Source organism: Aulonocara sp. 'chitande type north' Nkhata Bay, linkage group LG14 (genome assembly GCF_057382095.1).
Source record: "Aulonocara sp. 'chitande type north' Nkhata Bay isolate Kocher_YH1m ecotype deep benthic linkage group LG14, A_spYH_male_GT1.1, whole genome shotgun sequence".
Taxonomy (NCBI): Eukaryota; Metazoa; Chordata; class Actinopteri; order Cichliformes; family Cichlidae; genus Aulonocara; species Aulonocara sp. 'chitande type north' Nkhata Bay.
Window position 1 is genome coordinate 5,934,366 of NC_141357.1, and position 121,896 is coordinate 6,056,261.

Below are 121,896 nucleotides of genomic sequence, written 5' to 3' on the forward strand. Positions count from 1 at the left end.
TTCAAATGCATGTAATCGTCAGAAACGCATTGTCTTGGCGAAAGAAAGCGTTTTTGCACAACTTCATATAAATAGCTGTAACTTTTGATAGGAAACTCAGATATGCGTATTCATGGCTTTATCTTATAGAACTCAAGGTCCCCGTGCTGGGAAAACAGGTTTTGCAGCTGTTTGAGCTAAGATTTCCAAGTTATTCACATAATGAAACCCTATACTTTGTTTCGGTCGAGTTCCCCATTCAAATGCATGTAATCGTCAGAAACGCACTGTCTTGGCGAAAGAAAGCGTTTTTGCACAACTTCATATAAATAGCTGTAACTTTTGATAGGAAACTCAGATATGCGTATTCATGGCTTTATCTTATAGAACTCAAGGTCCCCGTGCTGGGAAAACAGGTTTTGCAGCTGTTTGAGCTAAGATTTCCAAGTTATTCACATAATGAAAACCTATACTTTGTTTCAGTCGAGTTCCCCATTCAAATGCATGTAATCATCAGAAACGCAATGTCTTGGCGAAATAAAGCGTTTTTGCACAACTTCATATAAATAGCTGTAACTTTTGATAGGAAACTCAGATATGCGTATTCATGGCTTTATCTTATAGAACTCAAGGTCCCCGTGCTGGGAAAACAGGTTTTGCAGCTGTTTGAGCTAAGATTTCCAAGTTATTCACATAATGAAACCCTATAGTTTGTTTCGGTCGAGTTCCCCATTCAAATGCATGTAATAGTCAGAAACGCACTGTCTTGGCGAAAGAAAGCGTTTTTGCACAACTTCATATAAATAGCTGTAACTTTTGATAGGAAACTCAGATATGCGTATTCATGGCTTTATCTTATAGAACTCAAGGTCCCCGTGCTGGGAAAACAGGTTTTGCAGCTGTTTGAGCTAAGATTTCCAAGTTATTCACATAATGAAACCCTATACTTTGTTTCGGTCGAGTTCCCCATTCAAATGCATGTAATAGTCAGAAACGCACTGTCTTGGCGAAAGAAGTGCGTTTTTGCACAACTTCATATAAATAGCTGTAACTTTTGATAGGAAACTCAGATATGCGTATTCATGGCTTTATCTTATAGAACTCAAGGTCCCCATGCTGGGAAAACAGGTTTTGCAGCTGTTTGAGCTAAGATTTCCAAGTTATACACATAATGAAAACCTATACTTTGTTTCGGTCGAGTTCCCCATTCAAATGCATGTAACAGTGAGAAACGCACTGTCTTGGCGAAAGAAAGCGTTTTTGTACAACTTCATATAAATAGCTGTAACTTTTGATAGAAGACTCAGACAAACATGTTTATGGCTTTATCTTTTAGAACTCAAGGTCCCCGTGCTGGGAAAACAGGTTTTGCAGCTGTTTGAGCTAAGATTTCCAAGTTATTCACATAATGAAAACCTATATTTTGTTTCAGTCGAGTTCCCCATTCAAATGCATGTAATCATCAGAAACGCAATGTCTTGGCGAAATAAAAAGTTTTTGCACAACTTCATATAAATAGCTGTAACTTTTGATAGGAAACTCAGATATGCGTATTCATGGCTTTATCTTATAGAACTCAAGGTCCCCGTGCTGGGAAAACAGGTTTTGCAGCTGTTTGAGCTAAGATTTCCAAGTTATTCACATAATGAAAACCTATACTTTGTTTCAGTCGAGTTCCCCATTCAAATGCATGTAATCATCAGAAACGCAATGTCTTGGCGAAATAAAGCGTTTTTGCACAACTTCATATAAATAGCTGTAACTTTTGATAGGAAACTCAGATATGCGTATTCATGGCTTTATCTTATAGAACTCAAGGTCCCCGTGCTAGGAAAACAGGTTTTGCAGCTGTTTGAGCTAAGATTTCCAAGTTATTCACATAATGAAACCCTATACTTTGTTTCGGTCGAGTTCCCCATTCAAATGCATGTAATAGTCAGAAACGCACTGTCTTGGCGAAAGAAAGCGTTTTTGCACAACTTCATATAAATAGCTGTAACTTTTGATAGGAAACTCAGATATGCGTATTCATGGCTTTATCTTATAGAACTCAAGGTCCCCGTGCTGGGAAAACAGGTTTTGCAGCTGTTTGAGCTAAGATTTCCAAGTTATTCACATAATGAAAACCTATACTTTGTTTCAGTCGAGTTCCCCATTCAAATGCATGTAATCATCAGAAACGCAATGTCTTGGGGAAATAAAAAGTTTTTGCACAACTTCATATAAATAGCTGTAACTTTTGATAGGAAACTCAGATATGCGTATTCATGGCTTTATCTTATAGAACTCAAGGTCCCCGTGCTGGGAAAACAGGTTTTGCAGCTGTTTGAGCTAAGATTTCCAAGTTATTCACATAATGAAAACCTATACTTTGTTTCAGTCGAGTTCCCCATTCAAATGCATGTAATCATCAGAAACGCAATGTCTTGGCAAAATAAAGCGTTTTTGCACAACTTCATATAAATAGCTGTAACTTTTGATAGGAAACTCAGATATGCGTATTCATGGCTTTATCTTATAGAACTCAAGGTCCTCATGCTGGGAAAACAGGTTTTGCAGCTGTTTGAGCTAAGATTTCCAAGTTATTCACATAATGAAACCCTATAGTTTGTTTCGGTCGAGTTCCCCATTCAAATGCATGTAATCGTCAGAAACGCACTGTCTTGGCGAAAGAAAGCGTTTTTGCACAACTTCATATAAATAGCTGTAACTTTTGATAGGAAACTCAGATATGCGTATTCATGGCTTTATCTTATAGCACTCAAGGTCCCCGTGCTGGGAAAACAGGTTTTGCAGCTGTTTGAGCTAAGATTTCCAAGTTATTCACATAATGAAACCCTATACTTTGTTTCGGTCGAGTTCCCCATTCAAATGCATGTAATAGTCAGAAACGCACTGTCTTGGCGAAAGAAAGCGTTTTTGCACAACTTCATATAAATAGCTGTAACTTTTGATAGGAAACTCAGATATGCGTATTCATGGCTTTATCTTATAGAACTCAAGGTCCCCGTGCTGGGAAAACAGGTTTTGCAGCTGTTTGAGCTAAGATTTCCAAGTTATTCACATAATGAAAACCTATACTTTGTTTCAGTCGAGTTCCCCATTCAAATGCATGTAATCATCAGAAACGCAATGTCTTGGCGAAATAAAGCGTTTTTGCACAACTTCATATAAATAGCTGTAACTTTTGATAGGAAACTCAGATATGCGTATTCATGGCTTTATCTTATAGAACTCAAGGTCCCCGTGCTAGGAAAACAGGTTTTGCAGCTGTTTGAGCTAAGATTTCCAAGTTATTCACATAATGAAACCCTATACTTTGTTTCGGTCGAGTTCCCCATTCAAATGCATGTAATCGTCAGAAACGCACTGTCTTGGCGAAAGAAAGCGTTTTTGCACAACTTCATATAAATAGCTGTAACTTTTGATAGGAAACTCAGATATGCGTATTCATGGCTTTATCTTATAGCACTCAAGGTCCCCGTGCTGGGAAAACAGGTTTTGCAGCTGTTTGAGCTAAGATTTTCAAGTTATTTACATAATGAAACCCTATAGTTTGTTTCGGGCGAGTTCCCCATTCAAATGCATGTAATCGTCAGAAACGCACTGTCTTGGCGAAATAAAGCGTTTTTGCACAACTTCATATAAATCGGTGTAACTTTTGATAGAAGATTCAGATATACGTATTCATGGCTTTATCTTATAGAATTCAATATCCCCGTGCTGGGCAAACAGGTTTTGCAGCTATTTGAGCTAAGATTTTCAAGTTACATAATGAAAACCTATACTTTGTTTCGGGCCAGAACTCCATTCAAATGCATGTAATAGCGAGAAACGCACTAACGTGGTGAAATAAAGCCTTTTTCATGGTCTTCATAAAGACAGCTGTAACTTTTGATAGAAGACTCAGAAATACATATTTATGGCTTTATCTTATAGAATTCAATATCCCCGTGCTGGGCAAACAGGTTTTGCAGCTGTTTGAGCTAAGATTTTCAAGTTATTCACATAATGAAAACCTATACTTTGTTTCGTGCGAGTTCCCCATTCAAATGCATGTAATCGTCAGAAACGCACTGTCTTGGCAAAATAAAGCATTTTTGCACAACTTCATATAAATCGGTGTAACTTTTGATAGAAGATTCAGATATATGTATTCATGGCTTTATCTTATAGAATTCAATATCCCCGTGCTATGCAAACAGGTTTTGCAGCTATTTGAGCTAAGATTTTCAAGTTATTCACATAATGAAAACCTATACTTTGTTTTGGGCGAGTTCCCCATTCAAATGCATGTAACAGTGAGAAACGCACTGTCTTGGCGAAATAAAGCGTTTTTGCACAACTTCATATAAATCGGTGTAACTTTTGATAGAAGATTCAGATATACGTATTCATGGCTTTATCTTATAGAACTCAATATCCCCGTGCTGGGCAAAAAGGTTTTGCAGCTGTTTGAGCTAAGATTTTCAAGTTATTCACATAATGAAAACCTATACTTTGTTTTGGGCGAGTTCCCCATTCAAATGCATGTAACAGTGAGAAACGCACTGTCTTGACGAAATAAAGCGTTTTTGCACAACTTCATATAAATCGGTGTAACTTTTGATAGAAGATTCAGATATACGTATTCATGGCTTTATCTTATAGAACTCAATATCCCCGTGCTGGGCAAAAAGGTTTTGCAGCTGTTTGAGCTAAGATTTTCAAGTTATTCACATAATAAAAACCTATACTTTGTGTCGGGCGAGAACTCCATTCAAATGCATGTAATAGCGAGAAACGCACTAAACGTGGTGAAATAAAGCGTTTTTTATGGTCTTCATAAAGACAGCTGTAACTTTTGATAGAAGACTCAGAAATACATATTTATGGCTTTATCTTATAGAATTCAATATCCCCGTGCTGGGCAAACAGGTTTTGCAGCTGTTTGAGCTAAGATTTTCAAGTTATTCACATAATAAAAACCTATACTTTGTTTCGTGCGAGTTCCCCATTCAAATGCATGTAATCGTCAGAAACGCACTGTCTTGGCGAAATAAAGCGTTTTTGCACAACTTCATATAAATCGGTGTAACTTTTGATAGAAGATTCAGATATACGTATTCATGGCTTTATCTTATAGAATTCAATATCCCGGTGCTATGCAAACAGGTTTTGCAGCTATTTGAGCTAAGATTTTCAAGTTACATAATGAAAACCTATACTTTGTTTTGGGCCAGAACTCCATTCAAATGCATGTAATAGCGAGAAACGCACTAACGTGGTGAAATAAAGCCTTTTTCATGGTCTTCATAAAGACAGCTGTAACTTTTGATAGAAGACTCAGAAATGCATATTTATGGCTTTATCTTATAGAATTCAATATCCCCGTGCAGCTGTGTGAGCTAAGATTTTCAAGTTATTCACATAATGAAAACCTATACTTTGTTTCGTGCGAGTTCCCCATTCAAATGCATGTAATCGTCAGAAACGCACTGTCTTGGCGAAATAAAGCGTTTTTGCACAACTTCATATAAATCGGTGTAACTTTTGATAGAAGATTCAGATATACGTATGCATGGCTTTATCTTGTAGAATTCAATATCCCCGTGCTATGCAAACAGGTTTTGCAGCTATTTGAGCTAATATTTTCAAGTTACATAATGAAAACCTATACTTTGTTTCGGGCGAGAACTCCATTCAAATGCATGTAATAGCGAGAAACGCACTAACGTGGTGAAATAAAGCCTTTTTCATGGTCTTCATAAAGACAGCCGTAACTTTTGATAGAAGACTCAGAAATGCATATTTATGGCTTTATCTTATAAAATTCAATATCCCCGTGCAGGGCAAACAGGTTTTGCAGCTGTGTGAGCTAAGATTTTCAAGTTATTCACATAATGAAAACCCATACTTTGTGTCGTCCGGGTTCCCCATTCAAATGCATGTAATCGTCAGAAACGCACTGTCTTGGCGAAATAAAGCGTTTTTGCACAACTTCATATAAATCGGTGTAACTTTTGATAGAAGATTCAGATATAGGTATTCATGGCTTTATCTTATAGAATTCAATATCCCCGTGCTATGCAAACAGGTTTTGCAGCTATTTGAGCTAAGATTTTCAAGTTACATAATGAAAACCTATACTTTATTTCGGGCCAGAACTCCATTCAAATGCATGTAATAGCGAGAAACGCACTAACGTGGTGAAATAAAGCCTTTTTCATGGTCTTCATAAAGACAGCTGTAACTTTTGATAGAAGACTCAGAAATCCATGTTTATGGCTTTATCTTATAGAATTCAATATCCCCGTGCTGGGCAAAAAGGTTTTGCAGCTGTTTGAGCTAAGATTTTCAAGTTATTCACATAATGAAAACCTATACTTTGTTTCGTTCGAGAACGCCATTCAAATGCATGTAATAGTCAGAAACGCACTGTCTTGGCGAAATAAAGCGTTTTTGCACAACTTCATATAAATCGGTGTAACTTTTGATAGAAGATTCAGATATACGTATTCATGGCTTTATCTTATAGAACTCAATATCCCCGTGCTGGGCAAAAAGGTTTTGCAGCTGTTTGAGCTAAGATTTTCAAGTTATTCACATAATAAAAACCTATACTTTGTGTCGGGCGAGAACTCCATTCAAATGCATGTAATAGCGAGAAACGCACTAACGTGGTGAAATAAAGCCTTTTTCATGGTCTTCATAAAGACAGCTGTAACTTTTGATAGAATACTCAGAAATACATAATTATGGCTTTATCTTATAGAATTCAATATCCCCGTGCTGGGCAAAAAGGTTATGCAGCTGTTTTGAGCTAAGATTTTCAAGTTATTCACATAATGAAAACCTATACTTTGTGTCGTGCGGGTTCCCCATTCAAATGCATGTAATTGTCAGAAACGCACTGTCTTGGTGAAATAAAGCGTTTTTGCACAACTTCATATAAATCAGTATAACTTTTGATAGAAGATTCAGATATACGTATTCATGGCTTTATCTTATAGAATTCAATATCCCCATGCTATGCAAAAAGGTTTTGCAGCTGTTTGAGCTAAGATTTTCAAGTTATTCACATAATGAAAACCTATACTTTGTGTCGGGCGAGAACTCCATTCAAATGCATGTAATAGCGAGAAACGCACTAAACGTGGTGAAATAAAGCGTTTTTTATGGTCTTCATAAAGACAGCTGTAACTTTTGATAGAAGACTCAGAAATGCATATTTATGGCTTTATCTTATAGAATTCAATATCCCCGTGCTGGGCAAACAGGTTTTGCAGCTGTTTGAGCTAAGATTTTCAAGTTATTCACATAATGAAAACCTATATTTTGTTTCGTGCGAGTTCCCCTTTCAAATGCATGTAATCGTCAGAAACGCACTGTCTTGGCGAAAGAAAGCGTTTTTGCACAACTTCATATAAATAGCTGTAACTTTTGATATAAGATTCAGATATACGTATTCATGGCTTTATCTTATAGAATTCAATATCCCCGTGCTGGGCAAACAGGTTTTGCAGCTATTTGAGCTAAGATTTTCAAGTTACATAATGAAAACCTATACTTTGTTTCGGGCCAGAACTCCATTCAAATGCATGTAATAGCGAGAAACGCACTAACGTGGTGAAATAAAGCCTTTTTCATGGTCTTCATAAAGACAGCTGTAACTTTTGATAGAAGACTCAGAAATGCATATTTATGGCTTTATCTTATAGAATTCAATATCCCCGTGCTGGGCAAACAGGTTTTGCAGCTGTGTGAGCTAAGATTTTCAAGTTATTCACATAATGAAAACCCATACTTTGTGACGTGCGGGTTCCCCATTCAAATGCATGTAATCGTCAGAAACGCACTGTCTTGGCGAAATAAAGCGTTTTTGCACAACTTCATGTAAATCGGTGTAACTTTTGATAGAAGATTCAGATATATGTATTCATGGCTTTATCTTATAGAATTCAATATCCCCGTGCTATGTAAACAGGTTTTGCAGCTATTTGAGCTAAGATTTTCAAGTTACATAATGAAAACCTATACTTTGTTTCGTGCGAGTTCCCCATTCAAATGCATGTAATCGTCAGAAACGCACTGTCTTGGCGAAATAAAGCGTTTTTGCACAACTTCATATAAATCGCTGTAACTTTTGATAGAAGATTCAGATATACGTATTCATGGCTTTATCTTATAGACTTCAATACCCCCGTGCTGGGCAAACAGGTTTTGCAGCTATTTGAGCTAAGATTTTCAAGTTACATAATGAAAACCTATACTTTGTTTCGTTCGAGAACGCCATTCAAATGCATGTAATAGCGAGAAACGCGCTAAAGGTGGTGAAATGAAGCGTTTTTTATGGTCTTCATAAAGACAGCTGTAACTTTTGATAGAAGACTCAGAAATACATATTTATGGCTTTATCTTATAGAATTTAATATCCCCGTGCTGGGCAAACAGGTTTTGCAGCTGTTTGAGCTAAGATTTTCAAGTTACATAATGAAAACCTATACTTTGTTTCGTTCGAGAACGCCATTCAAATGCATGTAATAGTCAGAAACGCACTGTCTTGGCGAAATAAAGCGTTTTTGCACAACTTCATATAAATCGGTGTAACTTTTGATAGAAGATTAAGATATACGTATTCATGGCTTTATCTTATAGAATTCAATATCCCCGTGCTGGGCAAAAAGGTTTTGCAGCTGTTTGAGCTAAGATTTTCAAGTTATTCACATAATGAAAACCTATACTTTGTTTCGTGCGAGTTCCCCATTCAAATGCATGTAATCGTCAGAAACGCACTGTCTTGGCGAAATAAAGCGTTTTTGCACAACTTCATATAAATCTGTGTAACTTTTGATAGAAGATTCAGATATACGTATTCGTGGCTTTATCTTATAGAATTCAATATCCCCGTGCTATGCAAACAGGTTTTGCAGCTATTTGAGCTAAGATTTTCAAGTTATTCACATACTTTGTGTCGGGCGAGAACTCCATTCAAATGCATGTAATAGCGAGAAACGCACTAATGTGGTGAAATAAAGCCTTTTTCATGGTCTTCATAAAGACAGCTGTAACTTTTGATAGAAGACTCAGATATACGTATTCATGGCTTTATCTTATAGAATTCAATATCCCCGTGCTATGCAAACAGGTTTTGCAGCTATGTGAGCTAAGATTTTCAAGTTATTCACATAATGAAAACCTATACTTTGTTTCATGCGAGTTCCCCATTCAAATGCATGTAATCGTCAGAAACGCACTGTCTTGGCGAAATAAAGCGTTTTTGCACAACTTCATATAAATCGGTGTAACTTTTGATAGAAGATTCAGATATACGTATTCGTGGCTTTATCTTATAGAATTCAATATCCCCGTGCTATGCAAACAGGTTTTGCAGCTGTTTGAGCTAAGATTTTCAAGTTATTCACATAATGAAAACCTATACTTTGTGTCGGGCGAGAACTCCATTCAAATGCATGTAATAGCGAGAAACGCACTAAACGTGGTGAAATAAAGCGTTTTTTATGGTCTTCATAAAGACAGCTGTAACTTTTGATAGAAGACTCAGAAATACATATTTATGGCTTTATCTTATAGAATTCAATATCCCCGTGCTGGGCAAACAGGCTTTGCAGCTGTTTGAGCTAAGATTTTCAAGTTATTCACATAATGAAAAGCTATACTTTGTTTCGTGCGATTTCACCATTCAAATGCATGTAATCGTCAGAAACGCACTGTCTTGGCGAAATAATGCGTTTTTGTACAACTTCATATAAATAGCTTTAACTTTTGATAGAAGACTCAGACACACATATTTATGGCTTCATGTTATAGAATTCAATATCCCCGTGCTGGGCAAACAGGTTTTGCAGCTGTTTGAGCTAAGATGTTCAAGTTATTCACATAATGAAAACCTATACTTTGTTTCGGTCGAGTTCCCCATTCAAATGCATGTAATAGTGAGAAACGCACTGTCTTTACGAAATAAAGCGTTTTTGCACAACTTCATATAAATCGGTGTAACTTTTGATAGAAGATTCAGATATACGTATTTATGGCTTTATCTTATAGAATTCAATATCCCCGTGCTGGGCAAAAAGGTTTTGCAGCTGTTTGAGCTAAGATTTTCAAGTTATTCACATAATGAAAACCTATACTTTGTTTCCGGCGAAACAGTACAGGGAGTGCAGAATTATTAGGCAAGTTGCATTTTTGAGGAATAATTTTATTATTGAACAACAACCATGTTCTCAATGAACCCAAAAAACTCATTAATATCAAAGCTGAATGTTTGTGGAAGCAGTTTTTAGTTTGTTTTTAGTTTTAGCTATTTTTCGGGGATATCTGTGTGTGCAGGTGACTATTACTGTGCATAATTATTAGGCAACTTAACAAAAAACAAATATATACCCATTTCAATTATTTATTTTTAACAGTGAAACCAATAGAACATCTCCACATTTACAAATATACATTTCTGACATTCAAAAACAAAACAAAACAAAATCAGCGACCAATATAGCCACCTTTTTTGCAAGGACACTCAAAAGCCTGCCATCCATGGATTCTGTCAGTGTTTTGATCTGTTCACCATCAACATTGCGTTCAGCAGCAACCGCAGCCTCCCAGACACTGTTCAGAGAGGTGTACTGTTTTCCCTCCTTGTAAATCTCACATTTGATGATGGACCACAGGTTCTCAATGGGGTTCAGATCAGGTGAGCAAGGTGACCATGTCATTAGTTTTTCTTCTTTTATACCCTTTCTTGCCAGCCACGCTGTGGAGTACTTGGAAGCGTGTGATGGAGGATTGTCCTGCATGAAAATCATGTTTTTCTTGAAGGATACAGACTTCTTCCTGTACCACTGCTTGAAGAAGGTGTCTTCCAGAAACTGGCAGTAGGACTGGGAGTTGAGCTTGACTCCATCCTCAACCCGAAAAGGCTCCACAAGCTCATCTTTGATGATATCAGCCCAAACCAGTACTCCACCTCCACCTTGCTGGCGTCTGAGTCGGACTGGAGCTGTCTGCCCATTACCAATCCAGCCACGGGCCCATCCGTCTGGCCCATCAAGACTCACTCTCATTTCATCAGTCCATAAAACCTTAGAAAAATCAGTCTTGAGATGTTTCTTGGCCCAGTCTTGACGTTTCGGCTTGTGTGTCTCTTTCAGTGGTGGTCGTCTTTCAGCCTTTCTTACCTTGGCCATGTCTCTGAGTATTGCACACCTTGTGCTTTGGGGCACTCCAGTGATGTTGCAGCTCTGAAATATGGCCAAACTGGTGGAAGGTGGCATCTTGGCAGCAGCACGCTTGACTTTTCTCAGTTCATGGGCAGTTATTTTGCGCCTTGGTTTTTCCACACGCTTCTTGCGACACTGTTAAATATTTTGAATGAAATGCAAAGCAACACAAGCCCTGGTGAAATGTGGATGGTATCAACGAGTAGCACAGGCTCTGGTGTAATGTGGATGGCCTCATCCAGCACCACATGCCCTGGTCTGGTGATGATGGCCTCACAGGAAGAACTGGCCCTTCTGTGTTGTTGATGTCATCAGCCAGCAACACAAGCCCTGGTGAAATGTGGATGGTTTCAGACAGCACCAAAGGGCCTGGTGAAATGTGGATGGTATTGGCCAGCACCAAAGGCCCTGGTGTAATGTGGATGGCCTCAGCCAAAAGTACACGCCCTGGTGTGGTGAAGATAGCCTCACAGGAAGCACTGTCCCTGATGTAAAGTGTATGGCCTCAGCCAACAACAGTGGCACTGGTGAAATGTGGATGGTATTGGCCAGAACAACAGGCCATGTTGTAATGTGAATGTCCTAAGCCAGTAGCACAGGCCCTTGTGTACTGTGGATCGCATCAGCCAGCAACACAAGCCCTGGTTAAATGTGGATGGTACCAACGAGTAGCACAGACCCTGGTGTAATGTGGATGGCCTCATCCAGCAACACCACAGGCCCTGGTCAAATGTGGTTGTTTTCGGCCAGAACCACAGACCTTGGGGTAATTTGGATGGCTAGCAGCACAGGCCCTGGTCTGGTGAAGATGACCTAACAGGAATCACTGGCCCTGGTGTATTTTCGATGGCATCAGCAAGCAGCACCGACCCTGGTCTAGTGAAGATGGCCTCACAGATATCACTGGCCCTGGTGTATTGTGGATGGCATGAGCCATCAACACAGGCCCTCGTGAAATATAGGTGGCCTCAGCCAGCAGCACAGGCCCTACTGCAATTTGAATGGCCTCAGCCAGCAACACAGTCCCTGGTGTAATGTTAATGTCCTCATCCAACCCCATGGCCCCGGTGCAATGTAGATGGCCTCAGCCACCAGCACAGGACCTGGTGTAATGTGGATGGTAGAAGCCGGCATCACAGTCTCTGGTGTAATGTGGATGGCCTAAGCCAACAACAGTGGCCCTGGTGAAATGTGGATGGTATTGGCCAGCACCAGAGGCCCTGGTGTAATTTGAATGGCTTCAGCCAGCAGCACAGGCCCTCGTGTGGTGAAGATGGCCTCACAGGAAGCACTGTCCCTGGTGTAATGTGGATGGCCTCATCCAACAACACTGGCCTTGGTGAAATGTCGATGGTATTGGCCAGCACCACAGGACCTGCTGGAATGTAGATGGCATCAGCCAGTAGCACATGCCCTTGAGTATTGTGAATGGCATCAGCCACCAACACAGGCCCTTGGGTAATGTGGATGGTATTGGCCAACACCACAGGCCCTGGCGTAATGTGAATGTCCTCAGCCAACACCACTGGCCCTGGTGTAATTGGGATGGCATAAGCCAGTAGCACAGGCCCTTGTGTATTGTGGATCGCATCAGCCAGCAACACAAGCCCTGGTGAAATGTGGATGGTTTCAGCCTGCACCACAGGCCCTGGTGTAATTGGGATGGCATCAACGAGTAGCACAGGCCCTTGTGTAATGTGGATCACATCAGCCAGCAACACAGGCTCTGGTGAAATGTAGGGGGTGGCTGTAGCTCAGGTGGCAGAGCAGGTCAGCCAGAAGGTCGGTGGTTCGATCCCAGGATGCCTCCTGGCTTCATGCCAAATATCCTTGGGCAAGATACTAATCCCGTGTTTGCCTACTGGTGGTGGGCAGAGGGCCCGGTGGCGCCAGTGTCCGGCAGCCTCGCCTCTGTCATTGCGCCCCAGGGCAGCTATGGCTACAATGTAGCTTGCCATCGCCAGTGTGTGAATGTGTGTGTGAATGGGTGAATGACTGAATGTAGTGTGAAGCGCTTTGGGGTCCTTAGGGACTAGAAAAGCGCAGGCCATTTACCATGACCTGAGACAGCAGCGCAGGCCCTGCTGTCGTGAAGTTGGCCTAAGAGGGAGCACTACCCTGGTGCAATGTGGATGGCCTAAGCCAGCAATACAGGCCCTGGTGTGGTGACGATAGCCTCACAGGGAGCACATCCCGTGGTATAATGTGGATGGCCTCAGCCAGTAGCACAGGCCCTGTTGTAATGTGGATGGCCTCATCTAACAACACTGGCCCAGGTGAAATGTGGATGGTAATGGCCAGCACCACAGACCTTGGTGTAATGTGGATGGCCTTAGCCAACACCACTGGCCCTGGTGAAATGTGGATGACATCGGCAAGGACCAATGGCCCTGATGTAATGTGGATGGTAATGGCCAGCACCACAGACCTTGGTGTAATGTGGATGGCCTTAGCCAACACCACTGGCCCTGGTGAAATGTGGATGACATCGGCAAGGACCAATGGCCCTGATGTAATGTGGATGGTTTCAGCCAACAGCAAAGTCCTTGGTGTGGTGAAGATGTCTTCACAGGAAGCACAGTCCCTGGTGTAATGTGGATGGCCTCAGCAAACAACACTGGCCCTGGTGAAATGTCGGTGGTATTGGCCAGCACCACAGGCCCTGGTGTAATGTAGATGGCATCAGCCAGTAGCACAGGTCCTTGAGTATTGTGAATGGCATCGGCCAGCAACACCACTGGCCCTTGTGAAATGTGGATGGTTTCGGCCAGCAACACAGGCCCTTGGGTGATGTGGAAGGCTAGCAGCACTGGCCCTTGTGTAATGTGGATGGTATTGGCCAGCACCACAGGCCCTGGTGTAATGTAGATGGCATCAGCCAGTAGCACAGGTCCTTGAGTATTGTGAATGGCATCGGCCAGCAACACCACTGGCCCTTGTGAAATGTGGATGATTTCGGCCAGCAACACAGGCCCTTGGGTGATGTGGAAGGCTAGCAGCACTGGCCCTTGTGTAATGTGGATGGTATTGGCCAGCACCACAGGCCCTGGTGTAATGTGAATGTCCTCAGCCAGAAGCACAGGCCCTTGTGTATTGTGGATCGCATCAGCCAGCAACACAAGCCCTGGTGAAATGTGGTTGGTATCAACGAGTAGCACAGGCCCTGGTGTAATGTGGATGGCCTCAGCCAGCACCACAGGCCCTGGTTTGGTGATGATGGCATCATAGGAAGCACTGGCAGTGGTGTAATGTGGATGGCCTCATCCAACAACACTGGCCCTGGTGAAATGTGGATGGTATTGGCCAGCACCACAGGCCGTTGTGTAATGTGGATGGCCTCAGCCAACACCACTGGCCCTGGTGTAATGTGGATGGCATTTGCCAGTATAACAGGCCCTTTTGTAATGTAGATCACATCAGCCAGCAACACAGGCTCTGGTGAAATGTAGATGACCTCAGACAGCAGCACAGGCCCTGCTGTCGTGAAGTTGGCCTCAGAGGGAGCACTAGCCCTGGTGCAATGTGGATAGCCTAAGCCAGCAATAAAGGCCCTGGTGTGGTGACGATAGCCTCACAGGGAGCACATGCTCCCTGTATAATGTGGATGGCCTCAGCCAGTAGCACAGGCCGTGTTGCAATGTGGATGGCCTCATCTACCAACACTGGCCCAGCTGAAATGTGGATGGTAATGGCCAGAACCACAGACCTTGGTGTAATGTGGATGGCCTTAGCCAACACCACTGGGCCTGGTGAAATGTGGATGACATCGGCAAGGACCAATGGCCCTGATGTAATGTGAATGGTTTCAGCCAATAGCAAAGTCCTTGGTGTGGTGAAGATGTCTTCACAGGAAGCACAGTCCCTGGTGTAATGTGGATGGCCTCAGCAAACAACACTGGCCCTGGTGAAATGTCGGTGGTATTGGCCAGCACCACAGGCCCTGGTGTAATGTAGATGGCATCAGCCAGTAGCACAGGTCCTTGAGTATTGTGAATGGCATCGGCCAGCAACACCACTGGCCCTTGTGAAATGTGGATGGTTTCGGCCAGCAACACAGGCCCTTGGGTGATGTGGAAGGCTAGCAGCACTGGCCCTTGTGTAATGTGGATGGTATTGGCCAGCACCACAGGCCCTGGTGTAATGTAGATGGCATCAGCCAGTAGCACAGGTCCTTGAGTATTGTGAATGGCATCGGCCAGCAACACCACTGGCCCTTGTGAAATGTGGATGGTTTCGGCCACCAACACAGGCCCTTGGGTGATGTGGAAGGCTAGCAGCACTGGCCCTTGTGTAATGTGGATGGTATTGGCCAGCACCACAGGCCCTGGTGTAATGTGAATGTCCTCAGCCAGAAGCACAGGCCCTTGTGTATTGTGGATCGCATCAGCCAGCAACACAAGCCCTGGTGAAATGTGGTTGGTATCAACGAGTAGCACAGGCCCTGGTGTAATGTGGATGGCCTCAGCCAGCACCACAGGCCCTGGTTTGGTGATGATGGCATCATAGGAAGCACTGGCAGTGGTGTAATGTGGATGGCCTCATCCAACAACACTGGCCCTGGTGAAATGTGGATGGTATTGGCCAGCACCACAGGCCGTTGTGTAATGTGGATGGCCTCAGCCAACACCACTGGCCCTGGTGTAATGTGGATGGCATTTGCCAGTATAACAGGCCCTTTTGTAATGTAGATCACATCAGCCAGCAACACAGGCTCTGGTGAAATGTAGATGACCTCAGACAGCAGCACAGGCCCTGCTGTCGTGAAGTTGGCCTCAGAGGGAGCACTAGCCCTGGTGCAATGTGGATAGCCTAAGCCAGCAATAAAGGCCCTGGTGTGGTGACGATAGCCTCACAGGGAGCACATGCTCCCTGTATAATGTGGATGGCCTCAGCCAGTAGCACAGGCCGTGTTGCAATGTGGATGGCCTCATCTACCAACACTGGCCCAGCTGAAATGTGGATGGTAATGGCCAGAACCACAGACCTTGGTGTAATGTGGATGGCCTTAGCCAACACCACTGGGCCTGGTGAAATGTGGATGACATCGGCAAGGACCAATGGCCCTGATGTAATGTGAATGGTTTCAGCCAATAGCACAGTCCCTGGTGTGGTGAAGATGGCCTCAGCAAACAACACTGGCCCTGGTGAAATGTCGGTTGTATTGGCCAGCACCACAGGCCCTGGTGTAATGTAGATGGCATCATCCAGTAGCACCTTGAGTATTGTGAATGGCATCAGCCAGGCAACACCACTGGCCCTTGTGAAATGTGGATGGTTTTCGACCATCAACACATGTCCATGTGTAATGTGGAAGGCTAGCAGCACTGGCCCTTGTGTAATGTAGATGGTATCAGCCAGCACCAAAGGCCCTGGTGTGGTGATAATGGCCTCACAGGGAGGACATGCCGTGGTATAATGTGGATGGCCTTAGCCAGTAGCACAGGCCCTGTTGTAATGTGGATGGCCTCATCTACCAACACTGGCCCAGGTGGAATGTGGATGGTATCAGCCAGCACCACAGGCCCTGGTGTGGTAATGATGGCCTCACAGGAAGCACTGTCCCTGTTGTAATTTGGATGGCCTCATCCAACAACACTGGCCCTGGTGAAATGTAGATGGTATTAGCCAGAACCACAGGCACTGGTGTAATGTGAATGTCCTCAGCCAGAAGCACAGGCCTTGTGTATTGTGGATCACATCAGCCAGCAACACAAGTCCTGATGAAATGTGGTTGGTATCAAAGAGTAGCACAGGCCCTGCTGTAATGTGGATGGCCTCAGCCAGCACCACAGGCCCTGGTTTGGTGATGATGGCATCACAGGAAGCACTGGCAGTTGTGTAATGTGGATGGCCTGAGCCAACAACACAGGCCCTGGTGTAATGTGAATGGCCTCATCCAACAACACTGGCCCTGGTGAAATGTGGATGGTATTGGCCAGCACCACAGGCCCTGGTGTAATGTGAATGTCCTCAGCCATGACCACAGGCCCTGATGAAATGTAGTTGTCCTCAGCCATGACCACGAGCCCTGGTGAAATGTAAATGTCCTCAGCCAGTAGCACAGGCCCTGTTGTAATGTGGATGGCCTCATCTAACAACTCTGTCCCTGGTGAAATATGGATGGTATTGGTCAGCACCACACACCTTGTTGTAATGTGAATGGCCTCAGCCAGCACCACATGCACTGGTGTGGTGATGATGACCTCACAGGAAGCACTCTCCCTGGTGTAATTTGGATGGCCTCAGCCAACAACACTGGCCCTGGTGAAATGTGGATGGTATTGGCCAGTACAACAGGCCCTGGTGTAACGTGAATGTCCTCAGCCATGACCACAGGCCCTATGAAATGTAGTTGGCCTCAGCCATGACCACAGGCCCTGGTGAAATGTAAATGTCCTCAGCCAGTAGGACAGGCCCTGTTGTAATGTGGATGGCCTCATCTAACAACTCTGTCGCTGGTGAAATATGGATGGTATTGGTCAGCACCACACATCCTGGTGAAATGTGCACGATATCGGTCAGCACCACAGGCCCAGGTGTAATGTGGATGGCATCAACGTGTAGCAGAGGCCCTGATGTGGTGAAGATGTTCTCACAGGAAGCACTGTCCCTTGTGTAATGTGTATGGCCTCAGCCAACAACAGTTGCCCTGGTGAAATGTGGATTATATTGGCCAACACCAAAGGCCCTGGTGGAATGTGAATATCCTCAGCCAGTAGTAAAGGCCCTTGTGTTTTCTGGAACGCATCAGCCGGCAACACAATCCCTGGTGAAATGTGGATGGTATCATCAAGTAGCACAGGCCCTGGTGTAATATGGATGGCCTCATCCAATAGTACAGTCCCTGGTGTGGTGAAGATCGCCTCACAGGAAGCCGTGTCCCTGGTGTAAAGTGTATGGCCTAAGCCAACAACAGTGGCCCAGGTGAAATATGGATGGTATTGGCCAACACCACAGGCCCTGGTGTAATGTGAATGTCCTCAGCCAGAAGCACCGGCCCTTGTGTATTGTGGATCGCATCAGCCAGCAACACAAGCCCTATTGAAATGTGGTTGGTATCAACGAGTAACACAGGCCCTGGTGTAATGTGGATGGCCTCAGCCAGCACCACAGACCCTGGTTTGGTGATGATGGCATCACAGGAAGCACTGGCAGTGGTGTAATGTGGATGGCCTGAGCCAACAACACAGGCCCTGGTGTAATGTGGATGGCATCAACGAGTAGCACAGGCCCTGGTGTAATGTTGATGGCATCATCCAGCACCACATGCCCTGGTGTGGTGATGATGGCCTGACAGGAAGCACTGTCCCTTGTGTAATGCTGATTGCCACATCCAACAACACTGGCCCTGATAAAATGTAGATGGTATTGGCCAGCACCACAGGCCGTTGGGTAATGTGGATGGCCTCAGCCAACACCACTGGCCCTGGTGTAATGTGGATGGCATCAGCCAGTATCACAGGCCCTTCTGTGTTGTGGATGTCATCAGCCAGCAACACAAGCTCTGGTGAAATGTGGATGGTTTCGGATAGCACCAAAGGGCCTGGTGAAATGTGGATGGTATTGGACTGCACCAAAGGCCCTGGTGTAATGTGGATGGCCTCAGCCAAAAGTACAGGCCCTGGTGTGGTGAAGATGGCCTCACAGCAATCACTGTCCCTGGTGTAATGTGGATGGCCTCATCCAACAGTACAGGCCCTGGTGTGGTGAAGATGGCCTCACAGGAAGCACTGTCTCTGGTGTAATGTGAATGGCCTTAGCCAACACCACTGGCCCTGGGAAATGTGCATGATATCGGTCAGCACCACAGGCCCAGGTGTAATGTGGATGGCCTCAGCCCAGGGCAAAGGCCCTTGTGTGGTGAAGATCGCCTCACAGGAAGCACTCTCCCTGGTGTAAATTTTTTGGGCTGAGCCAACAGCAGTGGCCCTGGTGAAATGTGGATGGCCTCTTTGCAAGCTCCTTTGACGATGGCCTCAGCCAGTAGTACAGAAACCTTGTATATTGTGGATCACATCAGAAAGCTACACAAGCCCTGGTGTGGTGATGATGGCCTCACAGGAAGCACTGGAAGTGGTGTAGTGTGGATGGCCTAAGCCAACAACACTGGAACTGGTGAAATGTGGATGGTATTGGCCAGCACCAAAGGCCCAGGTGTAATGTGAATGTCCTCAGCCAAAACCACTGGCTCTGGTTTAATGTGGATGGCATCAGCCAGTATCACAGGCCCTTGTGTATTGTGGATGGCATCAACGAATTGCACAGGCCCCGGTGTAATGTGCATGGCCTGAGCCAGCAATGCAGGCACTGGTGTGGTGAAGATGGCTTTACAGGAAACACTGGCAGTGGTGTAATGTGAATGGCCTAAGCCAACAACACTGGCACTGGTGAAATGTGGATGTCATAAACGAGTAGCACAGGCCCTGGTGAAATGTAGTTGGCCTCAGCCACTAGTACAGGCCCTGGTGTAATGTGGATGGCATGATCCAGCAACGCAGGCACTGGTGAAGTGTGGATGGTATCAACGAGTAGCACAGGCTCTGGTGTAATGTGAATGTCCTCAGCCAGTAGCACAGGCCCTTGTGTATTGTGGATCGCATCAGCCAGCAGCAAAAGCCCTGGTGAAATGTGGACGGTATCAACGAGTAGCACAGGCCCTGGTGTAATGTGGATGGCCTCAGCCAGCACCACAGCCCTGGTGTGGTGATGATGGCCTGACAGGAAGCACTGACAGTGGTGTAATGTGAATGGCCTCAGCCAACAACACTGGCACTGGTGAAATGTGGATAACATGATCCAGCAACGCAGGCCCTGGTGTAATGTGGATGGCCTCAGCCAACAGCACAGGCCCTGGTGTGGTTAAGATGGCCTCACAGGAATCACTTGCCCTGGTGTAATGTGGATGGCATCTGCCAGCAGCACAGACCCTGGTCTGGTGAAGATGGCATTAACCCGCAGCAAAAGCCCTGGTGTGGTGTAATGTGGATGGCATCAGCCAGACACCAACTCCCTTGTGTATTGTGGATGGCATCAGACAGCAGCAATAGCCCTGGTCAAATGTAGATGGCCTCAGCAAGCAACACAAGCCCTGGTGAAATGTGGATGGTATCATCGAGTAGCACAGGCCCTGGTGTGATGTGGATGGCCTGAGCCAACAACACAGGACTTTGTATATTGTGGATGGCATCAGACAGCAGCAATAGCCCTGGTCAAATGTAGTTGGCCTCAGTCATGAACACAGGCCCTGGTGAGATATAAATGTCCTCAGCATGTAGCACAGGCCCTGTTGTAATGTGGATGGCATCATCTAACAACACTGTCCCTGGTGAAATATGGATGGTATTGGTCAGCACAACACACCGTGGTGTAATGTGAATGGCCTTAGCCAGTAGCACAGGCCCTGGTGAAATGTGGATAGCATAAACGAGCAGCATAGGCCCTGGTGGGGTGAAGATCGCCTCACAGGAAGCACTGTCCCTGGTGTAATGTGGATGGTAGAAGCCGGCATCACACGCCGTGATGTAATGTGGATGGCCTCAGCCAAAAGCACAGGCCCTGGTATGGTGAAGATGGACTCACAGGAAGCACTGTCCCTGGTGTAATGTGTATGGTCTCAGCCAACAACAGTGGCCCTGGTGAAATGTGGATGGTATTGGCCAGCACCACAGATCTTGGTGTAATGTTAATGTCCTCAGCCAGTAGCACAGGCCCTGTTGTAATGTGGATGGCCTCATCTAACAACACTGTCCCTGGTGAAATATGGATTGTATTGGTCAGCACCACACACCCTGGTGTAATATGAATGGCCTTAGCCAACACCACTGGATCTGATGAAATGTGCATGATATCGGTCAGCACCACAGGCAGAGGTGTAATGTGAATGTCCTCAGCCAACACCACTGGACGTGGTGTAATGTGGATTGCATCAATTAGCAGTAGAGGCCGTGGTCGGGTGAAGATGGCCTCACAGTAAGCACTGTCCCTGGTGTAATGTGGATGGTAGAAGCTGGCATCACAGGCCCTGGTGTGATGTGGATGGCCTCAGCCAACAGTACAGGCCCTGGTGTGGTGAAGATGCCCTCACAGGAAGCACTGTCCCTGATATTTATGGCCTCAGCCAACAACGGTGGCCCTGGTGAAATATCGATGGTATCGGCCAGCACCACAGGCCCTGGTGATATGTAGTTGGCCTAAACCATGACCACACCTTGGTGTAATGTAAATGTCCTAAGCCAACACCACTGGCCCTGGTGAAATGTGCATGATATCGGTCAGCAGCACAGGCCCAGGCATAATGTGGATGGCATCAACGAGCAGCAGAGGCCCTGGTTTGGTGAAGATGGCCTCACAGGAACCACTGTCTCTGGTGTAATGTGAATGGCCTTAGCCAACACCACTGGCCCTGGGAAATGTGCATGATATCGGTCAGTACCACAGGCCCAGGTGTAACGTGGATGGCCTCAGCCCAGGGCAAAGGCCCTTGTGTGGTGAAGATTGCCTCACAGGAAGCACTCTCCCTGGTGTAATGTGTATGGCCTCAGGCAACAACAGTGAAATGTGGATGGTATTGGCAAGCACCACTGGCCCTGGTGTAATGTGGATGGCCCCACTCCCCCCCATCATCCTGACTGACACCCCCATCACCTTTGTGGACTCATTCCGCTTCCTGGGGACCACCATCACTCAGGACCTGAAGTGGGAGCCCACCATCACCTCCGTCATCAAGAAAGCCCAGCAGAGGATGTACTTCCTGAGGCAGCTGAAGAAATTCAACCTGCCAACACGGACGATGATGCAATTCTACACCGCAATCATCGAGTCCATTCTCACCTCCTCCATCACCGTGTGGTATGCTGGAGCCACTATCAGGGACAAACAGAGACTGCAGCGTGTTGTGCGCTCTGCTGAGAAGGTGATTGGCTGTAGACTCCCATCTCTGCAGGACCTGTACACCTCCAGGACACTGCGGCGTGCAGCTCGGATCTCAGCTGACCCTTCTCACCCTGGATACAGTCTGTTTGACCTGCTCCCCTCAGGCAGGAGGCTCCGGTCCATTCGCACCAGAACCTCTCGCCATAAGAACAGTTTCTTCCCCTCTGCTGTTGGACACATGAACAATAAACGTACGACTGTCCCCACCACTAACTCATGACCCTACGCTGTGTTCACTGCATCATTCCATGTTTTGGCACTGATCACCACCTGCACTCATGTATATATCTTTCTACGTAGCACTTTTGATTCTTATTCTCATGTATATATCTCATGTATATCTCATGCATATATCTTTCTACGTAGCACTTTTAATTCTTATTCTTACTTTTATTTTTTCATGTCTATTTAAGCGCATTTTATGACAGCATGCTTGCACTGAAGCACCGCAGCAATTTCCTAATGTTGTAAACCTGCTCAACATTTGGCAATAAAACCCTTTCTGATTCTGATTCTGATTCTGATCAGCCAGTAGCACATGACCTGGTGTAATGTGGATGGCATGAGCAAGCAACGCAGGCCCTGGTGAAATGAGGATTGTATCAGTAAGCAGCACAGGCCCTGGTGTTGTGAATATGGCCTCACAGGGAGCAGTGGCCCTGTTGCAATGTGGAAGGCATCACCCAGTAGCACAGGCCTTTTTATATTGTGGATGGGATCAGCCACCAACACAGGCCCTGGTGAAATGTAAATGTCCTCACCCAGTAGGAAAGGTCCTGTTGTAATATGGATGGCCTCAGCGAATAGCAAAGAACCCTGAGTGGTGAAGATCGCCTCACAGGAAGCACTCTCCCTGGTGTAAAATGTACAGCCTCAGCCAACAACAGTGGCCCTGGTGAAATGTGGATGGTATTGGCACAGGCCCTGGGGTAATGTGAATGTCTTCAGCCAGAACCAGAGGCCCTTGTGTATTGTGGATCGCATCAGCCAGCAACACAGGCCCTGGTGAAATGTAGATGGTATCTACGAGTAGCACAGGCCCTGATGTGGTGATGATGGCATCACAAGAAGCACTGGCAGTGGTGTAATCTGGATGACCTCAGCCAACAACACTGGCCCTGGTGAAATGTGGATGGTATTGGCCAGCACCACAGGCCCTGGTGTAATGTGAATGGAATCAACGAGTAGCACAGGCACTGGTGTAATGTGGATGGCCTCATCCAACAACACTGGCCTAGGTGAAATGTGGATGGTATTGGCACAGGCCCTGGGGTAATGTGACTCTCCTCAGCCAACACAACTGGCCCTGGTGTAATGTGGATGGCATCAGCCAGTATCAAAGGCCCTTGTGTGTTGTGAATGTCATCAGCCAGCAACACAAGCCCTGGTGAAATGTGGATGGTGTCGGACAGCAAAACAGGCCCGGGTGTAATGTGGATGCAATCAACGAGTAGCAGAGTCCCTGGTCAAATGTAGTTGGCCTCAGCCAGCAACACTGACCCTGGTGAAATGTGGATGGCATCATCCAGCAACACAAGCCCTGGTGAAATGTGGATGGTTTCGGACAGCACCACATGCCCTGGTGTAATATGGATGGCATGAGCAAGCAACGCAGGCCCTGGTGAATTCAGGATGGTATCAGCCAGAAGCACAGGCCCTGGTGTGGTGAATATGGCCTCACAGGGAGCAGTGGCCCTGGTGCAATGTGGATGGCCTCAGCCAGCAACGCAGGCCTTTCTATATTGTGGATGGGATCAGCCACCAACACAGGCCCTGGTGAAATGTAGATGTCCTTAGCCAGTAGCACAGGCCCTGTTGTAATGTGGATGGCCTCATCTAACAACACTGTGCTTGGTTAAATGTGCATGATATCGGTCAGCAGCACAGGGCCAGGTGTAATGTGGATGGCATCAATGAGCAGCAGAGGCCCTGGTGGGGTGAAGTCGGCCTCACAGGAAGCACTGTCCCTGGTGTAATGTGGATGGTAGAAGTCGGCGTCACAGGCCGTGATGTAATGTGGATGGCCTCAGCCAAAAGCACAAGCCCTGGTGTGGTGAAGCTGGCCTAAAAGGAAGAACTGTCCCTGGTGTAATGTGAATGTCCTCTGCCAACACCACAGGCCCTGGCGTAATTTGGATGGCATCAGCCATGACCACAGGCCCTGGTGAAATGTAAATGTCCTCAGCCAGTAGCACAGGCCCTGTTGTAATGTGGATGGCCTCAACTAACAACATTGTCCCTGGTAAAATCTGGATGGTATTGGTCAGCACCACACCCCCTGGTGTAATGTGAATGGCCTTAGCCAAGAACACTTGCGCTGGTGAAATGTGGATGGTATTGGCCAGCAGCACAGGCCCTGGTGTAATGTGAATGGCATCAGCCTGTATCACAGGCCATTGTGTTTTGTGAATGTCCTCAGCCAGCAACACAATTCCTGGTGAAATGTGGATGGTTTCAGAAAGCTCCACAGGCCCGGGTGTAATGTGGATGCCATTAACGAGTAGCACAGGCCCTGATGTAAAGTGGAATGCATGAGCCAGCAACGTAGTTCTGGTGAAATGAGGATGTATCACCCAGCAGCACAGGCCCTGATGTGGTCAATATGGCCTCACGGGGAGCACTGGCCCTGGTGTAATGTGGATGGCCTGAGCCAAAAACACTTTTCCTGGTGAAATGTGGATGGTATTGGCCAGCACCACAGGCCCTGGTGTAATGTGCATGTCCCCAGCCAACACCACTGGCCCTGGTGTAATGTGGATGGCCTTAGCCAACAACAGTGGCCCTGGTGAAATGTGGTTGATATTGGCCAGCACCACAGGCCCTGGTGTAATGTGAATGTCCTAAGCCAGTAGCACAGGCCCTTGCGTATTGTGGATGTCATCAGCAAGCAACACAAGCCCTGGTGAAATGTGGATGGTATCATCGAGTAGCACAGGCCCTGGTGTGATGTGGATGGCCTTATCCAGCACCACAGGCCCTGGTGTGGTGATGATGGCCCTTTAGGAAGAACTGTCCCTGGTGTAATTTGGATGGCATCAGCCAGTATCACAGGCCCTGGTGAAATGTGGATGTTTTCGGACAGCACCACAGGCCCTGGTGAAATGTAATTGGCCTCAGCCATGACCACAGGCCCTGGTGAAATGTAAATGTCCTCAGCCAGTAGCACAGGCCCTGGTGTAATGTGAATGGCCTTAGCCAACACCACAGGCCCTGGTGAAATGTGCATGATATCTGTCAGCACCCCAGGCCCAGATGTAATGTGGATGGCATCAACGAGCAGCAGAGGCCCTGGTGGGGTGAAGATGGCCTCACAGGAAGCACTGTCCCTGCTTTAATGTGGATGGTAGAAGCCGGCATCACAGACCGTGATGTAATGTGGATGGCCTCATCCAACAACACTGGCCCTGGTGAAATGTGGATGGTATTGGCCAGCACTAGAGGCCCTGGCGTAATGTGAAAGTCTTCAGCCAGTAGCACCGACCCTTGCGTATTGTGGAAAGCATCAGCCAGCAACTCAAGCCCTGGTGAAATGTGGATGGTATCACCGAGTAGCACAGGCCCTGGTGTAATGTGGATGGCCTCATCCAGCACCACATGCCCTGGTGTGGTGATGATGGCCTCACAGGAAGCACTGTCCCTGGTGTAATGTGGATGGGCTCATCCAACAACACTGGCCCTAGTAAAAATGTGGATGGTAACTGCCAAAACCACAGGCCCTGGTGTAATGTGCATGGCATCAACGAGTAGCACAGGCCCTGGTGAAATTTAATTGGTCTAAACCAGCAACACAGGCCCTTGTGTAATGTAGATGGCCTCAGAAAGCAGTACAGGCCCTGGTGTAATGTGGATGGCATCAGGCACGAGCAACGACCCTGGTCTGGTGAAGATGTTCTCACAGGTAGCACTGGATCTGGTGTAATGTTGATGGCATCAGGCAGTAGCACAGACCCTGGTGTGGCAAAGATGGTCTCACACAGAAAGCACAGGCCCTGGTGTGGTGAAGACAGCCTCACAGGGAACACTGGCCCTGGTGTGGTGATGATGGCCTCAAAGGAAGCACTGGCAGTGGTGTAATGTGGATGGTCTCAGCCAACAACAGTGGCCCTGGTGAAATGTGGATGGTATTGTCCAGCACCACAGGCCTTGGTGTAATGTGAATGTCCTCAGCCAGTAGCAAACGCCCTTGTATATTGTGGAACTCATCAGCCAGCAACACAAATCCTGGTGAAATGTGAATGGTATCAACGAGTAGCACAGGCCCTGGTGTAATGCTTATGGCCTCATCCAGCACCCCAGGGCTGGTGTGGTGATGATGGCCTCTCAGGAAGCACTGGTCCTGGTGTAATGTGGAAGGCCTCATCCAGCAGCACAGGCCCTGGTGTAATGTGATTGTCCTCAGCCGACACCACTGGCCCTGGTGTAATGTGGATGTCCTCAGCCAGTAGCACAGGCCCTGTTGTAATATGGATGGCATCAGCCATGACCACAGGCCCTGGTGAAATGTAATTGGCCTCAGCCATGACCACAGGCCCTGGTGAAATGTAAATGTCCTCAGCCAGTAGCACAGGCCCTGTTGTAATGTGGATGGCCTCATCTAACAACACTGTCCCTGGTGAAATATGGATGGTATTGGTCAGCACCACACACCCTATTGTAATGTGGATTGCCTAATCTAACAACACTGTCCTTGGTTAAATGTGCACGATATCGGTCAGCAGCACAGGGCCAGGTGTAATGTGGATGGCATCAATGAGCAGCAGAGGCCCTGGTGGAGTGAAGATGGCCTCACAGGAAGCACTGTCCCTGGTGTAATGTGTATAGCCTCATCCAACAACACAGACCCTGGTGCAATGTGGATGGTTTCGGACAGCAAAACAGGCCCAAGTGTAATGTTGATGCCATCAACGAGTAGCACAGGCCCTGGTGAAATGAGGATGGTATCAGCCAGCAGCAAAGGCCTTTGTATATTGTGGATGGGATCAGCCACCAAGAAAGGCCCTGCTGAAATGGAGATGTCCTCAGCCAGTAGCACAGGCCCTGTTGTAATGTGGATGGCCTCATCTAACAACACTGTCCCTGGTGTAATGTGGATGGAAGAAGCCGGCATCAAAAGCCCTGGTGTAATGTGGATGGCCTCAGCCAACAACATTGGCTCTGGTGAAATGTGGATGGTATTGGCCAGCACCACAGGCCCTGGTGTAATGTGAATGCCCTCAGCAAACACCACAGGCCCTTGTGTAATGTGGATGGCATCAGCCATGACCACAGACCCTGGTGAAATGTGGTTGGCCTCAGCCATGACCACAGGCCCTGGTGAAATGGAAATGTCCTCAGCCAGTAGCACAGGCCCTGTTGTAATGTGGATGGCCTCATCTAACAACACTGTCCCTGGTGAAGTATGGATGGTATTGGTCAGCACCACACACCAGCCATGACCACAGGCCCTGGTGAAATGTGGTTGGCCTCAGCCATGACCACAGGCCCTGGTGTAATGTGAATGGCCTTAGCCAACACCCCAGACCCTGGTGTGGTGATGATGGCCTCACAGGAAGCACTGTCCCTGGTGTAATGTGGATGGTCTCATCCAACAACACTGGCCCTGATGAAATGTGGATGGTATTGGCCAACACCACAGGCCCTGGTGTAATGTGCATGTCCCCAGCCAACACCACTGGCCCTGGTGTAATGTGGATGGTTTTGGACAGCACCACAGGCCCAGGAGAAATGTGGATGGTATTGGTCAGCACAAAAGGCCCTTGTGTAATGTCGATGGCGTCACAGGAAGCACTGTCCCTGATGCAAAGTGTATGGCCTCAGCCAACAACAGTGGCCCTGGTGAAATGTGGATGGTATTGTTGAGGAACACAGGCCCTGGTGTATTGTGAATGTCCTCAGCCAGTAGCACAGGCCCTTGTGTATTGTGGATCGCATCAGCCAGCAACGCAAGCCCTGGTGAAATGTGGATGGTATCAACGAGTAGCAAAGGCCCTGGTGTAATGTGGATGGCCTCATCAAGCACCACAGGCCCTGGTGTGGTGATGATGGCCTCACAGGAAGCACTGGCCGTGGTGTAATGTGGATGGAATCAGTCAACAACACTGACCCTGGTGAAATGTGGATGGCATAAGCCAGCAAAACAAGCCCTGGTGTAATATGGATGGCATGAGCCAGCAACGCAGGCCCTGGTGAAATGAGGATGGTATCAGCCAGTAGCACAGGCCTTTGTATATTGTGGATGGGATCAGCCATGAACACAGGCCCTGGTAAAATGTAAATGGCCTCAGCCAGCACCACAGGCCCTGGTGTGGTGAAGATGGCGTCACAGGAAGCACTGTCCCTGGTGTAATTTCTATGGTCTCAGCCAGTAGCACAGGATAGCCTCATCTAACAATACTAGTCCTGGAAAAATGTGCATGATATCGGCGCATGTAATAGTGAGAAATGCACTGTCTTGACGAAATAAAGCGTTTTTGTACAACTTCATATAAATAGCTGTAACTTTTGATAGACGACTCAGACACACATATTCATGGCTTGATCTTATAGACTTCAATATCCCCGTGCTGGGCAAACAGGTTTTGCAGCTGTTTGAGCTAAGATTTTCAAGTTATTCACATAATGAAAACCTATACTTTGTTTCGTGCGAGTTCCCCATTCAAATGAATTGAAATCGCAAGAAGCGCACTGTCTTGACGAAATAAAGCCTTTTTGTATAACTTCATATAAATAGCTGTAACTTTTGATAGACGACTCAGACTCACATATTTATGGCTTTGCAGCTGTTTGAGCTAAGATTTTCAAGTTATTCACATAATGAAAACTTATACTTTGTTTCGGGCGAATTCCCCATTCAAATGCATGTATTAGTCAGAAACGCACTGTCTTGGCGAAATAAAGCCTCTTTGTACAACTTCATATAAATAGCTGTAACTTTTGATAGAAGACTCAGACACACATATTTATGGCTTTATCTTATAGACTTCAATATCCCCGTGCTGGGCAAACAGGTTTTGCAGCTGTTTGAGCTACGATTTTCAAGTTATTCACATAATGAAAACCTATACTTTGTTTCGGGCGAGTTCCCCATTCAAATGCGTGTAATAGTCAGAAACGCACTGTCTTGACAAAATAAAGCGTTTTTGTACAACTTCATATAAATAGCTTTAACTTTTGATAGACGACTCAGACTCACATATTCATGGCTTTATCTTATAGAATTCAATATCCCCGTGCTGGGCAAACAGGTTTTGCAGCTGTTTGAGCTAAGATTTTCAAGTTATTCACATAATGAAAACCTATACTTTGTTTCAGGCGAGTTCCCCATTCAAATGCATGTAATAGTCAGAAACGCACTGTCTTGACGAAATAAAGCGTTTTTGTATAACTTCATATAAATCGGTGTAACTTTTGATATACGACTCAGACACACATGTTTATGGCTTTATCTTATAGAATTCAATATCCCCGTGCTGGGCAAAAAGGATTCCCAGCTGTTTGAGCTAAAATTTTAGAGTTATTCACATAATGAAAACCTATACTTTGTTTCGGGCGAGTTCCCCATTCAAATGCATGTAACAGTGAGAAACGCACTGTCTTGACGAAATAAAGCCTTTTTGTACAACTTCATATAAATAGCTGTAACTTTTGATAAGTGACTCAGACTCACATATTTAGGTTCAAGGTTCAAGGTTCAAGGTCCTTTATTTGTCACATGCATAGTTATACAAGTATAACACACAGTGAAATGTAGCCTGACACACTCCTCGACATGTGCAAAAATGGGGGGGGGGGGGTGTAGAGGAAGAACATTATATATATATACATATAGTATATACACTGGGTGAATGTGCAGTAGTAGCAGCAAGCAGGTGAATTCTGTACATTAATATGAATAGACATCTGACTATTTTACAGGATAGACAATATAAACATATTTAAAATTAAAGGAATTTGAAATGTACATTGTGCCTTGGTTTAGTGTCTGGAAGAGAGTCCTGTCTCAGTCAATTATAGATGATGTGAGAGGGCGGGTGTGTGTGTTTAGGGCACGGATGGCTTGGGGATAGAAGCTCCTCTTGAGTCTCTCTGTCCTTGCCCGGAAGATGCGGAACCTTCTACCAGATTGCAGAAGTTGGAACAGTTTGTTGCCAGGATGGGACGGGTCCTTCAGTATCTGCGCTGCTCTAGTCCGGCATCTCCTGGTGTAGGTGTCCTGAAGCGGGGGGAGAGCAATCCTGCAGCAGCGTTCTGCTGTACGGATCACTCTCTGGAGAGCTTTTTGGTCCTTCACACAGCTGTTCCCAAACCACGATGTCATGTTCTGTGTGAGGACGCTCTCCACAGCGCCTGTATAGAAAATCCTGAGGATCTTTGGAGAGACCCTGAACTTCCTCAGTTGTCGTAGGTGATACAGGCGCTGCCTAGCTTTTTTGGTCTGGACCTGAATGTGTGCGGCCCATGTCAGGTCTGAGGAGATGTGGACACCAAGATACTTGAAGGACTGCACCCTCTCCACTGGAGCTCCATTGATGATAATGGGCTTGTAGTCTCTGTGCTGACCCCTTCTGAAGTCCACCACCAGCTCCTTGGTCTTGCTGACGTTCAGCTGGAGGTGGTTGTCCTGGCACCACGATGCCAGATTCTTCACTTCATCCATGTAGGCCGCCTCATCGTTGTTGGAGATGGCACCCAACACCACTGTGTCGTCAGCAAACTTCACAATGGTGTTGGAGCCATGGGTGGCCACACAGTCTGAAGTGTAGAGGGAGTAGAGCAGTGGCGAGAGGACACACCCCTGAGGTGCTCCTGTGTTGATGGTGATGCTGTTGGAGAAGCACCTGCCCACTCTCACCACCTGAGTTCTGCCAGTGAGGAAGTCCAACACCCATGCACACAGACGGCTGTTAAGTCCCAGATCCCTCAGCTTTGTGAACAGTCTGGAGGGCACTATTGTGTTAAATGCTGAACTGTAATCAACAAACAGCATTCGCACATAGTTACCCTGTTTCTTGTCCACGTGGCTGAGAGTGGTGTGTAGGACGTGGGCGATGGCATCCTCTGTGGATCTGTTGGATCTGTAGGCGAACTGCAGCGGATCTGTGGTGTCTGGGATGGAGGAGGAGATGATGTTCTTCAGCAGCCTCTCAAACACCTTCATTACTACCGAGGTAAGTGCAACTGGCCGGTAATCGTTCAGGGATGAGGGTTTGCTGTTCTTGGGCACAGGGATGATGGTGGATCTTTTGAAGCATGTGGGGACCACGGACTTCGCCAGGGACTCGTTGAAGATGTAAGTGAACACACCTGCTAGCTGGTCAGCACAGCAGCGCAGCAGACGGCCGGTGATGCCGTCTGGCCCCGCCACTTTCCTTGTGTTCACTCTCCTCAGTGCCGCTCGGACGTCATGCTCCGCGATGCTGGTCACCGGTCTCTCGCTGATGACGTCACTGTCCTCGGTAGTCAGGCGGTAGATAGCATTAGCCGCCTGGCTAACCTCGAAACGGGCGTAGAACTGATTCAGCTCGTTGGTGAATGCAGAGTCAGCGTTGATCAGCGCAGTGTCCCTGGCTTTGTAGTCCGTAATGGTGCGTAGTCCGTGCCACATACTCCGTGTGTCGACCTGGTGGAAGCGGGACTCCACACGTTCCCGGTACCAGCGTTTGGCATCTCTCACCGCGCGCCGCGCGCCGTATGAGGCCGCTTTGTAGGCGCTCATATCGCCAGTGGCGAGACCCGCGTTGTAGGAGGCGGTCCTGGCGTTTACTGCAGTGCGGATCGATCTGTCCATCCACGGTTTCTGGTTTGGGAATGTGGTGACTCTCGCAGTGGGGATAATCTCCTCCACTAGCATATTGACGAAGCATACTGCTACTTCCGTAAACTCGTTGATGTCGACTGCGCATGCTCTGAACATGTCCCAGTCTACGTCGTTGAGTGCGTCCTGTAGCGTAGCTTCTGATTGGGCAGTCCACGTTTTACTTCCCTTTACTTACTTTATGGCTTTATCTTATAGAATTCAATATCCCCGTGCTGGGAAAACTGGTTTTGCAGCTGTTTGAGCTAAGATTTTCAAGTTATTCACATAATGAAAACCTATACTTTGTTTCGTGCGAGTTCCCCATTCAAATGCATGTAACAGTGAGAAACGCACTGTCTTGACGAAATAAAGCATTTTTGTACAACTTCATATAAATAGCTGTAACTTTTGATAGAAGACTTAGACTCACATATTTATGGCTTTATCTTATAGAATTCAATATCCCCGTGCTGGGCAAACAGGTTTTGCAGCTGTTTGAGCTAAGATTTTCAAGTTATTCACATAATGAAAACCTATACTTTGTTTCGTGCGAGTTCCCCATTCAAATGCGTGTAATCGTCAGAAACGCACTGTCTTGGCGAAATAAAGCGTTTTTGTACAACTTCATATAAATAGCTGTAACTTTTGATAGAAGACTTAGACTCACATATTTATGGCTTTATCTTATAGAATTCAATATCCCCGTGCTGGGCAAACAGGTTTTGCAGCTGTTTGAGCTAAGATTTCCAAGTTATTCACATAATGAAAACCTATACTTTGTTTCGTGCGAGTTCCCCATTCAAATATGTGTAATAGTCAGAAACGCACTGTCTTGACGAAATAAAGCGCTTTTGTACAACTTCATGAAGTTAGCTGTAACTTTTGATAGACGACTCAGACACACATATTCATGGCTTGATCTTATAGAATTCAATATCCCCGTGCTGGGAAAACAGGTTTTGCAGCTGTTTGAGCTAAGATTTTCAAGTTATTCACATAATGAAAACCTATACTTTGTTTCGGGCGAGTTCCCCATTCAAATGCATGTAACAGTGAGAAACACACTGTCTTGACGAAATAAAGCCTTTTTGTACAACTTCATATAAATAGCTGTAACTTTTGATAGACGACTCAGACTCACATATTTAGTAGTGCCCATTTACATGCATGTAATAGCGAGAAACGCACTAACGTGGTGAAATAAAGCCTTTTTCATGGTCTTCATAAAGACAGCTGTAACTTTTGATAGAAGATTCAGATATACGTATTCATGGTTTTATCTTATAGAATTCAATATCCCCGTGCTGGGAAAAAAGGTTTTGCAGCTGTTTGAGCTAAGATTTTCAAGTTATTCACATAATGAAAACTTATACTTTGTTTCGGGCGAGTTCCCCATTCAAATGATTTGATTTCGCCAGAAACGCACTGTTTTGACGAAATAAAGCGTTTTTGTACATCTTCATATAAATAGCTCTAACTTTTGATAGACGACTCAGACTCGCATATTTATGGCTTTATCTTATAGAATTCAATATCCCCTGTCCAAAATGTGAACATTGGCACATTTTGGACAGAGAGGACAGATGGTTTGAAAGAGGAGTGAAAGAAGCCATCTATGTCCACTGTGAGCGACCATCTTTGAACAGAGGCGGTGGTTTATGACACCAACTCTCTGCCATCTATAATCCAGTTTTGAGATCCCTTCCCAGACGCCTTAACGCCCACTCACATCCTGGGCCATCTGACCTCAGGAATTCGCATGATAAGGTGGGGCCAGGTTTCACAATGAACTCACCCGAAACTCTGGCTGATTGTGACCCACACCCAGTTTCACACCTTGGCTCAGGCAATTGTCCCTCTGTGGGGGATACTCCCACTAGGTTTATATCTGGGACTCTCCACCATTTGACCTTAGAACTGAAGAAGCTTCTCGGATGAGAGGTGAAACGTCTTCAAGCAACTTAAAGAAGTCCAGACGCTTTTCTTTGCAAGCTCCTTTGACTTCTATCACCCTGCTTTACTTTTATGTTAGTAACACTGTGAATATGATTTAGTATAGTTTTGTTAATTCTTTTTATCTATGGACCAAAGATATTTTGGACTTATTTCAGAACTGAAGGAGACAGTCTTCCATCATTTTGTAGAGAAACTAAATGCAGTGTGAACTAGAATACTTTTCTCTCTTGTAGAACCTTAAATATGACTAAATGCTACGCAGCTAAACTTGCTCAGTCTTTTAAAAAAAGAAAAAAAGAAACTGCACTACGCTTTTTAGAAAATTATTTGTTTTTTAATGTAATGGGGTTTTTTTTAGATGAGGGCCAACAACCAGTCAGATGAGGTTTTTAGGAAATCATAAAATGTTATCAGAAATTAACACCAAACAAAGTACTTCAAAACCTTTGGAAATTCAGTGAGTTCTAATTTTAAGGATTTCAGAGATTCTTAATTTGCAAAGAGCTTCTGCCTTCATAAACGAAGGCTAGAAGATGTAACTGCCCTGTGATAATACAGAGGCTGCATCGAACTACATATCTGTTTGCAATCATAAACGTGTTTAATTGTACAGAGAAGGAGGTGGAAAAAGTGATCATTAGTTTCCCTGCATTATGATCATTTTTATGCCCCAGTTTGTACCTTTCCTGCACCATTTCATGATGCAAATATCTGTACTTATGAAAAGCAAAATAGAAAAATTAGGCATCAGGTACTCATATACTCAATGACTGAGGCTCTCAGATTTTGACATGTAGACATGTAGACACGCCTCACTCTTCTGTGCTTTTTTTTGTGTTTGCCTGGTTCCAGATGTGAGAGTCGAAATTGTTCTGATATCCAGGTGCTTTTATTTCTTTTGACTGGGGAGATAGCTACTGATAAATAAAAGAAAATAAAATATATTTCAATTAATAATAGCTCACATGTCCCAGCAAGATTTCTTTGTTTACTTTTGAAACATGTCATGTCCAACACCATTGTGAAGTTTGCTGACGACACAATGGTGTTGGGTGCCATCTCCAACAACGATGAGGCGGCCTACATGGATGAAGTGAAGAATCTGGCATCGTGGTGCCAGGACAACCACCTCCAGCTGAACGTCAGCAAGACCAAGGAGCTGGTGGTGGACTTCAGAAGGGGTCAGCACAGAGACTACAAGCCCATTATCATCAATGGAGCTCCAGTGGAGAGGGTGCAGTCCTTCAAGTATCTTGGTGTCCACATCTCCTCAGACCTGACATGGGCTGCCCACATTCAGATCCAGACCAAAAAAGCTAGGCAAGCGCCTGTATCACCTACGACAACTGAGGAAGTTCAGGGTCTCTCCAAAGATCCTCAGGATTTTCTATACAGGCGCTGTGGAGAGCATCCTCACACAGAACATGACATCGTGGTTTGGGAACAGCTGTGTGAAGGACCAAAAAGCTCTCCAGAGAGTGATCCGTACAGCAGAACGCTGCTGCAGGATTGCTCTCCCCCCGCTTCAGGACACCTACACCAGGAGATGCCGGACTAGAGCAGCGCAGATACTGAAGGACCCGTCCCATCCTGGCAACAAACTGTTCCAACTTCTGCAATCTGGTAGAAGGTTCCGCATCTTCCGGGCAAGGACAGAGAGACTCAAGAGGAGCTTCTATCCCCAAGCCATCCGTGCCCTAAACACACACACCCGCCCTCTCACATCATCTATAATTGACTGAGACAGGACTCTTCCAGACACTAAACCAAGGCACAATGTACATTTCAATTCCTTTAATTTTAAATATGTTTATATTGTCTATCCTGTAAAATAGTCAGATATCTATTCATATCAATGTACAGAATTCACCTGCTTGCTGCTACTACTGCACATTCACCCAGTGTATATACTATATGTGTATATATATATATATATATATATATATATATATATATATATATATATATATATATATATAATGTTCTTCCTCTACCCCCCCCCCCCCCCCATTTTTGCACATGTCGAGGAGCGTGTCAGGCTACATTTCACTGTGTGTTATACTTGTATAACTATGCATGTTACAAATAAAGAACCTTGAACCTTGAACCTTGAATTTCTGTCAGTCGCGTTCAGTATAACAGTTTCAATCAGGAAATTCAGTAACATTTTCTTAACATTAGTTAACAAGCAACAGCCTCCATAAACTCTAAAAGTAGTGGTTTAAAAAAGCAGACCTAGCCTTGCTTTTTCTTTTTGCCTCCCCTAAACTGATCCATGTATCTGTGTGTGCACAAAATGCAGTTGAGTGAGATCACAACACTGTGTGTGTGGCAGGGATACAAGAAAGCATTCAGTGGTGGTCTAAAGTCACATTCATAATCACATTTATTGCTTGTCCCATTCAGACAGTATCAGTGAACTTTGCTGTTTGACATGGGTTTCTTATTTCATGAAACTCTGCACAGCTGAGCTAAATGTAGCCACCATTTAAGTTACACCTGCTGTGACAACATGTCTGCCATCATAGTAACATCATAGGAAAAGACAGCATCTGCACAAGATCATCTGCACGGGAAACAAGACACCAACAATCAGCAGCAGCAGCAGCAGCAGTAAAAACCAATACAGTCATTGGTAAAAACTCAGTGACATCATAGATCACTACACTGGGTACCTCCGGTTTTATTTTTCATGTATTTTTTTCTCATTTAATCCCATCCCGGAAAAAAACGTTCAAAAATACAAATGATGTCAAGCAAATATTTTATCACCCCCCAAAATTATTGAATTAAACAGGGGGAAAAAACGTATTTTCAGCTATCGAGCTACGTCACTTCCGGTAGTTAGGGGAGAGCAAACTGACAGCTGGTTTGTTTTCATCAACAAGGGGGATTTCAAAGTAGACGTTAAAGGTAGGCAGAATCAGGAGATTGTGAGTTATGCGGTCCTGGCTCGGTGTGTGAGCAGGCTGTCACTGTGCAGGCGATTGTTCAGTGTGTGTTTGTGTCGCTGCCTTCTGTGGTCCATGTCCGGCTCCACCGAGCTGCTGCTGGGGGGGTCACTGCGATGTTGAGCCCGGACTGGACACTGTCTGCTCCCAGGCTGTCAGCGGCACACAGTTCGCGCTCATTGTTCAGCAGCTGTTTCGCTGATTTCTTTAAGTTTGTGCTAGAACGGAAAGGGATGTTGTTGTGTTCTGTACTGGGCTAGCTTTACGCATTGGTGGACAGGCCAAATTCTATTCGAATATCTCTCAATTTTGAAGTGTAAGTGCCTTTTCGGCCTATTTGTAGTGTAATAAGATTAATGTAACACATTTGCCCAATCAATAATCCGCATTCATTACATCGGCTTAAATCCATCTGAAGAAGATAAGATGATACCATATTAAAGAAGCAACTTTTAGTGTTGTTATGTATGTTGTGAGAATTGAAAATTGATTGTAATAAGTCTGGATCGCTGTGAATATTAATGCTTTGTCAAAAGTGTTTACGCCGAATGTTCAATAGCTTCACGTTCAATCACACACAATGGCTTTTTTTTAATGGATGGACAGAGATGGAACCAAGAACTAAAAAAAGACTTTGCTTAGAAATGTGCTGAAACCCGTATTACAAAAATACACTGTAAATCTAAATATTAATATTTATTTAGATCGCAAATATTTAGATTTATGACTTTTACCCCGATTATTTATTGAGTTCAGGAATAAAATGATGATGGTACAAAATAAATGGTGTGGCCTCCAAAGAACAATATTTGCACCCAGAATACAGTAAAGTACAAGTAGAAAGCAGGTTAATGTAGAAAGCAGGTTAATATAGAAATATTTTTTACAAAGTACAAGTACATTAAAACTACTTTATTACATAAGTAAATACTAAGAGAGACCTCAGCTTCTACCACTACTCACATCCAGTGGTACTGGTTGGGAGTGCTTCTGTTCTCCCGTCTCTTTCTCTTTTATTGATACTGCCTGACGAGGCAGAAATTGACCTTTGGCCTTGTTTGCTCTCTATGTGGTGAATGACCTACCAGTCCTTCCTGTTCTGGATAGTCTGAAACAAATCCCACCCCCTGACCAAAGAGGAACCCGCATTTTTTTGCAGTCATCCGTCAGCCCCACCAGCCACTCTGGAGTAAGACCTGCTGATTAAGTCACAGTGCCTGTCCCAAAGGCTGTCATAGTTTCAGTATGGAAATGGAATAATACAGTGGACTGAAAATGAATAAGGCTTTTCTTGGTTTCTTTGACAGGCCATCGGTACAAAAGCAAAAGAAGACGGCGAGCAGCAATCGTGGTCAGATTAAGGCAGACATCGCTTCAGGTAAGACGCTGTCTGTTTTAACAATTCAGGTATGGTTCTGAATTCCTCTAATCAGGTCACTGGTTCAAACACACATCTGCTGTGGTATTTATTTGTCTTAGGTCAGTAAAAACAAACCACACCATTGTAACAAATGTCTTGATTTATTATCTGGACAGTAACAAATTGATTTCATCCTTTACTGCAATTTACTACAGCCCTTTTTTGACAAATAAGATATTGTAACAGTAGCCTTTTATTTTTTTATTTTGTCTAATCCACTACATAATTTATGCTTCCCTTGTGCAGATTCCACAGTGAGGCTCTGCCCTCCAAGCCTTGAGTGCTGAGTGAGATCAAGAAAGCACTTCTTTACTTTTTCTTTTTCTAATTTTAAACGTTCAGCAGAAACAGTCTTTTTTCTAATTTAAAAAAGTTCAGCAGAAATAGTCTGCCTTCTTGTTCCTCTTTTTTGGGCAAATCCAAGGACATTTAAACTGGTCAATGTCTCTGTGCTCTGCTGATAAAGAGAGGAGGAAACCTGCTTGTGTCCTGTCATCTAATTGTCATTTTGTAACTCAAGAAATGTAGATGTTTGTCCGCCTGGATACATTTGTGTCATTAAGGAGATGTGAACAGTTGTGAGCCTGTCATGTTCAACGTGATTATGTTGTGGTTCTAGTAAAATTGAAGATAAATAGCTGAAATGTGATGTGAGGAAGTTTCACTGAGTGGCAGAACTGCTTGTGGAATTTCTCGATAGGATGTTATTGGACTGGTGTTTGTCAGTCAAGAGCAAGAAGACAGCTGAGCTTCTATTGTGTCTGGAGCTTGAATCCATTGCACTCTACTAATAAATCTGTGGCTATAGATATGATATGGTAATTGCTTGGTTAATGATTTGATCACATCTGATATCTGTTAGTTAAAACAATTAGTTGAGAGAAAATTAGCCAACAAACTGTCAAAGTTCTTGTCTAATCTTTAACTGTTGTATTAATTGCTCAGTGACACAAGCAAAAATATTACAGGTAACTCAGCGAAACAAGGAAAAGCTGGTGTTTGGGTCTTTTTTACACAAGCATTTAAAACCTGAAAACTCTGGGCAACCACCTTCAGTTGCAAGGCAATTGCAGAGGTAATCTGGTTAGCAAAAATTTAAAAATGGCAATTGTTCTTTCATTTACATCATGTGACTGTAGGCATTTACTGCTTTTCTGCAGTTACTGGTTTTGTTCCCTGTTGTTAATTAGATTTTTCTTTTCTTTTGTATTTTTGTTCTTTGTGTATGTCTCAGTCTTTTATTGTGTATTTTAGGATTGGGCCATATCATACCGTTCACGGTAATACCGGTATGATGTTAGGGAATGATAAGAAAATGAAATATCATGATAGAATATGGGTAAAACATTCATCCGCGGTGCCGTTGTTTTCATACACACATGGCAGAAAAAGCATGGCAGCGACAGAGAATGAGAAGGGCGAAAGCGGATCATTGAATGAAAGACATGAATCAGAATTGGTTTGTAAAAATTGTGCAACTTCAGTGATGTGGAATTTCTTATTACCGTGTTTTTCGGAAAATACGTCGCTCTTAAAATCCTTTGATTTTCTGAAAAATCGACAGTGCCCCTTATAATCCAGCACACCTTATTTATGAATTCTGGTGTCTTCATCTGCTAATTTAATCTCCCTCCTGTTTCTAACTGCTCCTCCATGTTCTGGCTCTGTGTGTTTGGTTTATTCTGGCTGTGTCTTTTGCAACTCGGATGGCTTTGCTGGTTTTCTTGCCACCTAAGTGCAGCGCACTAAGTTCAAATATAAGCTCCTTGAATATAACTGAATACCTTCAGTCTGGTGTTGTCAGCTATTGAATTAATCTCTGGCTCTCTTCCCCATCATGTCTTTTATCCTGCCATCCTTCTCTCTCCCCAGCTAGTCGCAGCAGATGGCCGCCCCTCCCTGAGCCTGGTTCTGCCAGAGGTTTCTTCCTGTTAAAAGGGAATTTTTCCTTCCCACTGTCGCCAAAGTGCTTGCTCATAGGGGGTCATATGATTGTTGGGTTTTTCTCTGTATGTATTAGTGAAGGGTCTTCCTTACAATAGAAAGGACCTTGAGGCGACTGTTGTTGTGATTTGGCGCTGTGTTTTGATTGAATTGAATTGTGCATTTCTCACAGTGATTGCTTTGCTGCATAGGTAGTTTGTATAAATGTAATATTTAAAAAAGGGTTTTCAGATGTCTGAGTGTGTATGAGTGAATTACCATATTACCACCAATTTAATTTGTACTTTTTCTTCAGTTTATGTGGATTTTTATGGTAACATTACCCAAGATCTGTTTTAGGTTTTCATTTCAGTAGAGATAACGCTGTGGCTGCAGTGTACATTGTTACATTACATTATTATGAATCTAGGCAGCTGCATCTTTTGATTTCTGTTAGTTATGATAGCTTGTTCAGGTTATTAAAGCTTCTTCACACTATTACTAAGCTTTAAGTCCAGCTTCCAGTCACCTTCTAAAAATCCATGGAATTTATTGTATAAGCCAGTCTGGACCAGAGCTGCAATAATTATCTAGTTAATAGATTTATTTATTTATTTTTTGATGAGTAATAAATTTTTTTATGACACCAAAGTAAAAGATTTTCTGATTTCAGCTCCTGGAATATCAGAATTTTGCCTCATTTTTGTGTGCCTGTAAATTCAGCACCAAAACAAGAACACTTCACTATGTTACTTTGTGCATGTGTAACCGGTGTGATTCTGCGTTGTGTCTGATAAAAAAGGTAAAAGAAAGAAAGACCTCCAAGTAAATAATTTGCCCACTCCAGCTCCTCTCCCACAGGGGAATTGTAGAAAAAGGGCTGGCATTTATTTTTACATTAAACATAAAATATGCATTTACACGTAACATATTTGACATAAAACAACAACATGAAATCCGACATACCTGATAAAAAAGGTAAAAGAAAGAAAGACCTCCCAAGTAAATAATTTGCCCACTCCAGCTCCTAGACCAAATACAAACAGTGGGGAAGAGGGTTAGCTCAACCCACCACAACTCCCAAGCTAGCAAGGAGTATATATTCTTGCTAGCATTTATGGCGCCTAAAACACATTTATGATACACACATACTACACTCTTATAACATCTTACAAAAACAGGCTTAATAATGACAATAATTGAACTAACATCGCAATCATAAACATCAGGGTGGCTAAATATGAATTATGTGTGTTTTAAGGTGTTGGAAAGAAATGACACCCACCTCTCCCACAGGGGAATTGTAGAAAAAGGGGAGAGGCAAAAGGGGTACACTGTATTTATAGTATTGCACCAAAGAAGAAGAAGAAAAGAATGAGGAGGGGCTCTAATGAATACAACTACAGGCTTGGAGGTCCTAAAAGTCAGGTATAAAAGGAGCAGTTTGGGGGTTTAGAACACATTTTGTGTAATTATAACAATGTGATTTATGACCCTGTTACACATGTTTCATGTTTTATAGGTCAAATGATGTAGTGGTTATTCAGAAATACTTGTATATGAATCAGTGAATAAAAATAAGTGTGTGTTGTAGCAATGGCTGGTTAAAATATGCATATGCTTGCAGCTAATCGCTGGGAGTGTTTGCTTTGTTTGTGGGGCAGCTGAAGGGGAGGCTGCGCACCAGGAAGGAGCTATGGAGCCACCAGAGGATAACGATGGCCGTACCTTTGTGGAGGTGATCAGTGAAAAGTATAGCCCAGAGAACTTCCCATACCGCAGAGGGCCTGGTATGGGGGTGGTAGTAGTGTCCACTGGAGGTCCTCAAGGTTCCCCTATGAAAGGTGAGCCAAGGAGAACTATTGGGCAACTGAAAAGGCTAACGGGTCCCTTTGTCACATTTTAGCACTTCCAAGCGATAACGAGCACTTTATTCAGTGTCATCACCACGACAGTGAACTCATAGACCTAGTATTAAAAATGCTGTCATCTCGTTTCCTTTATGTTTTCATGTTAATTTAGCTAGAAACTCTGATAACTCCTTCAGAAGAATTTTGGCGGTCTGAGCTACAAACTATATATAAAAGATAGATGCAGGCAAAGTGACTCCACATTTAAGCTGGAAGTTACCATTTTTGGATGAGAAGAGGTAGTGAGGTTATCTGCTTATATTAGCAAGTTTGATTAGCAAGTTGCGACTATAAACTGTACATGCACTACACACAGGCAGAGAGCTGCTAATTAGTGCTAAGTATCAGATTAGCGTCCAGGCGATTAGGGAAAGTAACAGTGAAATACTAGAATTTCACTTATTAATACTCATGCAAAAGTTTTACTTGTGTTTTTGTTGTGCATTTGAATCTGACAGTGTGTTGGGATTGAATTGCTCTTGGAGCTAGCATCGGTTAAACATTAACTATAATTTTATGCACTTTGGGTTAGCTGCATTTTCTAGCCCTGTAGATTGGCTTTTGATCTGAAGTGTGGGATCTCGGGAAATCCAAATGTCTGACTCAGGCCTTTTGAATATTTCTTAACTGTGGACTTTCCTGGGATCCTGAAATTGAATTTCTGTGGTAACTGGGTTATTCTTAGAACTTCTCCGTTTACACACCAGCTAAAGCAAGAAATCCAAAGGATTTTTCTGTTTACAGAAGGATTCTCTGGAAGATTTTCACTTTTTCCCGGAGAATGACTGATATTTGATGATTTTCATAGAAACAATAATAATTCAGCATATGAAGTGAAATAAGGGTAATGATTCACTAATAAACAAAGAAATGTCAGTGAGTATAATAAACTTTGGGATTGTGGCACTCACTACCACAGCGAGGCATTTTTCACTGTACAAAATATTCAAGCACCTAACTAGACATCTAGTTTTAAAATAATAATGTAACATGAATAAATCTAGCCAAAGTCCTTCTTGAAGCAAGCCTTCACATTCAGCAACCACAAGGCACTTTGTTTGGACCTTTATTTTGAAACTCTGTAAAATACGAAAAATGTCAGTGGTTACAGGACATAAAAACTGCACGTATATAGTCACCAGAGCTGATAAAAGCTGCTTATAAAGTTTGTTGGTTTTGAAAATCTTTATCTAAGAATGGGGTTATATTTTCCCTCTCGAAGGTAAACTGTGTGTGATTGAACTCGACCCACAACTGAAAGGACATGATCCAAGGATACAACACAATACTTAGCGGTTATTTTGGGAAATGTTTAAAATTTCACGTTCTTTTGTTTGGAGCATCAGCATACACTTTTCTGTTTGATTAATTCTTAATAATTCAATCCTTCCTCTTAGACCGTCTGAACCTGCCCAGTGTGCTGGTTTTGAATAGCTGTGGGATCAGCAAGTCAGGAGACCAGGCTGAGATTGCTGCCTTCTGTGCTCATGTCATGGAGCTGGACCTGTCTCACAACAAGCTGCAGGATTGGCATGAGGTGCAGTCCCTGGGTTTCTGACAGTAACATTTTTTTGTTTTAGGAAATCACTTTTCTCTTTTAAGGCTTTAACCTGTGGTGATACTGTTGACGACAGCACCAAGTGTATTTAAGAAAGATGCTACTGTCCTTTTTCAGATTAGTAAAATTGTTTCTAACATCCCCAACCTGGAGTTCCTCAACCTGAGCTCAAACCCGCTGGCAGGAATGACCCTTGAGCCACGGTGGGCTGAAGCCTTCTCCAGCGTGCGGCGCCTTGTCCTCAACAACACTCAGGTGTCCTGGGACACTGTGCTGCTGCTCACTCGAGAAATACCAGAGTAAGAAGAACAGCTACCCTAAGCTGGGTGTAACTCCAAGCACACACAGCATTGCTTTATTTCACTTCATCTCACTATGACTAGCACAACACCTTCCTTATCCATAACTAACACTGATAAATCACTGAATGCATTTGACGATGGCAGCTTAACCAAATGATAACAAACATATTTTCTTACTTACTCCATGAGCCGTGCTTCCATGTTTTAGTTTATTTCAAGATAGAAGAAAGTACCGCCTTACTGCTTCCATAGGAATTAAGAGGGTAAGTATGCTATGTGCTGTTAATCAAATATATATATATTAATTGATCATCAGCAAGTGTGAGCACCTCAATAAAAGAACTAAAAGACATAAAAGAAAAAACTAATTAAATTTTTTTCTCATCTTTGCCTCCAAATAGTGTACTAGATAACCAATGCATAACTATTTATTTATTTTCTTTGTGTAGGAATGTAAAAGGTGATAATGGAAGAATAGAAAATTTCCAGGTACAATGAATACATAGTTTTGTGCATATGATAAACAACATTTGAAGTGCAGTATTGAATTAATTTGTCTAGATGAGGAACGATGTGCAGAATCTCAGATGGACAGAATTCAACACAGGGCGAGCTGTTCATTCACACTGTTGGCCAGTTTTTCAAAAAGGGAACTGAAAACTGTAACAACTGAAATATAAAGCCTGGGAAAACACTGGGGTGAGCTGACCAGACACTCTGGAGAGGGTTAATGAGAGGACAGTAAAATCTATATAAACAGAAGGAGAATTGGGGGTTTGGAGACAGCTGTGGACAACGAGGCTGAAAGGACATGATGAGACAGAAGGGAAGACAAAGGAAGAGAAACTAAAAGTAAGGTACAAGGAGCAACTAACTATTAAAACAAAGTAGGAAGTGAGATAGCTACATGGGGAAAACACAGACATGAACTTGAAATATGGGAGACTTGAGCCAAGAGGAACACCGAGAGAGAACTAAACTCTGAAGCAACCAGGGTCTAGGAACAAAACTAAATATGCTGATGAAAAATAAATGAAGCACATAATTAAGATGAAAGGAACCAGAATTCAAAAACTCAAACACTAGCTCAAACAACCCAGGACCATGACTAGTAGACAACATGGTACATCATAGACAGTATACAATCAAAAGACACTTTATTAGGTACACCCTGATAGTTCTGGATTACAGCCATGTTTGCTCTCACCTTCATGGTTTGAATTCAGCACGGACTGAGATTCATTGGCTGCACAGGGAATCTCCCATTCCACCACATTCCAAAGGTGCTTTCTTAGATTAAGATTTGGTAACTGTAGAGGCGGTATGAGTACAGTAAACTTACTTTCATATTCTAGAAACCAGTTTGAGATGATGTGAGCTTTGTGACATTGAATGTTATCCTCCTGGAGTCAGCCATCAGAAGCCATCAATATCCAAATGCTGCAGCAGAAATCAAGGCTCTTCAGAGCAGGCAATGTTTTCCCAATTTTGTGTTGTCTAATTTTGGTGAACCTGTGCAAATTGCAGCCTTCTGCTTCAAGAGATGCTCTTCTGTATACCTTGGTTGTAATAAGTGACTATTATTTCACAGAGAACTGCAGCTCTTTGGATATTTTCTCTCAGACCATTCTTTGAGATAGTTGTGCAGGAAAATCCCATTAGATCACCAGTTTCTGAAATACTCAGACTAGCTCATGTGGTATTTATTGAGAACCATGACACAATCAAAGTGAATCGTCACCGTACCGACCATGTCTACATGCCTAACTGCACTGAGTTGCTGCAATATGATTGGCTGATTAGAATATTGTCCTAACAAGGAGTTGAACAGGTGTACCTAATGAAGTGGCCCGTGAATATATATTGCACACTATAGTACAACATACGATAGAACACAACATACTATAGTACAGTATAATCAATTCCACTGTAGTGTAGTTTAGCACAGTATAGACAACTATATGCCATGTAGTAATCTGTGAAATTCTGGAGTAGAGCAGGGCTTTATGTAGGTCTTTATTGAAAAGGTTGTGACTGAATGCTCTCTCCTTGTTGTTGTGCAGGCTGGAGGAGTTGTTTCTGTGCCATAATGAGTACAGCAGTGTGAGTTCCTCCAGCGTGGCCTGCTCCACCCTGCGCCTTCTTCACATCACCGACAACTGCCTCAAGGACTGGGCCGAGGTCCGCAAGTTTGGCTCCATGTTCCCCTGTCTGGACACTCTGGTTATGGCAAACAACAACTTGTCCTCCATCCAGGACAGCAAGGATATCCTGCAAAGGCTCTTCCCCAAACTACGCAGCATCAACCTGCACAACTCAGGTAAGTGCATTTCATTCCCAGCTTGTTCTGTGTGTTAGTTTTAGACATGAGACTATTTATACTTGGTGAGTGGTTAGCTATGATAGGGTCATTTCAGAAGGGAATGCTGAAATGTTCCTGTTCATAGCTTAGTGTGCAGCAGTCAGTTGGGTAACAACTGATAAAATTAGCATGAGTAAAGATAGCACTGAATCCTACAGGCTTTGTAGTTTATTAAAACAGATTTATCCATGTGTCAGCTTTTATCTCAGGAATTGTTTCTATTTGGAGATTATCAGTCCTGAGTCTATTTTTAGAGTTCTTTTCAGAGGAAAAAAAACCCAAAAACAAAGACATGCTTATATTGACTGCAGTCCATCCATTAGTTATATCTCCTACGCCTGAGGCAAGGAACAAGCCATTATGGGTCATATTTATCCCTTAATTCTTAAAATGTAGCATTCAAAAAGTCCAGCTTCCATTATTTAGGGTGTTTTAGAAGTGGCTTGAAAGAAGAAATGACAAGGCAGCAAGGATTGTCAGGATTTTAAGCAGCAGGTTTTTCATCAGCAAAACCAAAACTTCCTTTGTGTCATAGTACAACCGTAGCTTGCCTCCACCAGTGTGTGAATGCGAGAGTGAATGAATAGTGGTATTGTAAAGCGCTTTGGGTGCCTTGAAAAGCGCTATATAAATCCAATCCATTATTATTATTATTATTATAAAAAGGCTCATGAGGTTTTGTTGTTGTTGTTTTTTTATGGAGAGAAAAAGGAGGGATCAACAATATGAATTCAGATGCAAGTTAGCTTATATGTTATATAAACATTTTTGTACACACAATATTTTACATATTTAAATAATATCAATACTTGGCAGTAAATCAGAAATTAAAAACTGATAGAAGGCAATTAAATATTTCATGGTATGTTCTTACTCCTGAGTCACCTCAAAAACTCCGGAGTTTTTAAGGTGAGCTGTCAGTTCACTTCTACCTCATCTGTCAATATGACAGGTGCCTACATCTGTTTTACGCTATCAGTCAAAGGTTTGGATGCATCTTCTCGGAAAGAAAAGCGTCTGGACTCTATGTTGAAGGCAACTTGTCTCTCGGAAGAGCCACCTCAACGGGACAAGACTCAGCTATTCATCTGCATCCAAAGGACAAAGGTCACTCTTTCAAGCATGCCAATGTTCCTATCTTGGACAGAGAAGAGAGATGGTTTGAAAGAGGAGTGAAAGAAGCTATGTCCACTGTGAATGACCATCTTTGAACAGAGGAAGTGGATTTTGACACCAATTGTCCAGTTTTGAGATCCCTTTCCAGACGCCTTAACACCCACTCACATCTGGCACCTTGTGACCTCAGTAAATCACATGATAGGATGGGCTAGCTTTCACAATGGGTTCACCGGAAACCTTGGCTGATTATGACCCACACCTGTTTTTGCACCTTGGCTCGTGTGATTAAGTATCAGGATCAATAGGGGTTCTGTGATTCTTTTGGGGATACTCCCATAGGGCTTAAAATCTGGGACTCTCCACCAATTGCTCTTTGAACTCATTCCATAAATACATGCTGTCTCTCTTCCACAGCATGTCTTTATCCTGTTTTCCTTCTCTCGCCCCAACCGGTCACAGCAGATGGCCCCACCCCTCCCTGAGCCTGGTTCTGCCAGAGGTTTCTTCCTCTTAAAAGAGAGTTTTTCCTTCCCACTGTCGCCAAAGTGCTTGCTCATAGGGGGGGTCATATGATTGTTGGGTTTTTCTCTGTATCTATTACTGTAGGATCCACTGTACAATATAAAGCACCTTGAGGCAACTCTTGTTGTGATTTGGCGCTATATAAATAAAATTGAACTGAATTAGAACTGAAGAAGCTTCTCGGATGAGAGGTGAAACGTCTTCAAGAAACCTAAAGAGGTCCAGACGCTTTTCTTTCCAAGCTTCTTAGACTATGATGACCTGGATGACTGAGAACCTTCACAGACATGCGACCATCACTCTCCGTCTTGGTCAAATAGCTGTTACACAGCTTGAAGGTGTGTTTGGGGTCGTTGTCCTGTTGAAAAATAAATGATGGTCCAACTAAATGCAAACCGGATGGGATGGCATGTCATTGCTGGATGCCGTGGTAGCCATGGGGGTTCAGTGTGCCTTCAATTTTGAATAAATCCCCAACAGTGTCACAAGCAAAATATCCCCACACCATTACATCTCTACCTCATCACATGCTTCAGGGTGGGACATGCATGTAGAGACCATCCATTCACCTTATCTGCGTCACACAAAGGCATGGCAGGTGGAACCAAAGATCTCAAATTTAGACGCATCAGACCAAATCACTGATTTATACTGGTCTAATGTTCACTCCTTTTGTTTCTTGGCCCAAACAAATCTCTTCTGCTCATTGATTTTCCTAAGTAGTGCTTTCTTAGCAGCTATTTGACCATAAAAGCCAGATTCGCACAGTCTCCTCTGAACAGTTAATGTAGAGATGTGTCTGCTACTGGAACTGTGTGGCATTTTCTAGGCTCTAATCCAGAGGTGGGCAATTCCAAGCCTCGAGGGCCGGTGTCCTGCAGGTTTTAGATATCACCCTAGGTCAACACACCTGAATCACATGATGACTTCATTACCAAGCCTCTGGAAAACTTCAAGACATGTTGAGGAGGTAATTTAGCCATTTATATCAGCTGTGTTGGATCAAGGACCCATCTAAAACCTGCACTGGCCCTTGAGGCCTGGAGTTGCCCACCCCTGCTCTAATCTGAGGTACTGTTAGCTTGTAATTTCTGCACAGCACAACTGATAGTCCCATCCACATTAAGAAGGCAAGAAATTCTACAAATGAACCCTGACAAGGCACACTGGTGAAGTGAAAACCATTTCAGGTTACTACATCACGAAGCGCACTGAGAGATGGCCAAGGGTTTCATAGGGTTTGTGGCTTCCACAAACTGGTCCCCTGTGTATTTTTAATGGATTACTTCTACGTTCATGACACACAGGTACTATATAACATTATGGAAAATAATGGAAATAAAATGGAAATTCTCATATATGTGCTAAGGTAATTAGCATTGTTAGCTAGACCACATGAGAGTACCAAGAATCAACACGTATATATTTCCCATGCTCTAGGAGAAATCTAGTTTAGCATTATTAATTTGTGCACTGTCACTATTCTAATCAGACTCCATTAACTTTTTTTCCTGTTTTATCTACAGAAACTTAACAAGCCCCCCTCCTCCTACTAGTGCCACTGCTGCTGCACACCAGCAGTGGCAGCATATATAGTACTTTTTTATTGTTTGTTTATTCTAAATTTTATTTAGATAGCACTGGTTCACAATCACAGTCACCTAAAGGTGATTTTAATTGTAAGCTAAAAACCCAGCAATGAGAGAAAACCCCTGCACTAATTCAATTTCCTATGAGCAAGCACTTGGTGACAGTGGAGAGGAAAAATTCCCTTTTAACAGGAATAGATCTCTGGCAGAACCAGGGTAAAAAAAAATGAAGGCCATGGAGAAGATCATAAAACCCCTGATGGACCCACTTCAGTTTGCTTACCGTGCACGCAGAAGCATCGATGATGCAAAAGTCTTCATCTTGGACTCCATCCACAAACATCTGGAGCTCCCTGACTCCTCCGCCAGACTTCTGTTTGCTGATTTTTCATCAGCGTTCAACACTCTGTAGCCTCATATCCTGGCCACTAAACTTTCCTCCCGATTTCACCTGGATGATCAGCTAATCCTGTGGATATTGGACTTTTTGACCAACAGGACTCAGAAAGTTCGGGTCGACAGCTCTTTTTCTGGTCTCCATTCCACCTCCACTGGCTCCCCCCAGGGCTGTGTGCTCTCCCCCTTGCTCTTCATCATCTACACCGATGACTGCAGATCCACACAGCCCAACTGTCACCTGGTGAAATATGCTGATGACACAGTTCTCCTGTCACTGCTGTCAGGCCCCTCACAACACCACGGACCCGCTCTTCAGGATTTTGTAGAGTGGTGTGACAGCTCCAAACTTTAACTGAACGTGAGCAAAACCAAAGAGATGGTGGTGACCTTCTCCAGTAGGCAGAGGGATCTGGCTGCTTCAGTCACCACCACCATCCATGGGAAGCCAGTGGAGGTAGTTGAGGAGTACAAATACTTGGGAACCATCTTTGACAACCTCCTGAAATTCTCTGCTAACACAGAGGAGATTCTCAGGAGGTGTCACCAACGGCTATACCTCCTTAGGAAACAGCTCCTTTGGAGTCAGCACACCCATCATGATGACTTTTTAACTATGTATTCCTGAAAAGCATCATGACCGTCTCCATTACCTGCTGGTTCCACTCCCTCAGCCTTCAGAACAGGAGCAGACTGCAGGACACTGCATGAGCGTGCTCAAAAATTATTGGCCTGCCTGTCAGAACTCTTGCACAGGTTTTCAGCCAACAGGTCCTTAGACAGGCAGCCAAAATTATTAATGACCCCTCTCGTATTCTTCTTCGGGTAAAAAGAAGAGGAAAAAAAGGAGAGCATAGATGAACATGCACAGAGTTCTTCCTTATCAAAACCTGACAACTAGATTTCCTGCAATACATGACCTCTGAAGGTTCAGCTGCAGATATAGCTGTTCTAGTATCAGCTAATGTAGAACACTCCTTTGTAATTGACATCATGCAGAGTTAAGGGTAGGAAAAACTGTCAGGCACAAAAGCTTAGGCTACAGCAGTCTGAGCTTGAGCGTCTGGCTCAAAGGATCTATTTGTTTATGCTCTGATCACACCATTTAAAACTGTGACCAGGTTAAATATGCATATCCATCATTGTAATAGTAGATATATAAATGGGGAAATGCACAATAGGACCATTTTAAAACTAACATGAAGTATCATGTTTAAATATAGTGATATAATGTTATATGTATATTGTGTAATATGATGGAGGATTATTTGTGTGATATTATATTGCATCTGTTATATTATACTGTATATATAATGTCTTGTAAGTAAGGTAGGCTCAGGTTGTCTGTCTTAAGTGGACATGAGTAGCTACTACAGAGCCAGACTGTAGAGGTCTGGTGAGCTGGCTTAATTTTAACGTTACATCCCCAATCCCAACTCAGTTGACTCCACTTGATGGCATTTATCACACAGCTTCCTCAATAAATAAAAATCGTGCACAGTGTCCAACTTTCATCACATATGCAGTTTCACACCCCTTTTGGTGTGCAAGCTTGAAACATGACATCTATGTGTGTTTGTGTTTGTGTGTGTGCTGGTGCGCGCACGTGCACTGTCAGGTCTAAACCAGTGGGAAGATATAGAGAAGCTGAACTTCTTCCCCAGGCTGGAGGAGGTGCGCCTGCAGGGCATTCCCTTACTGCAGGCCTACACCAATGCAGAGCGACGCAGCCTCATGATAGCGCAGTAAGTCTGTGACATTAGAGAGAAATGACATCCTTCACAGCAAGTAGAGGACATTGATGAGAACTTGAATAATCCACAGATCTGAGCTGTACTCTGACCTGCAGAAGGTCAATAAACAGATACCTGCACAATATGTCATATCTCCTCTTCAGGCTTCCCTCAGTATCACTGCTAAATGGCAGTGCTGTGAGTGACAGTGAGAGAGAGGACGCAGAGAGGTTCTTCATCCGTTACTACTTAGACTACCCTGAAGAGGAGCTGCCTTATAGGTACACCCACACCCTTGTTTACACTGTATGAGCAGTGGTATGAGTGTTGGTTTATGTGTGTTACAGTAAGTGCTGTTAAAACAGACGACACACCCTGCTCTCCTCCTCAGATACCATTCCCTCGTAAACAAGTATGGCAAGCTTGAACCACTTGCTGAGATTGACCTCCGACCTCGCTGCCGTGCCCAGGTGGAGGTTCACTGTGAGGAAAAAATAGAACAGGTCAGTGTGGCATTTAATAATCTGCTGTTCTGGAGAATCCTCGAATGAAAAATACCTTTTGGAAATTATAAAATGTAACCGTTGCTTTCTTTTCCTTCTCTACTACTCATACCACTGTGAATCACTTTAGTAAATGACTTGTGCCTTTGTACTTTGCCCTTAGTGCCTGAGCACTTGACATTTAGAAGTAGATGAAATCTCTTAACACAGAGTTTGCAAAACTCGGTGTTAAAAACTAGTACTATAAAACAATTTTAATAGTTCAATCAGCACCAGTTTAACATTTTAAAATACCTTTGCTGTGAAGGACCCTGGAGATGATTTATTTTGCTTGGGTATACTTTATCAATGATGTAATCAGTGCACATGTTTGTTCAAGCCCACAAAAACTCAAAACGACAAAACCTTTAAAAAATAGTTTTACATTTATTTGCAAATCCTAAATTTTCAAAAGATTGCACATATATTAGACACAATCGTAGTGAAATTTATATAAAAATATGCATTTTTGTCCCAAACACTGACATTTCAGTCACAGTTTACAGGTGCTTGAATCAGTATTTTTATATTACCAATAAACCCCACAGCTGCATGTAATGTAGAGGGAGTTGCTGATAGTGGCAACCCCACAGCTTATTATATACTTATACTTATATATTTCAGGTCTGCAAAGCATTTTAGTGCAATTTGTTTTAGTTTATTTTGCTTCATGTCACAAATCTCTTTGGGTTGTGTCAGGATGAGCATCTGGCATAAAAATTTGGCAAATCAAATATGTGGAGCTAGCCACTTGTGAATAAGGCAGCAGTCAAAAGTAGATTTTAGTTACTTTTATTAAAACAAAAAAATGAAAGAGTTAGTCTATGCGCAGATTGTCAAAGCATTGTGTTCATGCTGATTAATATAATACTATCTGTGTTCTGGTTCGTAACCAGTGTTAGGGAGTAACGGAATACATGTACTGCTGTTACGTATTTAAAATGCAAAATATGAGTAACTGTATTCCGTTACAGTTACCGTTTAAAAGGGTGGTATTCAGAATACAGTTACTTTGTTGAAATAAATGGATTACACGGCGGTCTTTTCCTGTTTCATATATTAGGCTATGCTCCCTCTTTTTTCCTAAACAAAGCCAGCATTAAGAGGCTCTAATGCCTGTGTGTCAGTCTCGTGGCCCATGTCACTACTATTTGCGGCCCGCAAAATGACATGGAGAAATATTTTTTAAAAATTATTCACAAAAATTATTTAATAAGAAGGCAATAGGCAGAGTGTTACAGGCATAGCCCTAAAGAATGTAGCCTAATGGGCAGTGTAGTCCATGCTGCAGGGAGAATGGACTGCCATACCTGTTATGTGTCTGTGAGTCTGAGGGAGGGAGAAAAAGTACAAGTTGTCACCCACCAGAAATGGGAGATGGAAGAATATAAATATAATAATAACCACTGCAGCCAAAAAGACTGCCTGGCAAGCCCAGTTGTAAGTAAGCTTGACTGTACGCTGTGTTCGTGTTTTCCTCCGAAACAATAAGTTCCATTGGATCAGCCTTTGAACACATCTCTCTGTCTCTCGCTAGCAAAGTTGACCCAGACAACAAAAACTTTTTTTCAACTACAAGCCAGAGGTCCCTTTACTACGGTTCGGAGCCGTTTTATATATGCACGGAATAGTTTTCTATACGAGATTGCTGCAAAAAGCGCAGCCTTACCTAATGTCCACCCTACTGTTTTTCATTTTATATTAAGATTTAAAAATCTAGTTGGTATTGGTATGAAGAGTATCCTTCAGTAAAAGTAATAAATCACACAGCAATTCATGTAGTTGTAAAAAGCATGATAATATATTAAGTAATCCGAAGTATTCAGAATACGTTACACTCGTTGATTAACATAACAGAATATGTTACAAAATACATTTTGGGGCATGTATTCTGTAATCTGTAGTGGAATATATTTTAAAAGTAACCTTCCCGACACTGTTCGTAACAGCGTGAACTGCAGTTTCTTGAGTTCATGACCTGGGTTGTGTTGGTTCACTTTAACAGTATAGCTGTCAACCTACAGACGGCTCCTAACTTTAACCTGCTGTGCTCTTGCTGTTACTCTGAAAGTCGCAAACGTAGAAATTGTTTGTCTTTGTGCCAGCTGAGCATCCGTTTGGACCAGACAGTGGCTGAGCTGAAAAAGCAGCTCACGACAGTGGTCCAGCTGTCTACCAACAGCATGAGGCTCTACTACATCGACAAGGGCAGTGCCTTCGGTCCAGAGGAAATGAAGTACAACACGCGAGCTCTCCACTCCTACAGCATCCAAGATGGTGACGAAATACTGGTGGTGCCCAAAACCAAGTGAACAGCTGATGACCTGCTGGCTGACAAGAGTGAATTGAAAAATTTTTTTTTTTCTGATTGGTTAACTGATACAGCAAAATAATTGGAAAATAGAACAGTAGCAGTGGCCCACTGAGAGAGGGCATACACAGAAATTATGAAAGCAATATGAGCACCATCAAGGAGACTAGACTAGTAGACTACAGATGGCTGCTGAGTGCCTCTGAAATATAAGTGAGCACTGGGAATGCAGCGGATCCTGTCTTTATTTAATTGAGCTTTCTCTGAGGGGGAACCACTGGAGCGAGTGCACAAACGTGTCACACTTGAGAACGGGCTGAGAAGAGCACCTCGCAGTCAGCTCGCAGTTTCAGCGGAGGGGAGGGCCGCTGCTGGACCAGCAAAGCTTCACTGCAGCTCTGTCTCTTAGCGCACGGCATGTACTATAGCACCTGCGTAGGCAAGTCTCCAAAATCACTCGCTTTCCCACTTGTCGCAAAAGTTACACTGATTGGTAGTCAGGCAGTACCACCAAGTGGAAAAGAACTGCTCTCATCTGCACTTTTACCTGAGGCACAACACGAGGAAGAGCAGAGGAAGGCTCGCACCAAAAGCACTGTAAACTGAAGGACTGGTGATTAAGCTCCATTTTGTTGTCAGGTGGGGTTTTTTGTGCCTTGTTTAATGTGGCAAATTTCTTAAGTTAGGTTGTTGAATCGCATTCACTATAGACTTTTGACATTCAGTCAAAAGGCCATAGTGACGTGAATGTCACTGTGTGAAACTAATGTAATAAGCAGATTTGGCACTTCTATACTGGATGATGATTAGCTCTGTTTAACATCCCTACAGTGAAGCTCAAACATCCACATGAAGCAACACGAGGCAAAACAGAGAGAAAAGATAAAGCACACCACCTAGCAACAAAATGGCTTCAGGAGCAACAGTGCACACTCTCTGCCAGTCCATGTTTTCCTTTGTCAGAGATTAAGAACTGATGCTACTGCGTTTCCTATCATTGATAGTGCTCTGTGCACTCTCACGGCTGCCCACACAGAGCAGCAGTTGCTGTGTCATGTTATATGTGCTGCCTTCTACAAGCTTCACTGTATTTTTGGTTGGATGTGTGTTCTGCCAGTGCAGGAAGAAATGACACACACACAGACCAGAGTACACAAAAGACATAAGGTAAGAGTCATCAGGACATCATAGCATCTGCATTTGAGATATTATTGATTACATTCAGGCCACGGTGCAACGTTGCTTCAGCAGGCCCCCTTTTGTGTAGGCCTACATGATGATATTAGTTTGAAATTATAATTTTGCATTTAGGACACAGCATTCAATGTTGTCACTGCTCCATGCTTTTTTTTCACCCAAAGAATGACTTTTATGTAACTTTAAATGCATAATCAGGATAATTTATTTACAGTTTATTTGGATTTTTAAGAATATATAATCAGCAACCATTGTTTAACAGATGCTGATCTCACTTGAAGGCATTTAAGTGCACCCACTGGGTATTTATACCAGTGTTTAAAATGACTGTTTGGCCGATAGCTGACTTCTTCTTTTGATATGTAGTCTAATCAATTTATTTTGTATATAACCAGTTAGCAACAATACCTGCTTTAAGAAGCTTTATGTTATGAAGTAAAGACCCAACTGTATTAGAGGGAAAACCTCAGTGATCTCATAATCCTCTGTGAGCAAGCACTTGGCAGTGGGTAGGAAGGAAAAGACATCTGGCAGAAGCAAATCACAGAGAGGCAGCTACCTACCGTGCCAGGTTAAGGGTGAGGGGAGGAAGATATTTATTTCCACATCTGTCTGGAAAACAAAGAAATCTTAATAAAAAAACAAACAAACACAAAACAACCTCCTTGATACACTATTTTTGAACAGTTAGCCAACACAAGTATGAAGTACACAATGTGTAAGTATTGGCCACTAACATCAGCAAATGCCCGTATATCAGTCAGAAGGGCTCATACTGATATTAAGCCAATAGTTCTACTTTGAAGTGAACGCTATACAGTGAAATACTGATATATTCCAATGTTAGTGCTTCATCTGCCAAAATATAGTGTATTCTACATTATAGTCCATTCTGCACAGATATAATTTCACCAAAGATAGCTCATGATGCTGGTAGTATTATAGTAATGTGGAATATATATACAGTTATATTGATTTTAATATGCAGCATTCATCTTGTATTAGAAGAGTGTAGATGTGAGATGTTTGGTGCCATTGATTTTTCCTATAGCAAGCAACCTAGCAGAGTGCTGGATTCCTGACAGTGTTACTGCTATATTTACAGCCACAAAATGAAATATTCACAGTTAGTGGCTGTTTGGGAATGAATGTCTGTAGCGCCGGCTCATCCACTGCTTATAGAAGACTCATCTCAATGCGCTTTGATCTTTTTTTTTTTTTACCCTGTCTATAACAAATATGTAAACCCTTCTTTTCCCTTCCAACTATAAGTTCATTTTGTAATACCACTGGTATACTTGAATAAGGCACCCCCTCCCCTGCCCATTTTATTATCACACTAGTGCTGAATAAATGTTAGTGTAGCATGAACCACAGCCATAGAAACCAGCACACACCAAGACACCAAGTCTGGCCTGGAATATCGAGCTCGACTGTGCTGATCAGTGTGTGACTATTTGAAAGTGTGTCATATATAATTGTTGCAGGGTTGGTGACGTAATGGTAAGCATGTGATTTATGTATTGAATTTACGTGTTTTTGAAGAAAGTATCACTTTGCTTGCTCAGATTGAAGGAATACTGCACTTAAAGGAATTTTGTATTATATTAAAGGGGACCTATTATGTTTTTTTTTTCTTCATTGCTGTCACACACACACATAGATACAGTGGGGCAAAAAAGTATTTAGTCAGCCACCAATTGTGCAAGTTCCCCCACTTAAAATGATGACAGAGGTCAGTAATTTGCACCAGAGGTACACTTCAACTGTGAGAGACAGAATGTGAAAAAAAAATCCATGAATTCACATGGTAGGATTTGTAAAGAATCAGGGTGGAAAATAAGTATTTGGTCACCTCAAACAAGGAAAATCTCTGGCTCTCACAGACCTGTAACGTCTTCTGTAAGACGCTTTTCTGTCCCCCACTCGTTACCTGTATGAATGGCACCTGTTTGAACTCATCATCTGTATAAAAGACACCTGTCCACAGCCTCAAACAGTCAGACTCCAAACTCCGCCATGGCCAAGACCAAAGAGCTTTCGAAGGACACCAGGAAAAGTATTGTAGACCTGCACCAGACTGGGAAGAGTGAATCTACAATAGGCAAGCAGCTTGGTGTGAAAAAATCAACTGTGGGAGCAATCATCAGAAAATGGAAGACATACAAGACCACTGATAATCTCCCTCGATCTGGGGCTCCACGCAAGATCTCATCCCGTGGGGTCAAAATGATCATGAGAACGGTGAGCAAAGATCCCAGAACTACACGGAGGGACCTGGTGAATGACCTGCAGAGAGCTGGGACCAAAGTAACAAAGGTCACCATCAGTAACACACTACAACAGCAGGGAATCAAATCCCGCAGTGCCAGACGTGTTCCGCTGCTGAAGCCAGTGCATGTCCAGGCCCGTCTGAAGTTTGCCAGAGAGCACATGGATGATACAGCAGAGGATTGGGAGAATGTCATGTGGTCAGATGAAACCAAAGTAGAACTTTTTGGTATAAACTCAACTCGTCGTGTTTGGAGGAAGAAGAATACTGAGTTGCATCCCAAGAACACCATACCTACTGTGAAGCATGGGGGTGGAAACATCATGCTATGGGGCTGTTTTTCTGCCAAGGGGACAGGACGACTGATCCGTGTTAAGGACAGAATGAATGGGGCCATGTATCGTGAGATTTTGAGCCAAAACCTCCTTCCATCAGTGAGAACTTTGAAGATGAAACGAGGCTGGGTCTTCCAACATGACAATGATCCAAAACACACCGCCCGGGCAACAAAGGAGTGGCTCCGTAAGAAGCATTTGAAAGTCCTGGAGTGGCCTAGCCAGTCTCCAGACCTCAACCCCATAGAAAATCTGTGGCGGGAGTTGAAAGTCCATGTTGCTCGGCGACAGCCCCAAAACATCACTGCTCTCGAGAAGATCTGCATGGAGGAATGGGCCAAAATACCAGCTACTGTGTGTGCAAACCTGGTAAAGACCTATAGTAAACGTTTGACCTCTGTTATTGCCAACAAAGGTTATGTTACAAAGTATTGAGTTGTATTTTTGTTATTGACCAAATACTTATTTTCCACCCTGATTTACGAATAAATTCTTTACAAATCCTACCATGTGGATTCATGGATTTTTTTTTCCACATTCTGTCTCTCACAGTTGAAGTGTACCTCTGGTGCAAATTACTGACCTCTGTCATCATTTTAAGTGGGGGAACTTGCACAATCGGTGGCTGACTAAATACTTTTTAGCCCCACTGTACATAGATACACTCATATATGTGTGTGTGTGTGTGTGTGTGTGTGTGTGTGTGTGTGTGTGTGTGTGTGTGTGTGTGTGTGTGTGTGTGTGTATAAACTCTTTAACAGAGAATATACAATTGAGAGAGAGAGAGAGAGAGAGAGATATGAACTTTGGTGCTGCACTGAAGAATTGCATAAGATAGATTATGCAAAGCTGCCAAAGTCCAAGAGTAAAAAGTGCTCAGATTTTAAATGTTGATGTAAATTTATTGTTGAACATTTTTTTCTTAATGTCATTTACTGGGAACCCAGCTTACTGAACATAGTGTCTAAGCCAGTTTATAGCCCTTAAAATCAGTGAAAAGTAATCACTGATTTTCAGTACCTCTCTGTAACAGGGATTCACAACTAATAAAGCACTGATCAAAGATGAGATCATAATGTGTAAATCCATACTCTCAGGGTTTTACTGTGCTCTTGGGTTCCTAATCTGTTCCCTACAGTGTTTTGTTCTTTATTGAATAATGTTGATCATCTGGCGGCATATAATACTAAACTCTTTAACAGAGAATATACCATTTTAACACATAAAAACACCACAGCATATGTAAGGTGGTCTTACCTACAATGCCATGAAAAAAACTAACTAGCCATGACATTGTCATCTGGGCTGATGACATGTCCTCCTATGGTTGAATTTTTTCAGTTGTCCCTGCCATGTATGTAGCCAAGATGGCAATAATTGGGCCTTGACGGTGTGAATCCACTTGGGTTCTCAAAATAACGAGGAAAGGGTTTCCTTACACCTGTTAATCTGAAAGATGGATTTTGGTGTCAAAAGCACAGTAACTGCAATAAAAAACTACAAAATATCCAGTATTAAATGTATCCGTAAACAACATAAAATTGTTTAAACTCACCGCTTGTTGAGAAGTCCATCTGGAAATCAGTAAGCATGGAATAAAGAGTATGAATTTACACATTTTTTCCTCATTAAATGTACTATGTGGGGTTCCATTAAATTGTTACACATCACATTCTGATTGAAATTCTGAATGATCCAAATTACAGATGGTATAAAAGATGAAGCTAGCCACCATGACATCAGCCACTGGTTAGTAAAATCCTGTTAGGAAGCGTTAAGATGAGTGTTTTCTCTGTTGCCATGTTGGTGTTTTGAATATTGTGTATTTGTGGCTCTGACTCTGACTCTGCACACTCATTGCCAGAAGGTTGATTCTGTTCAACTGGGTGTTGAGGTTTAAGTAGGAGGAACATTTTATCACTCATCCACGTGACTTCTACTATGTCAGATAACTGTGGGTTTCCTCAACCTTATAAACAGTTGGTTTGCATAATTATGAAGATAGCACCACTGACCAACAATGGCCCACGAGCTCAGCTATGATCATTAATATGCAAATTGTCATGACCAATGATCACAGAGGGACAGCTACCTACCGTGCCAACAGAGAGTTGAGGAATGGCAACAATCACAGCACTGTAACATGGTGAAAAATGTACCCTCAGGCCCCCTCCTCTATTCAGAAATGGTTGTTCCTTTTTCATGTAAATAAGGTGGGGGAAACCTGCAGACCGAAGAAGTCACTTGGATGAGTGACGAAACGTTTCTCCCAGTGAAAACGCTACGTCCAGATGAACAGAATCAACTTTCTGGGATGTCTTTACCTGGAGGATTGACCATGCACACTCACTAGCTAACAACTTACAACTGATCAGATAATGAGCATAATCCTCCTCTCTGATTCTGATAACCACTGAGATGCACAAAATGGACTGAATGCTACGCCCAAATGAAATTAAACTGGTTATTGAGCCAATAAATTCATCAGTAAAGCTTTTAAAGAGGTTGCAGGGCGAGGGAGTCAACAGTAGTTTTCCCATACACTTATACAACCTCAGTGGAACCACAGGGCAGATGAGTGAAAGGAATCCAGGTTCAGAAGGATTCCTTGTTGGCTTCACTTTTCAGACCTGTGAGCTTCACCCATTTGCTATACTGTCTGTATAACTAAAAAATTAATGGCCATATTTCTAACAGTGACAAAAAATTATCTTCATGTGGGACCCCATCATTCCTAATCTGAATCTGGTTTACAAAATAGCTTTTCGAGGCCTTTAAGGGGGAACAAAATCCCAGCTTAAAACTCTCTGATGTGTCATGAGTGCAGTCCTTGTTTTCTTTGGTCACACTGTTTTTTGCTGCAGTTATTGCACTACTCAGCCTAACTGGACCATAAACCTCATTATTTGGTATTGGCCCCAAAGAATCGTACAGTGAGGCTTCCTATAGTCACCTTCCATTAATCACTCAGCTGTTCTACTGGGAAACCTCTATAACAGAGCTGGAGACACTCCACAGCACTCGTGTTTCTATTTGCTGCTATCATTATTAACATTTTCACCTCTTTCTGTACATTAACACAAATGTGATATTTAAAGGAGTATGTCCACTTTTTTGGAGTTGGGTAATTTATGTTTATAGTTTAATTTATAGTTTAACTCATGCAGAAATGTTATTCGGTTACATGGCTATTGGGCCTGCCTGCTGAAATGGACAAAATAAGCATCTGTATTTGCTTTGCTTAGTTAAAAAATCAACATGTGACGTCAGACATGCAGCAGCTTTATTTACAGCGCATCCATGTTTGAATGGGAACCTGTGAAAACAAAATAGACATTTGCCATAATAGTAAGTGCACTGCTTGAGTCATCACCTGCCTTCAAAAGTGGATCCTGGATCTCAGATTGGGGCTTTGATTATAGTGTCACAGATTCTTTGTTGGTTTGTTCCCACCCACTCAGTATTTAAGCTCATCAAGTCACTTGACGATAACTTGGGACTATCTGTGGTATTTAAAGCATAACCACTTGTTTTGTAGGAGCCTATAGGAAGTCTTGAGTGGATCAGAATGAGTCATCTGTCTTGTTTTAGTATATGCAGGGAAGAATGCATCACTGAATGGTAATAAATGGCAGTTTCCCTCCTCAGTGTGTGACACTGTTTCTTCATTCACAGCAGCAGCAGCTTTGGATACATGTCAAAGGTTTTGACTGTATCTCATGATATGATTTCATGGTTATACCGCAGTATGATTTTATCACTCACTTTGATGCAGACACTCAGATACTCCAGCCTGATGTGCTGCCAGAGTGCAGCAACTTAGCAAACAATATTATACAACATCTACTGGCAAATCCTCGTTGATAGGTGATCCCAGTAACCATTCTTGGGGCACAGGGGACATGCCTTGCTATTATTTAGACCAGGAGTGGGGAACTCCAGGCCTCAAGGGCTGGTGTCCTGCAAGTTTTAGATATCACCCTATAGGTCAATACACCTGAATCAAATGACTAGTTTATTACCAGGCCTCTGGAGAACTTCAAGATATGTTGAGGAGGTAATCTAGCCATTTAAATCAGCTATGTTGGATCAAGGACACAGCTAAAACCTGCATGACACCAGCCTTGAGGCCTGGTTTAGACCATGTTCATTTATTCCCCACCAATTCGAAAAAATGAATGAACCAGAGGAGCATTACTCACTCTAAGTCCATCTTTTTCTCTCACTCCCAAAATATGACTAATGAATCCATACCACCACTGAATCTTTTACACTTGACCTGATTACCAGAAAAGAGAGTAAGTGTGAGCACATCCCAGCATTTTTAAGAGCCAGACCAGGAGAAAAAATATTAAAGTGGAATTATCTATCATTATCTGGCTACAGTTACTATACTTTGATTCTCTAGACATTTATACAAAGGCTGGGTTTTGATGCATGTCTTTGTCAGGCGTGTGTCAAAGAGAAAAAGAGGTTGTTCCTTTCTGAAAACCTCTAATCAGTGCAAATTACTGTTGACCAACAGGGGGAAACAAATCCAGCACAAGATGGCAATTACAACTCTGTATAAATGTGATCTCAGTCAGCAGAAACAGTCTCTTTTTTTCTAGGACAATAACCAGACAAGACTGAAAAATAAGGGGGTGGAGGTTTTTTCAAGGGCTTTCCCCCCTTAGTCTGAAAACTCAGTAAGATATAAGCAAGTTTTTAAAGTTTCAAACTGTGTTGTTGCTGGTTTTCTAATCAATCTTCAGGAAGTGTTGCCCAGTTTTGTTTTCTGTTGTACTTAATAAGATAACAATGATGATTGGAAGGATTCAAGTTCATGTTTTGAACATGCAGAAATGAGGACAGAAAACACTATTTTAAAAGATTAAAGTCCAGAGTTTTATAAACGAAACTAAATTAATTCTTCATCAGTGTCTAAAAACGATCGATGTACATTTAAAAGACACACTGACTGGACTCAGGCAAACACCCAGAGTGCATCAGAATATATGATGTCTATACATGTGCTGAGCCAGCGGGGATGATATTAAATAAGAAATAATACCAAATAATTTTTTGAAAGCAATACAGAATACCAGAAACCAAGCATATGAATAATTATCTGGTGCCATTTATGTGTTTTTCTTTACACTAATTGAACACAGTAGTACCAGGTTGGACCCTCTTTTGCCTTCAGAACTGCATTAATCCTTCATGGCATAGATGCTGGAAGCTTTGTGGACACGGGGCATTATCATGCTGGAAGCAAGCATCAGAAGATGGTACACTGTGGTCATAAAGGGATGGACATGCTCAGCAACAAAACTCAGATTGCTTGTGGTATTGACACAATGCTCAGTTGATACTAACGGCTTCAGTTGCATTAGGATAATGAACTTGTTGTGTAGGCTTTGACTTTTTTCCCCGCAAGCTGTTCTAATTAAAGATACTATTTTTCACTATTATTTGTAATACTAATAATACCTACTGGAAAGCTACCAGAATAGCATTTAATTTTTGATTAAATCACGGGTATCGCCAGCTCTCTTCGACGCGCTTGAACATGGCATTTTTTCAATGAAAGAAATCTCTGATGTTTACGTTCATTGCCATGACGACGGTGTAGGAGGCGGTTCACTCGGTTAGCTAGTGACGCTCAAATAGAGGTATGAACCAATCAGAAAAAAGCTTCGTTGACCGACTGACGTCACCGTTAAAGCGAAAAGAACCGTTACTTGGTTGCTGAAACTCTACAACTGCACTGGAAGGAGGATATGGCTGAATACCAGCGTACTCTTGATTAAATCGCCTGCAGGGCAAGCTTCCAGTCTAATGTTAATAGTGATGCTCTAAAAGCGACCACAGAGGTACTTTTGAGTGGCGCTTCCCTGCCCGTTTGGATCGGGATGTTCTCCAATTGCGGGGTGAGTGTATGCAGTTACCTGACACCACCATAACCCTGATAGGTGCTGTTCTTTCGTATGGACAGAAGCACAAACCGAACTCCCATCGAACTCAGAGAATGTTAAGTTTGCTTTGTGAGGGGAAATTAACATATAAACGGCACTAAAAACAATCTAGCGCATTTTAGAAGTAACAGCGTGGCGGTTAAATATTCGGTATCAGTTGTGGTAGTGTAACTGCTGTCTTTTTTTTTAGCATATTTTCAAGTTTTAGAACAAGGATGCTCATTGCCCGAAGCTATGCTGCAAGGCTGATAACCCCGAACAAACTCTAAAAGTTCGTCAAATGAAGTCTTAATTTTTCTTTTGGATATACGTGTGCGAAGAATACTACCCTAGTAGGTTTGGAAGTACCGTGTTATGACACGTGAAATTTGCGTGCTTGCTGCATTAATATGCTTACACAGTACAGTTTGACGCGGTACTCTGACACAGTGCTACTGTCTTGGCTACACTGCACCGTTACTGTTGACTATAGTAAGCTAGCAAGACAGCTAATTAACTGACCAATACGTCGTGGTCACGTGCTTATATAAAGACGAAATCAGTATCCAGGTTAGTTAATACGCGCTGTATTAAGTTTGTGCGTCGCCTCCTCTAGGGATGACAAGTTTTCGGTCTGTCTATTGCCCCTAAACACCCCACCACCCCCTTCACGGACAGCACCGCAAGCCTCCCATTCCATTACCGAGCAACGCTCCCGGGGTCTGACTGGTTATCTAATCACGCGCGGAATAACGTCATCCCCCACTATTAATGAGCGGCATTTAAAATGCGCGTACATCATATTTTGCATCAAATCGGTCCCTTCAGGAGCCACGTTAAGTCCCACACCGCAGTGCAGCGAGCCTGGCAACACCGGTACCAGCGCCATCTCATCTCAGTGTCAGTGTCATGTAACGCTACACCCCTCACAGAGCCCATCCACCACAGAGCCGCGTCTGTCTTTTTCCATTGTCCTGCAAACGTACGTCAACACAGTACAACATACTCCACTTCATCTGGTCCTCTCTGCTGCTCACGTATTAGCTTTTTGTTATCTGGATACCAGTGTCATATAAACATGTGGCCAGAGTGAGTGGCTGTCAGCCTCCATCAACAATATTGAGCAGTCTCCCTCTATTAGGTACTATTTAAGAACCATCTATTTACTGGGGCTGTGTACAGCTTGCTACACACACACACACACACACACACACACACACACACACACACACACACACACAAATAAAATGTAGTTACTGTTACTGAGAAGCTCAGAGATTCCCATGGAGTCCTTTAAGAGCAAAGTGGAATGCCAGTGAGTGTTGAGTGACCCATGGAGGTCATAGGCGGCTGCTATATTTACTGACTCTGTAACTCGATCGGTGGCATTCTGCAGTGCTGTGCTCACGCTGCTCCCTCGCACTCCGTTACCCACAGAGTCCCAAACTAAACTGGCACCCGGTTGCCTTCTGTCTGTTGGCCTGGCCTCTCAGAACATCAAGGGTGAGCCTCTTAAACCTGCTGCTCTTCGTCCTTTTCTTCTTTTAGGTATCTGCTTGAAAAGTTGGCATATACAGTGCGGGCTGCTCGCTCAGCTGTAGAACAAGGCTCGTCTAGGAGGATAGGGGATAACCTTTCAGAAACTTCTGGAGTTTGCTCGCATGAGTAGAAGAGCTTCTGGCAGCGCACTCACCAGAAATATACAGTTAGACAGTCTTAGCTTAGCTGGGCTTCATAATGAGCAACCTTTCTGGATTTGATAGTCCAACTGGGAGAAAGCCATCAATCTTTAATGGTAAGACATGAAATCCAGAACATGTGTTGACTGCTTGCACGCTCACGTCACGCTCGAACAGCTTGTGTGAAAGTGCAGCAACTTGTCTTGAGAGGCAGATGCGTTCATAAGATGCTTCTTTCTGGCGTCAGGGTGGTTTTAATCCTGTGTGCCTGTGTGTTTCCACAGGAGCGTGTGCATGTGCATAGACTATAGGGGAGCAACAGTAGGATGAGCTGCCCCAGAGCCATCACAGTCTGCAGGGACTGACACACACCGCTACAAATACGGCAGGTAATTACTTCACACAGATGCCTTTGGACACACAACTCTGTCCCAGCTGCTATATCAGTCCTGCTATCATGTCAGCGATTGCAAGGTTTACATGCATCACAGCAGATTTACCGACAGAAAGTAAGGGAAAGTTATAAAAATAAGTTACGTGGTGTGTTTAATCTGCTCATTCAGTGACACACACAAATGTCTAAACTAGAACATTGATCTTGCAAATCAATTTATTCTCAGCTTACAACACTATTATAACATGCACACTAGGGCTGGGCGATGTGGCCTAAAATTCATATTGCGATAGAATTTGAAGCATGTGCGGTAACGATATATATCGCGATATATTCTTTTTTTTCTGTATAATGTATTTTCCACACTATAAGGCACACTTAAAATCCTTTAATTTTCTCAAAAATCGAGAGTGTGCCTTATGTATGAATTCTGGTTGTGCTTACTGACCTCAAACCGATTTGGGCGTGCAGAAATCTGTTAAAAAATGTTTTAGTACAACTTTGGTAAGCCCCACTGCTTGATGGATTGTCAGAGCATTATGGCTGCCGTAGTAAGGAGCTTTGCGGAGTAATCTGGGTCCAAAACTCCGTCCTCCTTCAGGTTCTGAGTGAGAGATTTTTGAAACTAATTAAAACGTACAGCTCTGCGGTATAGTCAAACTCTCTATCGTTGGCCAAATTTATATTGTTTCTATCGTATATAGTTTCTATCACCCACCCTGTGCCATTAAAGGGACAGCTAAAAGGCTCTGATGCCAGTATCATAGAACAGCCTTCCAATATTCAACACATTTCCACTACATTAGACAAAACTGCTGTACAGTGTAGCTTTTATGTGATACAATGCTGGTAACATGTTCATATGTTTCTATAGGGCAACACTTTATAGACATGTGTATGGATTTCTTTTCAGATTTTAGAAGAACAAAGGATGGTATAAAACCAAGACAAAGCCATAGAAAACAACAGTTTTTTCAGATGATTTTTAAAGCGGACTAACATTAACTGTGTTGAAGGGATTATTAGAGAGCGAGAGACTCACTGAATCCTATGGGAGAATTCAGTGAAGGCAAAAGTGGTGGTTGCTGATTCTTTTAAAACCCAGATTTTATACCAAACTTTAAGCAGTTTTCTGGTAATTTGAATTAAGGCAGGGCAATATGGCCAAAAATATTTATCACGACATATATTTGAAAATTATATATAACTGACGACATAACAGATGCCAGACAAAATACTTCACAACTCCACAACTTTATTAGTGAAAACACCGCCCATCAATTCATCTTCACTTAAACAAGCAGCTATATAAAAATTTAACAGTGCAAAGGCAAATTCCTTGCTGACAATTTAACCAAAAGGCATTTTCAGTGGAAATGGGCTGACATATCCTGAGCATAATCATGTATAATATCCACAAAAGTTTAGAAGAGGTGCTTTGCAACATGAAACTGCAGTGAGCCAAATAAATAAGTCAAATACGTATTTTTCGGACCATAAAGTGCGCAGGATTATAAGGCACATTAAGCGAAACAAAACAGTCAGATAAGTCAAACTTTACTCAGCTCATTCTTCTTGCTTCCTCCACTTCTGTACCATTCATTCATTAATGCTGAATTCTCTCGCAGCTGCTCTATTCCCATGTTCTACTGCGCAACTGATAGCCTTGAGTTTAAAATGCGCTTCATACGCATGTCTCTTAACAGGTGCCATTTTGGGGTCCTTATACACACACAATACGGTAATGTTATGTTGAAGCACAGTACGTATTACTCTGCGAGGCTCCTGACTACGGTAGCCGTAATACTCCGACAATCCATCAAGCGGTGCAGCTTCATAGCTTACCAAAGTGGTACTAAAACATTTTTTAATAGATTTTTGAGCGCCATGAAAATTAAAGGCTTTAAGAGTACCTTAAAGTCTGAAAAATACTGTAATAACGACGGCCCACTTGCATGTTCTACAAAAAACAAAACAAAAAAACATACGTAAAAATGTGCTTTGGTGGGTATCTGACAGACAAAAACCAAACCAGTTCCACATCACTGAAGTTGCACCATTTTTTCAAACCAATTCAGGTTCATCTGTTTCATTCAACGATCCGCTTTTGCCCTTCTCATTCTCCATCGCCGCCATCGTCTTTCCGCCATGTGCGTATGAAAACAAAGGTTTTACCCATATTCTATTGCGATATTTCATTTTCTTATCATTGCCTAACATTATGCCGGTATACCGTGAATGTCCCTAATTTGAATGCAAATAGCCACTGAGTAGCAAGACTTGCTTTTTGAAGGACTTTGACAAAGGTTTGAATCTAAAAAAAAATGAAGCCAATATGAAAGTGCTTTTTTTTCTTCTAATGGCAGCAGGGGGCAATTCCACTGGTCTGGTTATACAAAAGTCTATGGAAAAACAGCCCCATGTTGCAGTTGATCTGCAACCTTATTTCTGGTTGATTTTGTTATCTTAATGGCAAAAACTGACCTTGCTAACTTCACAGTGGATTTCAGTTGTGTCAGGAGTAAAATCGATCCCAAAAGTTAGAGCGAAACAGTAAAGAAAAGTTAACCCTGGAGAAATGTACACTCTATCTGCCTTTAGGGGATATACTGTCATTTTCATTATTCTCTGTCATTCATTTACTATTACACTGGTAGATGTTCATGACCTAAAGTCATAAAATAATAAGGTCAGTGTATGTCTAAGTAATGTCAGGCTTCAGACTGCTTTAAAAGCTTAGTTTCAGAAAGTCTATACTATTGACTCTGTATGAAGCCATTGAGAAGGGATATTCTAACATGAGCATCTTAGGTGCACAGTTCTGGCTGTGAGCCCAGAAGCCTCACCAACCTGGTATTCTAACCTTCTGTTTATGTGGCACAGCCAATCAACAGGATGTCTTTATGCATAAAAAAACACAACTGTCAGCTTTTAATTGCTTGTACTTTATAGTGTTTTGCCATAAAACAGATCAGTGCTAAAAATAAGTGGACTGAGAATTGATCCCTGCAGAACACCAGTTCACAATAGATCTTTAGTAATTGAATAGTGTTATATATCAGTCTGACTGAATTATCAGTCATACATATTTTTATGTGTCAGTTTCTGTTTCAGTGAAACATCAGCGTCAAAAGGAGCTGGATCAGCACAGGAGACTTAGCAGTATGTTGGTTTTTCCTTGAATTGGGCCAGTCTATAAAGTGTTTATCAGCAGCATGAATTACTGGATAAAATACTTTCAAATCTAAAGTAATCCAAGGCTCTGACAGTGCTGGTGCTTTATTCTGTTTGAACTCTGAGCTGGGAGTTTTAACTAGTTACGCTTGAGCTTGTCCAGTGAGTCACTTAGCGTCACTCAGGCAGCGGGCTGTCAGAGCATGATAGGTGTTTGTTTGGCCAATTATTATTTGGCCACTATTATTATTTCAATTTGCTTAATGAATGAAGAATTACAGCAATCAGCTGCACAGACTGGAGCATTAATCACTGTAGCCCAGATCCCATCCTCTTTGAGGTCACTGCTGTGTGTATGGCCGCAATGTGAGTCATCCACAGATGGTAGTAGTGATGAATGCTAATTGGTCTGTTCTTCTTCAGATTTTCATATTGCATAGGCTCGGTAGCAGATACTGTGAAACTCTGGCTCCTCAGTTGAAGCCTTTGAATGCAGGGCTTTGGGGCTGTGCCCTGTTTTGGGGTGTTTCATGTATGTTCAAGGATGGAGAATGAAAGGTGACTGAGATGTTAAATTCAGAGCTCTTATAGTTTCCACGGGCCCAGTTGGAGGGCCCCGGGAACAAGCAAAATTGTAGATGTTAATTTTTTTTCTTTCATAGCATTTTTAGGAACCCAGTGTTTTTAGTTGCTACTTTAATTTCATGGTTTATGCAGTGTATCATCTTTGTGCCAGCACTGTGCATTCCTCCAGTTCATTTCCTTTTCTACTTTGTGCAGCGCTTTAAATGCTGCATGTACACAGTACTGCACTGCCGTACTCACAAGATGTGGCTGAGGTCAAAACAAAAGTGACTGGTATCTAACGACTAGTTAGGGACAGCTGGCAAAGGTGCAGCTATGGCCTGTTGGAATGGAGGAGTACTTGAGCCTCTTTTAATATGCTTGGCAGCCAGTTGTTACAGGCACAGAGAGGTAGGGTAGGGTTGTCAGTATGGCCTTCAATGGCATCAGCATGTTCTTATCTACTCACATTTCAGGGTATATATAGCAACCAGCACAGCTCAGAGACAGTCACTCACATTCCTCTTGTTGATTCTTAACATCTTTCCCTTTGAGAACCAAATTATTTTCTGAATGTCTGTGAAGGTTCTCAGTCATCCAGGTCATCGTAGTCAAAGGAGCTTGCAAAGAAAAGTGTCTGGACTTCTTTAAGTTGCTTGAAGACGTTTCACCTCTCATCCGAGAAGTTTCTTCAGTTCTAAGGTAAAATGGCGGAGATGCTTGGAGAAAACTCTCCTGAGTTTTTCTGATACACTGGCTATACAGGGGATGACAATGTTGTTGCAACATTGGAGAGAGGTGGCCTCCTTGAGTCTTCTATATGCTCACTATTGACTTGGAAATTCAGCAAAATTAGGCTTTTTTGTCGCTGTCTATCTTCTGAAATTGAGGATCGAAACTTAACCAAACCAAGTAGCTGAAAGAGGGCCATCTGACCTCAGGAAATCGCATGATAAGGTGGGGCCAGGTTTCACAATGAGCTCACCCGAAACCCTGGCTAATTGGGACCCACACCCATTTTCACACCTTGGCTCAGGTGATTAGAGGATCATCAGGGGTCCTTTTGTCCCTCTTTGGGGGGATACTCCCACTGGGTTTAAATCCGGGACTCTCCGCCATTTGACCTTAGAACTGAAGAAGCTTCTTGGAAGAGAGGTGAAACGTCTTCAAGCAACTTAAAGAAGTCCAGACGCTTTTCTTTGCAAGCTCCTTTGACTATTTTCTGAATGTTTTCTGCTGGCATGTGCTGAATTGTGCTGCTACTGCTGGTCGGTTTATACTGAGGTGATGGCAACACTGCAGTGTACTGCTGTGAGGGCCAAATAGCCTTCAGTTTACTAAGTTCACATATTTTACTTGTAAATGTGGTAAAGGTGGTCTGACAAAAGTCAGTATGTCTGTTCTTTCCTTTCTAAATGTCAAATAGCTTGTTCATTTGCAGCAGCGAATGAACTGTGGTTATGAACAGCTTGATGTTAGCAGTGAGTTTTCAGATGGAAAATCTATTCAGTTACCATCAATTCTGTGGGGTAGTTTGGTGTCTTTCAACTCCTTGGTTTGGTTAAGTTTCGATCCTCAATTTCAGAAGATAGACAGCGACAAAAAAGCCTAATTTTGCTGAATTTCCAACTGAGCATATAGAGCACTCAAGGAGGCCACCTCCGCCCAATGAGCTAACCTGTGCAGTGAGCTGCTCTAAATGAAACAAAGTGGGACAATGGAAGCTGCTGTTCCTAATTGTCCGGCATCCTGAAGACTTTACTCCATGAACTGCAGATGATTAACATTTATGCCAGGAATGAACAAAATCATTTTGGGAGATAATCTTTTCTTTGTAAATGTTTGTAAATCTAAAGTAAGAGGGTTTTTTTGTTTTGTTTTTTTCCCCCAACTTTTTTTTAGATAAGTTAACACATTGTACTTTATGCCTTCTTCTGATGTATTTGCAAGTTATTAACTGTTATAGTTACCATTGTCTTGTTGATGGAATTAATAATAGGTACATCTCCCTCAGACTATGACTTGGCTATCAACAATTGGAAAATAAGTGTAAAACAAATATTTGATTGGTTTGAGTTAAACAAAACGAATCCCCTTCCAGATGCAAATGAGGCAGTGACCAAGATGTCAGGCTGAAGAACTGATTGCCATTCAGACTATGAGGACATCAGTAATAGCACATGGAAGTGGGAGGTGTGGGATTGGCAGTAGTCATAATAATCTGGTTTGGTTTCTGGCTGCCCCTCACTGAGCCTTTTAACAGAAGTTTCTTCTTGTTAAAAGGGAGTTTTTCCTTCCCACTGTCACCAAAGTGCTTGCTCCTAGGGGGTCATATGATTGTTGGGTTTTTTTCTCTGAATGTATTATTGTAGGGTCTACCCTACAATATACAGTTGGATCCTAATTGGGAAAATGTTTTCTGTCTGTGGAAACAGAGCCTGAACCAGCAGTGAGTTTCACATAGAATTTACACATAGATTTCTCCTCAGAAATGCACTGACTCAGCCTGCCATTTACTACAGTACAGTACACAGACACACTCCCACTCCAGATCAGCCCGAGTGTCTGTACTGATGTTACATTCATGCAGTACCACTCCAAGGCACGGTGCCTTTAACGTCCTGCACCATCAACAACACTGGTGGATAGCGGAAGCTTCAGATTGCTTCTTCCCTCCACCAGTCCAGGGGCACAGCCTGAGAGGACAGTGGGTGTGGGAGGAGATCTTACTCACTGACTCTTTTAGAATGACAGCATGAGCACATTTTAGTCCTATTTCTCTCTTTGTTTTTTTTTTTTGTTTTGTTTTGTTTTTTGTGCGCCTTCATAATAACAACAGCCATTTCCAGAGGCTTTATGTTTTTATGGCAGCCCATCCATCCTTTCATCTTATTCTTATTAACGTGATATCTTTTAAATATCTTAAGGGAAGTACGGTGAAACAGTCATCTGAACTCAAAGAGAAATTGTGGTGGTTAGAGGTGAAAAGTCAGAAAATATATATTTGATACCTTGTTTTTGCCAAAACTCACCAATCAAGACTCAAGACAGGGAGCCTGGTTCTTAGAGACATAAACACGTCAAAGATTATGACATGTAGTTATTATTTTGTGTAGTCTTATTTTTATATTTTTATGACAGTATGTTTGCACTGAAGCACCGCAGCAATTTCCTAATGTTGTAAACCTGCTCAACATTTGGCAATAAAACCCTTTCTGATTCTGATTCTGATTCTGATTCTGAGTATTCAAAATAAGGCCCATGTGTTTTTGCCTCATGCTTTTCAGCTGGAGATTTTAAGTCTAATACTCAGTAGCTTGAGAGCGAGCCTGGTTCTGACATAAACGGTAGTAACCAGACCGAAAAGCAGCGCACATTTCGCTTTATTTCGGTGCTTTTTTTTTTACTGAGATGTCATACACTTTGGATTCTAGCCAATCATTTTACCTTTGCAAGCGTAGTAGGCGGGCCCTGGTACGTACGTTCTTTTAGAGCAGAGCTACAGATTAAAAATGCCCAAGGCGAAGCGGTCAAAAGTCTGGCTGTACTTCACAGCAAAAGATGAAAACTCAGCAGCCTGCAACAAGTGCTTTAAGGTGATACTGTGCAAAGGAGGTAACTCCTCGAATCTGATGAAACACCTGGTGACGCATAGCATTTTTTTAAAAGCTGAGAAATGTACCGTATTTGATAGCTTGCTGCGAGACCTCACACCGAGCACATCTACTGCGGGTGTGGTGCCTGTTATCGGTCCCGGAGTTAGCAACATCCCCCAAAAACCCGAAGAGGAGAGTCCTGGCCCCTAGCCCTGCCAGTGTAGCAGAAATGCTGACGGATGATGATGGCAGCAACAGCCGTTCTTCTCTGCGAGAGTAGCTTCATGTTGTTCGTGTGTAATTTACGTTGAGTAGGCTAACCACGTTATTACATTAATGCATGTAAGGTGAACTAGCAAACACCATCGTAGTTACATGACGCTGTCTTCTTGTTTGATGGCAGATACTCCCTTCACCCTGGCCAAAAAAGCTAAAATGACCAAAGAAAAAGTGGAAAACAGCTAAACATGAGAGGTTTTTGGACAAAGTTTGTTTTCCCATTGTTTAAGCACTGCTTCCTGCCAAGAGTGATACCATATATGCCCTATAGCTGCAGAAAAGGCTAACATTGTTATCTTTTTACAAAAAAACAGCTAAACATGAGAGGTTTTTGTACAAAGTGTGTGTTCTTCATTCTTTAAGCACCGGTTCGAGCACCGTTTAAGCACCGGCACCGTTTCAAAAGTACCGGTTTGGTACTGGTATCGGATAAAACCTAAACGATACCCATCCCTTGTGACCAGTGGATTAAACAATAGTAATGACAGGGCCTTTTTTGGTCAAAGCTTTATGCAGGTCTCTAAAATAACTATCAGTAGGAGCAGAGATCAGTGAGAAAGGGAGACTTTACCACTCATTAGATTTTTGAACACACGGTCACATGTGGGCCCTATTTTTCTGTAGATGTTTAAAGATGAACATGTATACAGTAAATATGTATGCAGTGGCTTCTTCATCAGAACCGAGGAGTTGAATGTTCAATGTTCTGTTGACCTCAGAGGAAGTGCAGAGCTTGTTGTTGTTCAGCTCTGGTCAGCACAGCTACTAATAAAGTAACTTTAATAGTGAAAGCCAGATTCACCCCAGCTCCTACTTTCATACTGTGTCATGTTGCTTCTCGCTGATGTGTGCTCTGATCTTTGCCGGAAGTAATGTTGTTGCTCTCCTCCCTCCTCATGCATTCCATGTACACACATGGAAAGGCAGGGAGATCCCAGAACAGAGCCAGGACACTAAATATAAAGTAGTTCAGAAAAAAAAGATCAGGCTTTTGTTGTTGAGGTCTTCTTCTGACTGTAGTGGTCCTTTAACCTCATGTTTTACTAAGAGGCCACAGACACTCTGTGTTTCCCCAGGGAGAATTATGGCGTTGTCTATCAGTGTTGTTAGTTTGGGGGGGGGGGTTAAAGTTGATTTGAATTTTTTCATCTTTCAATTACCTCTAGTGAAAGGAAGCTTCTGAGCTTGGTTTTCTGAAACCTCATCTCCTTCAGTTCTTTGCCAGCACGATGCCAGCAGTCACCTGCTGAAATCCTTTCTTGCACTGCACTCATGCAGTCACTTGTGCTACTCTGTTGACAGCTTTGTTAATACAGATTTAGTAGAAGCCAACCAGAACAGCCAAGTCTTTCACAGTAGTACAATGTTGTTTTCCTCTGGCCTCCCATATTAGATTCTATCTCACCACGTTCTGACTTTCCAGTTGCACAGAGACTTGTTAATCAGAGGGTTTTCACTTCCTTGGTGGCTCTAAAAGGGAGGAAAAGAATGCAGAGCTCTGATACTTAGTGTAAATTGGTCATGGAATATGCCCTGCTGTTACTTTTAAGTCCTTTATGCGTTGGTAGCAAGCAAACAAATGCAGCTTGTTGCCCAGTAGCTATGGTAACTGCTGGTTATCACAGCCTCAGGGGAGGCCAAAAATGCAGAAGTAGCCAGAGTGCATTTGTGTGTTTTTGCTCGTGACTCTGCGTGTGTTGTTGTTTCCGTGGAGACATCGCTTCAGAAGTGGGATCTGTAATTTTCTTATCAATCCACAGTGTCCATGATGTATGATGCGACTTGTTGTTCGCACTCCACTTTTAGTGGCTCGCCCACAAGGCGAGCCCAAACTTGTTTCACTCAGTTGCCCTTTGTCTTTGGCTGCGACACAGCTGCAGGATTACAGAGAGGTGCGTGCATTTGATGGGTACGCAGAGGTTCAGTTCAAGGTAGAAAGGGAGCCATCATACAGGAAACTTCACAGCCCCACACAACACTGGTAAAACCACAGAAACACATGTGAAATATTTATTTTAAGGTGCTTTAAGAATTCTGGAAAATCCCTCAGTATAACTGCCCACGGGGGAGCTTACATGAGAACTAAATAACTTTTTACATTACCTATATGTTTTTACCCCTACCCAGGACACCTACATTTGAAAATATGACAACTCAAGAAGAAGGCAACTTTAGGATTTTCAAATTCATGCCATAAGTGCATCTACTGAAAATCTCAGACAAATTTGAATCTTCAATTCAATTCAATTTTATTTATATAGCGCCAAATCACAACATAAGTCGCCTCAAGGCGCTTCATAGATACAGAGAAAAACCCAACAATCATATGACCCCCTATGAGCAAGCACTTTGGCAACAGTGGGAAGGAAAAACTCCCTTTTAACAGGAAGAAACCTCCGGCAGAACCAGGCTCAGGGAGGGGCGGCCATCTGCTGCGACCGGTTGGGGTGAGAGAAGGAAGACAGGATAAAAGACATGCTGTGGAAGACAGCCAGAGGAATCTTAGTGACATAGTGGTCATAGGATTTTCAGTTTGACGCCATAGATCTTTCTGCCAGGAGGATGAGGAGTAACTTCCTGTTTGCATTCACATTATGAATAAGAACATTGCTGGGTGCTTTCAGTTGCTCCCTTATCTCGAAAGGGGGTCACAGTGGATGGATGTTTGTTTGACACAGCTTTAATGCCAGAGGGATATTCTTGACATATCCTTTCTATTCATTTGGTAATAATTTGGTACTGTTATTTGGAGAATGCTATTTTATGACTGGGTTTGTGTTTCTTCCCAGAATTGAAATGGAGATCTTTCACATGTAAGGCAAATGTGCCAACCACCAAACCATGGAGCCACTTCACCAGCACAAACAGTAGCATGATGTAAGGACTAGGAATGTGCGTGAGTAGTTGATAGGCAACTAATCATCGCTATTTTCACTAGGCATACTACACTTTTTAACATTGTCCAATTAACAATCTTAAAAATGAACTTAATATGCGAGCATTTCTTGCTTTTAGACTAGTCTGTTAATCACCTTTTTTCCCCCAGCTCGTTTAGTTGACTAAGAAATTAGTCGCCAGGATCATTTTTAGTGAGAACCAGGTTGAGGGTGGTAAAACAGTAACTACATCAATAAGCTATATTTGTGTGTGTCATTGTTTTTTCTTATGACAACTAAGTTAGAAAAGTCTTTGACTTTTTTCTGATGTGTTTCTTACGGGTTAGGAACGGAAACACATCAGAAAAAAGCAACCACAAAGCAAAGCAATTTGGAGTAATCCAAATTGCTTTGCTTTGTGGATGTCTGCCATAGCAAACTGAGAAAAAATGTCAGCAAAAATTTCACTTATTAGCAACTAACTGTTGCTTACATAGCTTATGTTTACATGGATTTTTTTGTATATGCCGGTTACCGATGTCGGACCAAAGTAAGCTTACTACTGTACCAGTCACAGTATACATATGTGGGCGATCGTGGCTCAAGAGTTGGGAGTTCGCCTTGTAATCGGAAGGTTGCCGGTTCGAGCAACAGTCTCGACGAGACCGACAGTCTCGGTCGTTGTGTCTTTGGGCAAGACACTTCACCCGTTGCCTACTGGTGGTGGTCAGAGGGCCCGGTGGCGCCAGTGTCCGGCAGCCTCGCCTCTGTCAGTGCGCCCCAGGGTGGCTGTGGTTACAATGTAGCTTGCCATCACCAGTGTGTGAATGGGTGGATGACTGGATGTGTAAAGTGCTTTGGGGTCCTTAGGGACTAGTAAAGCGCTATATAAAATACAGGCCATTTACATATGTCACTCAAAGGTTCCTCTTGTGATGGAGTACCTGCTCTGTAATATGAGATGAAAAAAAAGACATCAAAATGAATGCTCTAAAAACTAAGACGTGAGAGTTAAGTGTGGAGACAGGAAGAAGAGGGGGATTTCCTTAAAGGGTTATAAGAGGTGTGAAAAATTCCTGCAGTTTGGAACTGTCTGATGGTATGAATTAGTTAAAAAAAAAAGAGCTGTGCTCATTGTTGTTTTACATTTACAATTTCTATGCATTCATTTAATTTTCCCTCACATTTTTATTACTTCTGTTTACGCATAGTAATGTGTGAACTACTGTGCTGATAAAGATGCGGTGGACTTACCAGCTTTAGCTGATGCCAGTGGATTTTTTTCCATGAAAAATGGCGTTGCTATCATCAAAGTCTGGTCTGAGCTGTGAAAATCTTGTTTGGTTTGTTTTTAGGCAACAAATTGTCCACTCAAATGCTTGTAATGCAAATAACTGACATAAGCACAGACACATTTTGGGGGGGGATAAACAGTGTTAAAAAGAGAATAGAATCAGAATTAGGGCTGGGCCATATTATACCGTTTACGGTAATACCGGTATAATGTTAGGCAACGATAGGAAAATGAAATATCGCGATAGAATGGGAGTAAAACGCGCATGCGCAGTGCCTTTGTTTTCATACGCACATGGCCGATTGTTGAGTGAAACAGATGAACCAGAATTGGTTTGTAAAAATGGTGCAACTTCCGTGATGTGGAACTGGTTTGGTGTTTGTCCGTCAGATACACGACAAAGCACATTTTTTTGCAGAACATGCAAGCGGCCGTTGTTATTGTCATATTTGTCGGACTAAGATGCTCTTAAATCTGGGAGTAATCTGGGTCCTAAACTCCGTAATCTTCAGGTCAAACAACACTGCAGCATCACTTAGAGTTAAAAACTGTCTAAATTCTTTCATCTTTAATAAAACGATCAGCATTGCTGCTTTACCAGGTGTAACTATGAAGTTTAACTTCCAGGCATCCATGAAAACTAAAGTTATTACATTTAACGGAGTTAGACGTTAGCAGGAAGCTAGCGGAAGTTAGCTCGCTAGTTTCGCTAGTTACCTAAGCATGATATAGCATGTTCTGACTGAGAGATTTCTGAAAAAAATCAAACGTACAGTTCTGCTATCACTTCCAACATAAATGAAGACAGGAAACTAAACAGCAGTGACGTTTGTAGGGTTACTGAAGTTGGGCTAGCTGGTATATAATGATGTGCTACGTGATCGCTAGCGACACAGCTATGTTAGCATAACATAAACAGTGAAGCTGGAGGACGAACACTAACACTTTTCCACTTATAAAAGTTAACGTGAAGGTTCTTCATGGTTAGAGACAAATGCAATCGCATGGCAGGATGTTGTAAACGGACCAAACTTCAGTCAGGAGAACAACTGAGATAATCCATCCACAATATGAGGTTAGTCATTAATAGACTGCAACAACATGGGAATAGAGCAGCTGCCAGAGAATTCAACATTAATGAATCAATGGTACAGAAGTGGAGGAAGCAAGAAGAATGAGTTTAATAAAGTTTGATTTATCTGACTGCTTTGTTTCGCTTAATGTGCCTTATAATCCCGTGCACCTTATGGTCCGAAAAATACATACTGCACACTGCAGTTTAATGTTGCAAAGCACCTCTTTTTAACTTCAGTGGATATTATACATGGTTATGCTCAGGATATGTCAGCCCATTTCTACTGGAAATGCCTTTTGGTTAAACTTTCAGCAAGGAATTTGCATTTGCACTGTTACATTTTTATAAAGCTTTAATGTACATAAAAACCAGCTTCTTGTTTAAGTGAAAATAAATGGAAGGTTGTCTTTTTGCGCTAGTAATGTTGTGGAGTTGTATTTTGTCTCGCATCAATTATATCGTCGGTTATATCGTTATCGCAAATTTTCAAATATATATCGTGATAAATATTTTTGGCCATATCGCCCTGCTCTAATCAGAATACTACATATAAATTACTGAAAATGGCTGAACTAGTTTTTAAATAATATTCATATATTACTGATTAGGTTGCAATACATAAAAACAATTTAAGTCAGTGGTTAGACTTGATACTCTGCTTCATGTAACCTAACCACTTATCCTGATTACCAATGTTAGGGTAATTGGATCCAGATAACGGTAAGATACCCAGGGTACGCTGAACTCATGTCATACAGGGCCTAGGCCTTTTGAGTCACATTAATATGCGGTACAGGGTCAGCGATTTTGGATAAAAATAAGAACTTTTTGCCTGGCACTTTTGCAAAGCCTAGTGTGGCAGGAAACCCTATAGCTAACAAAAGTCCAAACAATTCATCAAATGCATAGAGCCAGCAGGAAAAGAAACCAGGAAACACTCGGGAGCAAGAGATATAACGTCTACCTGTTAAAGACACAAACAAAATATAATAAATAGTCACACTAGTGAGAAGGCGAATATGGCACAGGTGAACTCAGTTAAGATAATAATGAGGCTGGGAAAACAGCAAAGGAGGGAAGTAAAAATACACAAAGCCACATGAGAAACTAATCCTTCAAAATAAAGCAGGATGTCATCTGAAAGAGGACTCGGATACACATGTTAGTGGGGGTATCATTTCATTCAGTTAAGTGTAAATATTTTGTTAGTAGTGATTAGAGGGATATACGATCGAGGACCTTCAACATGGCTTTAAGGCTTTCCTTATGTCAGATGGCTTGGCAACTACTCCAGTAGTTAACAGGTGTCATGATGGTGGTTATCAGCTTTGTTAAGCATGGCTTTCTGTTTCAGGCTCTGTATGTGCTCACACAAAAAGGGGCGTTTCATACATCAGACTCTTCTTCATAAAATGATCCCTACGAGTGTCACCTATTCCAATCAGAGGTTATCAGGTGATGATAAAACTCTATAAAGATGATAACACCACTGCAAGACAGGAAATGAATGCTGCAGAAGATAGTTAATCTAGTGATAGTGCACAGGGCAGTGAAATAAACATTTAAAACTTACTGTCCCACAGCCTGATAAAGCAGGCGTTTGTCAGCAGATTAAAGTTAAATTAATTTGGTTGGTTGAACAGGTATTCCTGGTGCGTGTTCTGTGGTGTAGTAGTTGCCATTCCAGCCGTGTAAAACAGACTCAGCAGCAGATTAGAACCAAGTATAAAAACATTTATACATTTTCTGCATTACCAGCTGAATACATGAGAAATATACTTATAGTGCTTCATAACTGATGCTAGCAAGGTCCAGCTTAACAAGTTGCACAAAGATAATGTATTCCCCCAGCATAGAATAAAAAAAAATAAAAGAATAATTAAAAACATGCTGTTTGCAAATGACATGAAATACAGTAAGAGGTGCGTGTTTTTGGATGGTTTGTCTCATGAGCCCTTTTGCCAATGATTTTCTTCACTTAACTTCCAGCTGTACTTCCCACCATAATCACCAACTTGGTAATTATGATAAGTAAGTCCAGATTCAGGTTTTATCCTGTCTGAAAACTGTTGGCTGATATCAGACACAGAATCCACATTTTGCTGTTACCATCTATGTTACTCTGCCCAAACTAAAATAACCCTCCACATACCAGCACTGTCAAATGATTGAAACAAACCTTGACCGTCTACAAAGCGAGAGCGAAAGCGAGGCCAGCTTCTCTTTGCTGCTAGTCCTGCTGGCTTAGCAGAACTGCACTGAGTGGCCACAGCCGCCTGGCCTCCCTCTGTGTGTCTTCGCCAGTGCCGTGAGTTGGTCTCTCTCCAAATGGTGCCTGTCTGCCTGCTCCAGATCCATATGCTGAATTATAGATAAAGCTGTGTTCATAGAGACAGAGAGAGAGAGAGAGAGAGAGAGAGAGAGAGAGGAAGAGAACAGCAAAAAGGGATCAACAGAGACCCCGAAGGAAAGGAAATTACACTCAGTAGAGGTAGGTGCCGAGGAGGGGGAGAGAAGAGGGGAGACAGGCAGATTAAGGAAATAGGAGCCTCCCTAAATGAACTCAACATGGATCAGCATCACCAGATACTTTTATTTATTTAGACACTGCTGTGCGTGTGAACAAGAGCCTCTCTCTGCCTCAGCCACAGGAACACACTGTCCTGCCCACATGGCTTTACTTCCAGAATTAAGCTAGACTCTCCTGTTATAGCTGTGAGAGAGGGCGAGAGGGGAGACCAGGGCATGCAGGAGGAGCACTGCTGGGTCTACGCAAGCGAGATTATGTTCCATATTTCCTCAAATCTCCATGATTTTTTTTAGCGCTAAGTTAAGAGGAGGGTTCTATGTTGATGAGAGGGATTTAGCATTTGATATCCTAAACTGTGTGTCAGCAAGCATGCCTGCTGGTGTTAATTGTATCACCGTGGTTTTCCCCTGGATTTCATATCATGCTGTTTGTTCTACAGCATGATATGTTCTACTCTTGACTTTGTATGATGTCAGAGGTAGCAGATATGCATTTGACCTGTTTGGGAAGACAAGCCAATCAGGAGAAGGTTGAAACGGAAAGAGTGCTGAGGATTATTTTCTTATAACCATGATGCTACTCTAAGAGTCTAAGGATAAAAATATGGAGCTGGGAATAAATATAAACAGGTCATGTTGATCACATTTTAGTCAAAACCATCATAAATGTTTTATTTTTTCTATGTGCAGTTATGGAGAGCAGCAACAACACCCAGAACAGAATGAAGCGGGCTTCAGTGACAAACGATATAAGTCAAAGAGCTGGGTTGCAAAATGGCTTACAGGTGCAAAGTATCTGTGCTTTAGGTGGCCAGCTTGAAGAGCACATCCAGTGCAGTTGGCTAATTGAATGTGTAGAAAGGTATCATTTGATCCAACAGCCTGAGAGTGTGAGTATAAGCTTGATGTAAACACACTGAGCACAGCTGCTATATTGCAGCAATTTTCCATCTGTCTGGAGCAACAGCCTACACACCTACACACACTTAATCAAAAACACATATAATATCTAGTATGTGTGGAGTTTAAGATGTGTCCATTTAAATATGGAAGACAGTGTTGCATGTGGAGTGATGTACTACTCTGCCACAGTATGCTTTTATGATACCATTAGGACCTTTAGAAATTGCTCCATTATTTTGAGGGCTAACAGAGTTGAGTTAATGCCCATACATTTGAGTTTAATTCTTTTACTATTGCATTATGTAGCACTCAGAAACTAAACTTTGTCCTTTGCCGATAGTGAAATAAGAAACGTTCAGTCTGAGGTGGTCCTGATGATTCTTAGTGTGCCAACTGGAATCCAGTAAGTGTGGAAAAAACACTAGCGCATGCTCAGGAAATGGACTGCAGCAATGCAAAGGAAATGGGATTTATGGTAAATTCGTTTAGACATGACAAAATACTGATGTCATTCTCTAAATGGCAGGACAGTGAGTCAGGATGAGTGAATGAATCAGCGTTTGTTTTCATATTCTGCCATTTAAACTCAGTCATGCACAGCCTTGAATCATTTTGTCTCTTTAAAACACAATTAACGCTCAATGGAGCGAGGGTAAATGATGGCCTGCCCACTGCCTACGTTGTTGCTGTGGTATTGATTGGATTGTTGCTGATGAACTAATACAGGGCTCTTGTGTCTTTGCTGTGTGTGCAGTCGATGCTGTCTTCCAGAGGCTATCCCTCTCCCTGGCTGAGAAACCAGCAGCAGCAGCAGTATGTCCCGTGTCTCCTCCACCGCAAAGCGATACACTGGCCCCTCTTACACCAGCCACTACAGCTCCTACAGCTCCTCCCTAACCCCAGGCCTTAGCTCCTACAGCGAGCGGGACAGGCTGTCCTCCTACAAGTCCCACACCTCCTCCTCCTCTTCATCCTCCTCCTCAGGTTACTTATCCTCTACCTATCTGAGCAGCGCCGCCGTCCGCAGCCACAACTACAGCACCTCCTCGGACCCTGAGCGTGACCGGGGTCGAACCATCCCTCGCACTGACATCCTTGGCAGCAGCAGCAACCGCCGGAGTGAGAGCCTCAGCAGAACCCCACTCAAGAGCTATGGAGGGTCAGGGCTAAGTGGGGGGTCAGCCTACACTGGCTACAGCTCCTACGCTTCATCCCCAGCCCAGTCCAGCTACCTCTCCTCTTCTCCGGTGGCCTCCAGCATCTCGCTCAGTCGACGAAAATCTGTATCCCAGAGTGACCTGAGCAGGGACCTGGCCTCTCTGAGCCTCAATGATGCTTCCTCCTCAACCCCTTCTTCATCCACCAGTGCCCTGCGGAGCTACCGCAGTCGGACCAGTGATGTGGCTGAGTTGTACGGCAGTAGCTCCCGACCCGGCTACTCAGGCCTGTCCCGAAGCACTACTCAGGAGACCCTGTCACGGAGCTCCACCCAGGAGGCCTTCAGCAGGAGCAGAGCATTCAGCTCTTCAGCATGGGACCCAAGCAGTAACCAGCTGTCCCATTCCCCAACGAGGGACTCTACGGTAAGAACAAGTCCCATGTTCTTGTTGTGCTTTAACTGGAGAAGCATTCCTTTACAGAGGATCCTTGGCAGGATCTTTGGCAGGAGCCAAGGAAGGCTGAGTACTATGAAAGCTGCAGTCATCACCACAAAGCTTTCCTTTTATTAGTCTGCACATGGTAAAGACCCACAATGCTCTGGTGCTACTAGTAGCACTGTTTCCTACCAGTTGGGGGCACTGTTGTTCACATTAATTTCAGTGCACTTGAAGTCTGGGTTTACAGTATTCTTGCACACCTTACACTCTCCTGTGGTTTTTACTGTTACAACTCTCCGCTAGGACACAGTTACAATGCTCCTTATTCTTTTAACTCTCTTATTGTACTGTACAAAAGTAGTTTGATGGTTATCTGACAGCTCTTTCTAAGCCCAGCAGTCTCTCAAAGAGCAGACGGGTCCTCTCAGCATCAAGAATAATGACTCAGGTTTCCACTGCGTGGATCCCAAAGTATGACTGATCCACTTTTCCTTTGGATTAGTCTCAGTAACTGCTTCCATGGATGGAAGGAGGAAAAGTGGGAATTAGGGAGAATTTGTGAGAAGTCTGTTTGAAAGTGGCTTTCAGATAGAATAAATCTGTCATCTTTATTGCATCAGATATGCTCCAGAATGTGACATTCTTTATTCATTTAGTTCTTCTGCTCATCATGTTCATTTGCATATATGAAAAGCAGAAGGATATCTTCTCAACTATCAGCTGGTTTGCTGGCTGAGCCTGACAGTAGGGTGACAGAACTAATACCAGAGTGCATTTTTATGCACTCTGTGCTAGCTTACTTGACATTTTTATTTCTGTCAAGTAAGCTAGCACAGCCTTTACTGTAGAGGCCCCAAAGGCCCATTCTAAACCAGGCAATGTCTAAACCCTGTAATGTCCAGTCAGCTGTATGTAACTCCCATGCGTGTTACTGAGAAGTGAATGTGTTTTAGGGCTCACCGGGTATGGTTAACACTTTTTAGCACTTTTTTTTAAACAATAACTTAATATATTAACAGTTTCATATCACCAAGACCCTGCACATCCACACAGATCTTAGCTCAGGTTGATAGTGGGTGCTGCAGTACTGGGAGTGTGTGTGTGTGTGTGTGTGTGTGTGTATACCCACATGGCCTTGAAGAGAGGTCTTATCTGCCAAATTACTTAAAATAACCAGCGTGGGCTATACGTGCACTGGCTCTTTAAAACTAACTGCCATTGAGAACAATGAAAAGAGAAGACATAATAGTACACTTTACAGTATTACGGCACTCTGGACTATGGAGTTTTAACAGTGGAAACTAACTGCTGCCTGCTGACATCAGGGGTAAACATAGCTCATGCAAGTCTTTATTCACAAACATGACCTAAGATAACCAAGTCATTTCAAAAGAGTGTTCCCAAAGAACACTTGGGATCATGGTGCTGCTGGGTTAACTATAGAGACAAAAAAAGTCAGGCTTTATTAAAGCAAAGGTGAAATACTGGTTATAAAGAATTCCTTGTTCTTTGCTAGGGTTATTCATTTTAACCCCTTAGGTAATCAACACCTTTTTAACACCAAGGTCTGAAAAGTGCAGGACTTTAACTGGAGGTCACCAGCTGGCCTGTGCATATTGCTAATGAACTCAAGCACATATAATCACCATCTTCCCAGGGGCTTGGTGTCAACACTGACAGCAGAGCGTGCAGAAAGCAGCCCCAGTGGATTTTGACTTACGAAGCTGTGTAGTGCTTTAGACACGTCTTTGGGAAAACAATGGATGTACTGATTAGACCAATAGATTATATATAAAAGATGGAAGTAGCTTCCCAGTCTGGAAGGTTAAGCTAATGTTGAATGCCTTAAGCTTATATTCTTCCCAGTGGCCAGCAAATGGTGAGTTCTCTGGTTTCAAAAAGAAATCTAGTTGTAAAATAAGTATACTGACTTGCACTTGATCAGTGATCTCAGCAAATATTTTCCTGGGATCCATCCCCGAGTACTCTGGTCCACATGCTTAAGTATGATTAAGATTTTTTTCCCTCTTTCCTGCAAACAGTTTCACAACAATTGCTGTAATGTTTTTGATGGCCAGAGACTGGCATTGCCACCTATTTTGTGTGAAGGTACGCATAGCGACATTAAGAAAACCCATGGTTATCAACTTGCTAAGTCAGTACAGTGATGTAACCCCTTAGCCTGACTGCCGATGTTACAGTAAGTGAAGCCTGATAACAGAAAGATAACCTGGGTATGCTGAACTTGCTTTGCAGTACAGTGCACAGTTCCTGTTGCTTGCACTTGTTTGGTGTATGAAAATAGTGTATGTCCACCAGCCCAGACTCATTGTTTCTTACTGATTTTAATGCAGCCAACTTTGTTTATTTCCCTTCATTTTTTTTAATCTCCTTTTTTCAGCCTCTTTATGTAGAATGTGACCACTTGTCTTTTTTCTTGGGTACCTCGGATTTTCACACTGATACTATAGTGGCATCTAGTAAAAATCTGGGACGAGTTCTAGTTTGGGTGACCTGACGTCAAGGTCAGAGGTCAAATTTTCTGAAAATCTTGTGACTCTTGTGAAAGTAGATATGCTTAAATAGAACTTTGACAAATAGGCAGGCAATGAAGTGTAATCACTGTGTGGTGCATATGTGCATGGCCATGACAATGCAGGTAAGAATGCATTGTGATTAAGAGAGCTTTCAAATGCTGAGGCTTAATAGATCATGTATCCTTCTGGTGGGTCGAGTATCCAAAAGTTGTACTCAAGTACGAGTAGCAATACTTTAAAAAATTATTACTCAAGTAAAAGTGAAAAGTAGTCATCAAAAAAGTTACTCAAGTAAGAGTAAAAAAAGTACTTGGCGAAAAGACTACTCAAGTAGTGAGTAACTGTTTGAAATATCCGATTTATTTATTAAATAAATGTTACCAGACAAACAAATATAAATAAATATACAAATTTTACCATTTTCAAAAGGAATATATGTAAAAACATCAACAAAATAAGGCACAACAATTCTAATTTCCAGATTTCAGTTTTTCACAACATAAAGCTTTTTTCACCAATACCTACAGTAAATAATATAAATATATAAACAGTGCAAACAATTTCCAGTGACAAGATATGCTGTAAACGTTATATTCATTTTTGCTCCAAATGGCACAGCAGCCTCAGAGAAAACATTAGAACGAGGCATCTTCAACATATGTTCATACAAGGCAGCTCAGTTTACCATAAGTTGTATGGGTGTGCATTTATTTCTGCATATTTAGCAAAAATGTGCCATTTCTTAACTCAGTGAGGTGATGGTTAAGCTTAAGCAGCAGTTTGCTCTCAAGGTTCTTTCTGTGAAGCTGTAACTGTTTAGCAGTGAACAGGAGTCCTGCATGACTAAGAATCCTTCACAAGCTCCAGATGCAGGAAGAGCTGTATTGACTTTGATCGACAGCTTCTTGATGTGAGGAAAGCCATGCAATAGATCCACACCTCCAGTGAATGGACACGAAAGGTACCTCTCCAGCTCCCCTGCTTCTGGCTTTCCTGACCCCATGGATCCATCATCTTCGTCGAATAGGCCGCTGTTTGTGCTGGCCTCATCCAGCTCTGTGTCTAGGCAATGTTTGATGAAGTGGAGACCTGGGAAAGATGTAAGGTTTTCAAAAGAATTAGGTCTGGTCATTATAGTGCTGTATACACTGCCAAGCTGCACACTATGATCAGTGTGTGAATGTGTGTGTGAATGGGTGGATGACTGGACGTGTAAAGCGCTTTGGGGTCCTTAGGGACTAGTAAAAGCGCTATACAAATACAGGCCATTTACCATTTACCATGTTTGTTTGGAGCTAGCCTCCAAAAGCTGGCCATACACTGTGCGATTTTTGGCCCATTTAGAGCTGATTTTTCAGTTGCGCAACCGTTTTGGGGATCGGCCTGTGTTTTGCCTTAATCGTGTGTGCATCGTGTAGTGCGAGGTTTTGAATGGCATAGCTAGCACCCATGACACAATCCACATTGCACAAGCTTTTGTATTTTGGCTATCTTAACAGTTAAACTTATTAGCATTATCACAAAGCTATGCTAAAAGTGCTCACTCAACATTATTATAAGTGAGATCTGATACAAATAAGCCACCAAGCTCTAAACACACTCTTGGGTTAGTCAGACATATTCAACAGAGAACAGTATTATTATCATTTAAATGTTGACACATTTTGTTGCCACAGTTGTGTGTATTGTTGTTCTCCCATCAACAACACAGATTCAGACCACTTTCAGTCTATTGTTCAAAGTGGTAGTACTTTTTAAGTTTCTTACTGCTTTTTAAAGCCAGCTCTTTGAAAAGACACTAATGGCCCTTCACTGACACTTTTCCATGTTTGCTTGTGGAGACAAACAGCTACAACAGGGCACTGTGGCATCCTTGAGACTAAACTCAGCAGATCCATTTGTGCTTTGTGTCTAGACTTTTTGTTGGGTCAACAGTATGTTTAGACAGTCTGACTCTCGGTTTGACACCTTAGCCAGACAGCTTATGGTTTGATTTAAGAGAAAATAAACAGTCTGGTACAAGATGGAGCTTTTCCTTGTTCTTTGGCAGAGAAGGGCCAGCCTTTTAAGTAGCTCAGGTTTACAAGCTGCTATTGTAGTTCTGCCTGATTGGTAGGTTTGTGGGTGTGCCATATCTGTCAGAGCAATCATTATAGCAGGACTCTAAAACTACTGTTCACTGCCCCAGTACTAAACCTGCAGTGGTTTTTGAGTATCACTACTCGGATCTTTAAATCCAAGATGGCCTGTTATTGTTTGGACCTTGAGGTTAACACACAGAGATGGTTCAGATGTAAATCATCTGTTTTGTTTTCTAGCTGTGGCAGCTGGTTGACTACCACTTCTAAAGTGCTATGCAGATGTCAGCATATACTGTCTGGTCATTTGTGTCTGATAGACGTTCTGATCTTTCTTCCAACTAAATAGTCACTCATAGCAACTGGCTGAGCCCTGACTTTCTCTGGCGAGTTTCACCAAGAGCTTAGAATTGTTATCTCACAAGTAAACTCAAAAGATTGATGAATATAGACCGCTAAATCAAGAGCTTTGCTTTGTAGGTCAGCTTTCCCTCCTCAACCACCATCTGATGCTGAGGTTACGTCAAGCCACTATAGGAACAATGGGAATCAGTGTTTAATTGTTGACTTAATTTGTTAGTTATCTGATAGTGTGACAGAATATACTCAAGTCAAGATTCATATATTACTTAGTGCTGGCTCTCCGCCATATTTCACAGTCTTTCTTATCAGAGGGAATTAGCTTAGAAAACCATAAAGATCAATTTTCTCACCTGAACCAGTTGTGGAACTTTAGATATTTTCTTAGTTTAATGTGAGTTTTATGTTGTATTTGTGAGGAACCATGTAAAAAAACATCCCAGAAAAGAGAAGATGCCTTTTTTTACATTTATCTAAAAACTAATTTCCATCTCTATCCCTGGCAATGTAGGCACAGTATTAAATATCTAATAAATAAACTATTATCTGCTTATATATGATATATATAATTTGCAGATATTTGTGTCTGACTTTGGCATCTGTTCTCAATAATACATGCAGATTCTTAACCAAGCTAGCAAGACTGAGCTGATAACTAGAGCTTGGTTACTTCTGGCTTCAAAATCCAGACAGATGCCTCTGTCAACTTTTTATATACAGTTTATGGATTCTATTTGATACCACATGAACCTGGAGACAATCTGACTATGACAGAAAGATGGATTAATGGGCAGAGCTGTAACTTGGTAGCTGCTTTATATTGAAGGATCGCCTGCATTCTTCCTTTAGTTCTGAATCTGAATCGGTGCTAGTAAGTCAAAGTATGCTCTGTACGACGCGTGACTATAGAATGAATAACGGCGCACGAACAGCAATAAAAAGTATGAAATATGTTGTTCCTAGATTAAATTTAAACATTTGAGCGAGGAGATAATCAGCCTGATGTGCCTAAGTAATAGAACAGTCCTCCCAAGGTAACTGTACACTGACTTCTCCCAGAAAACACTGCTCAGACTCATTTGTCCCAATTTTAGATTATGTAGCTTTTTGCATCACATATCAGAATACAGACCCTTCTCACATTGCAGGTTTCTTCTTCAGGGATTTAGACTCTTTCTCTCTCTCACACACACACACAGACACACACAAGTGTTTAGTCTGCAGATGGACTGTGCTCTTTGGTTATTTGTTGTGTACACACACTTGAGTCTGGGTTATGATATTGTTGTTGGGTACATGTTGCACTTCCTCCACTTCACACACCGGATCAGCTAAAATCAGCTTGTACTTATGTTACTTTTGTCAGCAATTCGCCTGTTTGATGCAATGTTGAATTATACTGCCCATACGTGGAAGGGCAGGTACAGGACATTTGGTTGTTTTATTAACTACATTCATTGGGAAATTTCTTTTTAGCATGAATATAATTCCGGGTGTCGGGTGAGCTGTCATCAAAACCTTATAGTCACAGGTGCTTATAGTCAACAGACCTGTGTGATCACAAGCATTACTGTAACTTGTAGCTCTCAGTATTTCTACGGCAGGTCTATTTGGGGTTGCCTGAAGTGTAAAATGTGACCATCATTCACTTAGAAAAAAGGATGAGACAGAACATTAAGTCCTCCTTACTCACAATAATTCCACCTTTGTGTGCCACCTGACTGCCATCATGGAAACACTTGTTTTTCTTTAACACTTTTTCTGTGAACTCCACGAAAGTCCATGAGTGTACTCTGACACTAAGAGGGTTAGTCTGTATTTATCTTACTTTTGCGTTCCTCAACTTTGAACCTTAGACTTGAATTTTTACCATGAGTTTTGTTATCTTATTAGTAATCTTTGGTATTTTGATGAATGTCATCATTGATCAACTAGTTATTACTCACTATAACCCTTGTTACTTTTGTCTAAGTAAACCTGGAATAGCCAACAGGAGTTATTCCTGTGATCTGTGACCTAATTAAACACTTCATTGATGGGTTTACAGGATTAATTCATAGTTTCAGGTCAGAGAATGTTATATGGTGTTCATTTTGTAACTTCTGTTACTAATACAGTGTACCATTTGGACATTAGTTGTTGTTAATCTGCTACATGCATGGGATATTTAGCAGACTGCTGAGCGGCACTCTGTGCTTGCTTGGGTACTGCTGATAGATCTAGGCTGTCATTCTACTACACCCTCTCATTAAGACAGACCAGAACTAACACTAATGTGTCTATGTCTTTGCTGGTGATTCACCGGAAACGTCATTAACAACCGTTTTTTTTTAGGACTGCACATCCTAATTTTAGAACTACTTGTCCCTGCCATCACATTAAGAGTGTATGCTGTCTTTCCCTTACAGCCGATGTTTCTTCCTCACTTTAGCTATTACCATACTATTACACTGATTTTTATACAGTAGTTGCCCTTATGGGTGACTTTTGTGTCGTGATCGAAATGAAGATGCGTAGTCTCCTTGGAGCACAGCGTTTAGTCCTTCAGACTGTAGCAGCAGCGCGGAGAAGGCTGGACTGACGTAGCCAGCACGGTTGGAGGCGGCCGCTGACGTTTGTTGTGGGCCGATTTTTTTTTTCTTCACCCGAGCCCAAAGGGGGCGGGCCTGCAGTCCGGTAAAACGAAATGGGAACACAATGTGCATTTATTTGCATTTACAGACCCACACCGCCGAATGGACCCTCACCTGCGTAGAACGACACAGCGGCCAGTTGCTCTTATAACACTCGGCTTTACCACGTGTTTGTCGCTTTTAGCGTGTTCATTGCAGTCTGTAGTAGCACGGCGTGGAAGGAGAAGCCACAGGTCGTCTATATCGATGAATGAATGACTACAAGCAGAGAAAGCTGGTGAAACGTGTGATTGGCTTCCCTGAGATAGAAAGCTCATCATCCAGTCAGCGGGAGCACTCGGAGACCTACGCCGTTGTCTGAGTAACTCGTACCGGTGATCGGTTTCATTCCTCCGCCAGCATGCCGAGCATGCGACAGTCCTACACGGTGACAGTTCCCGAGGAGCCGCCCGCCGCTGCTTTCCCGTTCCTAAAGCAGGAGATGCGAAGAAAAGGCAGCATGTCCGGGTCGGTGCTGGTGTCAACGTTCGTGGGGCTTATCATCAACCAAGCCAAGGTAAGAGACAGCGAGAGTGCCTGCTGTGAGCTCTGAGCTCCGCCGGGAGTGCATCACACCAAACTCCATTCAAAAATCTGACAATTTAACCGTTATATTTATAATGCTCCATTTGTAGAGCTTCAAAGGTTCCAGCTAAGATTGTATATTTGTCAGTGGTTTATATAATGTGAGTATAATAATAATATGTGGTATTTGATATGTATCTACTGTGGGACTCCACTGTAACAAACTTCAGAAAGTAAAATATACAATATATTCGTGTAAAGTTTCATATTATACTGAATGTATGAAATTCTCATTAATTTGCAAGTGTATTTTATCATCATGTTTTATTATCTGTGTAAGTGCTGGGATGTGTTGGAGGGCTAATGATTCCTGTGGGAGGATTTCTCGTTAAAATAGGCCACAGATCTTACTTCACTCCCGGTGTTATGCATGTTGTGAAAGATGAAGCGAGTTTAATGCTGAATGAATCATTTGCAGAGGTAAGCCGCTCTCTTAAGCCGAGCTGTACTCTGCTGGGCCAGGATCAGTAGGGCTGCACTGGCAGGTCACTGGTTATATAACCAGCATTTAATCCCCCTCATACACTACAGCTGCTCCTACTATACTGCTCGTATGAATCCCATTGTAGTGTTACAGTGGAGTTAGATGCAGGAATAAATCATTCTGGCTGACCTGTATGTATGCAACACAAAGTATAGGAGGAGGAGGTTGCCTCTTGCTGTTTCTGTATGGGCTCTATCACATGTACACATAAATGTAGGTGTGAGGAAAATTCTGACAGTCAGTTCCGTCTGTTGAGGAAAAAAGTGTGTGGTACTTTCTACTCTAAATATCTATTGATGTTTACTCCTCAGCCAGTCATGTGATCGCTGGCTGTGTTGTTTGCTCACTGAGTGCCCTTGTCATTTTTCTTTGTGTATTGTTGTTTTTATAGTTGAAAAGTGTTCTCTGTAATTTGGATGAGTGCAGCCAAAAACACAGTGTGTTTTATGCCAAGTGAAGAACTAAACAAATCCACTAAGTCGACTTGCTAACTGCCCTGATACAAACAGAAGAGGAATGACCTTAAGTGCTGTGAGGCTTGCTGCTGCTGCTGGTGTGTGTCTGTGTGCATGTTCTTGGGCTGCAGCGTGGAGTGGCTCTGCTGTGTGCCAGCTTCTGTTATGTAATGACAAATCACATTAGAATACACTTTACAGCTGGCCCAGCCCGGTGCTCTGCTGCGCTCGTTGCTGTTGTCTGTTCCGCTGTCAGCGTCCCACCTGCTCTTCCCGTCCTGCCCCTCTCCTTCAGCTCTGGCTCAGCACCTCCTCCATCTCTGCAGACCACCGCTTGCCCATTGAACATGTCGTATCCTTCTGATGGTGAGCTTACAGTGGGTAATGTGTGTTGTCATCTGTGATGATGCACGTGTTTGTACACTGCAGGCTCAGGGTGAACCAGCTGGTAGATTAAAGGTTGCTTTCTACCACAGCTTACCAACTCATTCTCACTGAGTTCCAACTTCAAAAGTTGTTTGTTGACAGAAAATAATATCCAGCCACTTTGAAAACCATCATGTGTAAAATTTGATCACGAATCTGTCTTTTCAGATAAGTGTTAGTGTAATTCTATGACTTCAGTTGCTAACAGTGATGTTGGTTGGTTAAATGAAACTCTGAGATCATGACTCGCTGCTTTGTTTTCCATAAAGATTTTAATGGCAGGTAATCACCACTCTTAGTCAGCACCAGCTCGACAGCTTGAGCAGCAGCTCTTCTGTCTTCACAAAGAACAGAGCATCGTCTCTGTTCTGGCTCCGTGCTAACACAGTAACAGTCATCCACCCAGCAACACATGTTGGTCATGGGTGATTGTGGCAAACACAACCTCAATAACTGAGCTGTACACTGTAGAACCAAATGCTTAAAGTAGTTATGAAGATTAAACTTGTTTTTGATTTGATTAAACTCATGTTTTGATTACCTTGAATTATTATGGATTATAGACTGTAGTCAGTTTAATTAAGATGGGCAGGAGTTATGGCTTGTTCATGCTCATCATTCTTACTTTTAGTTCAAACATTTTAAAAGTGTTTTCTGTCCCCACTTGTTTTAGTTTTATCCTACTGTGAGTTAGAGACATTGGGAGATACTGTGGATCATAAAGATGTTATTGAGTTGACTTTTTCACTGCCAGCCCACAGTTCATTTCCTCTGTTCTTCTACATGTGACAAAGCAAGCCTCAGCTAAGATAATCTGTATCTGTAGATAAAAAGGAATGTTTATGTGAATAATGAATCCCCCACAAGTGATTAAAATGAGTACATAATAACACTCTTTTAGCTCTGGCTATAACCTTTGCAAGGGACACACAGAATTTACATACACATATCTACACACAAATCAAAGATTTTGCTGTAGTGTTCATATTGTTGTAACTTTTCCCGCAGCGTATACAGTGTTGTAACATACATGCTTCCATGTAGTGAAACACCTGACTGTGAAAAGCATTTCATTTGCTGGGTGATTATAGACAGGAGACAATAAGAGTAGTTATTTTTATCTATAAAGAATTTCCAAATAGTTATTCCCTGATATTACCAGGGTATAATTGATATTTTTGTATAAATTTATGTAATGTAAGAAGGTGACCCAGTTTCACTCTCTTCAAGATATGCAGGGTAGAAAAATATCATCATTATGCAAACCCTCTCTTAATAGGGAGTAACATCATCATTGTTAAAACACATATACTGACCATGTCTTACATTTATCATGTGGTCTTTGATATATTTTTTCTTGAATGCCTGTCAGAGGAGTAAAAATCTCTCTTTCTGTTGGTCACTTTCTGTCTTCCTATGAAGTCATTCTGGGAAGCAGAGCCAGAATCTGGGATTACTTATCCTTTCCATCCTCCTCACCTTGTTTTGACCCATTTTGCTCCCAAGCCACCCTCCTCTACCCAGCAGTCCAAACATCTTTGAATTAATTGAGCATAGTTGATGGACAGATTTTACCTGCACCGAGCTGGGCTTGTGCCAAAATGCTCATTTCCTGTGTCTCTTATTCCCATCTCTAGGGAGCAGTCCAACCTGGTCTCTGGAATGCTTTTTAAAGTGGCCTCCCTGCTTTTTAACATAAGAGGAGTAAGATTTCAGCTCCCCTGCTTGCCTGAGCTTCTTCTGACATTTATGAATAGAGCATTTATACAAATTTATCCCTCTGGGCTGCCTCTGTTGTGCACAGTGTGCTCACATGGAACAACAGGGAATATGAGGAGTGGATTCATATTCTTTCCTGTGCCTGCTCTTTTTTTTTATCTCCGGTCTTCTGCTTTCTTTATTTTCATCTTTTTAGTCTTCGCAGCACACTTTGGTTTTGTGATGATATTCCCTGTTCTTGTACTTGCAGGTGTGTCATTTTTACACCACCTTAATGTTTTTATCAAATACACCAGATTAATGCAGTGAATTTAGGATATGTTGCTTAAAAGTATTCAGATTTTTTTTTAAAGTGAGAGACGTCTAAATATATGTAAATATTGTGGGGGACCACTGGAGGGCTCCACTCACACCCAGTTCTCAGGAAGTGCTGTTGCTGTGTTTTGGAGGGAAAAATATTCAGTTGTGTGGTGATGAGTAATAAACCAGCAGTGTTAATCGAGAGCTCTCGTGTCGTCTGTGTTTACCTCCACATTGGTGACCCCTGACTCAAACATGCTGCAGTCCGATGGTGGCACCGACTCCGCTCTGGATGCATCAGCTGCCGTCAGCCCTCTGCCTCCGGCTGCAGCTACGTTTGCTGTAGCGCTCGAGCTGCCGGACTTTTGGCTTCACGATCCCCCATTGTGGTTCGTGCACGTGGAGGCTCAGTTCGCCCTTCGTGGCATCTCGGCTGACGACACGAAATATCACCATGTGGTGGCCTCTCTCGACCCGCTAGCCACCCGTCGTGCGTTGACTCTCCTCCCGGACCCACCCACCCGAGGGAAGTACGCCGCCCTTAAGGAGCTGCTTCTTCGGCGCTATGCCCTCTCCGACGCAGAGCGAGCCGAGAAGCTCCTCTCCCTCTCAGGCCTGGGTGGCGGTACAACTCTCGAACTGATGGAGCACATGCTATCCTTTCTCGGACCGGACGACGGGGGATTCCTCTTTGTCCACATCTTCCTCTTCGCCCAAGTCAGACGGTTGGCGGCGACCGTGTGGGGATTTTCGCCGCTTGAATAATGTCATGGAGAACGACCGTTACCCCATTCCCCACATCCAGGATTTTTCCGCCCACCTCGCCGGCACCTCAATTTTTTCTAAAATTGACTTGGTGCGGGGGTATTACCAGGTTCCCGTGCGCGCCGAAGACGTCCCCAAAACTGCCGTTATTACCCCTTTCGACCTGTTTGAACATTTGCGCATGCCGTTCGGCCTGAAAGGCGCCGCCCAGACTTTTTAGCGGTTGATGGACTCTGTGTAGCGCGGGCTGCCTTTCGTCTTCGTGTACCTTGACGATACATTGGTGGCCAGCTGTTCTGAGAGTCAGCACGCGTACCATCTGCATCAGGTTTTCCAGCGCTTGGCGGCACACGGCCTGATCGTCAACCCCTCCAAGTGCCAGTTCGGCTTGCCGGTTCTGGATTTCTTGGGCCACCGCATTTCCGCTGACGGTGTGGTTCCGTTGCCAGACAAGGTCCGGGCCGTCTCGGCTTTTCCGCGTCCCGCGTCCGTTAAAGCGCTGCAGGAGTTCTTGGGGATGGTCAATTTCTACAACCGCTTTCTCCCCAGAGCTGCGCACCTGCTGCAGCCTCTCTATGCTGCCTTGAAGGGTAAAACAGCTAAGGACCAGATTGATTGGCTCCCTGAACGCATCCAGGCATTTTCTGGGGCGAAGACCGCGCTGGCTAATGCCGCCCTGCTGGCTAATGCCGCCCTGCTGGCTAATGCCGCCCTGCTGGCTCACCCGTTTCTGTCGGCGGAGATTGCGTTGACCTCTGACGCGTCGGACGTGGCGACCTGTGTTAGAACAGCGGGTCTCCGGTATCTGGCAACTGCTCGCTTTTTTTAGTCGCACGCTTAGGGACAGTGAGCGCAAATATAGCGTTTTTGACAGGGAGTTGCTGGCCCTGCACCTCGCGACGTGGCATTTTCGTTTTTTTCTCGAGGGTCGGAGCTTCACCGCGTACGTCGATCATAAACCCTTGACATTCGCGATGTCCAAGGTCTCTGATCCATGGAGCGGGCGCCAGCAGCGCCAATTGGCTGCCATTTCCGAGTTCACAACTGACATTGAGCACGCGGCTGGTAAGTCCAACTGACTGTCTATCCCGCGTGCTGGTTTCTCCCGTTTATGTTGGCATAGACTTTGAGGCTTTGGCCGCTGACCAACAGGCCGACCCGGACGTCCAAGCCCTTCGGTCTGCGCAAACGGGCCTTGTACTGGAGGACAGACCTGTGTGGAACGGCGGGCCTAGCCTGTTTTGTGACGTTTCCACCAGCCGTCCACGCCCTGTAGTTCCCCTTTCGTGGCGTCGTCGCGTTTTTGACTCCGCACACGCCCTCTCTCATCCAGGCGTCCGGGCCTCGGTCAAGCTGGTCAGCTCTAGGTTTACGAAGGCCGGGCCTTCATAAATCGGTGAAAGACTGGGCTGCCGCGTGCATCCCATGCCAACGTGCTAAGATCCATAGGCACACACAGGCGCCCCTCGAATCTTTCCGCGTTCCAGGGAGGCGTTTTGATCATGTACATGTGGATCTGGTTGGTCCTCTGCCGCAGTCACAAGGTTTCACGCACCTTTTGACTGTAGTGGACCGCACAACCTGCTGGCCCAAGGCAGTGCCTCTGGCATCCACTACAGCAGCAGCAGTGGCCAGGGCATTTTTGTCAACGTGGGTTTCGCGTTTCGGTCCCCCCGCCGACATCACCTCAGACAGAGGCCCCCAGTTCGTTTCCGAGCTTTGGTCTGCCATGGCTGACGGCCTGGGGGTCAAGGTCCACCGGACCACTGCGTACCACCCGCAGGCCAACGGGATGTGCGAACGTTTCCACCGGTCGCTTAAGGCCGCGTTCCGTGCTTCTCTCACAGATGGCAACTGGGTTGACCGCCTTCCATGGGTTTTACTGGGGTTGCGCTGTGCGGTTAAAGAAGGCCTCGGGGTTTCCTCGGTCAGCCCCTCCGGGTCCCCGGGGAATTCTTGCCCGAGAGCCCACCCCGTGCTTCGCTCCCTCTGTGCTCTCTCTCCGTCCCCCAAGAGACTCGTTTTCTCTTCCTGGCCCAGTGCACCATTGTGTGCCCGACACCTTTGTTCCGAGGTCGTTGGACTCTTCGCAGTTTGTGTTTGTCAGGCATGACGCTCATAGGCCTCCGCTGCGTCCACTGTATGACGGCCCCTTTAGGGTTATTCAACCGAGCCAGAAGCATTTCCTTTTGGATTTTGGGGGTCGGCAGGAGGCTGTTTCTATTGACAGACTTAAACCAGCATATGTGCTTCTGGATGATCAGGTGGTGCCGGCTCAGGCCCCCCGCCGTGGCCGCCCGCCTTCCACTGGACTGGACAACCCTGCTTCCTCTGGGAGCGCGCCCACCTGGCAGGGCCCGAGCTATCTTCAGCTTTTCCTGACCGCCCATGCCAGCCTGGCCCTCAGGCTCGTTTCCCCTCCGCCAGCTCTCCACCTCCACGGTTCAGCCGTTCTGGACGTTTAATTAAAGCAAGGGTTCTGGACTAGGGGGTGACCCTACTGGGTGTTCGGGGGGGGGGGGGGGGGGGGGCATGTGTGGTGGACCACTGGAGGGCTCCACTCACACCCAGTTCTCAGGAAGTGTTGTTGCTGTGTTTTGGAGGGAAAAGTATTCAGTTGTGTGGTGATGAGTAATAAACCAGCAGTGTTAATCGAGAGCTCTCGTGTCGTCTGTGTTTACCTCCACAATATATGTCATTGACCTGTTCTCCCGAGGTCACTAGCTCCAAACTGGGCAAGCAAGAAACAAAAAATCCAAGAGTACTGAGGGTGAGTGATGTGTGAGATGAATATACCTATTTAAATTATGATTATGGAGGTATGCAGATCTAGGGGATTTGCATGTTCAGGCTTGTTTCACTGTCATAAGTAGTTACTCCTACAGCACGTGTGTGTGTGTGTGTGTGTGTGTGTGTGTGTGTGTGTGTGTGTGTGTTGTAGCGTTAGAAAGCGTTAGAAAAGAGAAAATTATGTGTGAAAATATCACTTATATTTGACTCAACACCTGCATTTTGTAAAAAAGTAAAATATTTGGAATTTATTTTGAAGAGTTTAACATCAAACAAGCCCGTTCTTTTCTGGTCCAGACACTGCTCTTCCTAATCCACTGTGCTCACTTCTGTTTACAAAATAGGCTGCATAGTTTGTCCATAAACTGTACCTAAAAGATGAACATAACATCTGTAACATAACAAAGCCTGTGAACTTTTGCCCACCCAAGCGGAGGAGTTCATGTGTCTTGGGGTCCAGTCCACGAGTAAAGGGGAGGGAGGAAGCAAGAGAGTCAGAAAATTCTTCTCTATTTTCGACTGAATTAGTATTGTAGACTCCAGGTAATGTCACAGTTCTCTTAACACTGTATGTTATGATATGTTTATAGGATGAGCACCTAACTGAGCATTTAGCTGCTTTGTTAATTGAATGCATACATCTGTGCATTTGGCCCCCTCGTCGGTTTTCTGCTAGTTAAACAGTGTAAATGCAACTGGTAGAGCCTTCCATGAGTGTAATCCCACACTCACAGCCTGTGCTTCTGTACAGTGCTCACAGAGAAGAATCGCTGAATTAGCAGAATTAGCAGAACGGGTGTAGCTGTCATTAAAGTGGTCTGGTATGATTCCTGCACTGTTACACACAAATGTTTAAAGGGTCCTGTTTCATACACTGTTTAGTCACTAACATTCTAACTGTATTTTACACTGAGTCTGAAGTCAGGTTGTAGGATGAAAGAAAAATATTAAGTCTTTTCTGCACAGTATATTGCAGAATCACAGTATAATGCAAAGAGGTCAGTGCTCCACGCTTGTTCACTGATATTTTTCAATTTTCCTTTTGAATAATGGAGAGAGCAGAGAACCCTGCAACCCCCCAATCCAGTGTGATTTGGGAGATTTTCCTCAACAGTTCGTAAAAGCTGCTTTGCTCTGCCCTCTGGAGAGCTTCTAACTCATCCAAAATGATGTCATCAGTGTGGCTTTTAGTGGACAGCTTTACTGTTCCATAATGCACTAAACAAAGCCTTTAAAAGAACACGAGTTAGAATCTATGGCGGTCCAGTGGGTTAAAAAAAACTAAAACAAAAAAACCCCCCATTATTCTTGTGAATAATCACAAGAATAAATTAAGGAAAAGCATTTAATTGAAGTGGAAATAGCAAATAATTTAAGAAATTGGCTAACTACCATACAGTATTTTATTATATTTATTAAACAACTTTATTTTATTACATATGGAAGGAATTGTCAGGGCTCTGTGTGCGGGCAGGCAGAGATGAGGATCCAAATGCAGGACTCGAACACAGAATTGAAACTCAAAAAACCTCAGCTTTATTGCTGGCAGAAAAACAAACATGGAGTGAGGATGGAACACTGAGACCAAGGACACACAGGCATAAATCTGAGGGTTTTTTGAGTTTCAATTCTGTGTTCGAGTCCTGCATTTGGATCCTCATCTCTGCCTGCCTGCACACAGAGCCCTGACAGTACGACGCGACCACAAGATGGATCCAGCAAGACCGCTGGATCCATCTTGTGGTCGCGTCGTACTGTCAGGGCCGGGGAGAGCGACCTCACACGTGCCCTACGCCTGGTGGACTGGGTAACCCACACCTCCAATGCACGAGCGAAGGTTGTGGGGATAAATGCCGTTGAGGCTATCCTGGCCGGAAATCCTTATCTCCACCAGGTCCAGGGATTTACAGACTTAATCGCTGAGCTGCATAAAGCCCGGGAAGCGGTGCAAGCTCGGGAAGTAGCGGATTCTGCCCAGCAACAATGGACTATGACCACCACAAAGCATCCGTCTCAGATTCACCCACCGGAGGTTTCACGGCCCGACCCCCCAGAGGATTTTCCCTGCCTGTCGGAGCCGTCAGCGGTGGGGAGGAAACATTCGCGCCACCGGCGCTTCACCCCACAGCCGGATTCAGGGACTCCTGTGCAACCAGCTGTGGTGAGTTTTAAGGACGCTGGTGCTTCTGGGACTGTGTTTTCTGGGGCTGTTCATGGGGAGGGTAAAGACAGTACACGGTGTTTACCTACCTTCGTGGTAACTAACCTCTCACAAGTAACTGACTGTGTTTCATCCACTCCACCACCAACTCCAGTCTCACTTCAACCTGTACATCAGCCTTTAGCCAGTTCATTAGCCCAGCCTGCATCTATTCCATTAGCCCGGTCACCCGCTCCCTCCATACTGGACGCTGTGTCTGTGCCACCCATTTTGAACCCCGTTCCTAGCACCCATTTTGAGCGGAGAGACAAACGCATTAAAACCACTCTAGTTTCTCAGAAACTGGCTAATTTAGAGACTGTTACTCGCCCCAGGGCCTCCCCAGAGGCTGGGTCTCAGCCCCCAGCAGACTCTGGACCCCTGGCGGTCAAGAAGCCTGCTGAGGACCGCACCCAGCCGTCGCTGCCTGAGCAGACTCAATGCTCTGTGCAGCTGCAGTCTGCCATGTGTTTGCCAGAGGCCCGTGTGCCTGCTGGTTCTGTTCTGTCCCTGCCAGAGGTCTCCGCACCTGCTGGTTCTGTTCTGTCACTGCCAGAGGCCCGTGTGCCTCTGCCAGAGGTCTCCGCACCTGCTGGTTCTGTTCTGTCTCTGCCAGAGGCCCGTGTGCCTGCTGGTTCTGTTGCGTCCCTGCCAGAGGCCCGTGTGCCTGCTGGTTCTGTTCTGTGTGTGCCAGGGGCTCCAGTGCCCACTGGGTCTGAGACTGTTTTTGCTGGGGGGCCCGAGGAGCCCGTCCAGCCACCAGCTGCAGTCTCATCACCAGCTGCAGTCTCATCACCAGCTGCAGTCTCATCACCCTCGCCTGCTGCGGCCTCAGAGTCTTCGGCCTCGCCTGGTCCGGTTTCAGCATCTGCTTTGTCTTCATCCTCGTCGCCTGGTCCAGCCTCTGCTTCATCCTCGTCTGGTCCAGCCTCTGCTTCATCCTCGTCTGGTCCAGCCACTGCTTCATCCTCGTCTGGTCCAGCCTCCGTGTCTTCATCCTCGTCTGGTCCAGCCTCCGTGTCCTCATCAGCTTCGTCTGGTCCAGCCTCCGCCTCGTCTGGTCCAGCCTCCGCTTCGCCTGGGGCTGCAGGGGCCACGCAGCCTTCAGGTCCCCTACTACCACCTCCACATCGTCGGTCATCTGCCAGGCCGCTTGTTGGGCATCTCCGCCACCGTGGACGCCCTCCTGAACGCCCTCCTGAACGCCGCCACTACCTTCCACGTGGCCGGCCTCCGGACTTGTTTCCACGCCGCTGTTGCCGTCCGCACGGTCGGCCCCCAGAGCTGTTTCCACGCCGCTGTTGCCGTCTGCACGGTCGGCCCCCAGAACTGTTTCCACACCACTGCCTACTGCGTGGCCGGCCTCCAGACCTGCCCCACTGCCGCTGCCTTTCACACGGTCGGCCCCCGGAACTGAACTGTTTTGGCCTCCGGGTCGGCCCCCTGACCTTGTCCGTCTGGGCCTTTTCGGACTGTGTCCCTCCGTCCTGGACCCCCACCGCCCGCCCTGGTCGGGTCGTTTTCTGTTTTTTGGTTCGTGGGGTTTTTTTTTTGGTTTTGGTCCGTTTTTGTGTTTCTGTTGGGCTGTCTGGTGCCAGCCCTTGAGGGGGGGGTACTGTCATGGTCCTGAGTCTGAGGACTCAGTGTTTTGTGTTTCCTTATGCTTTTGTTCATTCCGAGTGTGTATTCTGTTGTGATTTTGCCATTTGTTAGGTTTCTGTTCTTTGCCTGCCTGCTCCCACTTCTCTGTGTTCCCTCTGTCTGTCCATGGTGTTATTGTGTCTGCTCATGAGTCTGCCTGTCATGTTCAGTGTCCTGTCTGATTCTCTGTGTCTGTTAGTTTCCTGTTTTATTCTGAAAGTTCATGTCTCATGTCAGTGTGTTCAGTTTTACCTCTCCCCTGTCTCGTTAGCCTTATTGCTCCCAGCTGTGTCTCCCTCCTGTGGCCCATTCCCTGATTACTCCCCGTGTATTTAAGCCCTGTGTTTTCCTGTGCTCTCTGTCGCGTCGTCTGTTTAGTTCCATGTCAGTCTGCATTATTCTGTTACCTGGTATTCATTCTGCGTCTCTCTGCCATCTCTCTTTGTGCATTTCGCTCCTCCTCCCGTGAGTGTTTGGTTTAAGTTTTGTTCTTTAGTTTTCCCAGTTTAGGTTTGTTTACTCCCCGCTCTGCTCTTCCTGTTTTGTCACCTTCTCACCGCTGTAAATAAACACTCACTCGCACCCCAGCCGGTACCTGCATTTTGGATCCTTTTTTCAATACACCACACGACTGCTGTGCAGCCGTGACAGGAATTTTCTTCCAAAATGTCATTTCAAAACAGTCTGGGTTTTTCCCCTGTATTGTCACTTTTTACTATATGACTTAACCTCCCAGCCTTTTTTACATGGTTCCTGCCTCTTTCTGATATTTTATGTTTCATGTAATATTTTCATCGAAAACACATATTAATTATTTTTGTTATTATGGGATGACAGGATTGAAATGCTGACTACCAAGACTAAATAACTTGTGTTTTCAGCTTCTAAAACTTGTCAAAAGTCACATCTGCTCCAAGTTATTCAAAGCCATTTCTCCCAGAAACACACATACACACACCTCACTCTCTCTCTGAGAGCGAGATCTCTCTATGCTCAGTCCTGTCACAGTGATGTCACAGTGTCCTCTAGTTTTCTATTCTGCAAAAAAATAAATAAAAATAAAAACAGTGTTGCCACGGTGACAAAGCCAAGATGTTATTTCACTGTTATGAGTTGCACTGGGCTGGCCAAAGCATCAGTCAATTGTGAGTGGACAAGCAGCCATTACTAAAAGCAAGGCAGCTATTTTTGGTAGTGACCGTGGCATTACTCAGCAATGTCCACATTCCAGTTGTGTGTGTGTGTGTGTGTGTGTGTGTGTGTTATGAAATAAAATTTGCAGCAAGCACAGAGGATTTGTCCTCCATCCTGTCATCGCTGAGATAGTGGCGAAATCACAGCAGGAAGTGTGTGCATGTGTCTGTGTATTTATGTTATATGGCCGTGGCTAATAAAATGTTCCAGTCACTACAGAGGAATTTACAGAAAGGGGGATTTAGGTAAGCTGTAGTTAATTAAACTGCAGATATTCCCCTCCCCCATCCTGTATGACTGTGTTATTGGTGAATCAGAGGCAGATGGCAGGGGTTATTTATATAAGAGCAGAGAGTTTCTCCTATAAAAGCATCATAACAAGATGAGCTGGAGGCGCACGTTACTCGTGAACAAACAGAACACACTTCCAATCATGTGAAGCTACAGAAGGCCGGCAGCAGAGCTCAGGGTGGGAGTAGTCACTTTGATTTCTGTTGTCACATTCAGCATTCTTTCTCCCAGCATGCATTGCAAGCGAAGCTCTTCTGTGTGCAGCTGAAACAGCAAAAAATTCCATCAGCAGCTACAGTATTCTTAACATCAGTTTAATATGCACTATCAGTTATTTCCCCCCCTATCAACAGTGACTCAAAGTGTGCAGAGTGTGTTTACAGCTCATTATAATGAACCCATGGAGATTTAAGACCAAAATAATGTAGCCATTGTTTAGATTTCTGGATTCCCTATTCGGTCTCAGTGGTCTCATTAAACTTGTTTCCAGTGCCAACGAGCAGCTGTTTCTGGGGAAAAAAAGATCTGATGAACCTGCTTCACACTTTTTGCTTTTTGCTGATGAACAAATCTATTTCTCAGGAGTTTGTTGAAAAAAAAAAACAGCACTAAAAAGAATGAAAAGCAAAAGGACGGGCAATAATGGACTTGAATCTGTGAAGAAGGTAGAACATTGACACCATCTGAATCATAATGTTACTGTAATGGAGCTGCTGAATGTGTAAGTTAACACCATAATAATTTTACAAGCATAGCCTCTGCTCAATTCCATCTCCTTAGGTCTGTTCTTGGACTCTTAACACTGTAGCTTTGCCTCATTCACAGTTCAGAATAAGCCCTACTTATTGTATGTACTGAGCCTTGGTGCAGCCTCACCTCTAGCTTTCTTCTGATAGGTTTCTCCTTATGAAGTGAGGGTGTATTTGATAGCCAGTCCCACCTGTACCTGAAATGAAAAAGTTCCAACTGTGACTTCATACATACTTTTCCTTCCAGAGCCTCTCAGAAAACGTCCTGCTCTGGTAGTAATGATGTAAGTCTGTTGCCAGTTAAACCCTGACAGTTTGACTGTTAAGCCTGTTCACGTGCGACCGTAGGAAGTGTTGATACCATTATGAATGGTCACTGGGTTCAGGAAGGTCATTAGGTACGTGATGTGTGGTGACTCATATATTGGTTGTCAGGTCAATTCCAGGGTGAAGTTGAACACGGGATTGAGTGTGTGTGAGTGATGAGCGGTCTCTGGCCTCTCAGGCATCATCTAGTTTGTGTTCAGACCCAGAGAGGAATTTGAACACTTCAGCAACTGAAATAGGAGAACATCTAAAGTAACAAACTGTAAACGGCACCTTTACCTGCAGTTTGACGTGTCCTGGACCAAATCAGTGAAAGCTAACTCTCCTTCCCATGCTGCTTTTGATTTAATCACTAAACGGTTTGGTGAGCTTGCCTTCTATGTAATTTGGCTGATTTTCATTGTGGTCCTGTTACATAGCACTCTCATTTACCACAGGTGAGGGTAACAGCCAGCACATGAGTACATACCCACAGCCATCAAAGCCCTGAATAGACAGGCTCCTGGGTATTTATCTGACCTCTTGCAGCTTTTTTGTGCCCTCTAGATCTCTTAGATCAAAAGATCTTTTACTTTTAGCCAGACCAAGGGTAGGCTGGTTCACAGAGGCAAATGAGCATTTGGGGTCGTAGCCCCTAAACCAGGGGTCAGCAACCTTTAACACCCAAAGAGCCACTTGGACCCGGTTTCCACACAAAAGAAAACACTGGGAGCCGCAAATACTTTTTGACATCTAAAATGAAGATAACACTGTATATATATATATTTTTTACCTTTATGCTTTGTGTGAACAACTAAAGTAAGTAAGTAAAGTTTATTTATTAAGCGCTTTTAACAGACAGGCATTCACAAAGCGCTGTAAACAGTTCAATCAATAGACATTATACACAATGTAAAAGATCAAATGTAAATAATGTAAAGAATATAAAATACGTAGATCAACAAAAGGCTTGTTTGAACAGAAAAGTTTTTAACTGCTTTTTAAAAGAATCCACAGAGCAACTAAGGTGTGTTGCTTATGAAATCCATGAAGTGCTACAGAGAAAATTACATTTTATTTATGTAATTAACACATTTTGAACTCTTAAAGAAATATAACAAAGGGAAAGACAGCCAGCTGAACTAAAATGATCCATGTAGCAAACAAAAACTGTTGTGAGCCGCCACCCTCATATCACCTTTGGGCTTTTGGAGCCTTGACCTGACTTTTAAAAAATTATTGGAAAAAAAGCACTATGCTGCTAAAAAAAATTGATATTTGCAAAATTCTGCCTAAATATGTATTTTAAATGGTTAATGTGTGTGGCGGGGCGTGGTCTGCAGTGCCGCTGCATGGGAGTCGGACGCACCTGAGCGGCACCCGCAATCACACCTCGCCGCCTTAAAGTCTGTGCTCTCTCTGCTGTTGTGTTGTCGGGCTGTGAGCTGAAAAGCTACAGCCGGCTGTATGCGTACAGCAACCCTGTGTGAAAAGTGGTCAATAAAGAAATGTTGAAAAGCAGCGGGTCTGCCGTGGTATGTTTACAATGGAACTTCTGCTCCTGAACCTCTGCACACAGCGTCTGCAAATCGGGGCTGTACGAAGTGACTTTCATCTTTACGCAGGACTCTAAGCTGTCATCTGTGAGGCGTGAGCGGTGTTTGTTTTTAACATAGTTCACGGTGGAGAATAGCTGCTGACATAATGTGGATCCGAAGATCCATAATTGGCCTACCTGGCGTTGAAAGTCTCAATAAATGCTGGCGTTTCGGTGGGTACACCAGCTTCCGCGAGTGTGCCGCTTATTTTGAGCAATGAAAAATAAGAAAATATAATTGTATTTTTATATTTCAATATCACAATAATCTTCCAGTTTAGAACTACAAGTTAAAAAAAGAACTAAACACAAATAAAATACACTTCAGCTAAATACTTCTAATTTATTTTTCCAAACCACCCGGTGCCGCAGTATAAGGACAAAAGTGCCACAGGTTGCAGACCCCTCGCCTAAACTGTGGCATAATCTACCCCTACACATCAGACAGCCTCCTACTGTTAGTCTTTTCAAACCTAAAACACATTTGTATTCACTGTCTTTTAATACAGTATGAGAGTTATTCGGTACTAGTTATTTTGTAATTCTGTACAGCAGGTTGCTGTTGTATTCAAATGTGCCATATAAATTTTTAAAATGAGCCGAACAAAACAGTGAGCTCAGGTGACTGATGTCAGTCTGCCGACACTCTCAGTGCCTAAAAACACAAGTTTACCCACACGTTTTTAGTGAGTGTGTTTTCACAGTGACTATAAACACGATTAGTACAGCAGCACTCTGGTTGATGGAGCATTATGCACAGTGAATTCAGTCCTACGCGTCTTTGTAAAAATGCTTCTGCCTTTTAGCCAAGGGCACCAGTGCATTCCTTATCCACCCCCGTCTTCTTTGTTTGTTCTTCCTCTGGTTACACTATTATATAACCACTAATCTTATGTAATGAAATTGAACTGCAGCGAGTGATGACATAAGTTCTTTAAAGCATTTCAGACCATTTTAAGATTCTGAAAACATGATAATATGCCGTGCCATCTGCTGTGTTTCACTGAGCTTAAATGTGTCTGTTTCATAGTTTCCTGCCTAAAGAACAGTGAAAGTTACAGTATGAATTAAACTCGGTGAGGTACAGTGACTTTGCTGTTGTTGATCAGATCTCAGCCATCTGGGAGTGATTACTCAGAGAGGAAGCAGCTGTGAAATCACAAAAACAAGCTTCTGTCTACAGATAATGCTCACCAGGAAATGCCTCCTATATGGCATTCTTAGAGGGACACAGCGCAAGGTCAGGTCTCTAGATTCATGAGGATATCATTAAAGTGCAAATTCAGCCTCAAACACATCAGCACTGTTGGCAGTGGCGAAGTAGCTCACAATCCCGGCTTATTCAGCAGAAAGACTGCCAGATTAATGGATACATATTCAGTTATGTAAGGATTTTCACCCATTGGATTCAGTAAAAAAAGAATCACATTCTGTGGGTGTGTATATGTGTGTGTGGTTCCTCATTGATTGATTTTTTTTTTTTTTTTTTTTTTACATTTACTAATAAATCTAAATGCCATTTTAACTCATCTAAAAGCAAGAAAAGTACTGGAAACAGTCAGCATTCAGCACGGTGTAACAGATGGTATTAAATCTTATGTGTTCAAACTTAAGTTCCATTTCAAACTGTTAATTGCATTCTTACATCATATTTAAAAATTGCTGAAATGTTTCAAAAATCCACCATGCTGTCACGGTCTGGCTGGCAGACTGTGGGGAGATGGGGAAATAGGACCCAAACGCCGGACTCTTCAGTGCAACAGTGTTTATTTACAAGGTGGTGAAGTAAACAACAATGAATCCCCAGTTTCCCAGACTCCCGTGTAGTGTCTTCTTCCCTAAAGTCCCCGTGTAGTGCTCTCTGCTCCAGTGTCCCTGCACTCCCCGTGCTCACTGCTCCTTCTTGTCCCACACTCCTCCTGAGGGGAAAACAATAGAGGCAGCCGTTACACACTTGTCCCAGCAGGCATACACTCAAACTTGACTATGCTAGAAGACTGACGTGTAGTCCAACGCAATAATCCCGCATCGGTGGAAGCTCCATCGCTCATCTAAATAGCTCCCCCGACGAGCCCAGATGAGGAGCAGGTGTGCGGCCAGGACTTCGGGTGTGGCCAGCCCTCAAGTTAGGCCACGCCCCCAGGGCTGAAGGTGCCTGTAACTTGGCCACAGCAGATAGGCAATACACACACATACCTGCCTACACACAGATGTGCACAGGGGCAGTGCAGACAACACACCTAATAATAATAATAATAACAACAACAACAACAACAGTCATAGTCCCCCACTGCCCACGGACCCCAAGTCCCCAGAGCCGGGTCCGTGACACATGCATAATAGTGCACCCACAAGATGTCAGATTAGCAGGGCTTCAGTCCTTCTGTCCTTAAAGGTTAAAATCCACACACATACACACCTGTCCAGCATTCGGTAACACATTAGTTAAGACATTGCATGTCTAGACCACACAGGTTCTGAAGAGAGTGCACCTGGATTATTGTTGTTGTTGTTGGCCTTTGTCTGCTACTCGCGGCTAAAAATCTTTAGCAAAATCAGCTAGCTGAGAGAAGCTGAAGATAAGATGCTGACTCAAGATTGCATAAATAAACAATTCCAGCAATTAGAGAAGTTTTCAAAGAAAGTGTCTTGATGCATGCTCAATCATCCAGGTAAGTAAATCCCAAAAGGTTGATTCAGTTCATCTGGACTTAGCCTTTTCAATGGGAGAAACATTTCATCACTCTTCCAAGTGACAGAAACGACGATACCCATTGAAAATGCTACGTCCAGATGAACAGAATAAACCTTTTGGGCTTTACTTACCTGGTTTTATCTTTAAAATTCTAATACTCTGTAAAGTATTGCTAAATGCCTATACATAAATGGTAACTTTTATTTTGAAACTCATACAGTTACAGCATGTGATAATGGTGTCTAGTGCAAAAAGGACACACCAAAGGATACTGACAAATTCCTTGGACTATTTTAAAAATCTAACATTTCACAACCACCAACCAGTGGAGGCTTTTATTTTTGAGAATTCAGCATGTTTTAAATAACATTGGTATTCCAAGAAGGAACCGGACACTTTGGTTATGAAAATTTAACATAAGTCATCCTGAAAACATCCGGTGTATAACTGTGGGCTTTCATTTTTAAAGTCTGACACACACTAAGACTTTCCTGTTAGTCACTATTAAGGCCTTTGCACTGTAAACTGTTCCATTCCATTCTAACTCAGTGCAGACAAAGCTCCACACTAAGCTAGAAGGACTTTGTTAGATTTGGTTGAGTAGTGTTATTTCTGAAAACAGCTGGCTGTGACCAATAGTTAACTGGTGTTGTACTTTAATGCACTACAAATTATTAATTTAACTGACTAGTATTTCTTATGCAGCATGGACAGTGACACGAGAGATAACGTTGATGCTGGGAATGGGAATCTTCTGTTTGGAGATTCCTGAAGGCTAAACACTACCAGAAAAAGCTGAATGCTTCAGTTCATTCATTCAAACCGCTACATGGAGTGCTCTTCAAGTGTTTTTGCTTCAGGAATAAAATGAAACATTTTAGTACTGTCAGTGGTGATTGGGAGTCACCAGCCCTCACTGGTCTGATCAAAAGACTGTACATATGATCTGAAAATGGTGTTTTGTTTTGTTTTTAAATTTGATATTTATTTATTTATATTTTCAGAATTCAAAGAGCACCCAAGGCCTGGTGGGACTGAAGAATTTAGGAAACACTGTAAGTACAGCAGCCACATGCTATACATGTAATTACATCTGTTGTGAGACTAACATCTTGAGTAGTGTTGCTCTTGTTCTCAACTGATTTGCAATAGCTTTCCAAAAATCCAGTGAGTGTCACTGTAAGCACAGTGTGTTGCGATCTGTTCGGTCTGCCAGGCAACAAGCATAAGGACGACTCCTAAAATAAACTGTGCACTGTGTTGTGTGCTTGTATAGAGTAACCTAATCAGAGAGCTCTGAACTATGGACCAGAGAGATCTCATTCCCTCCCTCTCTGACTGGCTTGTTCTTACCAAGCTGCACATGTGTCACATGAACACGTGACATGAGACAGTGCTGTGATACTTCTTTGTACCCAGGAGTTACACTGCTGCTTCTCTGCTTCTTTAAACATTCATCAAGGACAAATGACTTCACATTTACATTGAAAAATCCTTCTCTTACATAATATGTAGATTTAGCTTTTATTACATGACTGTACACCACCTTTTTTCAAAATGATGTGAACAGAGTTCTGGCGAAAACACTTGATTGCCTTTGTTCTATGAACTTGATGATGCTCAAGTCTGAGGAGTAAATCTGAGTTGCTTGGCTTTTCACTAAGACTTAGAACAGTTAAAGTAAAAACAAGTATTTGTAATTACAGTGAGGTTAGCAGATACCCAGCTATGATGTGCTCACCCGAGGAATTAGTGCACAAATCACATTCTGTAAAGTCCCAACTTTTTATTCTTACTCTTTGAGCACACCGAAGTCAAACAAGACAGCATATTCTTCAGTGAGCTTTGAGTGCCTATATGGAGATGTTGTTATCTTTATACATGCTAGCTGTTTTTTTCATCTAACTCTAGGCAAATAAGCACATCACTCAAAATGTTGAAGTATTCGTTCAAGCTGTTAAGCTACTGTTTTGTCATCTTTTAACACTGCAAATTGCGCTCAGAAATATATTTTGGTAACATATTGGAACAACATTAGAAATCACTGTTAGACATGATGCAGGGTGTCTGCACATCTTCAGAAAGGCCTAGAATGTCTTAATTGTGAATTATCTTTTATTAAAACACCTTTAAAAGTTTTCAGCCATCTTAAGTTCAGTTTAGATCTCAGTTCATCTGGTTGAGCTGGTAACCAATATACCAACAATATACCTGCCACATTGCTTGTGTGTCATTCCCCCATGCTCCCTTTCTGCTTTCTTGTCTGTCCTGTATCTTATCTACTAAAGGATAAATGGCAAAAATAAATCTTTAGAAGAAGGGCAGCTCTCCTGTTGGTTTGTGGTCATGGGATGCTGCGGGTTTAACCCAAAGACTTTGTATGAAGGTTGGCCTTAGCCTCCAAAACATTCACCCCCTGTACAGCTGTTATGAAGTAGAAATGATCTGTCACAGCTAAATCCATTTCCTGTGCCATTTTCAATGCTGCAGAGTTGGACATTGTTACATTATAGTCTATGGGGATTGACTTACTGTTTGAGACCAGCATCTGTTGACCAATAAAACAACTGCAACTCTTAGCATGTGTCCATATTGGCTTAATTTTCAGCCATTTAGTAAGCAAGAAGTTGCTGCTTGATATAATAGCAAAGTTGAGTCCTGATGATTAAAGTTTGTAGATGTTTCTGGAACAAACAACATTGCCTGTCAAAGGTAGGTAAAGGATTTTTGAAACTAGTGCTAATATTTGGTGATTTTAAAATGCCATATTCCAATATATATGCCAGTATTTCTTTTCCATTTAGACATGGCAAAAGGATTTCCCTAAATTTGTTATGTGTAGTTATTTATTTACTCGTGTACATTCTGCCCGACTGTGGTCAGATCAGCTGTTTGGTGTGAGTGTGGCATTCCAAACAACATGCCAGCAGTAGCATATTGCTGGTTTCAGCCAATAATATCAGATAAATTGGTCAGGCTTTCAGGAGTTTGACATTTGGGTGAACAAGGTGGTTGTCTGTTTATATTAACAAATACATTCAGACAGTTTTTCAATTCAATTCAATTTTATTTATATAGCGCCAAATCACAACAAAAGTCGCCTCAAGGCGCTTCATAGATACAGAGAAAAACCCAACAATCATATGACCCCCTATGAGCAAGCACTTTGGCGACAGTGGGAAGGAAAAACTCCCTTTTAACAGGAAGAAACCTCTGGCAGAACCAGGCTCAGGGAAGGGCGGGGCCATCTGTTGGGGTAAGAGAAGGAAGAAAGGATGAAAGACATGCTATGGAAGAGAGACAGAGGTTAATAACAGATATGATTCAATGCAGAGAGGTCTATCAACACATAGTGAGTGAGAAAGGTGACTGGAAAGGAAAAACTCAATGCATCATGGGAATCCCCAGCAGCCTACGTCTATTGCAGCATAACTAAGGGAGGATTCAGGGTCACAGTTTTTAATACAGTTTTTCCTGTATTAATTTGACCTTATTGTTCATTTTGAACTGACAACAGTGTGTTTGTTGCTTTTGATGTCCATGTCAAGTTTGGTCTTAAATCTTATTAATTAGGACTTGAATAGTAATACGTTTAACTTAACAGTATTAATTAAGTAAAAGCATAAACTGATTTGATTATAGCATCTGGAATCAAACCGTTTTCTCTGCTTTGTCCTGACAGTGTTTCATGAACAGTATCCTGCAGTGTCTTAGCAACACACAAAGCCTGCGAGACTACTGCCTGCACAACTCCCACCGCAGAGACCTTAACAACAACAGCCGCACCAACACAGCCCTCATGGAAGGTGAGAGACATGTCACACAGGCCCCTTAGAGTCCAAAACAAACTCTCCTCGCAGCGATCCACCAGCAGCACACTCATTCCCCCCTACCCCCCGCATCTCTGTAAGATTTGCACATTTCACCTGAAAGCATGTTAGAAGAGGTAAAAACAAGAGTGGTTTTCTTGGTCTTTTAAGAGTTTGCATGAAAAAGAGTCCTACCTTCATTTCATTCCACTGTGACACAAGCATTTTACGTCCCAGCATGTGTGAATAACCTTAGCTGCTGCTGTGTTGGTAGAATTTGCCAAGCTGCTACAGACCATGTGGACATCATCCAGCAGTGAGGCTGTCAGCCCGTCCGAATTTAAAACACAGATCCAGAGATATGCTCCCAGATTTGTGGGATACAAGTAAGCTTTGTAATCATTTTATTTTTTATTTTCTGTTTTTTTGTGACCTGATTTTGATTTTCATAGCCCTAACTGTTTTGGTGTATCACAGCCAACAGGATGCTCAGGAGTTCCTGCGCTTCCTCCTGGACGGCCTGCACAACGAGGTCAACAGGGTCACTGTGAGGCCGAGAGGCACTGTGGAGGACTTCGACCACCTGCCGTGAGTAATCAGACCGACACGTGCGCGTGTACCTGCACTGAGTCACACTAACACTGTTTTGTTTTGTTTTTAAAAGTGGACTTTGTTAGCTGGAGATGAGGATGTGTTTGGAAGTTTCACAGATGAACAGTACAACTGTTTATTGTATTTTATTAGAGTTTTTACTCATACATAACCAGCCTGAATCACATTAGCTTAGTAATTCAAAAACATCTGGGCCAAATCTCTGAATAGGTTATGTGCAGCGTACAGTATGAATACAAGCCCCAAACCAAGACAGCACTAATCACTGAGGCCTCATCATTAATCTTTAATTCAAGGCCATGTGCAATAGTTTCACCTCCCATGCTGATTTGTTTCCTCTCTGGGGGCCACAAGCACTTAATGCTCCAGTTTTTCATTGATATAATTAACAGTTATCTAACCACGGTTTGTTTAAGGGTCAGAGTTAATTCCAGCAACTTCCAGTATTGCCCTAAAAATACATCCTCTCTGCTGCACTGTTAAAACTGCAGGAAAATATCTGCACACAGCATGAAAAAGTGTTTCACAGGAGGAAGTGTTTCTGTAAAGCATCTTTTTAATCCCCTAAAATGGTTCTTGGACACCTTGGTAGTTAAGATAAATTAGGCCAGGTTCTCTTGTTGCTTTTTGTTATTTTTGAAACCCTTTTACAGTGTCACAACAGCTCAGTATGATTTCCCCCATCTTAGCCATCTTCCTAACTATCAGCTGCCTGCTGGGGGCTCAGGCATTACATATGTACATGAAGTGTAAGCCTTACACTTCATGTAAGGCTTACACTTTCTAACTTCTAACTCATACTCCCCCCTCAGAGATGAGGAGAAAGGGAAGAAGATGTGGAGTAAATACCTGGAGCGAGAGGACAGTAAGATAGTAGGTGAGTAAATGGGCTGCAGCTCAGTTTTATTTGTCACCAATGTGAAAATTCACCTTGCACATACAAGACATAAACAGAACGTGGTTAAATGGAAATGAAAAGGAAGATAAACTTTCTCATCTGTTTCTTTGATGTACTCTTTGATCTGTGCTTCTCCAGACCTGTTTGTGGGACAGCTGAAGAGCTCATTGACCTGCAGCCACTGTGGTTTCTGCTCCACTGTCTTCGACCCCTTCTGGGATCTCTCTCTGCCTATCGCCAAGGTTAGACCACAGACTCACAGGTCCAGACAGGGACCTGTGTTTGTCCTTCTTACGTAACGCGTACCAGAAGGGCAGCAGACACAAATGTCAGCACAATCAGTGTATGAGTGTGGGTGTGTGTGTGTGTGTGTTTTATGATGATTTGCACTAAATATTGAAACACTTCCTGTGTCCACAGCTCCTAATATGAGCTTCTTCATTTCTTTCCTGTCTCTATTTGTTTTTGCTTCGTGTGTGTGAATGTAATGTGAATGCATCTGTGCTCAGAAGGGCTATGGTGAGGTGAGTCTGATGGACTGCATGCGACTCTTCACCAAAGAAGACGTCCTTGATGGGGATGAAAAGCCGGTAGGTGTTCACTGCTTGCACTGACAAAAAGAGCTTATGATAATCACCACTTTGACTTCATACTTTTCCTATCCAGTGTTGAGTTAGCACAGCTAACACAGAACATGAAATTTGTTTTATTTGTGCGTATAAGAGTTTATATTGTTTACTTTATAATTAAGCTAATTTCAGCTCCTTTTTTATTCTTAGACGATGACAGAATTGCATGATTCACAATTTAAAATAATCCCTATTAACATATACAGGGCTCGTTGCTGCCCCTAACTCAGTTGAGTTGATCCTCTGTTTGAAACAAGCTGCTTTAGTTCCTGTCCTTTTACGTCCACCCTTTCACTTCTATATTATTGGCTGCCCCTCGCCTGGCTTTAAGCCATTAAAAGAAGCCATAAGACTTCCTCCTGAACTTGCAATTGTAGGATTTCCAAAACCAAACTGCAAACCTAGAATTCAGTTCAATTTTATTTTTACAGTGCCAAATCACAGCAACAGTTGCCTCAAGGCACTTTATATTGTAAGGTAGACCATACAACATAAATACAAGTAAAAAACACAATTCTCAAAACAAATTCATACTTTGACGCACAAAGTGCACAACAATATGTTTACATCTGAATGAATCATAAATGACAGTAGAACTGTTTTTACAAATGTAAAGGTGTTGTTGGTCATGTTTAATGTGAGCATCCAGCAGTGTGACAGGACAAATATAAAAATAAGAAAAAACTGTATTTCTTCAGAAACTCTTCATATACATGTAATTAGAGGAGTTACACTGCCCTACAAAGGCAGAGCAAAGTAACTGCAGAAGCAGCAAATTTAGGAAAACTGGTTTGGAATTTTCCTGTTCAACAACAAACTGTAAAATGCTTATAAAGTAATTCAAATTAAAAAATCCCTCCCACAGAACTTACACAGCATCTAAAAGGGAAACTATCTATAAACTGCAGTTTGTTTTATGCTCAGTACAAATGTAAGCTGCACATAGATGGTCAGAGATAGTTTAGACTGAGTGAGTAACTTGTGCTTTTTATCTTGTGTGGTGGTTCCTCTATGATTCCTGTTCTTAAACACTGACTGATCTTATTCTGTTTCTTCTCAAAGACGTGCTACAGATGTAAAGCCAGGAGGAGATGCACTAAAAAGTTCACAATACAGAAATTCCCCAAGATTTTAGTGCTGCGTATCCTTTGCTTTATTCATCACCTGCTGTGATGCTGTGCTGAGGCATGTGGGGTAGCTGAATGCTTTATTGAGATTTTATGACTTACTGCTTTGTATTCTGTTCTACTGAATTGCAAAAAGTGTTTTTCTAGTAATTAGCTGACCCTTAGCTATTCTGTTGCAGCTATGACAATAGCTGCAATAGAAAAGTGCTGTGAACAGTTAGCAGCAGACAGCTCTGCCATGGAGGCAGGAAGTTGTCATGTGTGTAAGCCCAACAGTGTAATTAAGTGAGTGAGCGCTGACAGTGCACATGATCAGATGTTTTAACGAGCTGCTAATTGGCTGTTATGAATTTGTCAAGTCACTGAGGTGATGGATGTGTCATTCTAAAGCCTCAGTGGAGTGAAGCCGTTCCGAGTAGTCATGTTGAATGTTGGCTTGATGTACAGTTTACTGTATGCAGAGCATCTGTTCCTTGACTCCCTTTCCTCTAAAGACCTGAAGCGCTTCTCTGAGGCACGAAGAACCAGCAAACTGTCCACATTTGTTAACTTCCCCATGAAGGATCTTGACCTGCGGGAGTTTGCCTCTGAAAACAGCAGTAAGTAATGAGCTTGTACTCTCCACGAGTGGACTGCCACAGAACGCTATGTTTACACTAAATGTAGAACTTTTCTCTCTGGCTCACAGAGAAGTTTATTCAGTGTTTAGGTGTGAGCTAGTTTCTGCCTTTGTGCTGTGAGGCAGCAGTTCAAGCCAATGCCCCAGATCTACAACATTAAACTAATGGTTTCTACATGAAACTATTCTCCATTCAGATTTTTTTCTAGTTCCATTATACTTTAATGGAGTATAATGGAACTAGATGGCCCCATATTCAAGTCATGGCCCATTGTGGTGAGCAATCACTACAGGCTATTGAGACAATATCTAGATTTGATTTTTGGGTGAACTGTCCCTTTAAACATGTGTTTTGTCGCCTTGCAGTAAATGCAGTGTACAACCTGTACGCAGTGTCCAACCACTCAGGCACCACTATGGGCGGCCACTACACAGCCTACTGTCGCAATCCCAGCTCGGGAGAATGGTACACGTTCAATGACTCCAGGTAGGTTCGCCACAAATCTCACACAGACACACACATACACTTAGTGTTACTATGACAGTTCACTGTTCGTGTAGAAGATCATAGGAGCTGTGTGGAGAAGTCAGCTCGTTGATAATGATAATTTTACAGGCTGTTATTGCTCTCACAAGCACACAAACACCCCCTGGCTAAGATAACAGAGTTGAGGAGTGATAGTAAGAGTTGCGGGTGCTATCTGCTCTGCTTAGCATCCCGTTGGTCACTCCAGGCTGTTTCCTGCTGCGCTGCACTCATTCATACCCTTCCACGCTTCCTCTTACTCAACACTGTTGTCAGGTCTGATGCTGGTTCTCCGTCACTCTTGGGGGGTTGTACTACACATAGCTGATGACTACACATAGCTCACGCTGTTCTGTGTGTGTGTTTGGGAGTGTACAGCATGCACGCTGGCACTGAAACCATTTGATAGCTTCATGAAAGATAAATGAATTGATGATGATTCTGAAAGTTACTCCAGCATGGAAACAAAGCAAATTAGATTGACTAAGTGAATTTGTTTCCTTTACCTCCTCATACACTAGCATGCATACAGTATATATACATATGCATTACTGCAAAGTAAGATTAACCCTGTGAAGCCACCATAAAGAGGCAGTGAATCGTTAGTGTTGTTTTTCTTTTCTACCCGTGTGTGTCTGCTTTGTTCTAACATTACATCGGAAACTGAGCTACTCACGTTGGAGCTGATAAATCTTGAACAAAAGTAACTTTTACTATAACAGAAGACAGCCGACTGAGTGCACACTGATGATTTCAAGCTCAGAAAACAAGAACGCTTGTAGATTTCGACACTGTTCCACATTGCTGCATCAGCATAATGAGCAAGCTAGAAACAATTACAACTGTGTTACATTTAACAGATGCTTCGTACTGTATTCTACACTCACACAACCAAACAGATGTTTAAGGGAAGGCGTATGTCAGGCTGCAGCGTTGATTTAATGCTCTCCTATTAATCAAGCATCAAAGTCGTTCCTGGAAGGCATACATCATTTGTTACACATCCTCCTGGCATCAGCACTAGCCAACAGAATTAATCCATTTGGAAACCATGTTAGCACGTGGGCTCCCTCAGACTTGACATCTCATCTCAAAATCACCAAATTCAGACATTCTGCTTTTAATGCGGTGCTCTACTAAATGTACTCACACACATATGAGGCTCAGGTGGAGCTTTCAGCTAACTCAATTAGTCATTACATTCAAAGTCTGGGCAGGTTGTTTTAGACAGCAGTGTGTGACTGAAGTAGCAACTATAGTGCCTGACAGCTTCATTCCCTTCGTGCACTAACTTTCAGTTTGACTTTTTATCCCATTTATCATGTTGTAATTTCTATTAGAGTAAGATAGGAGTTACACTATATGGCATCCTACTGCATACTAACTGCTCAAACAGACTGTGATTATGTCTACAGTTAATATCTATAAAGACACCCTATAGCTCACTCAGAGGATCATGAGATCATTTTTGCTTGAATAAAATATATAAATGATACATTATAATCAAGTGTTCAAAAGCTTAAGTTTAATTTTATTTTATTTATATACTTTCAGAGTAACGCCAATGTCCTCCAGCCAAGTGCGCAGCAGCGACGCCTACGTCTTGTTCTACGAGCTGGCTTGCTCCTCGCGGATGTGAAGCGTCGTAGAGGAGGGCAGGCCACAGCACCACTCTGACTCACAGACAGACACTGGACGGATGGACACGCAACACATGAAAGTGCTGTTGGAGCCTGGCCTGTTTGGAAATTTTACTTGGACATACATTACATGGCTCACACAAACACACACACACACACACATACACATCACTCCACAGAAACTGCTGGATGGGGGGACAGGCTGGAAACCACTGGCTTTTTTAATTCTGCTCTCCGTTTGTACTCCCACATGTTGCTGGTTGCGGGTGGACGTGCGTTTACTGTGTGTGTGTGTGTGTGTGTGTGTGTGTGTGTGTGTGTGTGTGTGTGTGTGTGTGTGTGTGTGCGTGTGTGTGAGGTTGACAGAGGGCAATAATCCCATCTGAGTGAACCAACCAGGTGACTCAGTCTCCATCTCAGAAGCCCCTCTCTATGCACTGCAAACTGAACTCTGGTCCTGACCACGCCTTTCCTTCTTCTTCGTCTTCTCTTTGTGATCTTCTTGTTTGCCTCAAACCATTAAAACTGAGACGACCCAGTTTATTATTTTTCTTCTTGCTTTCTTTCTTCACGTTTTTCTGCTTTGAATTCATGTTGAGGGTTTTCCATTGATAGTTTTTGGGGCGGGGTAGGGGTTAATAGAGGCCCCTAGCATCGTTACCATCCTGGACTGTGGATGTACAGTGTTTAGACCGTGTCTATAACTGGACTGGTCATGGATACGAGAAGCTTGCAGCCCACCGGCCTGCTTGGTTTTCCCTCCCACAACCCTCCAGCACTCCCAGGTCCCTATTAGCATCTCCATCACTCTCCTGTTTTTCTTTTGTTCTCTAAAAGTGGTTGGGAGGGTCGGTGGCACTGTGAGCGTGAAATGTTCCAGAGAAGAAGTCTGCCTCTTACTCGTGTTTTATTTTATTTGTTTCTCCCATGTGTGGCTGCTACTGATGTTTTTAAAGTGCTGTGAACGGATGAGCGCACGGTCCGCTAAGGGTCGGCTACAGATTAATAATACAGATGATAACGGTAATAATCCTCATTGTCAGTATGGGGTCTTTTCTTCCTCTCTTGTTTCATGCCATTGAACAACATGGAAAGAATGTTTTAAAAAACACTATATCTGTATATTTTTATATCCTGATGCAATATAGAGAATGTACTATTCAATGGTGCTGAAAATGACCCGTAACTGTTTTCAGTTGGTTTATTTACCAGGTTTCAAGAGAGAAAAAAAAGTCATTATTTATGCTTACAGGTGATAATGTGATGAGTCACACTTTTTAACTGTGGCAGTCAAACACATGACTATATAAATATATATATATATATATATATATATATATATATATATATATATATATATATATATATATATATATAGATATAGATAGATATATGAATAAAAGTGAGCGCAACAGTGCTTTTACTTTCTGTCTTTGTATTTTTTTGGTCTCTGCTAGAGAGTCTGCAGCTGCCTGAATCTGGTCTTATAGTTAAGACAGAGATAGCTACAATAATGTTTGTTGTTCCCAAAGAGAACATTTGTTCTAGTCACTACCAGTACAACCTTTATAACCAGCACATTCAACGGGTAAAATACGTTTTCTAAGTAAATATATTTCTAAAGGTGCTACTGGCATGAAATTCTCACCAGATGTTGGTAACAACCCATCCAATCCACACATGCAGAGAAAACAAACCGTAGATGTCCATAAATTATGTGTAGTAATGAGAAATGGGAACAGGGAAAAAGGACTGAGCATGGGAAGAAAGGGAAGTGCAGAAAGTCATGACAGCTGCTGAAATCTATCAGTAATTAGAAAGCAACGCTGCCACTTAGTGGAAATTAATATCAGCTAGTTCAGTCCCAGCTGATCCATTACAAAACGGTGTCACACAAGCACCATCTCATGATGGGTAAAACCAGCGAGCTCCCTCAAGACCTTCACCACATTATTCTTGCAAAACATACAG

General features: G+C 43.1%; 2 protein-coding genes across 14 annotated transcripts; both read left to right on the forward strand.

Moving 5' to 3' along the window:
* Positions 1-36,728: 36,728 nt before the first annotated feature.
* On the forward strand, positions 36,729-57,343 carry tbcela (tubulin folding cofactor E-like a). 7 transcript variants are annotated; one of them, XM_086260685.1, is made up of 11 exons: positions 36,730-36,795; positions 37,922-38,022; positions 38,141-38,211; positions 41,841-42,020; positions 43,484-43,623; positions 43,762-43,943; positions 46,010-46,266; positions 51,553-51,679; positions 51,832-51,948; positions 52,059-52,170; positions 54,315-57,343. In XM_086260685.1, exons 4-11 carry the CDS (start codon positions 41,873-41,875, stop codon positions 54,519-54,521), a joined length of 1,290 nt encoding a protein of 429 aa, XP_086116811.1. In that variant the 5' UTR covers positions 36,730-36,795; positions 37,922-38,022; positions 38,141-38,211; positions 41,841-41,872; the 3' UTR covers positions 54,522-57,343. The 7 variants fall into 7 exon arrangements, with proteins under 7 accessions (XP_086116812.1, XP_086116817.1, XP_086116811.1 ...); XM_086260687.1 differs by lacking the exon at positions 36,730-36,795 and adding an exon at positions 36,806-37,149; XM_086260686.1 differs by lacking the exon at positions 37,922-38,022 and having other exon boundaries at positions 36,729-36,795.
* A 6,652-nt stretch (positions 57,344-63,995) lies between these two features.
* usp2a (ubiquitin specific peptidase 2a) lies at positions 63,996-121,235 on the forward strand. Of its 7 annotated transcripts, none has more exons than XM_086260695.1 (15): positions 63,996-64,236; positions 66,224-66,328; positions 76,736-76,838; positions 83,378-84,206; positions 111,070-111,120; positions 113,748-113,871; positions 114,149-114,260; positions 114,352-114,462; positions 115,299-115,363; positions 115,523-115,626; positions 115,894-115,974; positions 117,076-117,154; positions 117,635-117,739; positions 118,126-118,246; positions 119,840-121,235. In XM_086260695.1, exons 4-15 carry the CDS (start codon positions 83,439-83,441, stop codon positions 119,922-119,924), a joined length of 1,806 nt encoding a protein of 601 aa, XP_086116821.1. In that variant the 5' UTR covers positions 63,996-64,236; positions 66,224-66,328; positions 76,736-76,838; positions 83,378-83,438; the 3' UTR covers positions 119,925-121,235. The 7 variants fall into 7 exon arrangements, with proteins under 7 accessions (XP_086116821.1, XP_086116822.1, XP_086116818.1 ...); XM_086260696.1 differs by having other exon boundaries at positions 76,736-76,823; XM_086260698.1 differs by lacking the exon at positions 63,996-64,236 and adding an exon at positions 65,635-65,763.
* The last annotated feature ends 661 nt before the right edge of the window (positions 121,236-121,896 follow it).

Excerpts from the sequence above, each read along its gene's own strand:
- tbcela (XM_086260684.1), top strand. The coding sequence starts at position 38,109 with ATGAATAAGGCTTTTCTTGGTTTCTTTGACAGGCCATCGGTACAAAAG. Across the intron at positions 38,212-41,840 it reads TAAGGCAGACATCGCTTCAG|CTGAAGGGGAGGCTGCGCAC; the intron begins GTAAGACGCTGT and ends TTTGTGGGGCAG. Across the intron at positions 43,944-46,009 it reads CTCACTCGAGAAATACCAGA|GCTGGAGGAGTTGTTTCTGT; the intron begins GTAAGAAGAACA and ends GTTGTTGTGCAG.
- usp2a (XM_086260695.1), top strand. The coding sequence starts at position 83,439 with ATGTCCCGTGTCTCCTCCACCGCAAAGCGATACACTGGCCCCTCTTAC. Across the intron at positions 115,627-115,893 it reads TCTCTCTGCCTATCGCCAAG|AAGGGCTATGGTGAGGTGAG; the intron begins GTTAGACCACAG and ends ATCTGTGCTCAG. Across the intron at positions 117,740-118,125 it reads GTTTGCCTCTGAAAACAGCA|TAAATGCAGTGTACAACCTG; the intron begins GTAAGTAATGAG and ends GTCGCCTTGCAG.